General features: G+C 39.4%; 2 protein-coding genes across 16 annotated transcripts in view; both read left to right on the top strand.

The window, feature by feature from the left end:
* Window positions 1–34,571, top strand: part of SCEL (sciellin) — a 254,474-nt gene extending 219,903 nt beyond the window's left edge. For 11 of the 12 annotated variants that reach the window (XM_029210129.1, XM_029210127.1, XM_029210126.1 and 8 more), the window contains 11 exons: window positions 1,732–1,791; window positions 1,938–1,997; window positions 2,147–2,203; window positions 16,707–16,769; window positions 21,630–21,722; window positions 22,441–22,512; window positions 24,334–24,408; window positions 28,327–28,435; window positions 30,692–30,794; window positions 32,202–32,274; window positions 34,252–34,571. In XM_029210129.1, the coding sequence (XP_029065962.1) occupies window positions 1,732–1,791; window positions 1,938–1,997; window positions 2,147–2,203; window positions 16,707–16,769; window positions 21,630–21,722; window positions 22,441–22,512; window positions 24,334–24,408; window positions 28,327–28,435; window positions 30,692–30,794; window positions 32,202–32,218 (709 nt within the window). In that variant the 3' untranslated portion in view covers window positions 32,219–32,274; window positions 34,252–34,571. Of the gene's footprint in view, window positions 1–1,731; window positions 1,792–1,937; window positions 1,998–2,146; window positions 2,204–16,706; window positions 16,770–21,629; window positions 21,723–22,440; window positions 22,513–24,333; window positions 24,409–28,326; window positions 28,436–30,691; window positions 30,910–32,201; window positions 32,275–34,251 lie in introns of those variants that run through there. The other variant, XM_029210119.1, reaches the window with a different exon arrangement.
* Window positions 34,572–58,610: 24,039 nt separating this feature from the next.
* SLAIN1 (SLAIN motif family member 1) lies at window positions 58,611–118,645 on the top strand. Of its 4 annotated transcripts, XM_029209786.1 has the most exons (8): window positions 58,776–59,463; window positions 73,286–73,425; window positions 96,651–96,800; window positions 98,043–98,192; window positions 100,816–101,157; window positions 105,565–105,720; window positions 115,994–116,276; window positions 117,584–118,645. In XM_029209786.1, the coding sequence occupies exons 1-8, from the start codon at window positions 58,850–58,852 to the stop codon at window positions 117,657–117,659; spliced, it is 1,911 nt and encodes a 636-aa protein (XP_029065619.1). In that variant the 5' UTR covers window positions 58,776–58,849; the 3' UTR covers window positions 117,660–118,645. The 4 variants fall into 4 exon arrangements, with proteins under 4 accessions (XP_029065620.1, XP_029065619.1, XP_029065621.1 ...); XM_029209787.1 differs by lacking the exon at window positions 96,651–96,800 and having other exon boundaries at window positions 58,611–59,463; XM_029209789.1 differs by lacking the exons at window positions 58,776–59,463; window positions 73,286–73,425; window positions 100,816–101,157 and adding exons at window positions 94,807–95,086; window positions 95,174–95,180.
* Window positions 118,646–144,179: the final 25,534 nt, after the last annotated feature.

Below are 144,179 nucleotides of genomic sequence, written 5' to 3'. Positions count from 1 at the left end.
CTCAAATTGTGGGTCACATCCCATTAAATGGTCTTGTAATTAATTTAGTGAGCGGCAGTCAGCATTTTTTCCCAGTTAGCTAGAGTGAAGTAGAGCAGAAAACATGAGAGTTCTTACGTAGTGGGTGTCTTATTTTGTGAAATTTATGTTTTATTATGTGTGTCTGTCTGTCTGTCTGACTGAAAACAAAGTATTGGGCTGTGATGTAAATTGTATTTTTTAATGAGCTCTATGATGTAGTAGTTTGAATAGCACAGTTCTAAGATTTGGAATGAACCAAGTTTTCTGTATTGAGCAGAACAGTAAAAAGGGGAGTTCTCATGTTTGTGTTTGCATTTTTTTATGCAGCTTACTCCTAATTATGCTGGTTGGTGAATATTATATGTAGTTACACTAAAATATTGTGATTGATTTTATGTATTAAAAGGTTGTGGCCTTTGACATATTATTTCCTCTACAAAGTTTTATTTTTTGTACTTTTTTTCTTTTAATGTATGAAATTATCCTCATTTTAAAGATCGTCTTTCAGGCACAATTTAACTTTATAACAGGTTTTTGTAATCAATTTATACAAGAAAATTTTATTTTGGATAGTTGTCATGTTTATCATTTCTTTGATAGTGTTTGTAGATACCAGTTGATTATCTTTAATTGATAATATTACTATTGAAGATAATTCAAAACAGTAAACATTCATTTAGGGGCTTTCTGTCTACCGTGGAGATCTGAGAACAAGGATGAAGAGATCAAACTCAGTGAAGCCATGAGCTGGGAAGCAAATTCTATGGAAAGGCTTAGGGGTTGGGGAAGGAAATGCAGACCTTTTTCTCAGACTTTGACGACTAACCTCTAAGTGGCTCTCCTTCAGTTCCTAACCTTGCATCAGTCTTTTTGAAGAGTAAACCATACTTTATTTTTATATAAGGGAAAAGGACTTTTGGGGGGAAGGAGGTACAGGCAGGTAGCTGCCAAAATTTACTGAAAGCAGGTGTTATCAATCCCAAGATTTCTTGCTATTGTGGGCTCTTCTGTGAATAAATATTATAAAGCGGTCTAGAGGAACACGTTGAAAAATCACTACTTTCCAGCCCTTAGAAGCAAAGTATTATACAGAGGCAATGAGTGATAGCAAACCAGGTGGGAGGAAATACTGTTCTCCGACTGAGGAAAGAAACTGATAGGGTTTCAACTAGGAAGTGGACAGTTATCAGAGTATGTCCTTAATTTACCATGATTTCAGCTTTTTAAGTCATGGTAGAGGAAAGAAAAGTCACAATTTTGATGGATTACTGGAACCCTGTTTGCCAAGACTTATGTTAAGTATAATCCTAGTTTGGGAGTTTCTTATTTTTTAAAAAAATGGTATATTTAGCTGGTGAATATGATTTTTAAAATATCAAGGACCTTAGAATCAGTTTGTATCGTCATACTGTTAAAACATTCCAGAGTAAAAGTGGTCAATCATGAGATGTTTGCTGTGAACTCTGAGTTAGCGTGCCCTTGTAGATGGGCTCTGACAATAAGTGTGTGAAGTCAGAGTAATTCTTCTCCTGATCCAACATAATTAGTCCTCCCTAGATTGGTTTGAAAATTTATTTCAAGGGGGTTCTATGCCAAACCAATATGTCTTATACTAAATGATAAACTAGCTAATCCCTTCTTCCAGTTCCAGCCACCTTAAACCTGTATTATCTCTAACACAAGCTGCTTTAATTTTTTTTCCATTTGAAGAAATCAAGATCTTGATAAGCTCATCAAAGTGAATCCTGAAACTCTCTCCAACAACCAAAGGTAATAGAACTGTATTAATTTTTGTGCTTTGGGTAGGAAGAATGTTTTGTTTTACAATTATTTCAAGCACATTTATAACCTTAATGATCTTACCAAAAGAATTTATTTATAATTAACCTGCTCACTTTTTATTTTTCTTTTTAAAGAAACCGGGATCTCAATAACCTCATCAAAGTGAATCCTGAAGTAATCAGAAGCAATCAAAGGTAATCAAATAAAAACAGTCATTTCACATTCTCATGTCTGTTGCCCCTGAGTGGAGTAGATTTATTATATTGCTTTATAGACCTAGCACAAACAAAACAACCTATCACTAATTGGAGTTTATTTTTTTCTCTTTTTCTCTTTTGAACAGCCAAGCTTTGGACAATCTTATTGAAGTGAAACCTTCACCTCTCAGAAATACTAAGCGGTAAATGACTTTGCCTAACTATCTTTCCATGCATTTAAAAAAGAACCCAAGGTTCTAGGTTAGGAATTTCCTTTCTTGCTTGCTTTCTTGCTTTCTTTTTTCTCTTTCTAAAAGAAGGCTTTCGTTTTTCTTGAGTGTTCAAATGAGCACACATTTATAACCCATGTGTTTCCTGTCAGCCGAGAATATGCTACACTCTTCTGGAATCAATTGCACTCTTTTGGACTCAGTTTTGTACTTCTAATTTTCACGAAGACAAGTTAGGGTTTGTTGCCTATAGGAGATAGAGTATCAGGACTGATATGAAAAATGAGTGAAATTAAATAAGAGGAAAACATATTTTGGAGAAGCTGGACCAAATTGGTGGTTTACACAGATGCCTACAGAGCATTGGAGCATTGGAAAGGATATTCAGTATTCAGAATTACAGATCCACAGCTCATGTGGGCTCACAAAATATTCCAGCAGATTTTAACCTTGAACTTCCATTTTGAGTTTTGTAAATATCTTATAATTCACTATCTTTATGTCATATCTTTCACCAAAAGAGCTTATTGATAATGCACCAGAGTGCGTTGTATGAGAAGCCCAGATTGTTCTGCTGACCTGAAATTTTGCCATAATAAATATATAGCTGGGAATTAAAGTCTCAAAATTCTGGGATGAAGAAAGCAAATTAACATATGGAAAAGTGCTTTGAAGCCACAGGGAGAAAGAGGGTAGTGTGACATGCTCATCGGCCTAAATCTCATGTCTTTTTGTTTTCTACATTAGTGGTTCTTTTTTTTTTTTTTTTTGGAGTATAATTGCTTTACAATGTTGTGTTAGTTTCTGCTGTACAATGAAGTGAGTCAGCTATATGTATACCTATATCCCTTCCCTCTTGGACCTCGCTCCCAGCCCTCCCCCCCATCCCACCCATGTAGGTTGTCACAGAGAACCGAGCTGAGCTTCCTGTGCTTTATAGCATGCTCCCACTAGCTATCTGTTTTACACATGGGAGTGTATATATGTCAATCCTAGTGTTTTAATTTGCCTTTTCTGTTTGTGTGTTTTTATCACAAGGTGTTGGGGTGTCTGAGGTAGGAAGGTACCAAGGCAATTGAAGAGCAATTGCTAATTAGAGAGCAGTATTTATTGAACACCTCTGGTGTGCCTGGCAATTTATATACATTTAATCCTCACAACAACCAACCCCATGAGAAATATATTCACACATGCTATTCTATAGAAGAAGAAACTATAGCTCAAAGATATAAAATAAACTTCTCAAGAAAGAAAACACATCCTGGATCTAAACCCAAGTCCTTCTGATGTCACTACTGGAAGAACAAATGATCGGGAGCAAAAAAACCTCAGATTTACCCCTTCTTTCTGTCCTTTATTCTCCCAACAGTCCCTTCCTTTCTAATTCCCCTCCCACCCCTGCAGTTAAAGGACTACAATTAGATACACTTTTTTTCTAGAAAATTATTGTGGAAATGACAGAGAGGAGAGGAAGATTTGTCTTATAGAGATTTTCTAATAACTGAAATAATAGCAAACTTTTGGTGCCGACCCTGCCACTGGTAAGCGTATGGAAATATCTTTGATAAGTAGAAGCATTTCTTCAGAGTGGTACTGGTAGGGGCAGATTTTTATTAGTAACAGTTTTAGGAGGTTCCCAACCCATGTTGGAAGTGGTTAGGTTTAACAAGTACGTATGGAATAACTAACAGTGGCTACTGTAGCCAACTTCTCCCTTAGCGGCTGTTTCCATAAACTGTAGCGCCCTCTGTCTCTCTCTCTCTCTCCCCCGCTCCTGTTCCCTCCTTCCTCCTCTCCCTCCTCCCTTTCCCCTTCTTCTGACTTTTGCCTCCCTCCCTTCCTCCTTTTGCAAATGCACTATGTTGACAGATAATGGTAACTTTCTCATAAGAGTTTTGCCTTTTGTTTATTAGAAGAGGCTAATTTCATAAAAAATAATTTGTATTTCAGCAACTCCTAACACAGTATCTATAAGAAGAGGACATTTTCCTTATACAGATAGGATTACTATAAAAAAGAAATTTAAAAATATTGACCATCATATTGTTTTCAGATGGCAGCCTTTTTTAAGGATTTATTTTTAAACTTTTTATTGAGGTATAGTTGCTGTATAATATGATATAAATTACAGGTATATGATATAGTGATTCACAATTTTAAAGGTTATACTGCACTTATAGTTATTACAAACTATTTGCCATATTCTCCATATCATAGAATATATCCTTGTAGCTTATTTTATACCTAATGGTTTGTACCTCTCAATTACCTACCCCTATGTTGCCCCTCTCCCCCTTGCCTCTCCCCACTGGTAACCACTCGTTTGTTCTGTATATCAGATGGCAGCTTGATCCACAAATCTAACCTAAGTGATGTCTGACTATTCTTTAGTAGTTACACCAGATTTGATGATAATCAGCCAGGATGTTCAAGAATTACTGCAGAACAAACAGGAAAGACTAAGCTGCCTATTTGAAAAAAGTGACTTCATTCAATATGTTCAGTCACCTGTATCTGCAATGTATTTATGTGGCCCACTTGATTTTAATGGGTAAAGAGAGGGGGCATTTTAACATGACTCCCAGTAGGAATAACAGCCACAAGGCACTTTTACATCCAATTCAATGTGACAGGAGCACTGATTATTTAATAGTATAACAGCAGTGAATCAGAGTTCCTTTTATGTGACTTTGCTGACATTTCCAGCAGCTGTATATTTAATTCACAGTTAGGGGTGGAATAAATTTCAGTCATGGATCAAAATGTAAGCAGGTGTCCCTGAGCTCTTTCTAGGAACACAACAACTTGAGCACATGCAGATGTGTACAGAATTTTCATTTATTCAGGGAGAAACTGTGAATTTTAACAATGACAGTTTCACATTTTCATGAACCAACACTAAAGGGGGATATTCAATTATTGGTAGCCTATAAACTGCTGCTCCCACGTAAAGATTGAAAAACATCTAGTGATACAGGTCTTTACAGTTAGAAAAGGCAACCTTCATCTAAAGCAGAAGAAATATTCTGAACTATTTGTAGTATTATACGGCCATCTTTCTAAGGGCTTCCTATTTGCTAAGACATACCTTGTTAATATCCCAATAAGAAGTTTCCTTCCTATCTTCCTATTGAATATTTCTCATACTTCTGCTCAAGACAGAATGCTGGAGGTGGGAGGTAACCTTGACTCTTTCCATTGCTTCATTCCCCATAATCAGTAGGTCACTCTGGATGCTTCTCCTAGTTATCTCAGGAACTGAGACATTTCATCATCCCAACTGCTACTATGGCCCAGCTTACTGTTAAGTCTCCTCACTGGTCCCTCTGCTGTCTCTGGTACCTTCTGCCCTTCAATCTGTCTGCCATGCTGTAGAGTGATCTTCTTAAAACACAAATCTGTTCCTGTCCTTCCTCTGATGAAATCCTCCAGTAGCTTCACATTGCCACTGGACAACAGTGTACCCCTTAACCTGGTTTCCAAAGCTCGCCATGATGTTGCCTCCACAGGCCTCCCCAGCCCCATTCCCTATGCTCCACCCACAAGCAAAGCCCACCCACACACCCCCTGACATGAGCACGCCTCGCTCCTCTGTCATCGCTGCTGTATGGATAACTGCTACTTATCCTTTAGGTGTCAGCTTAGGTGTCTTTTACTCAGGCTCCGGGAAGCCCAACCTGACCCATCACTTCTGCATCAGGTCCTTCTGGATGTTCTCAAGCTCTCTGTTCTTCTGTCCTATGATATTTGTCTCTTGGCATTATTATTTAATAATCTCTCATCCACTATTGGATTTTTTAAGGGCAAAGATTGGATCTGTCTTGCTCATGTCTTTATCTACAATTCATGGCACAATGCTTGGCACGTATTAGGTGCTTAATAAATATTCTCTGAGTCACAAGCTAAATTTCAAAACTAATCAGGACCTGTGATCATCCAACTAGACAAAGCCCATTGCCTTATAACTCTAACACTCTGAGCCCCATGAGTGAAACTAGACTGGAGGGATCTGATATCCTACGACTGGTCTCCTTGCTTAAGCCAAAAACCCTATTTTGAAACATAATCTCAATGAACCATGGTGAATTAGAGCCACTGAAATTCTTGGTCACATCTTATATTTAAAATACCTAAATTGATCATTTTCTCTATGGACCTGTTAATTTCTTTAATATAAAATCTTTAAGACTCCCTCATTGAAACAAATTATGAAAATATGTAAAGCTGGGACCATTTTGCAAATTCAGTAGAGCTGAAGAATTATAGCAGTTATCTCACTGTATTCTACACTCCCTTCAGAGAGATAAATATTCCTTTGAACTAAAGCTTAAAGCCTTAGTTTTAGTTCTTGGCATAAAAGAAGTACCATAGTAAATTTTCTATATGGAGATTTTTAATTTTGCAGATGTGTCTGATACTCTGCAAAAACGATGTAAGTGAGCTGGAGAGAGAGAAACATATTGCAGCATTTGATAAATACCTCCCACACCTTCATAAGAGAGGAAGAGCGTTGGGAGTGAGCTGATAACTTTCTCTCATGTAGAGCATATCCTAGGAAAAGTTGTGTTATAAGAGACATAATAAGCCTTGGTCCCCAGAATCTCTAATTTTTTCTTTAATCTGCTCTGCAAGGGAGTATTATATTCCTTAATGGGGCAGTAGAAAATAATTTACATGATTATAACATAGATAAATGCTCATATTCAAAATGTGTGCTATGACTCTACATAACAGATAACTCGTATCTTCTCCCAAACATTGTGTAGTCTGTGTAAAGAAAAGCATTTTCAGTTGCTATGGTTAACAAAATTTCTTTTTAGCATTTCTCTCTGTATCCACAGAGAACTGGTGGTTTTTCTTGAAGTTAATTCCAACTGCTCATAAAATCACAAAATTATAAGGTCTTCCACTGAACTGCCACAGAAAAGGTTTGGAATCAAGCCTTTGTTTGACCCTGCAGCATTTGGCTGGGCTTCTATAAAAATCTATTTTTCACACTTTGACTCACAGCTCTTCATCTTCTACCACAGTGTAAAAGACACGATAAGATAGATGTAGTCTTAATTAAAGAATAAAAATTTATTTTTACATTCTTCAACTTGGGAAGTTTATGGGCAATCTGAACTTCTTTTATTGGATCTCCAAATCTAGCTGATGACATCAATCAGGGTGAACAACCAGAGTAAATCCACATTTTGTACTTTTCATGATCTGGAACTTTTAATTTTGCTTTAAATATTAGTATAAAATATTCAGAATAAAATCTTATAATCCATTCTACCAGACTTGATATGTGGCACTGTTTAATAAAACAGCAAAAATTCTATGAACCCCCTAATAACATGGTTTACTCAATGATTCACAATTATATCCCTTTGGGAGTGTGCTTCTTTGAAGGCAAGCATACATTCCAATTTTGAGTTATCTACCTACAGTGGTTGGATTTGCAGGATTCTGGTTTCTCCTCCCTGCTTAGATCTAAATCCATTTCCGCTCTCCCTCACAATAGCTAGGGTCCAAAAGACTTGGGTACTGGGCGTGAGGAGGTGGGGTGGTATAGGCAGATCAAAGGTGCAGTATCTGCAGCAGCCAGGAGTGGAAGGTGTCAGAGCAGGTGAGGGCATCCAGCATCAGGCTGAGAAACTAAACAACCATGTCATGAGGGCAGAAGCAGATGTGTATTTGGTTGCTAGGGCTGCCATAACAAGAACCACAGCCTGGGTGGCTTAAAAAAGAAATTAATTTTCTCACCGTCTGGAAGCTAGAAATCCAAGATCAGTATGTCGGTAGGGTTGGCTCCTTCTGAAGGTCCAGAGGGAAGGATCTATTCCAGGACTTTCTCTTTGGCTGGTAGAGGGCTGTCTTTACCCTCTGTCTTCACATTGTTATCCATCTGTGTGTGTATCTGAGCCTAAATTTCCTCTTCTTATAAAGCTACCAATCATATTGGATTAGGGCCCACCCTAATGACCTCATTTGAACTCGATTCTTTCTGGCATTAGGACTTCAACATAGAAATTTGGTGGGAGGGCAAAATTCAACCCCTAAGGAAATGTCCCAAAATAAGGAAACAAAGCCCTGGTTGGGAGCTGTGTGAAAAAAAGGAAAGAAATATGTGCAATTCAGGGGTGAAATAAGGCAGGTTCTAGGTGATTGACGCAAATGGAGGTGAAATGTCCATCACCGTCTCTTCTGAACTTTTTCTAAGAGGTTATTGTGCACACTCTGTACCTAGATGTGGCCGAAGCTGACTGCCATAAAGGTTCAGGGTCTAATATCTTTCCCTTGGGGTCCCTTTCAGATCTTTTGCCAGAGCTGGGTAAGGTAGCGTAGATTTCTACCAGAGAAGGGGAAAAAAGAGAATTTAAATTAATTTAATGCCACAAGTATTTTTGGAGCAGCTACTGTGTGCAAGGCCATGTTAGGCATGGTAATGTGATTTTACTCTCAAGTCATAATGAAAAGCACCAGCTTCCTTAAGAAATGTCACTCAGTTCATCCAAGGTTAGCTTTGGAGGGAGAATCACTTCCTGGGACAGAATTCTAATTCCCCAAAATTCACATTTCCTGGTGATCTCTCACTGTTTGCCATTGCCAACCGTCCCTGTTTGGCATTCCTGGGAAACTGGATTATGGAATATCATGATAATCCACTTAATTTTTATTCCATTATCCCCAAGTATTTGGTAAAGTACTATTGTATTTTAAAATGTTAAGGGGAGGATCATTTAATGCTCAGGCTATTAAGATAGTATGGTAACCCCTGAGGTCAAGAAGGTGACTCTAGTAATAGGGAAGGACCATCACGGGTTAGGTGAACGCAAAGCCTGCTGTCTCTATTTCTAGATTTGAAAGATGCGATCTGGGAGGTCTCCTCACACAGTTCTAGTAGTTCTGTTGAAGAAGTCAGTTTTGAATTTTACATCATTCAGACTGCAGAATCAAATGATTTTGATACTTCTGAGCTACTTCGGAAATCCTGTACTTTTTACATATATTAATGGGCATATTTTCTACTATAACTCACATTAAAAAATAATTTAACTAATTTCTACATTTTAAAAGATGTGCAGCTAGTATTTTATTTTATTTTGTTTTGTTTTTAATAGATCTTTATTGGAGTACAGCTGCTTCACAATACTATGTTAGTTTCTGTTGCACAACAAAGCGAATCAACCATATGCATACACGTGTCCCCATATCCCCTCCCTCTTGAGCCTCCTTCCATCTTCCCTATCCCACCCCTATAGATGGACACAAAGCACCGAGCTGATCTCCCTGTGCTATGCTGCTGCTTCCCACCAGCCAACTATTTTACATTCGGTAGTATATATATGTTGATGTTACTCTCACTTTGCCCCAGCTTCACCGTCCCACCCAATGTCCTCAAGTCCATTCTCTATGTCTACCTCTTTATTCCTGCCCTGCAACTAGGTTCATCGACACCAATTTTTTTTTTTTTTAGATTCCATATATATGGGTTAGCATACAGTATCTGTTTTTCTCTTTCTGACTTACTTCACTCTGTATGACAGACTCTAGGTCCACCAACCTCACTACAAATAACTCAATTTCGTTTCTTTTTATGGCTGAGTAATATTCCAATGTATATATGAGCCACATCTTCTTTACCCGTTCATCTGTTGATGGACACTTAGGTTGCTTCCATGTCTTGGCTATTGAAAATAGTGCTGCAATGAATACTGTGGTACATGACTCTTTTTGAATTGTGGTTTTCTCAAGGTATATGCCTAGTAGTGGGATTGCTGGGTCATATGGTAGTTCTATTTTTAGTTTTTTAAGGAACCTCCATACTGTTTTCCATAGTGGTTGTATCAATTTACATTCCCACCAACAGTGCAGAAGAGTTGCCTTTTCTCCACACCCTCTCCAGCATTTACTGTTTCTAGATTTTTTGATAATGGCCATTCTGACAGGTAGAGGTGATACCTCATTGTACTTTTGATTTGCATTTCTCTAATAATTAGTGATGTTGAGCATCTTTTCATATGCCTCTTGGCCATCTGTATGTCTTCCTGGTGAAATGTGTATTTAGGTCTTCTGCCGTTTTTTAACTGGATTATTTGGGTTTTTGATAATGAGCTCCATGAGCTGTTTGTATATTTTAGAGACTAATTCTTTTTCTGTTGTTTCATTTGCTCATATTTTCTCCCATTCTGTGGGTTGTATTTTTGTCTTGTTTATGGTTTCCTTTGCTGTGCAAAAGCTTTTAAGTTTAATTAAGTTCCATTTGTTTATTTTTGTTTTTATTTCCATTACTCTAGGAGGTGGGTCAAAAAAGATCTTGCTGTGGTTTATGTCAAAGGGTGTTTTTCCTATGTTTTCCTCTAAGATTTTTATAGTGTCTGGTCTTACATTTAAGTCTTTAATCCATTTGGAGTTTATTTTTGTATATGGTGTTAGGTAGTGTTCTAATTTCATTCTTTTACATGTAGCTGTCCTGTTTTCCCAACACCACTATTGAAGATGCTGTCTTTTCTCCATCGTATATTCGTGCCTCCTTTGTCATAAAGTAGGTGACCATATGTGTGTGGGTTTATCTCTGGGCTTTCTATCCTGTTCCATTGATCTATATTTCTGTTTTTGTGCCAGTACCATATTGTCTTGATTACTGTAGGTTTGTGGTATAGTTTGAAGTCGGGGACCCTGATTCCTCCAACTCTGCTTTTCTTTCTCAAGATTGCTTTGGCTATTCAGGGTCTTTTGTGTTTCCATACAAATTGTGAAATGTTTTGTTCTAGTTCTGTGAAGAATGCCATTGGTCATTTCATAGGGATTGCATTGAATCTGTAGATTGCTTTGGGTAGTATAGTCATTTTCTCATTGTTGATTCTTCCAATCTAAGAACATGGTATATCTCTCCATCTGTTTGTATCATCTTTAATTTCTTTCATCAGTGTCTTATAGTTTTCTGCATACAGGTCTTTTGTCTCCTTAGGCAGGTTTATTCCTAGGTATTTTATTCTTTTTCTTGCAATGGTAAATGGGAGTGTTTCCTTAAATTCTCTTTCTGATTTTTCGTTGTTGGTGTATAGGAATGCCTGAGATGTCTGTGCATTAATTTTGTATCCTGCAACCTTACCGAATTCATTGATTAGTTCTAGTAGTTTTTTGGTGGCATCTTTAGGATTTTCTACGTATGGTATCATACCATCAACAAACAGTGACAATTTTACTTCTTCTTTTCCAATTTGTATTCCTTTTATTTCTTTTTCCTCTCTGATTGCTGTGGCTAGGACTTCCAAAACTATGTTGAGTAAAAGTGGCAAGAATGGGCATCCTTGTCTTGTTCCTGATCTTATGGAAATGCTTTCAGTTTTTCACCATTGAGTATGATGCTTGCTGTGGCTTTGTCATATACGGCCTTTATTATGTTTAGGTAAGTTCCCTCTATACCCATTTTCTGGAGAGCTTTTATCATAAATCGGTGTTGAATTTTGTCAAAAGCTTTTTCTGCATCTATTGAGATGATCATTTGGTTTTTATTCCTTAATTTGTAAATGTGGTGTATCACATTGACGGATTTGCGTATACTGAAGAATCCTTGCATCCCTGGGATAAATCCCACTTGATCATGGTGTATGATCCTTTTAATGTGCTATTGGATTCTGTTTGCTAGTATTTTGTTCAGGATTTTTGCATCTATGTTCATCAGTGATATTGGTGTATAATTTTCCTTTTTTGTGATATCTTTTTCTGGTTTTGGTATCAGGGTGATTGTGGCTTTGTAGAATGAATTTGGGAGTGTTTCTCCCTCTGCAGTTTTTTGGAAGAGTTTGAGACGGATGGGTGTTAGCTCTTCTCTAAATGTTTGATAGAATTCACCTGTGAAGCCATCTGGTCCTGAACTTTTGTTTGTTGTAAGATTTTTAATTATGGTTTCAATTTCATTACTTGTGATAGGTCTGTTTATATTTTCTAATTCTTGCTGGTTCAGTCCTGGAAAATTGTACCTTTCCAAGAATTTGTCCATTTCTTCCAGGTTGTCCATTTTATTGGCATATAGTTGTTTGTAGTAATCTCTCATGATCCTTTGTATTTCTGCAGTGTCAGTTGATACTTCTATTTCATTTCTAATTCTGTTGATCTGAGTCTTCTCCCTATTTTTCTTGTTGAGTCTGGCTAAGGGTTTATCAATTTTGTTAATCTTCTCAAAGAACCAGCTTTTAGTTTTTTTGATCTTTGCTATTGTTTTCTTCATTTCTATTTCATTTATTTCTGCTCTGATCTTTATGATTTCTTTCCTTGTACTGACTTTGGGTTTTCTTTGTTCTTCTTTCTCTTTTAAGTGTAGGCTTACATTGTTTATGAGGTTTTTCTTGTTTCTTGAGGTGAGATTGTATTGTTATAAACTTCCCTCTTAGAACTGCTTTTGCTGTGTCCCATAGGTTTTGGGTCATTGTGTTTTTGTTGTCATTTGTTTCTATGTATTATTTTACTTCTTCTTTGATTTCTTCAGTGATCTCTTGGTTATTTAGTAACACACTGTTTAGCCTCCATGTATTTGTGTTATTTACAGTTTTTTTCCTGTAATTGATTTCCAGTCTCAAAGCATTGTGGTCAGAAAAGATGCTTGATACGATTTCAGTTTTCTTAAGTTTTCTAAGGCTTGATTTGTGACCCAAGATGTGATCTATCCTGGAGAATGTTCCATCAGCAACTGAGAGAAAGTGTAATCTGCCACTTTTGGGTGGAATGTTCTATAAATATCAATTAGGTCCATCTGGTCTATTGTGTCATTTAAAGCTTGTGTTTCCTTATTTATTTTCTGTTTGGATGATCTGTCCATTGGCGTAAGTGGAGTGTTAAAGTCCCCTACTATTATTGTGTTACTGTTGATTCCTCCTTTCATGGTTGTTAGAATTTGCCTTGTGTATTGAGGTGCTCCTATTTTGTGTTCATAAACATTTATAATTGTTATATCTTCTTCTTGGATTGATCCGTTGATCATTATGTAGTGTCCCTCCTTATCTCTTGTAACAGCCTTTATCTTAAAGTCTATTTTATCTGATACGAGTATTGCTACTCCAGTTTTCTTTTGATTTCCATTTGCATGGAATATCTTTTTCCATCCCCTCACTTTCAGTCTGTATGTGTCCCTAGGTCTGAAGTGGGTCTATTATAGACAGCATATATATGGGTCTTGTTTTTGTATCCATTCAGCCAGTCTCTCTCCTTTGGTTGGGGCATTTAATCCATTTACATTCAAGGTTATTATCAATATGTATGTTCCTATTACCATTTTCTTAATTGTTTTGAGTTTGTTTTTGTGGGTCTTTTTCTTCTGCTGTGTTTCCCACCTAGAGAAGTTCCTTTAGCATTTGTTGTAAAGCTTGTCTGGTGGTGCTGAATTCTCTTAGCCTTTGCTTGTCTGAAAAGCTTTTGATTTCTCCATCGAATCTGAATGTGATCCTTGCTGGGTAGAGTAATCTTGGTTGTAGGTTTTGCTCTTTCATCACTTTAAGTATATCCTGCCACTCCCTTCTGGCCTGCAGAGTTTCTGCTGAAAAATCAGCTGATAACTTTATGGGGATTCCTTTGTATGTTATTTGTTGCTTTTCCCTTGCTGCTTTTAATATTTTTCTTTGAATTTAATTTTTGTTAGTTTGATTAATATGTGTCTTGGTGTGTTTTTCCTAGGGTTTATCCTGTCTGGGACTCTCTGTGCTTCCTGACTTGGGTGACTATTTCCTTTCCCATGCTAGGGAAGTTTTCAATTCTAATCTCTTCAAATATTTTCTCATACCCTTTCTTTTTCTCTTCTTCTTCTGGGACCCCTATAATTTGAATGTTGGTGCATTTAGTGTTGTCCCAGAGGTCTCTGAGATTGTCTTCAATTCTTTTCATTCTTTTTTCTGTATTCTGCTTCTCAGCAGTTATTTCCACCATTTTGTCTTCCAGCTCACTTATTCATTCTTCTGCCTCAGTTATTCTGTTATTGATTCCTTCTAGTGTATTTTTCATTGCAGTTATTGTGTTGTTCATCTCTGTTTGTTTGTTCTTTAGTTCTCTAGGTCTTTGTTAAACATTTCTCATATTTTCTCAATCCATGCCTCCATTCTATTTCTGAGATTCTGGATCATCTTTAATATCATTACTCTGAATTCTTTTTCAGGTAGATTGCCTATTTCCTCTTCATTTATTTGGTCTTGTAGGTTTATACCTTGTTCTTTCATCTGTGGCATATTTTTTTACTGTCTCTTTTTTCTATTTTTTTTTTTTTTTTTTGAGTAGGATTGTGTTCCTGTCTTACTGGTTATTTAGCCTGAGGCTTCCAACACTGGAGTTTGTAGGCTGTTGGGTAGAGCTGGGTCTTGGTGCTGAGATGCGGAACTCCGTGAGACCTCACTCCAATGAATATTCCCCAGGGTCTTTCTCTGTTAGTCCAGTGGTTTGGACTCAGAGCTCCCACTGCAGGAGCTTTGGCCCCGGGCTTGTGAACCAAGACCCCACAAGCCACCTGGGGCAGCAAAAAATAAAGAAAAAAACAGAGTAAAAAATAACATTAGACTAGGAAACTAACAGATATGTTAGGAGAATATAAAATAAAAAGATAGTTGAATCAACAACCAGAAGGTACATCAGTACCACAATAGTAAAAAAGAGGAGGAGGGAAAAGAAAAAAAAAAAAAAGGCCTTGGCTATGGAGGGCAGGGCCTAAGCAAGGGCAAGGTTTGGATGGTGGGCAGGGCCAATGCTCAGGACCCACAGGGCTGGAAAAGGCCCTGGGGGCTGTGGTGGGTGAGGCTTAGGCTCAAGGAACAGAAGGGGCCCAGGCGTGCCCCCCACCCCTGGTCTCAGATGGCAGGGGGCCTCACCTGGGAGCCCAGGAGGCTTCCTGGGCTTGAGTAGGAGGGGCAAATGCCCTCCTCTCCCCTCCTCCTCCTCCAGCCTCGGAGGGCCCCTCCCTCCTGCCTCTCTTGATCTCCCCAGCCTCCGTCCTATGCCCCCAAAGACCCACGCAGCCTGGAGGGGGCTTTGGAGGGCAGGGGATGGCCTAGAGCTCAGCAGCCTCCCCAGGACTGAGTGGGTGTGGCAATGAACCTCCACTCCTCTCCCGCTCCTCCTGGAGGGCCCCTCCTGCCTGCCTCCTGATCTCCCAGGCCCGCAGCTAGTATTTTAAATGTGAGGTTTAAGTGTAGCTATGGAATGCTGCTTAATTAGCATATTTATCACTTATTGATGGCTTGGATGTTATATAAAAGGACTATTAAATCTCATCCCACATAAATATGAGGACTTTTATGTTATTATTCATCCTTATCAATATTAATTTTGTGAGTCAGAGTCCCTACACTGATTCTATGTAAAAGAACCTTACTTGAAATCTGCTATTCAGGACTGGAAAAGGGAGATTTATGAAAACAGGAGTTAACTCTAAAGATGTGAAAAGTTAGGGCAGAAATAAAAATGAAACTGTAGTCCCTCAGAATTCTGGAATCCATAGTGCTTAGTGCTGTGTCACTACACTTCTGTTAATTATCACTTATTTATTCTTACTCAGTTCAGTCACAACTGTAGTCATTGTGCCTATAAATTTTATTTACATTAACTCATTTATTCTCACTGCAACCTTATGAAATTAGATATTATTATCCTAGTTTACAAAAGGAAGCTTAGAAAGGTTGACTAACTTGCCCAAGAAAGTAGGAGAAGAAATGGCCTTGCTCTGACTCCTAAACCATCCTGCTAACCAATAGCATTGGTGACAAGGCTTTTCCAAACTCATGGAAAAAAATTAAGAACTACCAGCGTAATAGCAAATACATAAATAATTAATATATGTATATAACATACCAGAGAACATTGTATCTCATGAAGGTGTGTCAAATCATTATTGTAGCCCATGATTTAAGAATGTAATTGTCCCATTTATCCTCCACAGTATGAATTGTTTATTCAAATTTGGGGTTGACTTCTCATATTTCTGTCATGCAAAAAGCTGGAATGAAGGCTCTAATTAAATATTTAAGAGTTGATTTCAGATGGGCAGGTGGCTCAAGCCTTGACTCTTTTACAAATTAGTCAACTGACCTTGGAAAATTCACTTAGCCGTTCTGAGCCCCATATGCTGTCCTGCAAGATTTTGTGAGATCTGAATGAGATAACCCACGTGGAAATACACAAGTTAGTACTTTGTGATGCAAAGTAAGTATTCATTCAAAGTTAGCCGAATGTGAATATCAATCAGTTGTTTCTTTTCAGACCAGATTTCTCAAACCTTCCAAAAAATTAGTTATTTCTCTCTCATAACGTAATCCATGCTCATACTTGGGTTGCATAGGACAAATAGTTCGGTCAGATTTTCAATGTCCATATTCTTAAAGACCACAAATGACTATGTTTAAATTTTTGTACTGATCTAAAAATTTTTTATTCTAATGTTTATTTCCTAAAGTTGTATGTAATTACGTCATATATATATATATATATATAAAATTTTTTTTTCCTATAGAGACCAGGACCTAGAAAATTCAATTGAAGTAAATTCCAATATGTCTAAGAGTAAAAATGAAAGGTAAGGCTTATTATAATTTACATTTTTCTTATGAATTCCATATGAGCCTTCATAAATTATATAACCTTGAAAGATTTTCTGAGAAGTTGAACTGTACTGTGATATTTAAATGTAAACACCATATGAATATGAAAAACAATGTACAGGGTGCTTAATAACTGATTTGGAAAAAAGTTAGCAAAATTTGAATTCTGTTGGAATTTCTGACTAAGGGCCTGCTGTTCAATGGCTTACTGTAAAAGGCATCATGGAAATTCAGTGCTCTGCACATGGGCTGTGAAGATTTATTTTTACTTACTGTTGCTTGGTAGGTTTTCAGCGGTGCAGAAAGCACTCTGGGAATCTCTTCCTTGGATACGTAGTGCTAAAAGAACGCACAAATTCATCACAGCCGCAAAACAGGACCTAATTTTGGAATTTCTTTACATCACAGAGAATACCAGCTTTAAAACTGTTGTACTTTGTTTCTTTTACAACGAAGGTTAGGATAGAAGCTATACTTCATTGTTGTTACAGATTGTTTAAATTAGGAAAGAATTTTAAAAGTCTTCCATGTTTAGCAATTCTTCTCCCAACACATGGGAGGACCCTAGAAGCAATAAGTTTCTATTTTTAACCTTCCTAAGATACAGCTGCCTTTTCTGTTTAAAAGAAAAAAAAAAACAAAAATGTTTATGTAAAGAAATGATATTGTTGATATGAAGTGAAGAGAGTAGAAAAGTAGGAAAAGAGCTGGTACACTGTTTGGTCTGTTTTTCATATCTCTTAAAGGCTCTTGCATATAAGAGGTAGGTAGTTTCTTTCTGTTCCCTTAATTCCCCAAATCATCCTCTGCCTTCTCTTTTTGTGATCCCAAGCAAGCCTCTGATAGAACGAGGGAGGATACATTTTCAGTAGGATCCACTATTTTGGGAACAGTATTGGGCTTACAATTAACCAAGCTCATTCAAATATTATTTGGAAATGATCCAGATTAAAAAATGACAAGTAAATGAGGAGGTATAATTAAGGAACTTTTCACTGAATATGACTTGAGAGGTGTTTCAGTTTGAGTTAGGCTTTCTCATGAAACAAGGTTTTATTGGAAAGATTAATGAAGAAATGGAAATTCAAGGACAGGAATGGTAGCATGGCCAGGCTTCACGGAGGCCTGCACTGGAAGGTTGTTCATTCTTGACCAGAGGACAGACATTAACCTTAGTTCTTGGTCATTGTCAGTTCTTTGTTGGCTTCTGCCTATTTTTCTCCTGCTCTTCCCTCTACCTATTGGCTTCCTTATTCTCTGCTCTGTAGCTGTTTGATAACCAAGAACTTTAGCTGCCTCTCCTTCCTCGTAACTTCACCTTCCTCTAGCTTTCCAAGGTCTGGCCTCCTTCAGCAAGGCGGTGTGGTTGTGGCCATCTGTGTAGAAGAGGCTGTGGGATGGAAAACACCGTGGCTGGCTGTAATGTGCACACACTCTCCTTTACTTTCCTGCAATTTCATCTGTGCCTCTTTCCTAACATAACCCAACAATCACACGTACATTCACAAATGCACCCCGTCTCTCCAGCGGGATGGTGACCATCACAGTCAGTTACTATGTCTGGAGGCCTTAACTACCACTACAAAATCATTTGCTCATCCCTGAGTTCTGTGTTCAGATGTTATTCATTCTTCTTCAGTTCTATCCGAATCCTGTACAGGATCTGTCTCCAAACTAAATGGAAAATGTAGATACTGCCCCAGCCCTGAAAGAACAACTGTAATAAAAGTTCTCACGTGAAAAAAAAAGTGGAAAAAAGAAATCTCTGGGCCCAATTTTGCACCCATATAATTTTGGCTACAGAAAAGAAAGTTTACTTGACTCTCAAAATGGGTAAAAATTTAACAGAAAGAAAATTGAGGGTCAGAGAGTAAGAGACTTGATCAGGTGCAGAAAGTTAGTAAATTAGACAGGTATCCTGGCCTCAAGTCCTCTATTTTTCCACAGGAGAATTCTGCTATTTTTAAATTTTATTTATTTTTATTGAAGTATAGTTATTGTACAATGCTGTGTTAGTTTCAAGTGTACAGAAAAGTGACTCAGTTATATGTGTATATATATATATATATATATATATATATATAATATACTCTTTTTCAGATTCTTTTCCATTATAGATATTACAGGATATTGAGTAGACTTCCCTGTTCTATATAGTAGGTCCTTGTTGATTATCTATTTTATATATAGTAGTGTGTATGTGTTAATCCCAAAGTCCTAATTTATCTCCTGCCCCCCCCCACTCCACTATCCCCTTTGGTACCAATAAGACTTCTTTTTATACATTTAAAACCTGTAATTTTTACAAGAGCTCAAAACCTTGATAGTTTTATAGAAGTAAACCCTATCACATACAACAGTTCAAAATGGTAAACTCTTACTAAGCTTTTAGTCTTCATGCAAAAGAGATTTATAAAGTTTGCAGTGACATGGGTATTTATCAGTTGAAATTATTTTATGCTGTTTAAAGTCAAGTTGCCAATGTTAAGTCAAATAGGACAATGGAAATCTAAATAAGAGTCATAGCCCAATCTGTTAAACTGACACTTGATTTACTTTATTTACTTTATGAATGTATTCACTTTGTATAGTAATTGGATGTCCACATAGATATATGCTTTCTGATTAGTATATTCACAGAGTTGTACAACCATCATTACAATCACTTTTACAACATTTTCATCACCTCAAAAAGAAACCCAATGCCCAGTAGCAGTCACACATCATTTTCCCCCAACCCCTTAGCTCTGGACGACTACTAAACTACTTTCTGGCTCTTTAAATTTCCTATTCCGGACATTTCATATAAATGGAATCATAAAATATGTGGTCCTTTGTGACTGGCTTTTTTCACTTAGAATAATGTTTTCAAGGTTCACCCATGTTGTAGCATGTCTCAGTATTCCATTTCTTTTTATTGCCAAATGATATTCTACTGTGTGAATGTACTACATTTTGTTTATCTATTTATCAATTGATGGGCATTTGGATTGTCTCCACTGTTGGCTTGTAATTCACTCTTATGAACAATGGCACTATAAACATTCATATATAAGTTTTTGTGGAGAGTGTGTTTATTTCTCTTGGGTAAATACCTAGGGAGTGAAATTGTTGAATCCTACAGTAACTCCATTTGAGGAACTTCCAGACTGTGTTTTAAATCAGCCGTACCATTTGATGTCCTCACTAGCAGTGTATGAAGGTTCTAGATAGTTAAATTTTCAAGGTGAACTTCCACTGCAGAAAACATTTTCTCAAGTGTAATTCCATTTGGAATTTTGTAAGTTCCAACACAATATTTGGTTTTATAGTTTATGGAGTTATTTAATTAAGAAACAAAATTGTGACCGTTGATTGCAAGTTACAATTCAGCAATTTGTTTCAATGAAGGGTAATGTCTTAACAATAAAGCCATCAAGCAAAAAACATTGTCAGTCTTAGGTTCTTCTTTAGGAATATTATTCAAGGCATCTAAGGAATAGTTTGGTGGAGAGTTCTCTATTGCACTGGTTCCCACATTTTATTTACATCAGACTCACCTGCTAATCCAGGGCCCACACTTTGAGAACCAGTGCTCTTTTGGGTAAGATGTCAGGCTGCCTCTAAGGTAGTGGTTCTCAATCTTGACTTGTATGTGAGACTTACTGGAGAGGTTTAAAAGACTGCAAATGCCCAAGCCATACACCAAACCAATTAAACCAAATTCAGCATAAGAATTTTGGCAGGACACAGTTCAATCCTTATCAGAACTGTTTACAAATTATTTCACTTTCCTATCTGCAGATTTTGCAAATTGGTGATATTTGATTTTATCTTTCTGAGGACAATACAGACACATTTCACACTCATTGACAACCTTTGTCCTTTGAAACTATTTGCTAAAATTGGGTTTTGTATTATATACTATATGATTTGAATATTTCCAAACAATTCACAGCTAGTTTCATTTTTCTGGAATGACATATTCTAATGATTGTATTAGAAAATCTTCTAATAATATTAATTCTACTTTCTCATTACTTAGTGTCATTTTAACTCAGCTGTAAAACATCTGTTTTGTGAAATATCTGTCTTAAAACTAGAAGATGGTTTTCCGTATGCCAGAGTTGATACTATGTGAACAGATGTTTTCTTCTTCTTTAAGAGCTACCTGGAAATGGAAGGAACAGGCCAGTCAAGAATGATAAATTATGATCAAGATCTAAATCCTCCTCTTGGTCTTTATGTCTCTCCTATATCAGAGTTTACTAACACAGGGGAGGAAAAAGAGCTAAAGCTTTCACTACTCCTGCATTAAAATTTTCCTCTGTCTCATAGGAAAAAGCAAATATGCCTGCACTTTGTTAAGCATAGTGACATTTTTAGATTAGCAGAAATCTAGGTCAAAGTTCTTTTGCAATCTTCAAAGTACTGTTTTCCATTAAAAACAAAATGGAAACTGGAATTTCTCAGAGGAACCCCTGGATAATTTTCATTAAACTGATAAACTGTCAGATATGTTGTACATGAAAAACTTTCTAAGATGGCACTGCTGCTGTGAAAATATTACTGGAACCAATTTCAGATGGTTCCTGCCCTTGGTAAAAAAGTATTCTGTCTTAGTGTTAGATAATGTGACACATGCCTGTAGATGATTCCTTAAGGTAAGATAGTGGTCTCTGTGGAGGAGTAAAGTCGTACATGTATTCTATTTGTGTATCTGTGCAGAAAACAGGCAAACAAGAAAGAGGTTCACTGTATATTTTTAAAAGTTCATTGAACAGAATTTTAATAAAACAAAAACCTTCTATGTGGCCTTGATTTTAAGTGCCAAATATTTGCATTTGCTTTCTCAGGCAAGATGGCCAAGTTAGTGGGTCTACTGAGGCTTTAATCAGCCCATCTTCTAGAACCACTGCCTACTCTTATGAAGCACAGAAGATGCTCAGGTACTGTGGTCAATTATAAAACAACTGACAGGACTATTCTCCTTCTGTTTTTTTTTTTTTTCTCCTTCTGTGTTTTAAAGAAAACATACAACCTGATCCTTCCTTGAAATGCAGAAATTTTAAATTTTACCAGTGGCTAAGCAGGCTTATACAAAGGTGTTGAGTAAACAACTTGGTCACTGGTAAGTTGTCAATTATGAATAATGAGTGTAAACTGTGATTTTTCCTTAAAAAGTCTATATTTTTTTAAAAAAGCATGATTGAGACATTGGCATTGACATTCTTTAAGTAGATTTAAAGGTTTCATTAAATCAGATGTTATCATGATCGTTAATTAAGGTCCACTTTTTGCTTGAGATTTGTGGGGAAAGCAATGGTTTGGAAATATGAATGGGACATCAGAGAAATAGACACTAAAACATGTTACAGGAATATTCAAAATAATCATCGTGCTCTACAACAGACTTATTGAGTGACCAATTTTCATAATAGTATTCTGGAAGTAGGCCAAGGTACTTCTAGAAGTTAAGACAAAATGGGAGACATAAATAAATTTTGCAGAAATGGATTGATACCACTTTAACATTCGTATTTTAAAGGTAATAGTTTAGAAGGACTATATGAGCATTATTGTTTTCATTGGATTGGATAATTGCCTGTTAATTTGATTATCCTGTAAACAAACTTTAAACATGAAGTAAAATGGTTTGTATTGCAGCTCCAATGCTGAAACCAGGCATGCAGGACCAAAGGATACTGTTGTGTACACAAGGATGTATGCGGAGAATAGGTACTGGAAATTTATTTGAAGTATTTTGCTATATATATTTTATAATTTTGAAATAATCTGTGTTTAAGAAGGAATGCCATTATTTTAGGGTATGCTTGCTTTTTTCAAATAGCAGAACGTTTAAGAGTATATCAAGTTCTTTATATAAATAAATATATAATTCTTTATAATCTTTCCACTATTAAGTAGTTGTCAAATAATCATACAATTTCATTGAATGGACTAAGGAGTATTTTAATATAACACGTGTATACATAATAGGATAGTTATTTGAAAGTTGTCACATAAACATACACGCCCATAATAAGCTTTATAAAATTACACAAGTATTGCTATGCTAATTTGGAGTCACACTTTAATTAAATGGTTCTATCGACTGTTGTTTACCTCTAATCTGAAATAAGGGGTATAACTTTTAGTAAATAAGCTCTGGCCCACAAAATCTGCTGCTTGATGTGATGGATGTTGAGGAGAATGTCAAACAAGGTCAGGGATTCACAAGTCATTCGATTTTGCAGAGTATAAAAACAAGAATTGGCCTAATTGTGGTGTAGGGTAATGGTGGGGCATTCAGATGTGGATATACGCACGCGTGTGTCAATCATCGCCCATTTCAAAGAGGCCAGAGAGCAGAGTATGGGGGCGGGGCTCCCAGAAATTCGAGGTGCGTTCGATTTGAGCAACCTTCCCCCCAAAAGGGATTCCTCAAACCCCAAAGTAAGTTACCTTGTAAAATGCAACCTCAACTTTGATTTTGCTGCTTAATCCAATTCTCCCTAAAATCTACACCGACAGTGCAGTGTGTATTAGACCAGAGGCCCTAGAAACAGAGTTGGGATTGAATCTTAGTTTGTCATTTACTGACTATGTGGCCTCAGCAAAACTACTTAACTTCAGTTTTCTGTCTCAATTCAAGTCTCAATTTTCTGACCAATAAAATGGGAATAATTTTATATGTATCAGGCATAATTATGTGCAAACTTTTATTTGGCATTGTGGGCTATGTGTTCCGTAAAGTAGATTCTATTTCTAACAGCAGTCTGCCTATGGGCAGTTTGGAGGGAGAGAAGGATTTCTCATTAAAAAATCCCAAGTGAGGGCTATGGAGTTATCCTTCACTGTATGAAATAATAGGAACATATTGCTTCTGGTCCTAATATGCTCCCAGGTAGTGTAGGTACTGGGGAAGCATTTATGGACAGTCAGCTGGTTAGTGCACTGCAAACTTCATTTGTCTCCAGGAGAAAGTGACGTTTACAAACTGGAGCAGAAAGGGAACAAAGAGGACTTTTAAAAGTTACAATATTTTTGCTTTCATTCTAAATGATTCCTGGATGTTTTCAAGCAAATATAAAAACTTCCAAAGCTTTCTCTAAAAGTTCAGGAGTGTTTCTCTACGTGAATGGTGTCTGTCTATATTTGCCTGCACTGGCTCGTGCTTTGTGTATATTCTTTATGTGAGGCTACAGATAGCTTTCTTTTAGTAAAAATAAGGGAGGTGCAAGTATAAACTTCATGAAAAACAATAACTGCTTTTCCTGCTTACACTTGTTCTTGCACTCTCCTTGCCCCATTCTTTATTTATCTTGGTGAATATGTCAACTTATGTCAACTTGGAGGTTTCTTGCATATCAATACTTCTCCAGATTTAAAAAAAAAAAAAGAGTCAGTACATTGTCCTGGCTTGTAACATCCCAAAGAATAATAATAATGAGGCTGTGTGAGTGGGTGTGTGTGTGCTTCCTTGCCTGCATAGAGGTATATACTTCAATATTAGGGGAATAGTCCAATTCTCACATGTCCATATGTGTTTGTTTCTAGTAAATCACCAAAGGATAGATATCAGGAGAGTATCTCTGGAAAATACATACAAACCATTTATTCGACTTCAGATAGGTGAGTATGTCTGTATTTCCATACATAAAAGTATATACACACACATATAAACATATGTATTTTTATATATTATAGATAATATATATGTGTGTACATACTTTATAAATATACATTTTATTATGTATGTGTATATGTATTTATATATAATATATATTTACATATCTTCATTATGTATATAGCACTGAAATATATATGTACACATTCTTGTAGTCCATTGAACTTGGAGATGACATTCCTGACAGCGGTTATATTGGTGATTGTATGAGTGGAACAAAGAACAGCAACCTCTGCATCTAGGAATTTGCTCCTTGACTTCCTGGCTGTTGTTCTTTGATTTTGATGTACTTTATTCCAGTAGAGCTTTCTGTGCCTTACAGCTGCCTCCCAGGCAAGTGTCTCTGCTGTTGGTGATCCCAGGAGTCCCCAGTACTGCCACATTATTAGCATCCAGGCTTCATTGCATCCCTAGACCGTGCCCTCAGCCCTCCCTCCTTGCGGTTTTCCAAAGCCAGCTCACCTTACAAACAGCTGCGTGGATGTGCCGCTGTGACCCACTAGGCCCAGGAAGGAGGTTAGGGTGAGCATCAATTTAGTGCCGGTAAACTGACCTCAGGCTTTTGCTCTTGATTACTCTCTTTTACCATTTTATGCTCAGTCGGGTAAATAGGTGACACTCCTGAGACTGTGGCCTGCAGACTTCCAGCGGAGGAAATAAAAATAATTAGCATTTCAGTCCAACCACTGGAAACCAGCTTAATGCAAATGTCCGGTGTTCTATGGAAGGTATTTCTTTATTGCAGGGGGTGGAAATATGGCTCACTGAGGGTCACGACATATCTTTTTTTTTGCGGTATGCGGGCCTCTCACCGCTGTGGCCTCTCCCGTTGCGGAGCACAGGCTCCGGACGCGCAGGCTCAGCGGCCATGGCTCACGGGCCCAGCCGCTCCGTGGCATGTGGGATCTTCCCGGACCGGAGCACGAACCCGTGTCCCCTGCATTGGCAGGCGGACTCTCAACCACTGTGCCACCAGGGAAGCCCCCATATCTTATTTTTATGCACAGCCTCAGCTTGTAACGCAGTCCTTGGCACCTAACAGATACTCAATAAATTATTCCTGAATAAACAAACCTATGTTCCATTTACTAAGGGAAACATAGGTGGGCCAGGCATCAGAATTACATCCTCTTTTTGTCACTTTTGTTAAGATCTTCTATTACCAAGGCTCTTCTTAGTGTCTTGCCTTTAAGTCACACCTCTTTGATGTGACTATAGGAGCACCACAAGTATTGCTTAGATAACCAAAACACCAGAGCTAGGTTTTTCATAACGCTCTGAAAAGATCTTTGACTAAGTATGATCTTTGTTTTTTTTTTTGGTCACAAGGCACAGCTTTGTTCCCTGACCAGGGATCAAACCCAGGTCCCTGGCAGTAAGAGCATGGAGTCCTAGCCACTGGAACACCAGAGAATTCCTGACTAAGTATGATCTTAATAAGGATAACACCAACACCAGAGCTTTCCCTGGGCTCATATTTTTATTGTTAAGGAAGAAAAGCATTCTACATTAAAGTGTTGCTCTCAAAGTGAAGAATTTCCCTCCTGTTCCTCAAGTGATCCTTGAAATTTTTTTAGTCATCAGAGCAAAAGTCAATTCTCCGTTAAAACTGGTTAGTCCAGCAAACTTTTTCTGTTGATCATTGTGTGAAATTAGCTGCATCCCCACAGTTCTTACCTAAGCACATCAATCCCATAACGTGACCAGTGCCCCTTTACAAGGTAAATACCAAATTCCTCTGTACATGATTTATGGGCCTTCAGAATCTGATCCTGCTGAATATTGACTGATGTTCAATCACTGCAGCCACCCTCATTGTGTGGCACCTTGGTACATCCTGTTCACTCTGCTTGGAACCCCTCCATCACGCCCCTCCCCACCTCACTGGGCTCCCCTTGAGAGCTCCTTCACCCTCAAGCTTTAACTCAGATGGCACTTATGCTGACAAGCCTTTCCTGCTTCACCCCAGGGATAAGCTGCTCCACTGGCTGTGTTCTCCTAACTCTTTTCACACATCCATAAATGTGTGGTGACCATCCAATCACACACCTGGCTACCCTAGTGGAAAGAAGGCTTCTCATTGGAGGAGACTCTCTCACTCTTCTTTATATTCCCAGCTCCTGTCTCAGTGTCTCTGGAATGGAAGAATGCTAGAGAGTGGCAGTTTTTACTCTGGAAGTGCTTACAGTCTAACATGGGAAATTTAAGTGTGTGGGTACCTACGTATGCATATATGTGAAAAATGCATAGGAAACTATTTGCCCGGAATATGTAAGCAAGTACCTAGAGAGATCATTGAAAGAGGGAAATATTTATTTATGTACATAAGGGAAGAAGAGATTACTAGAATGACTGAGAGTATAAAATGAAACAAGGCTTTATCTACTCCAATCCCTTTCCTCTCTTACCCCCTCCTCCCCTCAACTTTCCCTCCTCTCTGCTTCTAGTCCTGCACTCGATGACAGGATCGATTGTGGTTTCTGGGCATGACTAGTTCTTTCTAACCCAGTGAGCCCAGTCAATCTCACAAGCAGGCCCAGAGGTAGCATAGGGCTCTGTGGCCGCTCTGCCTTCATTCAGATCCCGCCTCTGCCACTCACTGGCTGCATGACTTACCCTTCTGTGCCTCAGCTTTCTCTTCTGTAAAATAATGATAAAAATAAGAGTACCTGCTTCTCAGAGATGTTATGAAGAATAAATGAGTTCATATAAGCAAAGTGCGTGGAAAATGCACTGCACATATTAAGTATATTAGCACTATTAAGTATTAGCTATTTTTGTGTGTGTGTGTGTGTGTGTGTGGTACGTGGGCCTCTCACTGTTGTGGCCTCTCCCATTGTGGAGCACAGGCTCCGGACGCACAGGCTTAGCGGCCATGGCTCACAGGCCCAGCCGCTCCACGGCATGTGGGATCTTCCCGGACTGGGGCACGAACCCGTGTCCCCTGCATTGGCAGGCGGACTCTCAACCACTGTGCCACCAGGGAAGCCCAAGTATTAGCTGTTTTTATTTCACCACCCCGGTATGTATCCTACTTTGGAAATTTCAGGCTTGTTTGCTAACACCCTGAGACTAGTAAACTCTGCAAGGTGCTAATTAACACTGTCCTAAGACCTTCCAAATGGAAAAGAATCAAGTAGTTATTGGTCTTTCTTAAGACTCTGGCGTGACCCAAGGTCTTTTGGACTTGCTGATCATTTATTTATTATTGAACATTATTTTTCCAAAGTAAATAGCAAAGCTCTTTTTTCCCCATCAAATTTGTGGTGAGATTATATCATATTGGAGAATTTTTGTCATGAAAGGGCCCCCAATATTCTGAGTCTTACAATGACACCAAGAGAAGTGGCATAAGGGAGCGTTATAGTGACTCTAGACCCTAGAATCTAGGTTATCCATCATTTGTGAATTCACCAACACATTCTTGAATGGATTTCTATTTTTGTCCTATTGAATGTTTTGAGAGTTAAATTTTTATATTAATCTGCAGCATAAATTTTCTATGATATAAGTACATTAATAATTCAAAACCCTCTTCTAGCTTCAAGGGGTACTTATGACCTAGTTCAGTTAGAAAACTGTGAACATCTTTGTCCTGCCCAGATGCACTTTTGATTGCTAATGAATTAATAATCTGAGACTTTCCTTCATGTTAATTCTTTGATATCATTTTGAAATAACTAGAAGAATCAATCATTTATCCTGCTATCCTAGGATAAGTAAATCCTCAGCTTTCCTTGATTTTTACACAATTTACTACAGTATCAACAAAATTAACATATCATTTCCATACGACTTTATGGGGAATACATCTGTCTTTTGCATCATGACAAATTTATTTTTAATTGCTTACATCTCTATAGGTCTGTCATTGAAATGGATATGTGCACTTACTGTCGAAAACCCTTGGGCACAGAAGCTAAGATGATTTTAAATGAATTACAAATTTGCTGCCATTCCACTTGCTTCAAGGTAAGGCTATGTTTATTGCATTTAACGCAATATAAAATTGCATAATGATTGGAATAAAAATAATTATTTAATGAAATATATGCGATGAAGTTAAAGCTTTCAGAAACACTGTCATGCACATTAATAATGCACTATTTAAACATTTCTCAGAGTTCTACAGCCTAAACCTCCAAGGTTTATAATTACTCTCTTGGCTTTAGGCTTAAAAGTTGATTATTGACACATTTATAACTCTGACCCTACAGATTGAAATCTGTAAAAAGATAAACACTTGTTCTCTTTAGAAAAGTTTTTGCAGCATTTTCATAAATCATGCATTACATAAAATATATAATGAAATCTGAAAAGGCAAACAAATTGTTGAGAAGAAAGCTAGCATCTCCTTACGTTATGAAATCAGGACCAATGGGCTTAACAATAGTTGAAACTCAGTCTGCTTTTGAGAGCATGATTAATTCTAATTAAATGTGGCTTAGTAAAATAATAAAGCGTACATAGTAGAATACGTCACAGTTTGTGTTTTTATATGCTATTTCTTTTACTTTTCACAAAAACATTCCGTAGGTGAACAATATAGATTTTGGTGTAACTGGGTGAGCACTTAACTAGGAACCTGAAGACTTGAGCTGGAGTTCTAACTGACACTAATTGAGGCCATGTGACTTTGGACATCATCTAAATTAGCTTAGCCTCAGTTTCCTCATCTGTAAAATGAAGTAGCTGATTAGACCAGTGGTTTCCAACCCTGGATGCATATTATAACTGTCTGGGGAGATTAGGAGAAAAATAGAATGCTTGGGACCAGCCCCAATTACATCAAGAATCTTAGAGATGACTGCTGGGCATTGGTATTTTTACAATCTCCTTAGATAGATCTAACAGGCAGCCAGTTTAAGAACCACAGCCTAAATCTATGGGTCCCTTCTAGTGCTGATATTCTATGACTGATACAAATTATCTAATTCAGTTAAGTAGATGTAATACTTTAACAATTGATTGCTTCTCCTTAAATTAGCTTCAGAAAGTGACACAAAGCAAGAAGAAATATGATGCCTCATTTTGAGCAAACAAAATCCAAAAGGACATCATATATAGAATTCTATATAAAATGTAATCTGAAAATTTCATAATTATTTAATTATGACAGTAAAATTTCCTTTTAATTATTAAGTTTACTCAATGAAACAAAAGTTAGTCTATAGCTCCTCATTTAAAATTATTATGCAGAAAGTTTTTTAAAAGAAGAAAATTCTCCTGATTATTGCTTTTGGTAAATAGGAATAATTTCCATTTATTATATTTTGGATGATTTATTTCCATTTTCAATTTAATTATAAAATACTACTGAGAATAAAAATGTCCCCACACTCCTAGGAAAAGACAGATTATTCTATAGCCATAATAATAGAGAACCATCTGAACTGGCTTAAACATGTCAAACTGATCTATGACAATTTGCGTCAGTGAACTTGAAAGTCAGCCAGTTGGCAGTGAACTTGCTCCAGTGAGCACAGGTCTAAGGCAGATGTCAACCCTTTCCTTCCTCTTTAACCAACACAACTTGAAACAAACTTCCCCCTAAACCCTGCATAGGATCAGAAGTTCGTTTTGCTCAATGACGCTATACCCGGACAGCATAGCTCTCCCTTAGTAAGCAAACAATAAATGCACTTTGTGTTTTTGTTTGCGATATCCAGTGGTGATCTTGTCTTTGGCATAACCAATTTCTGAAAATGTATATCTACTCTGTTGTGAGTTACGTAGAGACTTCAGTGGTATATATGCCCTGAAATGCACATCTCCATAGTAGAGAGGTTTATGAGAGGATTTATTTGAAAAGTTCGGTGTGTGGATCACAGACAAGTAAGTATACTCTTATTTTCCCTCTGGGTTCTCTTGAGGCTTCATCTGAGTGTTGCTATGAAGGATGGTACTGAATAAAGTAAAAGTTTTGTTTGGTTTTTTTGTTTTGTTTTGCGGTACGCGGGCCTCTCACTGTTGTGGCGTCTCCCTTTGCGGAGCACAGGCTCCGGACGTGCAGGCTCAGCGGCCATGACTCACGGGCCCAGCCGCTCTGCGGCATGTGGGATCCTCCCGGACCGGGGCACGAACCCGTGTGCCCTGCATCGGCAGGCAGACTCTCAACCACTGCGCCACCAGTGAAACCCCCAGAAGTTTTTTTTTTTTTTTTTTTAATCCTGTTACGCCAAGAATCTAAACTTCATATATAATGTAAACTTTATACATTCTGTTTAGTGTGAAATATGCAAACAACCTTTGGAAAACCTACAAGCCGGTGACAATGTTTGGATTTATAAACAGAAAATACATTGTGAATCTTGCTACTCTCAAGTTGTAGGTAAGTGTTAAGCTCTGTAAGGAACCATCACTAACATTAATGAACTTTTAATATTGATGGAAGATCTCAAAACTAAAAAGTATTTTCTTAATTATATTAAAAATTCAGCTGCAGATAACATGGTGGCATTTCACTTTATGGTATAAAAATCAGTCAACATTTATATTTCCTTCTTATGTCAGACCAGACATAGATACAACTAAGCAAAAGTCATTTATTTTAGGAAATTTTCCATTTTTTCCAAACAAAATCAGATTTTCTTTGCTCTACTGATCGGTGAAGTTGAAGTGCATTTCTGTGAATGACCTTTGCATTTGCACTGGAATATACTTTTTTTAAACGTAATTTGGTTATTATACTAAATGCCTTTTAATGTTATTTTTAAACGGAAAATTTAGAGTTAATGGTGTACAATTCTATATTGCATATAACATTTGAGTATTTTTTTTTACCTTTAAGACCAACTTTACTATAATTTGGATACCTAATTAGCATAAATGTTGTGAGAAGAAACATTAAGGGTCTGCATTTTTAACTCATATTTTCAATAAGCTTAGCGTGAAAGCTGTAAAAGTTGATTTAAAAGATGCGTACAGTGCACAGTAAGCTAGCAATATAAAATCCTATGAAACTTCATTGTAAAGCTAGTATCAACATTTAATTTTTGCTTCAATAGTAAGTAGGTAGAATAACCATGATGATATTGGGGAGCTGGTCAACGGCACTGTGTGAAAGGCAAGTTGCCTGCTGGTGGTGAATGAAAAAGGAGCATTTGCGATTTTTACACGGGATCCAAAATATGGAATTTAAAGACAAATGTGTGATATTAATGAGGTACTGAGAGGCTACATCTGGAAAATACTCTGAAAAATATTCAGAAAGCCATGTTCCATCAGGCTGCAGAATCAATGACAAGAACAAAGCTAATTATATTCATACTTTGCCTTCTATTTTCTGCTTTCCCCAGCCAGTTCTCATATTTCTTTTTTTTTTCCTAATCGAGCAGCCTTATCAGGATCCATTGTTACATCAAGGGGCCTTGATGTGCATGGTGCAGCTCTAAAACTTTCAGTCCCGGGAGTCCATGATACGGTTTAGGAGATGTGGTTACCAAAACACTCAGAAGTCTTTGTGTTTTCTTCCCGGTGTGCATTTTTATAGTATATTTAAGTTGTCAAGACATGACTCTCAGGCATGTCATAAATATGAGTACAGGGCATTGGTACTTTGTGTTCATGGTATGGCGAGAAGCCATGCCGCAGTGATGAATGCAGTAGGAGGTGAAAGTAAAATGCTTAACCCACCACTACCCCCTTGATGAGTAATTATTTATTTTTAGAACTTAAGTTATAGTCTTATTTTTGTAATGAATTTGTATATCTAACTTATTTTCTTTAAATTTTTCAGCAAAGTGGATTCAGTAATTCTGGCACATGAAAATCAAGATGAAAGCATTCACTAAGGAGTTAAAATTTTTATTGTAAGAACATATAATCTAGAAAAGCTTTTACACCAAAGATTGACTCTGGTATAGAATTAACAACTCTGCTATTGCATAAATAACCTAATTGCCTCCACTAAGGTCACATACATAAAGGGAACCATCTGGTATCTGGTTAGATTTAGAGATCAAAAATTCAAGTGGTTCTAGCACCCAGTGTCAAAGGAAGCATGCTTCTGATGGCAGTGAGCATTGCCAGCCTTCACCAGGTCCATCTCTGCTCAGTATTAGGCTGTGTGTCATGGTTTCCATTATAGACAAATTTACCATCTTCTCACCTTTGTTTCCCTAAGAATTTGGATTTACAGACGTTATTGAAGTCTTGATAAAACTGTCATGGGAGCAAGATATGTTTCATTTATGTACAAAAGTAATGTTGATAGAAATTTTGGCAGAAAGATAAAGTTTGGCAGAAAGATGTTAACGTATAAAGTTGTATGGACCTCAGAAAATCACTTAAACCTTTCAGATTTCTGTGCTATTATCTGTAACATGAGGGCCAATGGACAAAATGATTTCTAAGGTCGCTTTCTGCTCCAAAATTATCAGATTCTAAAGCAAGTTTTTGTTTGCTCTTTAGAAACATACCTGAATCTGTGTTTGTTAGGCCTATTGAACTAGATAGGATATCTGAACAATTTAACCTTGGTATCATCCTTCAGTTTATCACTGATACAAGTTTTATAGAATGTGTTTTAAAAACAGAAAGACCTGCATTTATGGGTAATGGGTAAAATCATATGACATGGTGTTTACGTAATTTGTCAGGTTTTCTTTGCATGCATTTTAAAATCTGGATTCATAAATGATCTATGAGAAATAATGAAAGTTATGGACTACAAGGACATGTTCTTTCGCATGCTATATCTATTCCTATTACATAGCACTTTATATTTACAGATGGCTTATAAAAATAAATGAACTGTCAGTTATACAGAATCTTCTTGTACAGTGTCTATAAATATTACTCACTGACATTGATATGTCAGTTATATGATCATAATTTATTATATTCTGTGCCATGCTGCTTAAAGTAATTTTTTAACTGCTCAATCTATAACTTTGATTTTTAAAGAGCTTTTTCTTAAGGAATTGAAAATTCAGTAATCTTGTGAGGAACTATTATTATTATTAAAATTGAGACATTGCACTTATAAACTACTTTATATGCACATAGCAATTGCTTCTCAAAGGAAAGCATATGGAACATTGAGAGAGGGTGGAATTCTAAGGGAGTTTAAGGCAGTTGTAAAAAACTGACAAACTAGGGAGATTAAAAGATAATCATGTATTTTCTAAATGTTGATAAATGTAGAGTTATTCTTCTGTATAATGATTTCAAGCATCTGTTCCTCTTAGACACTGGTCCACAAAGTGTTAAACACTAATGCTTATTAAAATACAGAAATGTGTAATCATTGTCCTATGGAGAGGGAGCCAGAAAAAACAATTAATAATAATTTGATATTCATTAATTCATGCTTGATGAGAAGCAGTGGTAATTGAGCCATATGTTTTATTGTTCTCTTATTACATGCTATCAGACTGGATCAAAAGAAATAATTTTCTTAGAGTTGGAATTTGTGGCAGGAAAAGACGAATGAAATAGTATCCCTCTCTTTTATATAAAGTGTATTAACATCTCAATGCCTTTGTAGTAATTAAAAATCATTTGAATATCATTTTTAAAGGATTCTACTGTTGAATGCTTAATTTAAAAAAAAACCTAAAAGGAACGTAATTCTCACTTTTCTGTAGTTGTTTAATGGACCCTTTCTTCTACAATAATGTATTAAATTAAACCAAAAGCTGTTGTAAAAATGGAATAAATACAGAGTGGAGAGAGAAGGGCTTCTGATTTACCAAGTCTGCCTCATCATGTCTGGGATTACTTGCACCATAGGAATGACAGATTCCTAAAACAGTTCGTAAGATCTCATTTTTTTTTTTTTGCAGCTAACTAATTGTGCTATGATTGGCATACTTTTCCTGGACACAACTGCCTAAATCTCAGAATACCAGGCCCTGAATTCTATTACAAATGAAGAGATGTCTATAAAAAATAATTAATCGCTCCACTATGAGAGTATCCTTCCAAAAAGCAAAACAAAGATATATCTAGTAATCTTGGAAATAGAATTTGTTAAAAACCTTTTTTCTTTTACTAAGGCCAAGAAATAAAAATTTATTCAAGAAGTAATCTATGCATCCTTAATTGTTTGATTGCAATCACTCCTATAATTAGATAGGAGTGATGAGACAGTCCAGTTCTCACTGCTGGGGCACTCTCTGACTTGTTTACTATGATAGAAAATCATGAGTGTTTGGAACATTTTCCTATTCAGCTTGATTCAGAGCTCTACCAAAACAAGTGACCGTTTGGTCTACGTAGAGGCAAACTTACCATGATGATGTTGATTTTTTTGTTGTTGTAGTTGTTACTACTGAATATACTGGTTATTTGGTACAATGTAAATAAATTGTTTTTAGCATTCCACCTATTCCATAGCACTCAACAGTTCCCAGAGGCACCCATAAATATCTGTATTAACTTGGATAGGCCATTTCCCTCATGGGTCAATTTCCTGCTACTTAAAATGTGGGATTGAGAACATTGGCTTGCTATTGTACCCACCAGTGCAAACACTGCAAGAATCTATGAATCTATTCCTGCTGCTTACCCCATTCTTAGATTATCTCTTTTGTTAGATGCCTAAGAGTTGGTGAATGTTTTGAATGTGCTGCAGAATTGCATGTTAACTTTGTCACAACACAAAGTGAATTCTGGATCGTGTTTACTGGAATGTTTTGAATGTGCTGCAGAATTGCATGTTAACTTTGTCACAACACAAAGTGAATTCTGGATCGTGTTTACTGGATCTTTGTCCTGCCATTTGAGACGTATGGCTTCTGAGATAGTACTGAAATGTTCAGATGTCTCCTGAGTTAGGTAATGGTTTCCGTTTTTTCACTAGAAGAGAGGAAACTGATCATTATCATTGCCTTATAAATGTCATCTGGGAAAGATATTTTAACTTCATTGCCTCTTTGAAACATTCTTCTCATTAATACATTGAAATGCCCAATCATTCTAGACTCTGTAGGAAAAAATGCATTGTTCATAATCTACTGTCACTCATTCATTCACTCATTCATTTGTTCTGTTATCCAATAATTTAAAACTCTTCATTGAGAAACTGTGTTCCAGATCTGAGTGATAACAAAAATAACCAAGGCTCCTGCCCTCATGGAACTTAAATTCTAAAGGAAGGGTGGAGGCACAGTTTGAAAGACAAAAAATAAATAAACACAATAATTTCTGTAAGTAAATAAGACCAGGAAGGAAATACAATGCAGCGACTAGGTCAAGGGGTAGTATTTAAAAATAATGTTGTCAGATGATATTTCAAATAAGAGCTGAATGATGAGAAGGAACCAGGCTGGGGAAAAGCACTCCAGGAGGAGACGTTTTAGGATCAGCCAAAATCAGACCACTTTCTGGGCTAAATGTGTCCGTGCTTCTCTTAAACACGAGATAGAATTTCACAGATGCCAAGAGACAGAGAATAGTCAAAGCATTTTTAAGCTTCCTCTATTCCTCACGCAAAACAATATTCAGATATTACCTAGATAGCTTTCAGCTCTCTGCCAACGGGTGGGTTACAGCAAATGGCTACTTTGTCCTAGTCCTCAGGCTGAAGTTGCTCACTTGGATAAAGGAGTGACTTTATCAAAGGTGCTTCTGAACCAGCGTTCACCTGAAGTAGAAACAATGGGCCAGGCATGACGTTTCCTCGCCTCATTTGAGGCAGCACTCAGGATCAAATTCCTTTCTGTTTTCCAAATAGAAACAGTAAACAATTAGGCAGCATAATTTCAGATCTAGAAGAGACTTCCCACAGGAATTTTATGAATGTTACATGTTCTTGTCCTTTGTTGCAATATGAATAATGTATCTGGTGGAAAGGAACATTTAGATATTGATATAACTTTCTTGACAGGCACAATTTGTTAATTTTATCTCCTTTCCCAAGAGAAAAGGAAAGATCATGAACTTCAAGGACCCTTCAGGCCCATAAAGGCAAACTGGATTGAAAGTCTCCCACAAGAAAGTGTTTAGTCCCTAAGGCAAGTGCAGCTTTGATGTGATTTAAAGAGATCACAGAAAGATTGCCAGGAGGCTGGAATTAGTGAACACAAAGAGATGAGGTTGAAGAAGCAGGCAAGATACAGGCCATGGTTGTTTCATAATGGATTATTAAAAATATAGATTATCAAATGAATGGTGGCATTTCATAAAATTCATTTATGCCTTTTAAATTTGTGTCATTAAAATATTATTGACTACTGTTGGTTTCGTGAACAGATTAAAATTATTTTGAGACAAATACAGTCTACTGATTTTTGACAAAAGCACGAAGACAATTCAATGGAGAAAGAATAGTCTTTTCAACAAATGGTGCTGAGATAATTGGACACCCATATGCAAAAAAGAAAAGAAAAGTACCTAGACCCAGACTTTATATGTTTTACAAAAATTAACTCAAAATGGGTCATAGACTTAAATGTAACATGCAAAACCATAAAACTTCCAGAAGAAAAAGTAGGAGAAAAACAACATGACCTTAAACATGGTGAAGAGTTTTTGGATGTAACATCAAAAGCACAATCTATAAAAGAAATTTCAGTCAGCTTTATTAAAATTAAAAACTTCTGCTCTGTGAAAGGCACTGTTAAGAGAATGAAAAGATAAGCCACAGACTGGGAGAAAATATTTGCAAAGTAGATATCTGATAAAGAATTTGTCCTCCATACCAAAGAACTCTTAAAACTAAACAATAAGGAAACAAAAAACTTATTTTAAAAAATGGGCAAAAGATCTAAACAGACACCTAACCAAAGAAGATGGCAAATAAACATATGAAAGATACTCAACATCACTTTTCATTAAGGAAATGCAAATTCAAACATGGATAAGGTACTACTTTATGCCTATTAGAATGGCTAAAAACTGAGCATGCCAATTGCTGGCAAGGATGCAGAGCATCAGGAACTCTCATTCATTGATGGTGGGAATGCAAAATGGTACAGCCACTTTGGAAGACAGTTTGGCAGTTTCTTACAACGCTTAACATATTCTTTCACATAATTCAGCAATTGCGCTCCTAGGTTTTTACCCAACTAATTTGAAAACTTATGTCCATACAAAAAGCTGCATGTAAATGTTTATAGCAGTTCTATTTATAATCATCAAAAACTGGAAGAAACCAAGAGGCCCTTCAATAAACAAATGTCTTGACAAAACTGTGGTACATCCATACAATGGAGTAATATTCAGCAATGAAAATGAATGAACTATCAAATCTGCAGAAACGGATACTTCTTAAATGCATATTGCTAAATGAAAAAAGCCAGTCTGAAAAGGGCTCCATACTATGTGTTCCACTTATGTGACATTCTGGAAAAGGCAAAACCATGGAGACAGTAAGTAGATTAGTGATTGCTGGGGCTTCAGGAGGAGTGGGCCTGGGGAGATGAAGAGCTGAATAGGTGAAGCATGGGGAATTTTTTTTTTTTTTTTTTTTTGCGGTACACAGGCCTCTCACCGTTGCGGCCTCTCCCGTTGGGGAGCACAGGCTCTGGACGCGCAGGCTCAGCGGCCATGGCTCACGGGCCTAGTCGCTCCGCGGCATGTGGGATCTTCCCAGACCGGGGCACGAACCCGTGTCCCCTGCATCGGCAGGCAGACTCTCAACCACTGCGCCACCAGGGAAGCCCAACATGGGGAATTTTTTTAGTGCACTGGAACTATACTGTATATTGCAATGGTAAATACATGACACTATGCACTTGTCAAAACCCACAGAACTTAGCAGTACAAAGAATGAACCTTAATATATGCAAATTTTAAATCTCATTTAGGTGTTCAGGGGCAAGGGATCCCAGGATGGAATGCAGAGTGTTGCAAAAGGATCCAATGGTATTGCAAATGTATGAAACAGTCTCAGTAAAGGGGGTGAGGGGAAAAGGGGCTGACCTTAGTAGCTCTGAAAATGAGTGAACAGTAACTTTGGAAATGAATGGAGTGTGTATGACTAAAGACACAGCAACTGTACAGATCACTGTATTCTAGTTGACCAAGTTGTTTTTCATGGAGTACAGGTTAACAATTCTGAAACCACTACACATACATATATACTGGAATTGAATAATTCAGTAAATAGACAGTGGCTGGTGGGAGCCACATTTCTCACCGTTGGAGTGGGAGGTTACAGATAAGGAGGGAAGAGACAGGTATGGTCCCTGTGGTAATGAGTGAGTTAGAGACATCAGTATGATTTCATGTTTAGTTTAATATAGATACAGATGGTTACACATAGAAATATCTAAAGGTATGTGCATTTACATGTGTTAGTATACACACATATATTTTCTTGCTCTGTCAGCTGACAGAGCCTAGAAGCAATGAATCCAGATCTTGATTTTTTAAATACCATTCTCCAATAAAAGTGACCAAGACTCCTTGGAGAAATGGCTGGTTCTAGGGCTGGGGCAGGATGTACAGAAGATGAACCCGGAGCATCTTATAGTGCCAGGAAATAAGGAAGTGCTCAAACATATACATGCACACACATATGTACACACAAATGATGTGGATAAGTCAGAGGGACATAAGTGTCAATTGAAAGCGCTCCCAATGGCCAAAGCTGGTATTTGAGCAACTAAATAAATAATTTAGCATTGAATTATAACCCAAAGTATAAAATAAAGATTTGTGAATCTGTGCTGGCATCAATAAACATTTGAAAAAATAAATAATGGAGGAGACACAAATCTCCCATGCAGAATTCCAAATAATTTATATAGCTACTCCATCCTCAAGGAGGTAGAACATAACTCTTCACTTCCTGTGTGTGGGCTACATAGTGCATATCTTCCAGACCACAGTATGGGATGAGGAAAAAAAGAGTAACTTTATGGAGGAGGGTCCTGACAAACACTACCTCAGAAAGGTAATCAAGATTAATGTCAATAATAATTAATGGTATTACTAGCATGTACTTGATAGGATGTGATAAAAATAGCACAATATCTCTGTAACCTTCTTCCCCAAAACCCAGAACTCCAGTCTAATCATGAGAAAAGCACACATCTTCATTGCGGAGACAATACTCCTCAAAACTAACAAAGGCATCAAAAATTTAAAAGTCCGAGACACCATCACAGCAAAAAAAGAGCCTGAGACATGACAACTAAATGGTTCCTGGATGAGATCCTGGAACAAAAAAAGGACCTTAAGTCAAAACTAAAGAATTCTGAATAAAATATAGGCTCTAGTGTTGCTTTTCCTTTCTTTCTTTCCTTTTTGTTTTTTTTTAAAGAAAGGCAGACTGCCACATGCAGACTCATTAGGATGTGTCTGGAGTCCTGGAAGTTTGGCTACCCTACATTCTCCTACAAATGGACCTTGAGATCTTGTGTGCAGGTTCTAGCAGGGGAGCACAGCAATTAGTAGACCCTTGACCCAAGAACGGTCCTCCTCTATCGGGGAAGGCCGACCAAGTGGGCAGTTTTGGGAGGGACACATATGGAGCAATGAGGGAGGGAGGTCACCTTCCTAGCCAGCAAGATCAGCCACGTCAATCCTGGCGATCAATAGGGTGACAGATGTCGCAGCCAGATCACCCTCATATCTAAGGCTTTAGTTTATAATTGATTCATGAATTGTGACAAAGCTACCATGCTAATGTAGGATGTTAATAATAGGTGAAACTCTGTGTGAGATGTATGGGAACTCTGTATTATCTTCACAATTTTACAGTAAGTCTAAAACAACTCTAAAGTACACTATTTTTTAATAAATTAAGTTATTAAAACCCTACTATAGCTCACTAATGCTGGGCATGTAAACATCGTCAAATGAAAGATATGGGGTTAGAATACAGACTAAGCTTCAAAACAATGAAATCCAGAAAGACAAGGGTTCCAAACACATGGAAATTTCTTTCTCTTCCACATGACAGCCCTGTGTTAGGTTGTGGTCCAGAAAAGGTGAGCAGAGCAGCTCTAATCCAGGGTTGCTGACTCCTTCTGCCCTGTTACTCTGCCATGCCCTAAGGGGCTGCTTTTACTCCAGGATCAAAGCAGGCTCACCAGCATTGTTTCCGCCTTCCAGCTCCATGGAAGGGAGAGTGGAGACAACCACCTTCCTTTTTTTTTTAAAGATGTGGCACAAAACTTTCACAAAACACTCCTACTTGCATCCCTTTTGAAATAAATTGGGACTCCTGGCTAGGTGGATTGCACAGGAAAATGAACTGTAATCTCTAGCCATGAGTGCCAATTAAATCTGAAGGGTTTCTATTACTAAAGGAAGAAGCCAGAATAAAACTAGTATCCATTACAAATCTCTCCCGGCTTCCTGCTCAATTATCCAAGCGCACCTTTGTTCCCATATACAGAGCACACCCCTCAAAGGGGTACATCCTGAAATCCCATTTGATCACTCATCCAGCTCAGAGGCCAGGAATTCTGGTTGACTCTGTGTCCTCTGTCAGGTCCTGATACGACCCCCTCCAGTGCAGGGACCCGTAAACAGAAAGGCCATGATCTATCCCCCAACCAGCCAATACACAATTGTGGAGTAGGAACGAGGTAATGAGGTAATCACAGGTAAAACTCTCATTCAGAAAAGGGAAGAATGGGACCAGTGAGTGGTCCATGGCAGTGAACAACGTTTGCTGGGCATCAGTTATGGAAAGTCCCCTCTGGTATTAGGATCCTTGGTTTCATCCGGTCTGTTCTCTGGGAGGCACCCTCTTGTTCACTGTCCACCATGGTCACATCTGAAGTGGACATTGGAGGTATGGATCTGGGGACCCAGGGTTGCTTCAGGGTGGGAAGGGGCATGGCAAACTGGGGAAGGGACATGGAAAACTGTCATAGACTTCTGTAAGCCTGGTTTATGTTTTGTTTTTCAGCAGAACAATTTGCTCAAAAACTTAATATGCTTCAGTCTAATAGCTTCTAGTTAGTTCCATATGAAATTAACATTAGCAAAGGCCTCGGGTGGTCATAGTTCTTTCATCTGCCGCTTCTCCTCTTTTATTTACTGGCCTCTGTGCTTGGCTGTCCCTTTCTCCTTCAACTAAATGATCGTTGCAGTTGAGTTGATTCCCATTGCCTGAGGAAGAGCATTCAATGGCAGGCCTGGTACAGCTTCTGAGAAACATTACTGTCTCCTGCTCTTCATCATAAAGTTGCAGTTGGCTTTTCTAGCTTGATTAAGCCCTCAATCACTGGACTCCCAGGCAACTTAGACTGCAGGTCTCAGTCAGGACAGAAGTGCAATGCCTAAGCATTTATGCTTGCAGACTGGCTAATGGACGCCTTGCTTCATGTCTCTCATCGTATCTTGTTCAATGCAGTAAGGAGCAGCAAACACGTACTAACATCCTGAGTTTTCTCAATCTCTCCTCCTAGAATCATGGGTTCCGGAGCTAAAATAAACAAGAACTTTGCCAAATTTTTGGCCATGGCATAACAAGAGTCATCAGATTTCCTGCCTGCAACATTTCCTCATTCCTTATACTTGTTTTAGGCTTTTATTGGATAGCATCCTATTTCCAGTACCAGTTTCTAGATAAGTTAGGACACAACGAGGTGGCTGTAACAAAGCATCTATAAAATACAGTGGCTCAAATAGGGCAGATTCTTTTTCTCTTTCTCATAGCACAACAGAAGGAGGCTCTGTCCATGAAATTATGTAAAGCGTATTGTACTGCCATCCTCTAGCATCTCATGATCAAAGTTGGCTCTCATAACTGTGCCCCTGCCTGAAGGAAGAGTAAAAGGATGTGATGAAGAATCTGCCTCCACTCCTGTCACTCATATTCAGCTGGCCACACTTAACTGCAGGGAGGTTGTGACATGTATCTCCTAGCCAGACACCTGCTAACCCATGTCGAGGTTTCTGTTACTAGAGGAAGATAGAGAAATGGATTGTGGGAGCAGGTTGTAGTCTTGGCATCTGTAGAGCCCTGTGAACTCAGGTGCCTGACTTGTCCCCTGTGAGAGCTTATCAGTGGATGATGGTACCTCAGGGTCTCCTATATGTCCTTGTATACAAAGACATTGTGATTTAGACCTCCCAACACCCATCCCTTTTAATAACGTCTTTTCTTGATGAACTAAGGATTTTAGATCTATGTGGCCATTTAAGTGTGTTTCTGACCCAATACTCTCAATTAACAGGATCTGGAATTGAGGAGAACTGGGGACCTCAGTTCCTGAACACTTCCATTATAGAGCCGGTCTGTCAGTGCCAAAGCTAGGATTGGAACCCAAAATACTAAAGTCTCTTTCACTAACCATGGGGTTTAAAAATGAATGCAATAATCTAAAAATGACCGCACCAGAATAGAACACAGTGACAGACTAAGCTTCATATGCCATTCTCTTATTTAGATAATTCAGTATTTTATTAACTTTTAGAATTACAATGACACACTACTAACTCCTACTTAACTTGTGGTTTTTATGATTCTGGATCAATTTATGCCATACATTTGCAAAACACATTCTGTCCTAGCTTGCATTTGTATAGCTTTCCTCTTTCATGGGTGTTGTTTGTTTGTGTTTATTTTATTTTATTATTATTATTATTTTTGCAGTACGCGGGCCTCTCACTGCTGTGGCCTCTCCTGTTGCAGAGCACAGGCTCCGGACGTGCAGGCTCAGCGACCATGGCTCACGGGCCCAGCCGCTTCGCGGCATGTGGGATCCTCCCGGACCGGGGCACGAACCTGCGTCCCCTGCATCGGCAAGCGGACTCTCAACCACTGCGCCACCAGGGAAGCCCATGAGTTATTTTTTTGTACTGTGCACATGTCACTTGTCACTTGAATTAGATGAGTTTAACAGCCCTTTTGGATCCCATTTAACATGAGATGCTTTAAAGGGTCAAACCTTGAGACCAAATAACAATTTTACTAAAGTTGATATGTATTATACCCATTATATGTCCCCAATTTACTAGATTTATCACTATTGTAAAAAAAAGTTAGATTAGGATTTACTCCTTTAAAAGCTTTATTTTCCATTGTTTGCTGTTTTGAATATGTATTTTAATATTTCTTCTGGAAGTATAGCTTATTGGTCTACAGTTTTAGACTTGTTCCCTTCTATATAGTTCCCTTTTTCACTTTTAGGATTTTCCATAAATTCTTTCACTTTGCATTTGTGTGTAGAAATATTATTTCGCCATGCACTTCTGCAAAGTTTGTGAGTCCCCAAGACTCCTGATGCCACTCATAAGTTCAAGAGGTCTCTAAGACAACCGTCCAGCTTGATAATTCACTAGAAGGACTCCCAGCGCTGTTCTACTCATGGTTATGGTTTATTATTGTGAAAGGATACAGATTAATACCAGCCAAGGGAGGAAGCACATAGGACAGTGTCCAGGAAACACCAAGCACCAGTCTTCAACTGTCCTCTCCCAATGAATTTGTGTGGACCATGCCTGTTTCTCCCAGCAATTAGGTGTGACAAGACACACTAAACTGTGACAACCAGAGAAGCTCATCTCATCCTTGGTGTCAAGAGTTTTTATGGGGGTTCAGTCAGGTAGACTTGGTTGACTGCTCACATAGTTGACCTTAGTCTATAGCCCCCAACCCCGCCTCTCCCCAGGTAGAGATGATACTGTGTGGCCCAAAGCCTTCACCATAAATCACAGTGTTCAAATAGAATATCTGGAGTGGCCCAAGGCCCCCAGGCAAACAAAAACACACTTAGCAGGCAGGACATTCCAGGGATCTCCCAGGAGTTGAAGGCAAAGGACAAACTTCTCTTTGGGGACTGTTAATCCTTTACTACTCATCTTTTAAGTAAATAATACTGTAAACCTTGTAAATCCAGAGATACTCAGGGTTCAGTCCCATAACAGTGCTACATTTATTCAAGAAGTGTAGTTCAACTCTTGAAATGTAATTAAGAATTCCATCATTTACTAGTGACTCTTAAAGGATATTCAAGAGGATCCAAATACATACTCCACATTCGCTTTTATTAAATTCCTCTTCCCTCATCCCCAACCCTACTTCCCCCCAAAAAAAAACCCTCTTAAACTCCCAGCCTACCTAATATTGCCCTCCTCCTTTTCTCTCTCCTCTTTCTTATCACATTGTTTAGTAGATTAATTTAGGCTTAAATTCAGCACAAAATTATCCATCCTTTTTTAGGATGTGGGAAGAGGTAGAAAACTGAGCTCACCAATGCAGATTTTCTTTGACAGGCAGGGAAATGGGGACAATCAACGCGTATGCTAATATTATTTTTTTCTGACATAATAATTATAACTTCCAGTCACCAGGCATCAACTGTGTTTCAGGCATTTCACATATATGTGTTTCTGGATCAAATATGTTACCTTCTCAGAGATCTCACAACCTAGGAAAACTTTCAACAATCTTAAGTGGAGGCAAAGTCATTCAAGAAATACTATAGGAATTACTGCTGAAGTGCATCATTGCATGATACTTTGTTGTGGTAAAGGAAATATGTACCATAGGGGAAAAAATTGTTTATGTAAGTATCAAAATATTCAGCTTCAAAATTTCCTTTTTCTTTATTATTCTTTACTCTTATGGTTGCCTTCTAGCTCAATATTGGATAATTAATTTAGGGAGGAACAGGGAAAAAATCTTAGGATTCTACCAAATTTTAACAAACACAAAATACTAAAATGCAGGCATATATATATTTTAACTCTTTTATTAGGTAGTGAGACTTCTATTCTGTCAATTGTAATATATATGGAGATGCTTGAATCTGTTATGAAGTGTCAATACACTTTCTTTATACATAGTAGAGAAAAATGAGCTAGAAACTTTTCCCACTATCTATGTACCTTAAGAGTATCATCGATTCATTTGTTAAACTGCTCACACACACGCTTCAGGGTGAATTAAAACCAAGTTTGAAATACAAGTTACAGTTTATTATTTTGGCAAAAGGAGGCAACAGACTTTCCTTTCCCACCTCCATGACCCCTCCAACCCCTCCATCCCCACCCGACTCCCGCTTACCTCCAGTCTCAGGAGACTGGTTCAATACAGCAATTTACTATGTTTACATTTTTAAAACATGACACAATATTATCAAAGTATCTCCCTAGTCAGCTGCAATTCTTGAATCTACTCAAATATCCAAGCAGCGCTCCCATTTCCCAAATTATACTATAAATATTCTCTAAGTTTGTTTGAATCACGATTACAAAAGCTCTGTCCCTTGCATTGGATTAATATGCTCTTGACCCTTAATCTATAGATTTTTTCTCCATCTCTTTTTTCCTCTTGCAGTTTTGTTGTTGTTGAAGAAGGAGGAGGAAGAGAATGGGGAAAAAGAGAAGCTGAGTCACTTGTCGCATAAAGTTTCCTACAGTTCATAGTTTTGTTTTGTCTTGTTTTAGACACGTTTTTGGCCCTTGTATTTCTCTGTTTTCACATGTGGTTAAATTCAGGTTTGGTGGTGGTGGTGGTGATGGTATGTGTATGTGTATGAGTGTATATATGAAGACTACTTAATAAGTGATATTGGGCGCTTCCATCAGAAGCACACACTGTCTTTCATTTGGAGGTATTAACAATTTATTGGGGATTTCAAAACGTGATGTTTTCATTCTACTTTCCCTTTTTCATTTATTAACCTGAATACATGTATAAAAAACACTTTCTCTCATCCATAATTTGGTTACTCTGAATATTTAGAGAAAAGGCAGGATAAAGATTTTATCCCTTATTTACCAGTTTCCAAAATAATAACTCAAAGCCCTAGTATTCTCCAAAGATGATCTATGTATTTAAATATCATTTTGAACTCGTGGATTTAAACATATTTGATGTGTTTCAATCCATGGCAATTATTGTCCTTATTGACACTTAGGTCATCTAACCTTCAGACAGTGGGAGCTTATTCAAGTTGGCTCCTGAGTCTTTTTCACACAATCCTAGCCTTGGATAAGAAGTTTCAAACTTATCTAGTACATTTCCTACCTTAGACCTATGATCAGCCTCCTTTTTCAAGGACCTTTTTCAAGATCTCTTTTTCTGGAAAATGGTATTTAAAGACCCAGTTCTAGGAACTCGGGTAACTCATTGCTATTGGGTCGGTCAATATCTCTAGGTAATTTCAGTGCATAGTGCTAAAGAAAAATATTTTTTTCACTAAAAAATATAAATAAGTCTTCACTGATATTCTAATTGAATTCAGGGTTATAAGGTTAAACTCGTTCATCTTAGTGAATATCTCCTTTCTCCCATATACCATATCATAGCACACACATCACAGTCTCCAGATAGCTATATCAACACCACTATCAACAATATATTTTTAGTAATTTCCTCAACTCAAATAAAATTATCTCTAGGAAAGGGATGGCAACTGAAAACTGACAGTATGAATCATTCTTTCTTAACAAAGACTAATTGCACGCCTTAAGCATATTTACTTGGTGTTATTTAAGATCTTGTAAAAATGTTGATGTACTGGGGTATGTATAGAAGTTTCTCTCAGGAGAATGACAGGATTTTCTTCACAGAATTAGCACCGTAGTTGCTATAACTAATTCTTGTCTTTGCTGTGCATTAACCAGAAGGCTAACATATTTGCAAAGAAACTCTCTTGTAATGTGACAAGACTCACAATAAGTTGGTCTCCCTCCACGAGAAAGGCCCAGTAGGGGTCAAGCCATACCGGATTATACCATGGTTCAGTCTGGTAGCCCCGAACACTTACCATAGCCACTTGCAAGCACTGAAGTAACAGATGGGAAATGTAAAAGAACAGCTTTTTAAAATTTAAAACAAATCTAAATGAAACCTCCCTCATCATCTCCATTCCACTCTTTCCCAAAAAGGGGGTGAAAAACATCACAAGTATGATTCTGAGATGTTTATTTTAAAAGTATCATTTATCCTAGTTTTCAAAATCTATTACAACCCATAGTAAACAGTGGTTTGTTTTTGTTGGTGGTGGTGGGTTTTTCTGTTTGTTTGTTTTGTTTTTGTTTTTTTAGTAAGGCAATGCCTCATTTTATCAGCTTTCCCTGGCTGATGACCAGGATGTGGAAAATAGAGTTAGGAAACTAAAGACTTCTAGGAGGCAGTAGCAGAGAGGTGAGCCGCATCCACTGCCCAGTTGATACAAGAAATCCTATCACTATACCTGAATGAATATGAACATTTTTCACCTTTATTTTTACGAGAAAATGGTTTATGTAATTTACCTTTCAGTCCTTACATAAGAGAGAGAAGTTTAAAATCACTGCAGCTTCTGCTTATGTTTTGCTCAGGGCTGGGCTGCGCTGGTTGAATGGGGTGCCGTGCGCCGTGCCCGCGGCTGATGGGAGCGGGAACGCGCAGAGAGGAAGGCCGCGGCCACACGTCTACCCCGTGCAGCCAGAGTGGGGTTAGGATGCACTGTTGAGTTGGGGGATTTTTTTTAAGCAGATGCTAAAAGAGTGTAGCCCTCTTATCAAAATGACATTCAAAGTTCACACTTTGAGCCACCGACAAACTCCACATCCAAACAAACAACAGTGGGAGAAAAAATATTATAAAAAATGTATAGGGCTTCCCTGGTGGCACACTGGTTAAGAATCCGCCTGCCAATGCAGGGGACACGGGTTTGAGCCCTGGTCCGGGAAGATCCCACATGCTGCGGAGCAACTAAGCCCGTGCGCCACAACTACTGAGCCTGCGCTCTAGAGCCCGTGCGCCACAACTACTGAGCCTGCATGCCGCAACTACTGAAGCCTGCGCACCTAGAGCCCATGCTCCGCAACAAGAGAAGCCACAGCAATGAAGAGTAGCGCCCGCTCACCGCAACTAGAGAAAGCCTGTGCGCAGCAACAGACCCAGCACAGCCAAAAATAAATAAATTAATTAAAATAAAAGAATAAGTCTTGGGATTTCCCTGGTGGTGTAGTGGTTAAGACTCAGTGTTCCCAATGCAGGGGCCCCAGTTCGATCCCTGGTCAGGGAACTAGATCCCACATGCGTGCTGCAACTAAAGAGCCTGCCTGCCGCAACTAAGACCTGGTGCAACCAAATAAATAAATAAATCTAAAAAAAAAAATGCATAAACCAGGAACTGAAGAGAAATGTGAGTCTGAAGTCACAGGACTGCCATTCTCACCAGCAAGCATGCGGAGACAGCAGGGATGCAACTCCCCAGGACCACAGAGAAGTAGGGTGCAGTGTCAAGACACTTTCCTCCCTCTTTCCATCCTGGGAAGAATAAAAAAAAAAGTGCTGCTGTTTTCTGCCCAGAGCTATAGCTTGTAAGAGTCTGAGTGCCAAGGCAGACACCAGGACAGACTCAACCTTGGTGACCAAGTCTAGCCAGCATATCTTCTGACTTTAAACTCTTCCCAATATCATGGTCGAATAAGAACCCTAATCATCAAGAGAAGACCAGGTTTTGAACCACAGGTCCTAGGGGCTGAGATGAGGCAATCACAAAACCTCTTAATAGAAAGGAGGAAGAGAGAGAAAAAGAAAAGTAGCACCAACTCAAGGTGGACCTCAAAACCAAAAAAGAAAATTAACAAAATAAAGACAACAAGTAAAATCAAATATTGGGAAATGAAATCATTCTAGACAAAACAAAAATAAATGTGCCACCTTAAAAAAAACTTTAAGATAAGTATATCTAGAGTCATCAAAGAGATGCAAAAAAGGAATAGCATCACTCCAAAGAAGTGAGAAATTATGCAAAAAGATGCTTTCTAAAACTTAGTAAACTGGATAAACTCTAACCTGGAATGATCAAAGTAATAGGAATGAAATGGGAGGTAATACTAAGGCATTCACCCAGAATATAGCAGAAAGGCAAAGAGAAAAAATTTTCTGAAAGAACAGTTAAGAGATATGGAGATAGATTGATAAGGAGATAATCAAAAATCAATGAACGAGTGAATAAATGAATGAACACACACACACACACACACACACACACACACACACACGGAATCCCAGAAGAGAAGAGGAGAAAAGGCAGAAGTAACAAGCGGAAAGATAAAACCTGAAAATTTTTAGAGTTGATGACGTAAGCTATCAGATTGAAAATATACTCCAGATAATTGAAGGTAAATGCACAACTAGACACATTAAAATAAAAGAGCAAAACACAAAGATATTCTTAAAATCTACTCATAGAGAAAAGACCAGATGGCCTACAATTAGACTTATTACCAGTAGGTACCAGAAGAAATAAAATTTTATCTTCAAAGCTCTTAGAGAAAATCTATCTATCCAGAATTTTATATCAAGTTAAAGCTCATTCAAGGATGAAGGAAGACATTTTCCCACAGACTCTTATTGAAAAATAAAACAAAACAGGCAAAATTCCATATTTAAGAAGAAGGAAACACGGGCTTCCCTGGTGGCGCAGTGGTTGAGAGTCCGCCTGCTGATGCAGGGGACACGGGTTCGTGCCCCGGTCCAGGAGGATCCCACATGCCGCGGAGTGGCTAGGCCTGTGAGCCATGGCCACTGGGCCTGCGCGTCCGGAGCCTGTGCTCCGCAACGGGAGAGGCCACAGCAGTGAGACGCCCGCGTACCACAAAAAAAAAAAAAAAAAAAAAAAATACTACCTACGGGACTTCCCTGGCAGTCCAGTGGTTAAGACTCCACGCTTCCTCAGGGGGCACGGGTTCCATCCCTGGTTGGGGAAATAAGATCCCACAGGCCGTGCAGTGAAAAATGAAAATACTACTCGAAAGAAAGTTGGTATAGCATTATTATTATTAATGTTAAGTGAAATATATCTTAGGGCAAAAAAGCATTACAAAGGATGAAGGAAACGTTACACAATAATAAATTGAATTATCCACAAAGAAGATATAAATCATGAACTGAACATGTGTGCATAAAATATACAACACAACAAATATATATGTTTATGTATACAATATCAAGATAGGACATTTAAACACTTTTCAAACTGTAACTGATAGATAAGCTAGTAAGACTATAGAAGATTTGAATAATGTAAGCAACTTGATTTCAAATAAATATACATAAATTTTATATTTTTATAAATATTAGAAGTTTAGATAAATTATGTAATGTGTATCTTGCACCTAACAAATAGAATTACACATATTATTCAAGTACACATGGAATATTTCCAAATATTGGCAGTGTCCTAGGATACAGAAGAAGTCTCATCAAATTTCAATGAATCAATAACTCAGACAGAAAAAGACAAATACTGTATGATCTCACTTATATGTAGAATCTAAAAACAAAACACACAAAAAAATTTAAAAAATGAATTCACAGATACAGAGAGCAGATTGGTGGTTTCTAGAAGAGGGGGGAGGGTGTGGGGAGGGTGTACGAAACAGGTGCAGGTGGTCAAAAGGCAAAAACTTCCATTTATAAAATAAATAAGTCATGGGGACATAACATTCAGCACGATGACTGTAGTTTAAAATATCATGACATATATTTGAAAGTTGCTAAGAGAGTAGATCTTAAAAGTTGTCATCACAAGAAAATAATTTGTAAATATGTGTGGTGATGGATGTTAGCTAGATTTATTGTGGTGATCATTTCACAATACATACAAACGTTGAATCATTTTGTTGAACACCTGAAACTAATATAATCTTATATGTCAATTATATTTCAATTTAAAAAGTCAATGAATCAGATTTATATAGACCATGATCTCTAATCACAATGTCATTAAATTAGAAATCAATAGTAAAAAATGATGAAAAGTATTGTATATATATATTCAAACTAAAGTTGTATTTTTATTTTTTTATTTTATTTATTCTACTTTTTTGGCGGTACGCGGGCCTCTCACTGTTGTGGCCTCTCCCGTTGCGGAGCACAGGCTCCGGACGCGCAGGCTCAGCAGCCACGGCTCACGGGCCCAGCCGCTCCGCGGCATGTGGGATCCTCGCGGACCGGACTGGAGCACGAACCCGTGTCCCCTGCATCGGCGGGCGGACTCTCAACCCCTGCGCCACCAGGGAAGCCCTAAAGTTGTTGTATTTTTAAATGAGAAATGAACTCAAGACATAATCTCAATCAATTTCTAGCCAAACAACCACAAAAGCAGGAGATTCCAAAATTTAAGGGAATCAGCCAAAATATTTAAGGTAAATCTTAGCCTTCAGTTTATTTAGTAGCAGGAAACATTTACATAAAGTATATTGTAGTAGGCAGTGCTGTACTTCCAGTTCTCCGCTGCATACTCCTATTGCTTTGAAGTTATATGTAACCACGTGACTTGCTTTGGTCAATGAAATGTGAGTAGAAGGAATTTTTGCCACTTTCACGCAGGAACTTTATGAGCTAGTATGCAGTTGTCCAGGTCCTTTGTTCTTACCTTGGCAATGATAGAAGCATGGAGATGGAGCCTACCTTAGCCCAGGTACCTGAGTAAGGATGACAGTCTTCTGACCCCCGCCCTGGCTCTCTTCCTGTGTGTCCACATGTGCAATGCAACAGCATCCTAGGGACAGACTGCCACCATCTCAAGTTAGTTTTCCACAGTTATTCTCTGGATTTCTGTCTTCTACAAGCTGAATTAGTTTAGATTTTTCTTCTTTGAAGCTGCATTTGTAATCTGTTGGTCTCATCACCTACTGAACCTGATCTTTTAAAATTGTGTTTTATTGTTTGTTGTTTTCTCTGTTCCCAGGTTTTTAGTAGCATGTGGGAGCTTTCAGACAAGTGTTTTCCATGGACTAATAAAAAGTGCTTACAATTACTGTCAAATAAAGCCTGGAGTCTGAAAACAGAGGCTTTTAAACTGGTTATAAAGCTGGAAAACTGTCCAGTAGTTAATTTCCCCCATCCTACCCATTTGCTATTCTTTAGTTCTCAGAGTAAATTCACCTCTGAGATTTTTTACATTTTGTTTTGATGAAGGCAACCATGCCTTTAATAAAGTATTTTCTGTTAATCTACACTTCCTTTCTGAAACTGAACAAACAAAAAATATTCCTGAAGATAAGAAGTAAGAACATATCTGTAATCTTGATGACTCAATCCTTCAGTGACATGATTATAATCATTGTCTCTGTGCAGGATCTAGGATGAGCAAAATAGTATAGTTGAAACACAGATAACCCCGTTATGATATAATCATTACTATTTTCTGGAAGCTCATTATGTGCACAGACCATGGTTAGGCACTCACTGGACATTTGTTTTGAGTAAACCTGCTGCAACTTCTTTGAGGCTGGCTTATAATTTCTAGAACGTGATGATTTGCCCGAGAGAATGCTGCACTATTTTCTGTGAGCTGCCTTCCACTGCCTTTTACTTAGATTCCCATCATGTCCTTGCAGCTATGCGAGTAAGTCGGAGAACTAAAATGACCCACTGTGATAGGAGGACTTCTAACCCTGCTGGGTCAGACTTTCAAATGATTTCTGACTTTGGTTTGTAACACTTCAGTGTGATCGCAATTTTTTGCAAGGAAGATTTTTGTAAGAGCTCTGGAAATTATCAAAGATAAAAGAGCTCTTTTGAATGAAAGAAAGAAAACTCTACCACACTGACTTTTATGATGAGAGAAACATTTGAGGAAAACAAGAAAATAGATTGTTCAAACTCCAAAGGCTTTCAAAAGCTCTAGAGTAGACATCCAGTGTGATGGTAATATAAAGTACCAATTTTTGCCAGCAAGACTCAAGTCATACCAGATTCATTTTTCTCTTATAAAGTTAAAAAATTGGGGGAAAATTGTAAAGATGCTTATTTTTCAAGGTTTAAGTATGATGTTATCTTTTTCAACGTTTAAGTAATCTTACATACTTTCTTTCAAAAAGAGCAACTTGTTCAAAAATGTCTATTTGTTTTAGTTTAAAAAGTTTCAGATTTTGAAATAAGTTTCTGAACTTCAAAAAACATTATTTTTATACTTTTGACATTTTAAATACACCAAGATCATCATGGGATCTGTTTAGATCCAACATAGGCTGTGACTTGGTTCCTTCTGAGTATTCTTAAGAGTGGTATTGACATTTGAAGAATCCAAATGGCTAGAAATACAAAACAAAGCAGTGATAGTTTATGCTGTTTTGTCATCTGTGCAGAAATAAGCATTGAATGAATAGCCTTTGTACTGTCAGAAATGTTGTACCAGCACCAGCAACTTTGTTGATCTTGGAAACCTACTGTTTTCTGATCTGTGCTTGGTGACTTTTTAAGTTCCAGTAATATTTGCTTGTTAATGAATCAGACTTTGTTCAAGGCATTCTTGGCTATTGATTTTGCATAAGTCAATAGTTTTTATTGATAAACCGTTAAGACCAGAGCAGGGTATTTTGCTAGGTGCTGCCCAAGATCAGAAAAGAGATACTGCAATGAATGAGCTGGGGCTGCCTAGCTTTCAATTCCTGCCTCTGCCACTTCCTGGCTAGGTAACTTTGGGCAGATTGTGTGACTTCCTATGCCTCAGTTTCCTCACTTATAAAACAGGAGTAATTATAGAAACTACCTCAAAGGGCTGTTTGATGATTAAATGTGTTAATACAAGTAAAGGGCATAGAACAGTTGCTGGCATTTAATAAGCACCAATAGCTATTATTAAGGTAAATTTTTAAAGTTTCATTTTAATGAGCGTGGCACATGTGTGACCGATTCATAAAACAAAACAAATTGACCACAGGAGTAAACAGTATTGACTAGGAATTAGAGCTGGGTGCGGTATCCTAGTTCTATTGTTGCTTTGATACATCCTGTATTCTGTCTGATAAATGAATATCACAATACTCGCCCCAATGCCTCATAGTTTGATAAGGAGAACCAAATGAAATAATGTACTTTTTAAAAAAATTTACTATTTGAACCATTTTTTAAAATTAATTAATTTATTTTTGGTTGCATTGGGTCTTCATTGCTGTACACAGGTTTTCTCTAGTGGCGAGCGGGGGCTACTCTTCGTTGTGCTGTGCAGGCTTCTCATTGCGGTGGCTTCTCTTGTTGCGGAGCACGGGCTCTAGGCACGTGGGCTTCAGTAGTTGTGGCGTGCAGGCTCAGCAGTTGTGGCTCACGGGCTCTAGAGCGCAGGCTCAGTAGTTGTGGTGCACGGGCTTAGTTGCTCTGCGCCATGTGGGATCTTCCCGGACCAGGGCTCGAACCCATGTCCCCTGCATTGGCAGATGGATTCTTAACCACTGCACTACCAGGGAAGCCCCTAATATACACTTTCTATACGAAGTCCTCCGAAAATTTTTTTTTTTGCGGTACGCGGGCCTCTCACTGCTGTGGCCTCTCCCGTTGCGGAGCACAGGCTCCGGACACGCAGGCTCAGCGGCCATGGCTCACGGGCCCAGCCGCTCCACGGTATGTGGGATCCTCCCGTAGCGGGGCACGAACCCGCGTCTCCTGCATCGGCAGGCGGACTCTCAACCACTACGCCACCAGGGAAGCCCCTCCGAAAATTTTTAGCCAGAATTAATTGTTCCTTCTTGGGCACTTCCTAAGCTGTTGACTTGTATTTTCGTCATGACACTTAGCACAATGTCTTGAACGATAATCAACTGTTTATATGCTTTTTTCTCCGACTAGATAAGGTCTTGGTGGTGGAGAAATTGTCTTACTCACTTTTAAAAAGCCATCTAGCATTGTGACGAACATAATAGACATGTAATAAGTGTTTGTTAAAAAGGGTTCTGACAAGTATACCTTGCCAAGTCAGCAGAATTATTATTATTATTATTATAACTACTCCTATATGTGCCTTTACAGGGCATAATTGCATGGGTTGTTGGCAGGAATTCGAGTAGAGCTGGGTGGGGTTTGAACGGAGCAACCCACACAGGGAATTATTTACATAAATTCTGGCTTCATATAATTTTGTTTTCTCTTTGCATTATTCCCTTACACTAAAATCCACACATTAATGCAGCAAGTATTCTTATAGCTTTTAATTGGGTCAGATGTGAATTATTATGGAGTCTGCAAAAAGCCTTCTAATCCTCCCATGTTGTTACCATATGACAAATGAGGCTTATAGAAGTAACTGATTAGGTTCTTGTCTAAATTTCAGCTAGAACTTGGGATTTATTTATCCATGTATTCTTAAAAATAATTTCAATGTGTTTTTGCTATGTGCTAGACACTTGCTAGGCACTGGACAATGGTAGTGGGGATCCACAGTATTCAAGACAAGTATTTTGTATGGATAAACAGGAATCTAAACTAAGAGGCCAAAAGAAAAAACAAAACCCAAAGCAAAACAAAAACAAACAAAAACAAACGCTGTGGTTCCTCTGAATGAATTTGGAAACAGAGCTGGGGATCTTTGATCCTAGTTTAACACACTAGTGATTTTTTTCTTTTTGTGGTAATTGGATCTATCAACTTGAATGAAGGTAGTCGTCATATTAGGGTATGTCTATTGCAGTGATGGAAAATCTGCATTTAAAACATATGGGGCTTACTCTTAAGAGGAATTTCACTCTAAGACAAAGGGATAAAGAGAAGAGTGGTTGGGCCACGAGAAACTGCTAAGAATTATTGTCATTTTCAAGACTGAACTTGGGCAAGTAACCTAACCTTGTTAGCTTAACTGTAAAACTGGGATAATAACAGACTGTCCCTAGATTTCCTTGGAGAATTAGATTTACAAACTCAGGAAGAAACTATGCTGTCTTTCCAATTTTGTGGATGGATCAATTTGACGTCCATAGATACTATTAGAGGTATATGCGAAAAATACAAATCAATTATTTTCTCTCTTGAAATTCACTAGAGTGACCCAGCGACCATAGTTCTGGAGTGTAAGGAATGAGGGGCACCAGAGAAATGTGTATTTCTTTATCTGATTTTGTATGTGTGATATATGGATATTTCTCATCAATTTATGGTGTTTCAAATGTATCCTTAAAGCATAAATTTTTTAATGAGACATACATTTTTATTTTCCATATCTTCTTTGTAAACCTCTGAAATCACCTCATGTATTTCATTTAAAACAAAAATATTTTAAAATTGAGAAGCTATGCATGCAATTTCTTTCAAAACACAAAGCTTACAAATTTGCATCAAAATAAAAAATCAAGACTGCTTAATTGAAACCTTGACACCATCAACCTCTTTAATTATGTGTTAAAGAGACAGGCATCCTGGGGATACCAACTTAAAATCAGGGTATATTTTGAGGGTTTCTGTTGTGTGTACATATGTAATTCACAGAAGGGGAAAAAAGAGGTGCTGACATAGAAAAGAAAGAGATGATATAAAATTTCTCTAGACATGAATCCTTTCACAGGTTAAAAACAGTTAGAAAGAGGGCAAATTTGTCTTTTCAGAAGAAGAACACAGAACAGAAATTTAGGACAAAATGTTTCACCTCTTTGCTAGGTCTAAATTTCAGTGAATGCTCTTTTTTGAAACAACAAAGATTTTTTACAATACTAATTGTTACTTAGAAAACACAGTTCTAAGGCTTGACTACTGGTTGCTTGGATGTATTCTATAGACCATACTGAGTAAATGGAGGAGAAGAAGGATGTTTATTATAAATTTCACAGTAAAATGACTGCTTTTCTTTACATCTTAATTCTTGTTGTCTTCGCTCTTCTGTGCCTATTCCCGATTTCTTTTCCTAATGTGGAACCCAGCAGCTCTTTGTTCTCATTGTGTCTGTTGTCTCCCTTTCTTTGTGTTGCAGGGATACTGCTACCCACATCTGCCACTGAGCATGCGGAAAATCCTTCAATAGATTCTTTACTTAGGACTTTCAGTAGTATTACTCCACTTCTCCAGGTTTTAGTAATAACCAGTATATCTAGAAGATAGACTGAAACTTGGAAAGGTGATGGGTGATACAGGTGGTTAGGTGGTGGTCTAGCAAGCTGGGACACCAGATAGGAAGGCTCAGGGTAGTTATCACACATATTTATCCAATTTACGGAAGATCTCACCAAGCTAGTTAAATGCAGATCACTCACCCTACACACAGAAGTTGGAAATATAGATTGACAACTGACAAGACACAAGTGTTTCTGAGCAGGAAGCCACAGAGCTGTATCTAAAACCAACGGATACAATAACCAGTTCCAGAGGGATGTGGTACATTGACACAAAGATTGGTATGTAAAGTCCCAGAGCAGGGACCTTCACTAGATAGTATGTCATCTGAGGATGAGAACCAGTTGTGTGGAAGTTTCTCATAATAAAATCTCAGACTTTTCTCTGTGTTAAACACCCCAAAATGCTACATCAATATCAATTGAATGAAAAGACTCAATTCTTCTGCTTAAGCCACCCCTCACCCCGCTTTTACAAGCAGATCTACCAATAATTTCCAGAAGGTGTAAGAAAAGGCAAGTTTGCAGGTGAGATTCGGGGTATCGGGGTCGAGCTCTGAGGTTTTCTCTTTTTCTTCCCCAACCTCACGCCAGCAAGTCTGACCTAATAGCTTGTAAATTATTTAACAGATGGAACACCATTCAACTTTACTCATGTTTCTCCCGTAATGACTTTTGCCTGTTTTGTTCACTTGAATGCATGGCCAGCTCTTCGAATGGTATCTGGCACAGAGTTAGGTGCTCAAAGATCTTTTGTTTAATGAACGTATATAGTATAAAAATGTTTTTCTTTTATTGCGGCAAACATTGGTGGTAATACAATAGTTCAAACCGGACAGTTTTAGAAAAAACTGAACACCTGGCTCTTTAGTGGGGGGAAGGCCACTCTCCCCCCTCTTAGTGAGAAGGAGATTTTCTTTCTCCTCGGCCTCTTCTCTCCCACCATTTTGTTTTTGTATTACCAATCAAGGGATTAATAGCATCACCTCAAAGCCTTTCCGTTCCACGTTTTTACTTTTTGGTTCTTACGATACCGTTTCCCGGTCTTTTGGTTTTCTATAGGTTTAACTAGCTAGTGGCTGGTAGACGATACGGTTAAGCCCAAGTGCTCTTGTAAGGTAGCGAACCGGCGGGCAAACGCCGCCCTCCTGCAGGGCAGGCACCTGCTGCTGCTGCTTTTTCTAGAAACCCGCCCCTAGCTCCGAAGTCAGCTCAGTTCGCTCCCTCCCCCGCGGCGGGAGGAAGTGCCGGTGGCGGGAAAGTTCGGGCCAGGTCCAATCAGGCACCTGGGATTGGGTAGCGCGACCGGGGCCAGTGGCCCCCGGACCCCTGCCCGCGCTCCCGGCCCCGCCCCTCGGGAACGCCTCGCCCCCCGGCTGGTTCGATACCCCCGCCCCGCCCACCCGGCGCCCGCGCCCCGCCCCGCCCGGGGGCCGCGGCTAAAACCCGGAGCCGCCGCAGCGCCCAAGGGACTGGAGGGAGGCTCTGAGCATGTGCAGAGCAGCGCGGCGGCGGCTGCCTCGGAGAGAGGCAGCGGCCCGGTGCTGATGCGAACAGCCGCCTCGGCCTCTGCCCCAGCGTAGTCGGCCCCCGGGCCGGGGCGGCAGCGAAGGAACCTTAGCCTCCCCGCGGCCCGAGGAGCCGGCGCGTCGGCGCGTACCCCGCCCCTCCCCACCCCCGGCGGCCGCGGCGCCCTCGGGGACCACGATGATGGCGGAGCAGGTGAAATGCGCCTCGGCGGGGGGCGGCTCCGGAGCGGGCTCCGGGCCGGTGGTGAACGCGGAGCTGGAGGTGAAGAAGCTGCAGGAGCTGGTGCGCAAGCTGGAGAAGCAAAACGAGCAGCTGCGGAGCCGGGCGGCCAGCGCGGCCGCCGCACCGCACCTGCTGCTGCTGCCGCCGCCGCCCCCCGCCGCGCCGCCCCCCGCTGGGGCCTGCAGCCCGTTGGCTCCGCGGAGCCCCCCGGCCGCCGCTGCCGCCGCCTCGGGGGGACTGGGGCTGGGGCTGGCGTTCGGCGCTGGGGGCGGAGGCGGGGGCGGCAGCGGTGGCTCTGGCCCCGCGTTCCCGGGGACCTACTGCCTGCCCGGCCCGGCGCCTTCCCTGCTCTGCAGCCTGGCGCAGCCCCCCGAGGCGCCCTTCGTCTACTTCAAGCCGGCGGCGGGCTTCTTCGGCGCGGGCGGCTGCGGCCCGGAGCCGGGGGGCGCGGGGACACCTCCCGGGGCCGCCGCCGCGCCGCCCTCGCCGACCCCCACGCTGCTGGACGAGGTGGAGCCGCTGGACCTGGAGAGCGTGGCCGCCTGGCGGGACGAGGACGACTGCACCTGGTATTGCCGAGCTCCGCTCCCTCCCTCGGGGCCCTCGCCTGCGACGCCCGGGGAGGGCGAGGGCTGGCAGGAAGAGGGGGACCTCAGCCACTGCCCCCAGACGGGGTGACCTGGCAGGTGCCGAGCCGGGCGATGAGCGGAGGCTGTTCACCAGGGTGGAAACCTATTTTGTTACAGCTCAGGCCGACCCATCTGGGGATGAACTGGTCCTTTTCCTCTCCTGTGTTGTCGTCTTTGCTGATGATTGGGTGCCACGCTCCTCGTTAGCATTAACTGCAAAATCCATGCTATCTTGTCTTTTTGTCACTCAGTCGTGTTCTTTTTCCTCAGTCTTTTTTGGGAGTGACGGGGGATGGGTAGGGGTTGGCCTCCATCTGCGACTGTTACTGTTTTGTCCTCCCAGACCAAGGCCGGACAGGATTTGCGTGCTGTCCCTACCTCCTCGGCACCCCAAGGTGCCTAGTGATGCATGGAGGAGTGATGAATCTCTCCTTAAGAGATTCGTTCTTACTGTTTGAGTTGTTCAGTGGTTTGTCCTCATTCGCTGCATCTTCTTTGATAGCTTCTCACTTCAGAAACAGGCTCGCTTTTTCCAGTGTGCTGACCTCACTGGCTTTCCCATCAGTAACGGTGTAAAAAAAAAATGAAGGCTTTTCGGGGAATGGAGTGAGCAGCTTGAAGGCACTCTGTTACCTAGGACCCAAGGAACTTGCTTTAATTTAAAAAGTTAAACTGGTGATTGAAGAAAAGTGAGATTAGAGAAACTTTTTTTTTTAGTTTTTAGAGACTTGAGGCTGGCAGCATTCAGTTGAAATCTGGTTAGCTCTGTCTGCTTCCCTTCAGTGAGTACCTTGCGGCGGGGAGGGGAGAGGGGTGTTCTGATTCCTTTATTTGTTTCTAATGGTGCTTGCTCATAGGGTAGCAGTCACTTCATGACTTCTTTTGGTTGGTTCGCATGTTTTCCTCAGTCGTTAGAGGTAGTGTGATGTGGTCAGATGAATAGAAGCTTCAGATCAGGTGGGACTTAGGTTCACGCAGGGAGAATGAAAAGCATTCACCTGTACGTAGCAGTAGCATGAAGAGTAATTGTAGTTCTTTTAATCTTAGGTCCTCTTCCTGTTTTCCAAGCTGGGTCTTCCTCACTTTGTGTTTATGTTGGGTGATTGCTCAGGAGGGAATGGGAGATGGAGAACCTTGCTGGTTTCCCATTAGGAACTGTGGTGGTCCTTTTCTCTTGCACTTTTTTATGTTGAGAACTCTAACCGTAAAGTACATTAATTGGTTTGATTCTGAGAATCAAAATACAGGGAGCTATAATAAGGCATAGTCATCCTTCTGCTTAGTACTTTTCGGCAACGGGGCAGGTAACTCAGGTTGTAAAAATCAAAACAACTCGCCACTTCCTGGAACTTTAAGCCATTCTTTAGAAGCTGCACCTTTATTTTTGTAAAGTCCAGGCTGTGTTGTAATCTCAGATTCAGCCTGAATATGGTACCAGAAAATGCTCTCATGATGGTGCTTAGGTTGTTACTAATAACTGTAAGCCCTTATGCCACTTTCAAATTATTTTAGATTGATTTAGTCCCCACTTGGCCTTTTCTGGAGACACGTACTTAAATAATAGAAGGAAACTTGCTGTATTTTGGCTGAGGATCAATCCTGTGCTTTAAAACTATTAGCACTCTAAAATTTATCATGATACACTATTTTATATTTTATATTAGATTTGTGCTAGTACAGTGAATATAATTGTAATATTTTCTTTTATTAAATGGACTTCTACCATATTTAGTTATCCTCCAACTATTGCTAGTATTTTGATATCTTAGGCTTTCCTTTTGTAGTTATTTTTTGTTAAAACATCATTAAAATAACTAAAAAAAATCACCTACTTGGTGAGATTAGCCTAGTAGCACTTCAGATGGTTTGAAGCAAATCTAACCAGGTTTGATTTGCAGCAGGTTCTACTAATTTCACTCATCAGGTATATCTGTGAATGACTAAATCAGTGCCTTGACACCTTACAGATGTTTCTGTAGACAAATGGCACACTGTTTATGCAGTATCTTCCTCAAAACAAACCCAGGGTTAGAATCCCAGGTGGAAAAACAGGGAGGGATCATTAATCTTAGTGGGATGGACTTAAAATTTTTGTAAGGTCACCTGATTTATAGAAAACTTTCTATCAGAGCATTTCTATACATTGAGATATATTTGTATTGCAGTACTTGGCCTCTTTGTTCATCACCAGTCAACAGGGTTTAATTTTCAAAGCTAAACCCACTTGTATAATGCTTGCAGAGCCTTCTGATGTTCCTTCATCACTGCAAACCGCGTGTCCCTGCCTGATGCTGTCATCAATAGAGTGCTTTTCATTTGGTTTCCCTGATAATGTTTGCAGGAAGGCTACTTATTTTTATCTTCCCTGGTTATTAAGAAACAACTAAAGCGGATAATATGTACCTGATTATTTTAAATTATTTATAAATTTATAAATTATTTATAAATTTTTAAAACTTTTATAAAGTGGATAATATGTACCAGATTATTTTAAATTATTTATAAATTTATAAAGTCACAAAAGTCTTCCGTCTTGTCCTCAATTTACTACTGTGACTCAGAGTGAACCCTGTTAACCTTCTGTAGATCCTTCAAGGTAAAAACATAGTTATACAAATCAATGTGCAAATATATCCACATCAGTTTTTTTACACTTACCTTTCATTGGACACATCTTGGAGATCTTTGTTTCCCTATAACAGTTGCATCATCGTTAACAGTAACTTGGTCCTTAATAATGTTACTTTAACTGTATCACCTACAATTTTTCATACATTTTTATCATGATTTCATCCTAATGGGTTAAACAAAATTAATAATTTATTTAGAATAGCACTTCCTGCTAAAATGTCAGATCCTTAGGAAAGGAAGTTCACAAATGTAGGTTAATCATTGAATGTTTTAGAAGTTCTTTCACGTAAGTCTGTTTTTTCTAATACAATCTTAGAATGTACAGCCTGGACAGCACTTGGCTCAAGAGTTATGTGCGAAAGAAAAAAGTGAATGATGGAAGAGTATTTGCTTGATGATAGTTCATTAGTTAGTGAATGATCAGTCAGGTCTCAGGCCTTTTTTCCAAACAATTATTTAACCTGTAAGTTTCTTCTGTTTATTGAAAAAAAAACTTTGATGCAAGAAGAATGATGTATTCTTTTTGTTTTGATGAAAAGCTTTGAAACAAAACAATTGTCTTATTTCTTCAAATACTTATCTTAGTTGAAGTTAAAGTATGTAATTTTGCCTTAATACAATCTGGTTATATTAGCACAGTGCTGCTAAAATTCAGTGTCTCAGAAAATTAAAGTTGACTGTGGTTTCAGAACCTTCATTCTTAAGTCCAATTATTATAATCCCATAGTAAACTTCACATCCTGCTGTATCAGTTCTTCCATTATCTTACTACTAATTTGACAGCCTTAGCTCTCCAGGAGACCATAGGCCAGAAAGTACAGGGGAGAAACCAGGAGCAAATCAAAAAAGTTCAGAAGCGCTAAAGTCCTGATGCATACGTGGCACATGGTGTGACTGGATGATCTGCCAGTCTGTACAGAAGGATGTTTTGAAGGTCTCTGTCCCAGTGTTACCAGGCTGAGAAGCACTAGGCTAAGAAGAACCAGGGTACAAGGAGAGGGAACCAGATTGGTATGAAGTGGCAATGGGAGCAGTAAATCATTAACTGCATACTAGACCTTTCTGTGACCTATTTCAGCTCCCTAATTTCAGTGTTAAGCGCCAAGGAGAAATAACTTAGGTAAACTTCTTCAGTTATTTACTGAAAGAATTGACTAAAATTTAGACTTATTTATATGGATTCAGAAGTGTTTGCAACCATTGATGTTTTTTCCTCCAAGCATGGTTGTGACCCATTAATAGGTTATACAGTCCGTTTAGTGGACTGACTCAGTATTATTTTTTTATGAAGTTCAGTGGAATATAAAATCAGGACCAGAGTACATTGTATCTTATAATACAAATGTGTCTTGATTAAACTTATTTCAGTTTTATGTGTATATGTCCTGGGTTGAAATACTTAATGCATTTGTGCATTATGGCTAAAGTTAGAATAACTCCAGTTTGTACTGTTCAAAGCAAAACGGACTTGGAGAAAACAGGTAGAAGAGCACGGCTCCCTGAATATAGTGTAGTGCCGGGGTAGGTCAGAACCTGCTCACCTCAACCAGAAGACGAGTCTGTATTCAGACAATGCCAAGATTAAAACATGCCAACTGGTATAAAATACAGCTATAAAAGGAGGCATTTATTTTTAAAAGAGATGTGGCAGGGACTTTAACTTGCCCAACTGGAAAGGACAGGAGAAACGTTCTTTTTTTTTTTTTTTTTTAACATCTTTATTGGAGTATAATTGCTTTACAATGGTGTGTTAGTTTCTGCTCTATAACAAAGTGAATCAGCTATACGTATACATATATCCCCATATTGCCTCCCTCCCACCCTCCCTATCCCACCCCTCTAGGTGGTCACAAAGCACCAGCACTGAGCTGATCTCCCTGTGCTATGCGGCTGCTTCCCACTAGCTATCTGTTTTCCGTTTGGTAGTGTATATATTAGTCCATGCCACTCTAGGAGAAAAGTTCTTAATGATACAAGGGGAAAATGGTGATATCTACAAATTAAGGAAAATTTAATGAATGAGATATTCATCTTCCATGTGTAACACCAAGACCCTGGACAGCTGGCTAAAGTCATTGCCAGTTTTTCATCAGAGCTGTTGAACACCTTGTACTATACATATGGCACAGCTAAATTAGACCACCTAGGCTGTTTTTTTGCATAATTGATTTTCAGTGGAAAGACCAGAGGGTGCTTCACTTTCTGACAGTGCTGATAGAAAATGCGCAGTGTTTTCTAGGAGCAAGTGGAGTTGACTGAAGCCTGTGCTGATGTGTCTTTCAAATGAGTAAATTTGAAACACTGCAGTGAGACACTGAAATAGAGTTTAGATATAAATGTGGAGGGAGGGGGAGGAGTCTGCTATGGGACCTTCCGTAACTAAAATTTAGACTTAATGTATCCTTTTAAATAGCTTATCGGGTGTAAGTTTCTTTTGCGGTGGCGAACCAGCTTGACCCTAGCAGATGCTAGTGAAACTAAGCTAAGGTTGATTGATTGTGCTAATCAGTGCTGGTGTTTTACCTTTCCTTCAAATGAAACGTATGGTGATTTAAGACTCTTAAAATGGCTTGTTTGAAAATTGACACATATTACTTTTCAGTGACAGGTCTATGATATACATGTACAGTAAGTACCCTACAAACGAAACTTAAAGTTGTGAACTTTCAAAGATGCGAATGTGTGTTCACATGTCCAATCGCGTAAGTTAGTTCACTTGTCTGGTGTACCTTGTCACGTGCGTGCATCCTCTACAAGTGGTTGTGCTTTTGTGTACTTTACTGGACAGTACTGTACAGAGTCCAATAGTACAGCATCTTTATTTCAATCAATCCCAGGATGTCCAGAAGCAAGCGTAAAAGCGGCAGTGATGTAGCTGGTACTGTATGGTACTTTTCAAATGTTTTCTTTATTTTTTGTTTGTTTTTTATGTATCATTTGTGTGAAAAGTATTATAAAGCTATTACAGTACAGTACTATATAGCCGATTGTGTTAGTTGGGAACCGAGGCTAACTTTGTTGGACTTACGAACAAATTGGACCTATGAACGTGCTCTTGGAATGGAACTCGTTCGTATGTAGGGGACTTACTGTAATTATTTTTGTTGTACCATTTATTTTTGAATTGTCTGCAGAAGGATGACTTTAGAACCAAACGTTGAGAATAACCAAGATATTTTTCTAGACATTTTGAAATACTTCATTTGAAGCATTCAGGGTTATTATGATGGACTTTGTATTATTTCCAGCCTCCCAGTGTTAGTGCGTGTATGCAGTCAGGGGGTCCAGAAAATGAAGTGTATGAAAAAGAAAAGATTCTGTGAGAAGGACAATAGTTTCTAGTCATGTGCTTTTGGAAGTTTTGAAGAGAAGTGAAGGAAAATTAGAGTGTAACGTTTTAAATGATAGCTTTTCTACTATTTGAAGGCTTCTCAAGTTTTAGACTAAGGCTTTTCACATATTCTTGCCATATTCTAATATACTGTCAGCGAAAGGTAGAAGTTGAAAGAGCAGTTAGTAGGAGGTATGTGTATTAACAATGGCAAACTAGGATATTGTAAATGTTGCTGGCATTGTAATGACAGTGAAAGAGGTGATTTTTATGACTTTTTAGAAGATAAGAGCCATTTAGGAGAAATACAGGTTTTACCTTGCTTATCTAATTTTGGAGACGTTATACTCAGGGAGTTTGTAGCTACGTGATCTTCGTAACTCACTGCCCTTTTTCTCTTTAAATCCAGTTCTAGGCCTAGTCAGAGAAATAGTAGGCTCAAAACTATCCTGGGAACATTGTTTGGAGACTGACTTTAAAAATGATCCCTTCTATCTTAATTCCACATATTTGCGTAGTACTTCTAAAGTTCTATCAAGGTAATACAATAAGTAGGATGTAAATGGTTCAAAAACTCTTCTATACCAAGGCTTACTACAGAAAGCAGCAGTTCTCCCAACTCTTTCCTGCCTCTGAGTCCTCCACATAGATATTACTTTATACTCCTTTGGCAGTTTCTTTTGTTCTTTATTTCTAAACAGTCTTTATACTACATGATCTTAAACAGATATAGACTTGTTTTGGAAAATGAGGACTAAGGCCTCTTCCCTTCATCCTCCAGCTACCATATCTTCTTTCCCTTCTCGTAATGGTTTTTATAACTTTTCTCTTAAATCATCGTAATGACCTGTGTCATGGTTATCACTGTTATTAGCTGAGTCCTGTTAATTGTATGTTACATTTGTTTTCTCTAATCTCCTTGTTCCTCTGAGAGTCAATAATGGCCTCTCTCTTCCCCCTTCACTTTCTTTAATCCCTTATTACTATTTATCTCTGTAAATACTGGAGCCATAACATCTCTCAAGAAGGTCAAACGTATTTGATAATCTCTTAAATCTGTTTTTAAAAATTTGTTTTGTACTGCCATCCGTTCTAGAATGTTTAATCCCATTGCTCCAGTCTTTACTGTTGCTCCTTAGGCTGGATGCGCAATGCTGTTACCATGGGAATTCCTTCGGGTTTCTTGCCAGTATTGGATCTCCTATTTCATAAATCCTTTGTCTTGGAATTTCATTTATTCTTGTGGGTGGGATGCAGCCTCAGTTAGCTTTCTGAGAAAGGGGACATGCATGAGAAGTACACTTTGAAATCCTGTGTATTTGAAAATGTCCTTATTCTATCCTCATACAAGATTCATGGTTGGTCTGGGTATAAAAATCTAAGTTAGTGTTCCTCATGTTTGAGGGCATTGTTCCATTTTTTCCCAGTTTTTATTGTTTTACACCTATTGAAGTGCACTGTGATTTGGGTATTGAATCCTTTGTGACTTTTTCTTTAGGTTTCTTTCTTTATCCCTAGGGTTCTTAAATGTCATGTTGTACCTTGTATGGGTCTGTCTGTTCATTTGTTGCACTGAGCATTTGTGGGTGCCTCACTCTAGAACCTGGTGGCCTGCCTTCAACTTTGGAAAATTTTTTGCCTTTAAAACAAATAACTTTCTCTTCACTTTCATGTGTGTTTTAGAACTTATAATAATGAGATGGAGGCCTGCCTGGTACAGTCATTTAATTTTCTTATCCCTCTCCTCTGGTTGTTAATCTTTGTCTGTGTTTTGCTCCTGGGAGACTTCTTCAGCTTGATCTTCCAAACTCACTTATTGGATTTTTTGTTTCTTCTATAACAGTTTAATTGTTTCACTTGCCAAGAAAGAAGAAGCTGTTCCATTTAAATATCCTGTTTTTGTCTTGTGAATGCAACATTTTCTCTCAGATGGTATCAGTTATAATTGTCTTGGATTTTTTATCTGTTCCCTGCATTGTTTTTCCTCCTCAGTTCTTTTTTTCCCTTCTGTCAATACTTTTAGTCTCAGGGTTTTATTTAAAAGGAATATTCCAGATATCTGGTGTCGTGGGTTGTCTGTTCATACCCAAAGGCGATATCGAAGTTGATCTAAGGCTCTGCATGGGTGGAACTCTGGCTGGTAGACTTTACCAGAGATTGGGTGGGTGGCCAGCTCAGGTTTCAGTATCTTTAGGTCTTCTCTTGGGTTCATCTGTGTCTCCAGACATAAACCTTCTGGGAGATAGGAGTTAAGGCAGTCGATTCTCGGAATGTAAAGGGGAAAATGGGGCTAGGGTGCTAACCATTCAGCAAGTAGACTTTTGGTCGGCCTCTCTGGTTCAGTGCAGGTACTTCATCTGTCTTTCAGCTGAGTTCTGTGTGCCTAAAGTCAGAGCTTCTCTGGGTCAGCCTTATGCACGTGTCAGTAGTAAGCCTCTGGTCTTAGATTGTGGCAGAGGAGGGGTGGTGGGATGGGCATTGTGGAGTAGAGGAGGGGATCTGGGGTCCCACCTATTCCTCACTCAGGCTTTCAGCCGAATTCCCTGCTTTCAGTCTCATGATCACCCCCGTATTCTGTGAACTGCAGGGTCGGGGTGAGCCACAGTAGCAGATAGCATGGGTGGACAGCGGAGGAGAAAAGAGAGAAGTCCCTGTACGTGAATATGGCAGAGTGGGTCCCAGAGCCATTACATGTACCTCTGGGAAGCTGCTTTTGAATGTGCTGTGAGGCTGCGTGGTCAAACGAGAGAACCATATTACGTAGGCCCTAATAGATTAAGGACATCTTCCTGAGGGGGCCCCTGCAAACAGAAAGCAAAACGCTCTACCAGAAAAACCCCAAAACTGGTGGGAGTGTGTGAAATCCCCAGGCAAGCTGCTTGGTGGAGGTTGCTAGTGGCAGGAGAAAGCAGCGGTCCCGTGGGATGCTGGAGGTGATGGGCAGAGCAGTGCTTCACATGGGAGCTGAGAGAGGTTTGCAAACAAGCAGACGCTCAGAGAGTGCATGAACCTGTGTGTGTATAAAACAGTGAGGAAAATGTATTAATTTAAAAGAAGCTGAAAGATAAGGAGGTTGCACAGTTGCCTAGTGTTGTGGCTCCTTTCTGTCAGGGCTGTGGCACCTGCTTCTGTGATTCAGCTGCCTGGTGGATGGCAGCTCCAGGCTCACTGAAGGGTGGGAAGTCAGTTGCTTACTGTTCTGTGAGTTTTTCGTAAAGCTTCATTACGGTGTAAGTGCAATATAAATCGCAAATATTTAAAATGTACTGTTTGATAGATTTGGGCCCACGTATAACCCATAAAACCATCATCACAGTCACGATAGTGGAGATGGCCCAATGCTTTAAACTTCCTTGTGGCCCCTTCTATCTCCTCCTGTCCTGATCCTGCCTACGTCCAGCTCAGGCACCCACTGATCTGTTTTCTGTCAATCTAGATTAGTTTGTGTTTTCTATACTTTTGTATCAGTGAAATCATATAGTAGGTACTCTTTTTCATTGGTTTGGTTTGGTCTGGCTTCTTTCAATCAAGATAATTATTTTGAAACCCACCTCTGTTGTTACATGAATCAGTAGTTCATTTCTTTTTATCATGAAGGTTTTAGATTGTAAGGACACAACCATCGTTTGTTTTATCCATTCATCTTTTCATGAACATTTGGGTTGTTTTCAGTTTCGGGCTATTACAGATAAGTCTTTGCATAGACACATGGCATTTGTGTCTTTCAGGTAAATACTTCATGACTTTTGAGTGGCTGTAACAGAAAGTAGGTGTACGTTAATTTTTAAAGAAGCTGCCAAAATCGTTTCCGAAGTGGTTGTGCATTTTACGTTTCTGCTGGCAGTTTAGGAGTTTCAGTTGCACGATGTCATCCCGAAGGCTTGCTATGGCTAATCTAATCTTCAGGCATTCTAGCAGCTGTGTGATAGGATCTCGCTGGCGTTCTAGTTTGCATTTCCCGAATGACTAATGATTAGCCTCTTTTCATACACCTGTTTACCATCCATAGCTCATCTTTGGTGAACTATCTGTTTAAATCTTTTACCAGTTTTTTAAAACGGGGTTGCTTATTAAGTTTGCAGAATTTCTTATATATTCCACTTGTAAGTTTCTTTATCAGATAAATGATTTGCAAATATTTTCTCCCAATCCATGGTTTGTCATTTATTCTCTTAACAGTCTTTCAAAGAGCAAGGCTTTTAGTTTCGATGAAGTCCAGTTGATACATTTTTTTTCTTTTATGGATTATGCTTTGAGTCTAAAAATATGTATCTAAGAAATACTGCCAACCCAAGGACACAAAGTTTTTCATCTGTAGTTTCTTCTAAAAGTTTTACAGTTTAGGTTTCATATTTTTGTGATCTGTTTTGAGTTCACTTTGGATAGTGTGTAAAGTGTGGATCAAGGTTCACTTTTTGTATACGTGTATCCATTTGTTCTAGCACCGTTTGTTCAAAAGACTATCTTTTCTTCATTGAATTGTCTCTGTACTTTGTCAAAAAAATCAGTATTCCACATGTTAGTATTTCTGTATCTGGACCATCTATTGTTTTTCATTGATCTATTTATTTTCATGCCATCCTAAATTGTCTTTATTACTGTAGTTTTGGAATAAGTCTTAATCAGTTAGCGGTAGCTCTCCAACTTCATTGTTTTGGCTATTCTAGGATCTTTGCATTTCCATATGAATTTTAGCTTTTACATTCTACAAAAAGCATGCTGAGATTTTGGTTGGAATTTTGTTAAATAGATCAATTTAGGGAAATTGACATCTTACCAATATTTAGTTTTCTGACCCATGTACATGGTCCGTTTCTCTGTTTCTTTTTAAATTTCTCTCAGAATGTTTTGTAGTTTTCAGTGTACGGGTCTTTGACATCTTTTGTCAGATTTATCCTTAGGCATCTTATGGGTTTTCTTATACTGTTGTAAATGGGAAGTGAAATTTCAAAAATACTGGTTGTTGCTAATATAGAAATACTTTTGTACTTTGATTTGGTATCCTACAGTCTTGCTGCTAAACTCATTCTAGTATCTTTTTTTGTATATTCCTTTATACATAGACGATTTTTTTACATAGACGATCATGTCGTCTGTGAATAAAGACAGAGTTGTTTCTTTCCAATCCAAATGTTTTTATTGCCTGATTGTGCTAGCTAGAACCTGCAGGCCTTGTATTGCTCTTGATAGTAGGGGAAAAGTGTTCAGCCTTTCACTGTTAAGGATCCTTTTTTGTAGATGCCTTTAGTAAGATCGAGGATGTTTCCTCCCTTTTTTAATTTGCCGAGAGTTTTTATCAGGAATGGATGTCGTACGTTTTTTTTCTTTGTATATTGAGATTATCATATGGTGTTTCTATTTCAGTATATGTGATAAGTTACACTGGTATTTGGATGTTAAGGCAACCTCTCATTCCTGGGATAAACCTCACTTGGTAATGACGAAGTACCCCTTTTATATATGGTTGCACCAAATTTGCTAAAACATTTAGACCTTTTGCTTCTGTGTTCATGAGGGGTGTTGGTTTTTAGTTTCTTACCTTGCAACGTCTGTGTCTGGTTTGGGTATCAGGTTTCATAGCTATGTTGGTCTCATAGACCATGTTGGGATGTGCTCCCTCCTCTTCTATTTTTTTGGAAGAATTCGTAAAGAATTGGTATTCTTCTTTAAATATCTGGTAGAATTTGGTAGTGAAACCTTCTAGGCCTGGGGTTTTCTTTGTGGGTAGGTTTTGCTCATTTGTCTTTGCAATGGTCTGTCCTTTTACTTTTAACCCGTGTGTTTATATTTAAAGTACTCATGTTGTAGGCAACATATAATTGGGTCTTTCGTGACCCCTTTAAACATGAGGAGAAACTTGCTCACATGCCCATCAGAATATTTCCCCTCAGTTTTTATTGTCTAGGACTGTGTCCAAGGCTTGTGCCTAAACCAGTCATTGGGCAAATAGGATTAATGGAACTGGCACCATTGGCTCAGCACAGTGCATGCCTCTCAAGGCGTGGTCTCCACGTAGCAGTATCAGCATCACCTGGGAACTTGTTAGACATTCACATTGTTTGGTCTTACCCCAAACCTACTGAATCAGGTAGGTTAGAGCTGCCTGCAATCAGGTGTTAGCAATTTGTGTTTTAACAAATCCTCTGAGAGATTTTAATACGTCAAAGATTGAGAACAACTGGCTTAGACTAACCTTTAGTTGGGGGTCTAGAGTGAGCTACCCAGTCCTGGACAGGGGTCTAGAGAGAGCTACACAGTAACAGTGCAGAGGTCTGACAGCAAGGAAGGGCAGAAGGGAAGGATCTACATAGATTGGTGATAATCTTGACACAGTAGGCCAGGGTGGGACCTAGGAATAAGAATTTTTAACTAACCAACATGCTCTCTTAGAGTGTGGTCCACACTCTAAGGGAAGAATGACATATTAGGATTACTGTCAAGTTGATGAGGAGAGAGATTTTAGAATCTTCATCTCCTGACAGGAGTCAGCAAACTGTGTCTTGTGGGCATATTGGGCCCACTGCCTGGTTTATGTAGCTGATCAGCTTAGATTTTTACATTTTTAAATGATTGAAAAAATCAAAAGAATGCTATTTTGACACGTGAAAATTATGGGAAATTCGACTTTCAGTATCTATAAATAAAGTTTATAGGAACACAGCCGTACTTATTATTTATCGTCGGGGATAACTTTGGGGCTGCAGAGGCAGAGTTGAGTAGTTATGACAGAGACTATGTGGCCACAAAGCCTATAATATTTACTAGCTGGCCTTTACAGAAAAAGCTTGCCAACCCCGAACTATGAGAATAATTTGCTAAATACTACATTCCCCAGCCCTCTGGGATAGATTACTCGAATAGGTGGTGGACTGGACGATAACAGTAAAAGTGAATAATGAAGTATGTTAGTTCAAGAATACCTGCCCATTAGAAGTATGGTAACTTTGCTTGAAGTAGTGTTACTTTAATGAGATTTGTAATTAGAATAAAGCTTTATATAGCAAGGTCAGTTACTAGAGCCTGTGATTATAATTTTCTTTCTTTTTTCTGTCAACTGTTGGTTAATTCTCAAGGTAAACCTTTTTGTATAACCCTATCACTGAAAATATTCTAAAACCTACCTTAAAACAGTACATCAATGAGAGAAAACCTTTGTTATGACTTGTAGCGCCCCAGGGTGGTTATTTTGAATCCTGCCAACTATTGTGCAATGGTGAAGATGCTGAAAGTGAACTCTTCCTAAAACATATCTTTGAAAGCTGTTTGGCTTTAATGAGAAAGAAGCACATATCAAATTTAGTATAGATTTAAGACAGGGGAAATATCTGATTATTTAAGGGTTGAGAGAATCAAACAGCTGACTTTTGTTTTTAGACTTACTTTTGTTAAATGCAAATAAGACTTGCCTTGTTTGCCACATCATGTTTATGTATATTAGCCCAAGTTCACATGAGATTCTGTTGTCAAAGAGAGATGAAAATGTTCACTTCTAGAAATATAAGTGAGCTGATCAGATCATCACGGTGCCCCAGGTCAGTTCAGTAGCCAAAGCCCCAGATCTCCGACTCTCTGAGACATTGTTCCATAGTTTTTTGAAGTCCTCCTTGCCACCAAGCTACAGAATGTGTCATATTCTACCAGGGGATATTTATCTGTTAAAAATGATTTTGGTGTTTGAAGTAATCAAATGTGAGTTCTGTTTTGATAGAAACTGTTAAATACATGTTGTTTTCTCAAGTACAAGAGAGGTAATCTCTGTGTAGCTATATAATCCCTATAATGTAGATTTCTTTTTTTAAGGTTATACGTTGGCTCTTCAAAGACATTCCCGTCATCAGAGAAATCCCTGAGCCCTTTGCAGTGGTGTAGACATGTCCTAGATAATCCGACTCCGGAGATGGAAGCAGCAAGGCGTTCCCTGTGCTTTAGACTGGAGCAAGGTAACCGCGAACCCGTACACCTGCATCCTCAAACTCCTGCCACTGTCCACTCTGTTTTGTTGCTGGTTTTGGAATTGACACTTAGTTGAAAAACTTTACCCTAAGGTGCAGCTGTTGCATGTGATTCACTTCATATGTTTATACATCAGGGTTTCTCGGTATAGAATATATTTAGTTTTGTGCTTGTTTTTAGCCAGATTTTCAGCTTCTTTTAGTGTTGTAGGAATACATATTATTTTTCTATTTTTTTCTTTCTGTTTATGAATGTACCAGTACATAAAATGGGCCAGCCTTACATTCTCTGGGAATTGTTACAAGGTTGTGTCGCTGAATTCCAAGATAGTAAACTGGGATTCCACTGGGACCTGGGCACTGACCTTTTGCCTTCCCTAAATGTTTATTTGGATGTATAACTGAAAGTCCTAACCTTTACAAACTAGGAGATAATCTTCATATTGTATGTAACATTTAATTATGGAGCTCAACATAAGCTTAAGTAAAAAAAATAATTAGGATAGTTGTAGCAGGGGAAAAAAAAAGCAAAAGGAATGAGTAGTACTCAGCTCCTTGCTATTTTGATAGACTAGTACTTAAGGCTGTAATTATTTAGGCTTTTGCTTGTCTCTTAACCTCTTGGTATCTGTTTCATTATCTAGGTACACTTTACTACCTAGATAATGGATCACTCGCATCCAAATCACACTTGAGCTCGAAAATGGGGTTAAGGGTTAACCTTAACCCTCCAGATTAAAGAATCAGGGTAGCTGAGAGTAGGGGTAAGGGAATCTGCATTGGCAAGGTCACCAGTGTGATTCTTACGCACACTGAGGTTTGAGAACACTGCCTATGAAACTCTTCAAGGATAATGAATGCTTATCAAATACTTGGACATGATAAGACAAAGTATAATAGGTACCATTTCTCGAGCTCTTAATTCTGACAGTCAGAACATTAAGTTCTTGACATTTTTCATTGTGTTCTAACTGCTCATCTGAGGTAGGTACTACACTTACTTTTAGAGGTGAGAAAAGTGAAGTTTAGAGAAGTTGAGAGGATTATGAGGGCAGAGTGGTCCTTGGGAGCAGAGCCAGGGCCTGGGTCTCCCTGACACCAGAGACTGTCCTTAACCAGTATTCCATCCTGCTTTATTGACACAGTCAACAGTAAATATGAACAGAAATCTGTTTTAAATATGTGGGGAAGGCCAAACTAAAAATTAGCATGTTTTATTAGCATTTTAACTAAAATGAAATAAGTGATGTAGTAATAGCAAGTTGAAGAGTGGAGTAGGAACAGAGGCATACTAGGGTTAAAACTTTGGTGACAGATGCATGTCTAAGAGGACAGCCATCTCAGAGCCAAGACTCTGGTCCTGATTCTGGGCCCATTTCCCTGAGTGGTCCTAAGCAGACCGTTATTTTCTCTTTCAAAGGTTGTGTAGGCCATCCCTAAGTTTTCTTATTCAAATACCTCTGATTCAAGGACTTTTTATATGTATATTTTTATATATGAATTTTGCTCAGTTTCATTTGAAATAAAATAAAAATAAAATTCAAATGGAATTAGAATCCTTTAGTTCAAGGGTCAACAATATGAAAGGGATCAGATAGTAAATATTTTAGGCTTTGTGGGCCATCCAGTCTCTGCCATCACTAGAAAGCAGCCATAGATGCAAACATTAATGAACAAGGCCGTGTTCCAGTAAATCTTTATCTGTGGACAGAGATTTGAATTTCATGTGACTTTTTTTTTCATGTGTCAAGAAATATATTCCTATTTTTAATTTTGGTTTTTACCTTTTTTTGAAAATGGTTAAAATATTCATAGTTGGTGGGTATTATAAAAACAGGGGCAGGTTGGATTTGGGCCACTCAGGTCATAGGTTTGCTGACCCCTGCTTTATAGTTCATTTGCACACAAGGTGGATCTACATACAAGGTTGGTTTAAAAAATAGAGGAGAGGCTATGTTAATTTAACGCAATGTAACATAATGTAATTTAAAAATAATCATAGTTGGTGGTTGCTTTTGAGATTCTAGACTAAGTGCCTAATTTTCCTTTCATTGGCAAGGGGCTAAAGCAAAATTATGAGGACATGAATTGCAGTTTTATTCATAGTGTAATTTATTTAAATTTAATATAAAAGAGTTTGAGCAGAGAACTAGCTTTTCAAATTCAAAATTAGTCTTTTACTAAATTTGTATATAAATCTAAATCCTCTTTTGCTGTGAGACTACATGCTTTTGTTCCAAAGATCCATAATCCCATTATGAGATAAGAAGTAATGGATTAGAATAGGTTGTTCAATGGGTGAAAAAAATTTTTTTGAAACTTAACATGTTTTATAAAGCAGTACATCTATAGTTTAGCAAGCATTAGTCTTACAGACATTATAAGGAAAAGGGCAAATTCCTACCCCATTCTCCCATGCCCATTTTATTACCCAGATGCAATTACTTAACAAAAACTATTTGTTCTGGTTTTGTTTGTCTACCCTCCCTTTTTAAATTCCAGGCTTGTATGACTATTGCCTGAGTTATCAATTTTAATCATTACCGGTTGGCTTTCTACTTTGGGTGGTGGAGGTTTCATTTTTAACTTCCTCCCCCCACTATACTTTTTCTCCGCATATTCCGTCATGTAGCTTTTTACCAATTTTAGGATACATCAGTATGGATTATGATAGCAAGACTCACATCGAAGCCATGCAGTATTTTACCATTATGTTTCTTTTTTCATTTAACTCTGCTTTTCCTTGAGTTAATTGTAAAAAGACATTTTTCTTGATCCTTGTCATTAATTTACCCTTAGACTCTCCAAATGAAACATCCTCAGTATGGTTAGACATAGACACCCACCAAGGGTTTTTATTTATTTAGTTTAACCATTCCTCCTGGTAGTGCCTTCTATTCTTACTGCAGTCTTACCTTGTTCTCTGTAGGCCTGTGCGCAGCTGTCATGGTGGGACTTCCTTTTTGCTCTCATCCTAGGAATTCCGCATCCTGTCTTCTGCATTTTATCGCTTGTGTCCTAAATGCAGAGACTTCCTTTTCCTTAGTTTAGCAGAATACATTCTCCTGTTGCTTTTTGTGGGGAGTAGGGAAAGAGGATATGTGGGAGGTCAGTGGTGAGAACGTCATATGTCTGAAAATGTCTTTATCGTACCTTTGCTCTTACACTTGATTGTTCTTCGGGCTACATGTAGAATTCTAGTTTAGAAACCATTTCCAGCAGAGTTTAGAAGGCAGTGTTGCATTATATTTTAGCTTGAGGATTGCTGTTGAAATCCTGTACCATTCTCATTTTTGATCTTTCTGCGTAAAATACACTGGATATTTTAGAATCTTTTCTTCCTGGTATTTTGAAATTGCGTTTGTGTGTGTGTGTGTGTGTGTGTGTGTGTGTTAGACAGTGGGCACTTCCAGCTTGGAAACTTTAGCTCTGCAAAATTTCACGCATTATTTCTTTGTAATCACCCCTCCCCTCCAGTTCTCTCTATTCTTTCTTTCTAGTTACTCCTTTTAGTCAGGTGCTGAATTTCCTGGATTGATGTTCACATTTTATATTTTTCTCTTTTGTTTATTCTTGATTTTTTTTTGAACATTCTGCTTTCTTGGAGATTAAAAAACTCGTCTGCTAAACTCTTTTGCTGCATATTTATTAAGTACCTGCTATGTGTCAGGAACCATGGTAGGTAACGGGGATCCAGCAGTAACCAAAACAGATGTTAAGTCCCTGCCCTCATTGAGTTTACCATGTAGTTTGCAAACTTTCGCGTAATCCTTCTGTTTTTTGTAAGATACCCTTGTATGTGTGAGATATCTTAAATCTAGCAGCTTTCTGCTTCAGTTTAAGTGATGAAACCTGTCTTTGATAAAGCAGGAGAGGAGCAGCTGCTTGGGCTGGGGAGGGAGCCCAAGGGTTTTGGTACTCTTCCCATAGACTTTGCAGCAGTCATCTTGTGTTCGTTTCACCACAGAACTCCCTACCCTCTGTGGTGCCTGTACCATCAGTTTCAGAGCTTTTCCAGGTCTTTGTTCACCTGTTCCCACTGTGGACCCTCAGAGCAGAGAATATCAAAACCCAACTGGGTCCATCACCTAATGTTTATCTGTTTTTTCATTTCTAAATAAAGTGACTCTTCTTAGTCTGATAGTATCTCCTCTCCTATTTGATATTCCATGTAGGTTTAGAAGACCTGAGTTAGCTGTCATTCTAGTGTGGTTTTGTAGAAATGAGAGAAGAAATCATAGTTAGTCCTCCATAGCAAAGAATTCTTACTGGGTTCCAGTTAAGGGATTCTTTGTCAGTGACAGCTAATTAACTGGTATCAGTTAATTACAGTTTTTTTTTTTTTTTTTTTTGCGGTACGCGGGCCTCCCACTGCCGCGGCCTCTCCCGCCGCGGAGCACAGGCTCCGGACGCGCAGGCCCAGTGGACACGGGCCCAGCCGCCCCGCGGCACGCAGGATCCCCCCGGACCGGGGCATGAACCCACGCCCCCTGCATCGGCAGGAGGACCCCCAACCACTGCGCCACCAGGGAAGCCTCTAATTACAGTTTTAACTTAAACTTTATTCATTATATAGCATAAATGTTTAATTGGAATAATGTGTGTCACGTATTTTAGAAGTTTCAAGTAACTCCCTAATAAAGCATTTTCTTTTTGTTTAGACTTCATTTCTCTGGAACAATCAGCATCTTCAAGTAACAGACATCATTGAGCATTTTCTTTGAGACCAGGGTTGTATCTTCATTTGAATATAAATTGCCCAAGGACAGGGACTTTTTTTTGTTGATCACACCAGCTACAGAAGGGAACCTGACATGTATTAGACACTGTTGCTAAAATAAATGAATTTTTGTTTAATTCTTTATGAACCCAATGTCACAATTACTACTGTTATAATTTCAGTTTTGCTTTTGAATATTTCAAGATGGGGTGAAGTCTTTGCACCACTTTCCTTACCAGCCATCTCTTTCTTTCAGAAGAAAGACTGGCGTCACTTGAAGTATCAACTTGCAGCATTGCTTTTCCATTCACGAGCATGTTTACTTTAAAATAATTGGTTTTTACTTACCTTACTGCATTTTGCTGCAAAATGATTAGTGGTTGTACATGCTTCTCCCAGCCATTCCCCCACCCCAGAACTGTTCAGTTAGACCATCCACTGCCATGAAAAGGAGCAGTTAGATGAGCTTTGAAGAAAGGTAAAGTTATCCTCTCTGTCTTTCTCTCTTTCTCTCTCTCTCTCTCTTTTACCAAGGGATAGGTAAATGTTCTTTAACGTTAGCCTGCAACTTCAGATAAGATGCTGCTTATTAGAGAACAAGTATTTTAGATATTTGGTTTTTATTTCCTGACCCTGATGTTTTGGGGAAGAAAATTGCTCAACAATTAAAGATGAATTCCCTGAGAACATGTGAAGAGGGGCATAGTTATGAGGAGCCAGAGTCTATCTAGTGGGTGGACCTTATGTCCCCTTGGGTCCCTTGGTCTTACATCTCTTCTTTCTCATTCCCTCTTGTACCCTAGGAACTTAGCCTGTGCTATTTTCTCAGTTGCAAATTAGCTGTCTTCTCTGCTTAAGGTCCACACATCCCTGAGCACATCTGAGTAAGGGTTTGTCAACCTCTGTTTCTGTGGGTACACGGAGTAGCATTTCTCTTAGAATTGTCTCTAATTGTGTAGTTGCTAACGAGCTCGTTTGGATTATAACTTCTTGAAGGGCCTAACTCTCTTCTTGTTGCCTACCTTCTCGATTTGGGAGGGTCCTCTAATAACCTTCATTCATATCTGACAACTTTGTAACCCTGGTTCTAGATTACAAAACTTGGTAAATTTTGGGAGAATATATGGGAGGTGTTCAAGTCTTGCCTTGAGGTTGTGAGAACAGGCTTATTAAAATCCTGCCCTTTGAAGAAGGTTTGTTTTTCTGAAGAAAATAATGGAAAAGAAATGTTTTATATGATTTAATTTTATAGGGAGTGAGCACCCACATTATGACTGCTTGTAAGGTATTGCTAAAAGAAAACCTTTGTTGTCACAGCTATAATTTTGCTAATTGGTTAAGTGCACTCAAAATACAATAGGATAATTATTTTTGGTGTAGGATATATATATTACAGATGATCAATATGTATCCAATACTCTTAAATTCTCATAGGGAATATAAATTGACTTTAATTAAAATATTAACTAATATTTTAACTGAATATTAATTAAATTAATTGCAACTTTATTGTGGCTCCTGAAACTTATTTTTCCCTTTTCCAAACTGGTCTTACTATTCAAATTGTATAATTTGTAAAGTCTTATGTATCAAGTAGTCAGCAAGGCAAGTTACTTAAGCTTTCTCAGCCTCTTCTACATTTACATTTATTTTATAGAGTTGCTATAAGGGGTTAAATAAAGATGTTTGTGAAGGAGACATAATAAAGGCTTAAATATTCAGTCTCTTTCCTAATATATTGGAATAACATAAATGACTTTTTTGGATAATGTACAGAAAGTAATGTTAGAAGTAAAATAACTAATTGCTGAAAGTTAAATCTTTCAGTACTTCTAAATCTACAATCTATTCGTATAAAATTAAGAAAGCCTAAACTAATATTTCCTCTTTTTCTTGGTTGGTTTTTCCTTTTTGAAAATGTTCCTAACAATTTTTGTTATGTTCCATTTGGAAGCACCCTGTTGTGTGAACGTCTTTTAATTGAATTTTTAACATGTGTATCCCTTTTTTTTCACATAGATTAAGCATCTGAGGCTAGGGGGACCTGTACCTCAGTTTCCTTTTGAATTACCAGTGCTTACTAAGTTTTCAAACATGTTTTAAGCTCTGAATGATTGGTTTCTGTGAGGTATTAATTTGAGTACATTTAAATTCCTTAGAGCAAAGAAACTAATTGAACATTTGGTGTTGTAAATGGCATCCGGTTAGCCAAAGCCACACACAAAATAATTATGTAGTCATATTCATTACAGTGTTAGCTCTGAGGGTAGAGCTTTGAGTCTGTTTCGTTCCCTGCTGTCACCCTCCCAGTGCCTGGAATGTCACCTGGTAGGTGTTAAATGCTGATAGTTGAATGAATGAATTTGGGGGAAGGGTTTTTTTTTTAGTTAATTAATTAATTTATTCTTTTTGGCTGTGTTGGGTCTTCGTTTCTGTGCGAGGGCTTTCTCTAGTTGTGGCAAGCGGGGGGCCACTCTTCACTGCGGTGCGCGGGCCTCTCACTGTCGCGGCCTCTCTTGTTGCGGAGCACAGGCTCCAGACGCGCAGGCTCAGTAGTTGTGGCTCACGGGCCCAGTTGCTCCGCGGCATGTAGGATCTTCCCAGACCAGGGCTCGAACCCGTGTCCCCTGCATTGGCAGGCAGATTCTCAACCACTGCGCCACCAGGGAAGCCCCATGGGGGAAGGGTTTTTGATCTAGTAGTTAGATCTAGTGCCTCAGCCCTACTTGACTCTGTGGTTAAGAGCACATCACTTGTTTCCAATGTCTTGCTTATAAGTGGGGACGTTTAACAGATTTCACAGGGCTGTTACAAAGATTTCAGGAAATGTTGAATGTGAAATTAGTTTGAAAAATGTAAAGTGCCATGTAAATATATGGACACATTCCTAATACGCAGTTCTTTATTCAGAGACTGAACCCCCAAAAATACAGGGAATCCTCTTAGTTTGGCTATTTATAGAAAGCGAAGAGTATTTTTTTCTTTGGGGGAGTGGGTCTGTTTTCTCTCCCTATAAATAAAGATACTTGGTAGAGTTAGGGATCTCAAATTGAAGTTTTGTGAGTGTAGTTTATTCAAGAATAGTAGAAAATTCAAGAGGACCTCTGTGGTCTATTCTTTTTCTCCTGCTTCTTCTCGGATCTATATGTATTAATATTTCATTTCTGACAAGCTTTTCTTTCTTCTTCCCCACTTCCTCCACCCCTTTAGAATGTAGATAACAAATACCCATAGACCTTTCATGGGTAGCATTAACTCACATGATATTCTAAATTGGAATAAGGCTAATCTAGACTCTTTTGTTAAGTCCATGTCATGAGGCTGGGATGTTAGATAACCAAATAATGATCCAAAAGCTTATCTAAGTAATTTGAAACACCCAATATGTGGCTCAGTTAATTTGGGGCCAGTTAATAAAAGCTTATCTTGCCTTAAGATTCTTGAATGTCCATAACTATTGAATCAGGACAGGTCACATTTGAGGAGTGTGGGTATAGTTTGCACCAATAGTGTAGCTCTGCACACTTAGCTATCTTGGGTCATGTTTCCCTGGGACCATCTCTCATTTCCTCTGGGATTATATACTAAGCAAATGTGAATAGCTATTACCTCTTAGCTGAGTTTTTCTCTTATCTTCATATGACACCAGTTCCCATTCTTGTCTCAGTTGTTATGATGGAGTGTTTCTCTCTAAATTTAGCCAATGAAGAAGAAAGTTGTCGACTAACCCAGGGCTCTGAAGGTGGCCTTTTTCATTTGCAAAAGCCACACAGATTGAACTGAGACATTAAGAAGCTTATCGAGTGTCTTGTCTCCTGGAGCCTGCCCAGTCTCTCCTTGCGGGGCCCAAGATGCTATCTCCGCCAGCTCGTGTTTCCAGTCTTGAGGTGCTCTGTCACATTTGGAACACAAAATTAAAACTTAGTCTGTGCGGTTCATTTTAGGTAAGCTCTGTAAAGGATTCCCTTTCTCATTGGAAAAGTAATCTGGAATCACACTGAAATTTTTGTGCAGAAACAGGGTTTCTTGACATTTGCTATTATCTCTGTGCGCTGGAAGTTGAAGATGCATTACGTCTGTGTGCTTCCATCACATCCTTGCTTTGCTCTTAGGCTCCGAATAGCATCATTGTATTTGCTTCATTATTAGGAATGATGTTGAGTACAGTAAAGTAACAAATAATTAGGGATTGTGTTCCCATGAAATTCACAGTTTCTATACCCTTATAGCCAACAAACATAGGTATGTATTTGCCAGATATTCCTAAACAATTGTCCTTTCCTTTCTTTTGCCAATTATGCATGTGTTTCTATTTGTTTTTTTCTTTTGCATTTCCACCATGATTAGAAAGGTGTTTATCAAAATAAGCAATAACTTATGACAGTGCATAATGTTTGTTATAATGAACACATAATTGACATGCTATTTTGTTACCCACCCCAATGAGAATAAATGATAGAGATTCTCCCAAAGCAGTTGTTTCCTGCTTTCACACTACTCTGATGATTGATTACACTTGCCTTTTTGGCAGTAAAATTTTATTTTGGTAGGTGCTCATACCTGTTTCTTGGGACCTCTACCAAAAAGTCAATTTCTGCAAGAATTTGTAGACAACCTTTCCTGAGACGCTGGGCCTTGACCAGAGAGATGATTCAGATGCTAAACCATGAAGTAAATGTGTATTGAGCACTTGCTAGCGCTCAGTGCTAAGGCCTAAGGGTACAGTGGCAAGATGAACTCAGCGTCTGGCCTTTGGAGCAAGCAGTCTAGTACAGGGAACAGATGACACAGATGGCAGCTCTTGTTCTTTTTTCTTCCTTTCCCTTAAAACAAGCATGATGATGTTCATGGACCTGAGTCTGAGGGGTATGGCCAGGAAATGCTTTCCTGAGGATGTGACATATTGAAGAGTCAGCAAAAGTTCAGCAGGTAACTCTGTGGCAGAGGAGGGCAGGGGAGCAGCTCAGACCATAGGAGCAGCATGTGGAAAGGCCCTGAGATGGGAGGAGACTCGTGAAGTGAGAGGAACTGGCAGACCACTGGCAGGGAGAAAACCTGAGCTGAGTGATTCTAAAGGAAACTAGAGTTAAGGACTCTGGACTTTTTATTGAGATGGTTGGGAAACCTTTGAATAGTTTTAAGCAAAGGAGTGACATGACTTTGGACAGGAAAGCTACAGGATATTATCTGAATTGTCTTACAAGACTGACCCTTTTTTGAAATCTGGCAAAATTTGGAGAGTTGAAATAGTGATTTTAGAAATTCTTTGGGATGTTGCAGTTGGGCTTTAGCATTTTTTAGGATGATTCTTTAACTTAGTTAGACTTGGAAATGTTTTCTCTTGCTTCTCTCATTAATATCCTGAATTTCTTGCGTGACCTCCTGTGGGAAGCAGTAGTTTAAAATGTGGCCAAACTTCATGGTGCTTAATTTACTTTGAAAATATAAGGCTTTGATAGTCTCATTTATTTATAATACATGGAGCTTTATACTTTTATATAATGACAAGTTTCATGTGTTTGAATTTTGGAGCTCTTGTCATTGTGTACCTGTGAGTTTAATATTTTTCCACTTGTAAGATATATTTCAGTGGACGGGGTGTGTGTGTAAAAGTATCAATTTTTGAAATTCAGGTTTTAGTGTGTGCCTGTGTATTCATATACGTGTGTATATATGCACATGCAATGTAATCGTGTGTGATTTTCCATTTTCATAGCATTTTTAAATAAGGAAAGTGGGGTCAGGAAAAGGATACTCTAGCAGTAGGAGTCGCTGGCATGTGCTAAAGATGATGACTGCAAGTGGTGGGGATGTCTAATCTTCAGGGTCAAACCAGATACCTATTTTTATTTTTTTTTTAATTTTTTATTTTTTTGTGGTACGCGGGCCTCTCACTGTTGTGGCCTCTCCCATTGCGCAGAGCACAGGCTCTGGACGCGCAGGCTCAGCGGCCATGGCTCACGGGCCCAGCCGCTCCACGGCATATGGGATCTTCCCGGACCGGGGCACGAACTCGTGTCCCCTGCATCGGCAGGCGGACTCTCAACCACTGCGCCACCAGGGAAGCCCCCAGATACCTATTTTTAAAGAAGGCAGAGAGAGAGATCTGATTGAGGAGCAGAGCTCGAGGTGACTTCAGGTGTCCACATTAGACTGAGCAGAGGGTGGGAGGAGTATTAGATGAACTTCGGAAGCCTGCTACCTTCCACCCCTAAGATAGAGACCTCCTTCCTTTGTGCTGTTGGGATCTCAGCCGCTCTACTGCTGCATGTCCAGGCACGTATGGAGAACTTGCTTATGAAATAATCCACCTGTTTACATACTGTCTGTTGTTAGTTTCCTTAGAGGCCTGTTGGGGTAATACTATGCTGGTGCAAAAGAAACTCACGCCAGTTACCTGTATTCAGATGAACTTAGCCTTTATTCATAAATACAAACCAGCAACCAAGTCTCACTTGGTTTTTGAGAAAACTAATAGCATAAACAAAATAAAAAGGTCAGCTGACTTTGTAGGAAAGAAGTAACTAGGGGAATAGAGAGCTCAGTGTGCTGAGATTCAAGAGAGTAGTAATACAATTTTAAAACAAGAACAGATTGCTAGGAAGAGCAGTAGTCAAATTATTACTACTTTTAGTCATTTTTAATTTCTTGGAAGTACTGAAATAAAAATGGACAGGGCTAAGAACCAAGCTGCTTATCTGAATTAGACAAAGGAATTGCCCCAAAAGAGAGAAAATTGAGAGAAGTTAGGGCACTTGAAGGACAGATCTGCAACCTCTAATCTTTAAGTTTTAGAAGCTGGAACAGATAGTTTAGAGGAAGAAAGAATCAGTTAATTACGGAAGAAGATCTCTTTGAGCTGAAAAAAGACACGCCCTCAGCATGAACTGGGATAGATGAAAAGAGACCTACACCTAGACATTCTGGTTTAATTCAGATTTTCCAGGGCTTAGGATAATATCCTAAAAATGTTCAAAGGAAGAAATAGGTTATCTACAACAGTAACAGACCTCAGATATTTCATAAGTAATATTGGATGCTAGATGGGCAATATTGTCTTTAAAGTTTTGAGGGGAAGTTACTTTCAAACTGTTATTTTGTACCCAGGCAAATAGTAAATTGTGGAGACAAGTGGGAGAGGGTTTTGGATCTGCAAAGATATAGAAAATTTTACTTTATGCACCCAATTTTAATGGCGGGAAAAGTACCAGGAGAGAGATCCATGAGATCTACAAACCCTAGGTCACCAAGATGACCTAGGAGAAACCAAGAAAGATAAAATAAGAAAGTGATTTGACTCTGAGGGCTTACGATGTCCTTCCCCTAGTTGTTGGGGTCTAGTGCCAGTTACTTTTCTTCGCTGCCGTCCTTTCACAATGCTCAGTTCTCCAGTTAATTGTACTTACTACACCAAAACACTGAAATGCCATGTTTATGTGGCTTGACATCCAGTGATCACCTTAAACCTTGTCCGAAGCACAGCTATTGCACAGAACGAAAATACAATAAACGCTGACAGTGTCCAGATAGAACCGTCAAACCGAGGTGGAAGGTAAGAGAGGGTGAGCATGCACAAAATGTCCAACCCTTTCACCACGGGGAGTCAGGCACCAACAAGCTGGTGCTGGTTTGTCTACTTAAAGTTGCGCTTTTATACGAATTATATAATTGTCCCCAAATTCCAAAGCAAAACTCCTGCCAAATGGATCTGGTTGTTATAACCTTTATGTATATTTGAGTGTTCTTCTACGTGCAGGTATTTTAATAAAATCATGGAAGTGGTTAGTTTTAGGGCCAAAAAAAGTTTTTGCTTTGTCAAAGCTCCATTATTTATATTGATATGTTTACTTTCTACTACTACTCAAGACTAGTAGGTCAGAGGCCTTTTCTGCCACTGGAATGTAGGCCACACACATTGTGTCCCTTACTGGCGGAAGAGTACCCTAGCCCAGGAGATGCTAAATAGGAAGGATGGTTCAAATTCCATTTCCATCACTCTTCTATTCAGGAGCTTCTGGTGCTTTCTATTAGCCTACTGGGCTTGGATTCTTACCACACTGTACATGTTCAAGGGTAGGGAGACTCTTATTGGCGATCTAGTCTATCCTTAGTGTTCGCTGGGGGGAACCCACTATATTCAAACGTTAAGATCGTCTAGCCTATTTCTTCATAGAATTAGATTCTGTAGCATCTTCCTTATCTCATAATTGCCGTGTAGAACGTGGAAGTTGTTCCAGCCGGCTGTCACGGCTTGCGTTGTGGCTGTAGTCTAACTTGAGAGCAGCCGTCTGCAATCCGCATGACAACATCGCATGGTTGACAGATTCTTAGGTCACTCTTTTCCCTTGTTCTTTGCAGGTTACATTATTACTTTCACATGGGCCCTCTTCTCACATTCTGTGGCCATTTTCACTGTCCTTAAATTTGATGTAAGCCATAGCAGTCAGGCCCAAGGGAGAAATGACTTCTGTACAAGGGAATTTTTAAACATGCCTTTGAAGTCTAATTACTACTGAAGTTAGATTTATTTTTAACCTCCCCTGTTAATTGCAGATGGGAAGTCTGATGACGATGGTGACTTGTGAAGTCATAGAGGTCACTCCAGTCCCGGATAACCCTGGATTTGGTCCATGTGTGCCTAAAGCTGACAGCTTATCTTCAGTTTTGACCAGTGATTAAGTGGAAACAAGTGGACAGTCCACAGAATTTCCCTTCCCAAGTCTCATTTTCCAGCTTTACTTTTAGACCATTGTCCTGGTTAGAGAAGACCTGAGGATCCAGTAGTAGCTGGGAGAGAAGAGCATTCGGCGTGTGGCCTCGGGACTGGTTAGGGTCTGAGAAGTAGAAAAGGTCTAGTGCCTTACTCATGATGATGAGATACTTTAACCAGCTAGATTACTTTAACGATGAAATTCAGATCAAGAATAATTATAAAACTCTGATCCCTATGGAGTAAATGTTATCAAGTAACACTCCTTCGTGGTGAAATTTTGTAACTCTCATTCAACAAATATTAAACATTTATATGCCAATCATTGAGGGTATACACCATCTTTTAGTTACTTTCAAACCTAATATATTAAACTTAATCCTAATGTTGAAAGTGACTTTCTTGATTAGCTCTAGGTATTATTTATATGTGTAAATGAACTGTTTTATTAGATGTTTTTTGAAGGTGGTATGTAAGTCATGTTTTTATAAATTATTACATTTTGAATATAACTGGAAGTTTAAATACTGAGTATCTACAATGTTCCGGGATCATAGGTGTGTATGTATCATATATATATATAAAACATATAATTTTAAATCATTACATTTGTCATTGTAGGTTGAATGGACTGAACCTGTGGGAAAAGATTCAAATTAACTTAGTAGGTTTTTCTAGCTGTAATTTGAAGATTGAGAGACTTGGGGGTGATGACTAACTTACTCTGATTAAATAGCCCCTAAGAGGGCTTCCCTGGTGGCGCAGTGGTTGAGACTCCGCCTGCCAATGCAGGGGACACAGGTTCGTGTCCCGGTCCGGGAAGATCCCACCTGCCGTGGAGCGGCTGGGCCCATGAGCCATGGCCACTGAGCCTGCACGTCCAGAGCCTGTGCTCCGCGACGGGAGAGGCTGCAGCAGTGAGAGGCCCGTGTACTGCAAAAAAAAAAAAAAAAAAAAGCCCCTAAGAATACCAGTTACACCAATTAAGGCCCTCATCTGCTAGTTCTTTAGTCTTTCTCCTTATATCAGTCCACTGGCATGTGCATAATAGTTGAATCCTCTTTACTTTTTGTATGTCTGGAAAGAGCAGTATGACCACCTGTTTCAGAGCAGTAGAAGGACCTCCTAGATCCCATATGCTTATTTATCAGGCCGGGGAGAGCTGTGGAGAAATTAATGCTGCTCAGGTTCACCCAGTAAAAATAGTGGATCAGATAAGCTGCAAACCATATGTTACTACTTCAGGGGGCTGGCGCGGGTTGGAGCCAAGTCAGCAGTGCTTATTACTTCCTGTGAACTTACTCCAGAAAACCTTTCCCTCAGTCTGTGCAGTCAGAGTTTGTAAGAGTGAACCAATAAAATACTGTCTTTCCTAGGGTTCTTAATTCCCTTGTTTAAGCTTAGTCCAAGCATTTCTGTAGGCTGTAGGTATGTAAAGCTGTAATATAATCACCTAGGAAGTTTGTTCCGGAAAGGATGGTTTGTGAAAATGGAGGTCTTCCTGCCCCGGTGGTTTGTGGGCTTAGAGCAAAATGCTGTGGTCTGGATACAGCTTCCTGCCAATATAAGGAGAACAGAAAGTATTAAAAGAGCTGATGTCGCCTGTCCTTCGCTGATCCTAAACCACTCTGTACCTGGTGTTAGTAAAGAGCCATGTAGTTGAATTCCTCTAATTGTTTGGCTTGGAACTGAGGCCTGCCTACCTGTTGTATAAAAGAAAGAATAAAAGCGGAAGGATTGAATGATTGTTAATCTCTCCTTGCTTCCTTTTCTTTTACTTTCCGGGACTCTGTGGTAAAGAACATCATTGTTTAAGACTCAGAGATACGACTTAGAAGCTTGTGGTTTTGAAGAAACCATATTTCTTAAAAATGTGTCATTTGGGACGTTTGTTTCCTCTGAGATAGCCTTTGGATAAATAAGTGAGAACTGTTGACCCATCCTGGTCAAACTGTTGAAAGTTCAAGGTTCAGTACTTTGCTTCTGAGTTGCTAACAGCTGAGGAAAGATTAAGCCTGTGAAATTGTCTAGATGAGCTAGAACGTAAAAAACATGCCCATCATTTTGAGAAGGCAGGTTAAACGGCCTGAGTATTAGGAAGAGTGGAAGAGCGGATCATTTCTGCACTCTCCTTTCTCCCACCTAGCTTCCAGAACATTTTCCCTCAGAATTTAGAAGACATTTTTGCCCCAACTTGCTGTAACTTTTCACTAGTTTTCCTTAAAAAATGCTTTGTAGTTTGTGAATACATGGTGTAAACTTTTGTCTTATACTCGCCACAGCTCTGCTTATTACCCTCTGACAAACATACCTTCTCTTCCGATGAGAACGCTGCAACACAAGGATGTTACGTTGATCTGCTCCAGATCTGAGAACTAGCATGTGGCAGGATGGAGACTGGAACTCTGGTGTCCAATGTCTTTTTAGTCTTTTGTTGGTCTTTATTACAGTATGTTATGAAAAGTGACAGTAGAGAAGAATGCTATTGGCTATCGTTGTTATGTCTTAACCCTTGGCATACCCTTGCAATAGAATTCTAATCCTGTGCATTTATCAGAGGGAATATTACAAAACCTGTATGTATAATAGTCCAAGGGTTGGCAAGTTATGGCCATACCTGGCCTTCTGCCTGTTCTTATATGGCCTCTTTCACATTTTTAAACGGTTTAAAAAATTTAAAAGAACAGTAGTATTTCATGACCCATAATTTCTATGATATTCAGCTCTTGGTATATATATAAATAAAGTTCTGTTGGGGCACAGCCATATTCGTTCATGCATGTATTGTCTGTGGTTGCTTTAATGCTGTGATGGCAGAGTTGGCGGAGTTGAGTGGTGGCAGCAGGGACCATATGACAGCAAAGCCTAAAATGTTTACTGCCTGGCCCTTTACAGAAAATGTTTGCCAACTCTTGTGTTGGCCTGTTGCTGTGACTTTCATCTCTGACTTTCATAGGCATTGAATACAGCCACCTAGCCCTTCCAGACCCACATCTAACTCTTCTTACCAAGATCTTACCCTAGATCTCTAAAATTCCCCAGTGGCAAATAACCTTCAATCACTAGGGCTTTTTTTCCCTTATTTATGACACAGGTGGTGTCACTTTGACATTTCCATGAGTAATATGGCCACCACACTTCAGCTGTCTAAACCTAAACCAGTAGGACATAAATGCCCTTTAGAGAATCATAAAAAGGACACTTGCTAACATCTTCAGGTGTTTTGTTTAGGCTTGCCTGTTGAGATTAGTATCATCATGGAGATATGCTCTCCAGACTCACCTAGGTAATAATCTGTGCTTGTCTCAGTGGTGGGCTGGTCATTACTGTTAATACTTGCCAGGTTCTGTATTCCAGCCTCTGCCTTCTCAGCATGTTTATTGCCTTCTGATCTACAGGTAAGAGGCCACAAAACCCACCTTCATCTCCCGCCACCTCCACTGATCCTCCCCATACCCAATCTTAAACGTTCCTTCCTTAGGCCTCTTCTCTTTTCCTTCTTTATATTCTGCTTGGGTGATTTCACTCATGCCTGCGGTTTCATCTAACACTTACTTGTTGATGTACCCTGATCTCTTTGTCTCTTGCCCTCTTTCCTGAATTCTGACTCCTTACTGGACACGAGCACAAAGGCATGTCCTACAAGTATCTCGAATTTAATTCATTTTTTTCTTAAGCATGCTTATCTCATGTTTCCCGTCTTAGCGGATGGCATCTGTGTCTTAGAATCCATGGTGTTAGCTTTGCCTTACTCCTTTTCTCCACTCCCTGTGTTCATTGGCTCACCAGATATTTCCACTTCAGCTCAGAGGTGGCTAAACATGTTCTCACCAAATGTTCTGCCAGTACTTTAGTTTGGTACCTTGTGGTGTCTCACCAGCTGCACTGTGAAGCCTCCTAACTGGTCCCCCAATCATCAATCTCTACCCAATTAGTCCATCATTCTGTATGTCGTCAGAAAATACATATCTGATCATGACTTTCTCCTTCTCAAAGTCAAGACAGTACTTGAATATTAAAGCCTCTCCTATACATGACAGTGCAGAAACGGATCCTCCCAAGCTCTCCAGCCCTAACTCTTCTCCACATATACCCTATGCTTCAGTCCTAACGTCGGCCATTCCCTGAATATGCACTGCTTGTTCATGCCTCCATGACTTCACATGTGTTATCCAGAATGAATATGTAGAATGGCATTGTACCCTGGGAGATAAGCTCCTCACCCTTCAAGGGCCATGTTAAACATCATGTCTTCTGGTGAAGTCTTTGGATTCCCTCAAAGGTGTGACCATTTTCCTCACTTTGCGTGCACTTCATGGTGCCGTCATGGCGCTTGTACTCTTGTTACTTGCCTGTCTTTTGCACTGCTGGTCTTTAGAAATTGAAGTGGGAAGGACGGGAGAACAGTAACCATATTTTACACAGTTCAGTATCTGTAGCATCTGGCACTGGAGAGCCACCATGGTGGGTGCCTACTCAAATGAATAGAAAAATGAATTTTAGGAAAGCAGGTGGGAGCATAGGGGCCAGGCAGATTTCCCAGAATGACTGTGGGAATTGAGCAGGAAAAGAACTCTGTGCTGTGTGTACCTATGGAAGAGATCGCTCCAGGAGACTGACCTTTATTTTTTGGTATCTGTTGGTAAATGCTGAACAAAGGAAGGACTCTGGGCGCGGGCTGTAGCTGTCGGGTGTCTGAATTATTCTGGAGCACTAGACTCTTTTTTTTTTTGGCTCAGGAGTACACAGATAGTTGGCCTCAAAGCAGCTCCCGGTTTAGGGAATGATGGAGAATATAAATTTGGGTAGCTGAGAAGAGCCGCGAGCAAGGAGGTGCAAAAATATGACTTAATGTAGAAGGCAGTTCTGTGAATTTTAGTAAAACAGAACTCAGATTTGCTGTTAATGAGTTTTCATCAGGCTTATTAACAACTGCAGAAAGAAAACATTTCTGGGGCTGCTGTAGACTGATTTCCTCACACTGCTGGGATCATTCCAACCTTCTGGAGTGATGCTCCAGATCACCTGCTTTGTGAGAGAGACAAGTAACAGGATGTGGGAAATTAGTGAGCCATGGTCTCTGCAAACTGCAGTTTTGACTTTTAGAGTCTTATTCTTGGATGAGAAAGAAAGAAAAAAAAAAAGATGGGAGAAGTAGAGTAGGTCCGGTTTTTAGGATAACTTCCCATGCCTTAGTCTGTTCAGGCTGCTATATAACAGAACACCACAGACTGGGGGGCTTACACATGGCAGAACTTCATTGCTCACAGCTCTGGTGGCCGGGCGTCCGAGATCAGGTGCCAGCATGGTCTGGTGAAGGCCCTCTCCAGGTTGCAGATTTCTCCCTGTATCTTCACATGGCAGATCTCTCTGGAGCCTCTTTATAAGGCACTACTCCCATTCAGGGCTCCACCCTCAGGACTTAAGCACCTCCCAAAGGCCGCACCTACTAATACCGTCATCTTTGGGGTTTAGCATTTCAACGTATGAATGTTAGGGGGACACAAAAAATCAGACCACAGCACCTGGTTAGAAGTGTGTCTGTACTGTTAGAAGCCACGAGGCAGAGTAAGAGTCCAGCCCTCCAGGACTCACCCAACTCAAACCAACTCAGATGCTACACTGATAGTGGGGTGTACAGGAATTCCACTGAACACACTTTCAGCTGTTTTGTATATGGTTTCTTTGATTTTAAGAAACGTTGGCATCTCAAGAATTTGAGGAAGCTTTGTAGCCTTCTTGCATGGTTTACTGCCAACTAGTGTTCCTGGCACAATCCTTCACTTTAACTGTGCATTGTAGGAACTAGCTCATCTAGGCTGAAGCCTCTTTACTCCGGATGCGTCAGTTACTCCGCACAGGACCTGGCCGTTAGTGATATAAAATCATTTAGCTCGAAACCAGAAGATTCACACACATAAAATTCAACAATTTAGCGGTTACTGGGCAGTATTAACGAAGCGCTGCTACAGGTATATTTCTTCACTGGGCCTCAAGCTAGGCTGAAATGTCTAGACTCACCTTTGTCTTCAAAGATATACTAAATTATAGTTATATTAAGTTTAAGAAATTTGGCAAAATCATTTAGATGTCAAGGTAGGAATGGTAGAATGGTTTGAAACAGGGGAGTATTAGTGAACCTGCCAAGATTTTGACCACTTTCAACATTTATCGATTATATACTATGTGCCAGACATTGTATTGGGTACTCAACTGGCTCTGTCTATAACAAGGGGAAAGTGTGAAAATGATTATTTCCAGAATAGAGTGTTGCTTTATTTTGAACTCTTTTAGGTAGATGCAGTACTGTCCTTTTGAGGATTATCACTAAGATTTACATATTAGATCAGTTACTCTTTTTCATTTTATGTGAATTAAGCCATACTGCATTCTTAAATTATATTTGGATTATATGCATGGATATATATATTCAACAAAAATTTGAATATTTACTATATATACTATGAGTGTAGGCAAAGATGATCAAGGCATGGTAGGAGGGTCATGTTTCTGGGAACTTTTTTGTTAGGAATAATTTTTAGTGTGGAAAATTTAAAAAATTTAGATTCTTTCTTAAACCTATCCCATTACCTATCCTTTATGATTTTTCTTGATATTATCATCACTGGAGCATTTATCAAATTGATTTTTGCAGGGGGCTTATACTTTGCCTAATGTACAAAAAATAGCTTCACAGATATAGTATAATTTATTTTTTAAGTTAGACAACTTTGAAGGTGTACAAAAAAAATAACCTAGTAGACCATTGGACACTCAAACTATTTTCTTGCCGAAAGATGAGGTATCTGTCCACAACTTAGTACTTTGTCACATTTATTTCAATAGAAAATGCTTGTTAGACAGAAGGTGGCAAAGTCGAAAGTTTAACCAATACCAATTGTATTCTTAACAAGGAAGCTTTAGAAACACTCTAGATGTGGGAAGTGAGGTATAGGGCATTGGATAAGGGTCCTAGTGAGGTGATCTAGAGTACCTGAGATCTAGTATTGGATGAAAAGCCACTGTGCTACTTTAGAAAGGAAGAGAGCAACACAGTTAAAATAATCAATGACCAACACAAGCTTGGTAGCGATGCTCAGAGCAAGCTTTCTGAGGGCAGTGTTGGTGGCCGTAACTTGGCTGAGGAATAGATTGCGATAAGCTAGTGAGAGATGGCGAGGTCTTGATGAAGGAAGTGGCAGTAGGACCACAGAGAGTGTGCAGACGGAAGTGTTCTGGGAGAGAGTTTAACTTAGGTATTTGGGAATGAAAGTCTTGCCAAGTATGATACGTTTGATCCAAGTTGGAGAAGCCCTGTACTTACCAATAGAACTTTAGAGTAGGAGGATAGGAAAACTTAGCTGTTCAGAAGTTCATCACCCATTTTCTCCTTTATCAGAAGTTGTCTTGCTCCTTTCTTAGGGTCATTTTGATCATCATCAAGCCTCTCAAAAAATTTGACATCCTCGTGTATACAGAACATCCATTAAATTAATTAAATGGAAAAAACAGAATTGCCCTATGAAAAGCTCTTTATGTTTGTTTTTATCCTCTACGGAAATGCTTCCTGTTGCAGTTCTTACAATTCTTTAGCTACACACTGAAGAATAACTAGGATGCGGTGGCTTCCGCTCCCCTCCACTCTCCTTCTCCACCACAACCTCGGGCACTAATATAACATCGTTATTTTGTTAGCTTGCCTCTGCAATAATTCTCCTCCCTCTTCTTAAAAGCCTCCATGCCAAAGGACAATGCAAAGCATTCTTTCTTGCAATAGATGCTAATTGTGTTCTTTGCTGGGATCTTGCTGTCATAGCCACAGTCGCTGTGCCATCGTGTTGGGAGGCCCGGGTCACAGTAGTTATTGTGCAGAGTAATGAATGCTGGTTAGTGGTGATGCGTCGTCGCCTGCATCTGTGGGTGAGAACACGCAGTCACTGTAATTTGCCTGGCGAGTGATCATATTGGTGTAACATAACATCAACTGTTAAGCAAGTCAGCTGTCACAAAGAACTATTGGTTTTTTTTTTAATATAGAATTTTTAATGAGAAACTTTGAGTTACAGAGATTGAAGATGTGAGAAGAGCTACCTGGTGTGTGTTGCATATTAACCCCTACTTCTCAGTGTGTTTTGGGATCAGGTTTACATATCTGGTGGTTTAGGGAAGGGAGTGCCAGCTCTGCACGTCTCTGCTCTGGCACAGATTGGGAATTGCATGTTGGATCAGTGACGTGACTGGTGTCAACTAGGAATGAGGCTTCCTGGCAGTGACCCCTTCGTGAAACTTGTGGATTCTGAAAGCAGAATCACTGTGAATGTAGTTTCCTCAACTAGTTATTCCATCTGCATAAGGAAAAGGTTATTTCTTCAGTAGTTGTTTGAATGGGATGGTGCTGTTTCTCAAGAATTCTTGCTGAAGTAACAGGGAGCATTTGCTCTTATAAATAACCGTGGTGCTAATATGCAAGGACCTTACCAGTCTCAGGATTGGAGCTTGTTACTTTTTTGCCTGCCCACAGCCCACAGTTTCTTCCTCTCCAACCCCAGTGCCCATCTTTGAACACTTTTTAGCTATTTGCTCATTACCATCTCTCATTAAAAGTGTCCTGGGAGTGCATTTCAAAGCAGTTCTTTTTATACTTGTTTCTTCAAGTTTTGTCGAATTTCCAGCAAATGTAACGAAGTTATTGCTCAAAGTGAAACTTAACCTAATTTATACTTTTCATCTATTCCCTCCTGTCCTGCTTTAGCACATTGCTTTTTAGAAAAGTGGATTTTGACTAGCACAGTAATTTATGTCATGAAGAGAGAGGAAGTGATTTTAGGTGTGACTTGAAGTTTTTTTTGTTTTGTTTTGTTTTTTACAATTTAGGGTCTTTTTATGATCCCAAGATCCAAGGGGCTGGTAGTTTTGGAGGAGGGAAATATGTTAATTAGGACAGGAGAGATAATGTGCAATTAGATCATCTGCCAATGCAGGTAAAATTCCTTTTTGTTCCTTATTTTATAGTATTAAATTAATAATAGGTATAATCCTACCATTAAAAGTTACCTAAATAATACATGTTCAATGCAGAAAATTTGGAAAACATTTTTTATAAAGAAAAAATCCAGCAGATTATCAGTTACCTCTATGCCTGCCACCTGAAATAACTATCACTAAGTTTTGGTGTATATATACCCTTCTGTGATTTTTGTAGATCATTTTTTCCATAAAGCTTGTTTTGGACTCAAGCAGAGATGCAGTAAGATACAGTAGTCATTTTAAGTTTCTTCCATAATCCAAGAACAAGTTTCCATAATAATTCTTTGGTCAACATTTATTAATATTAAATGGGTTGAAAATAAAACTTAGGGAAAAAAATAGGACTATGAACAGTTAATATTAAGAACTATTTCCCATAATTCTAAAGATAAGTTTCCTTGAGTTTTTCTTTTGACATTAACATTTTATATTATTAAAACAGTTAAATTTTTGTGCAGAAATAGAAAACATTCGTAATGAGGAAATTAAAAACAACTTTTCACTGTTATATAGATATACTGACTGTAATCAAGGTGGCACTGATTGAATGGTTCTTAATGAAGGTAGAAATAGGGCCCTGCTTCACAAATAGCCCACTTTTACATATGTTTTCCCTTAGATAAGTGAGAGCCAGTTAAGAATGAAAAGTTGCTTTGTCTCTTCATTTTGTTAACCTCTTCCCTTTCTCCCTCTGACAAGTCAACGTCTGCTTCTGTATAGCTAACCGCTGCTGTTTATTTTCTGCTTCTGTGACAGCTAGCCGATGGCGGAGTCTCTTCCCTTCAAATGTCTCACTGGCTTTTCCTTATAGCCCTGTGGCAAGACTCAGCCCTTATAGCAATGGCATTAATACTCCCAGCTTCTCTAAAACCTCAAATAAAGCAATACTAACACCTGAAAGAACAGGTAATATTTCAACTTCTCGTCTAGCTGCTTGCTTTGTAAATCAGTCACTAAACACAGCTTAAATATCCACCTTTCATTGAAAAGCTTGAGGGTAATCTTACTTATCACAATGGGGAGTCTGCTGCACACTTACTTTGGGTAATGACAAAGGCTAGGGTTAATTTGTACTTTAACGTCATTAATCTGCTCTCAATTGTGTACAGTAGGCAGCCTTCATTCTTTATCAAATGCATATATATATAATTATGTGTTTCCAAATGTATAATGTGCTTTTAAAATTAAATGTTGAACAAAATAAAGGTCTTTATGATTTTCATTATGATTGAAGATTATCAGACTTTTATTATATCTTGCTGTTTAAAAAATTGTTGGTGCTTTTTATTAAGTCAGGGCTGTGTAGAAAGAATAGTCATAGTAGCTTTTTATGAGATGACGGTCTCATAGTTGTCTCAGCATTGGTGATTCCATCCCTATAATTTTCTCCCTTCAGCCCTTTCTTCCTTGGTTCTCCTATCTTAAGCCATTACTTTCTCACTTTCATGAGTGACTACAAGTCTCCTGTGACGATTCTAAATTATGAAGGTTTTGTATGTGCTTCCCTGTATGGATGTGTGCCTTTTATGTGTGATATTCTTATCCATTTATAGCACTGCTGTTTGTACCTGTTTAAAAAATGGACCAGATTAAAATTTAGTTTAAAATATATAATCCATTACTACCAGAGACAAGCATGTCTGATTATTCATTGAAAGTGTACAAGATATGTATTCTTATACCATGCCTTTAGATATATACTTAAGCTAATGGGATGCAGATTTAGCATTATTGATTTTTCTTGTCTTACGGTGGTAAAAAAAAAAAACATATAACATGAAATCTACTGAAATCTACCTTTTCAACAATTTTTTTAGTGTACAGCATAGAGTGGATTTTTGAATTATGAAAACTGAATTTGAGAAAACAAAACAAGTGGTTTTGTATATATGAATTATGAACACGTGAAGAGGTGCATACTGTCTTGCCATTCTCCTGTCATAGTGGTGTGTTGGTTGTTTTTTGGTGACTTAATGAAAACAGGAAAAATATAGATGGGTCTTGTTTTTTATTTTAATCCATTCAGCCACTCTGTGCCTTTTGATTGGAGAATGCCTTGAAGTGCTGACTGTTGATATGTGAACTGTAAAGCACATGCAGATAGCAGTTCTTTAGACTAAGTAACAAACACGTTTCCCTTGTGTTTAGGTTACACATCCAGGGGCTCCCCTCTCAGTCCCCAGTCATCCATAGACAGTGAGCTGAGTACTTCAGAGCTGGAGGATGATTCTATCTCCATGGGATATAAGTTACAGGACCTCACTGATGTTCAGATCATGGCTCGTCTGCAAGAAGAAAGTAGGTTCCTCTTTTTTTTTTTTAATTAATTAATTTATTTATTTATTTTTGGCTGTGTTGGGTCTTTGTTTCAGTGCGAGGGCTTTCTCTAGTTGCGGTGAGCGGGGGCCCCTCTTCATTGCGGTGCGCAGGCCTCTCACTGTCGCAGCCTCTCTTGTTGCGGAGCACAGGCTCCAGATGCACAGGCTCAGTAGTTGTGGCTCACGGGCCCAGCTGCTCCGCGGCATGTGGGATCTTTCCAGACCAGGGCTCGAACCCGTGTCCCCTGCATTGGCAGGCAGATTCTCAACCACTGCGCCACCAGGGAAGCCCCGGTTCCTCTTTTTAAACTAGAAAACGTTTTAAACTAGAGGCTTCTACTTGAAATCTAAGGGGGTGGGGAGGTTTCAGGGATTTCTCCCCAGGTAATGGGCAAACAATTCTATTTGTTCTCTCATCCCATCCTACTTTGTAGGTGGCGCAATTAAATGCTTCTCACAGTCTCATGACCATTGTAAAATATTAGGACATACTCTGGGCAAAATACATTGATGTAGAACATCACCAGTGTAGCCACTGTGGAAACAGTTTGCCAGTTTCTTAGAGAACTAAACATGCGGTTTCCATAAGGCCCAGCACATTGTATTCTTGGGCATTAATCCCAGGGAAATGGAAACTTGTGTTCAGAAACACAGAAACCTGTATATGAATGTTCATAGCACTTTATTTATAATAATAGCCAAAAACCAGAATGAGCTCAGATGTCCTTCAGTAGGTGAGTGGTTGATCAAGCTGGCGGTACCTCCATACTGTGGAGTACTGCTCAGCGAGAAAAAAGAATAGATTTTGATAGACATTTACCATCTTGGATGAATCTCCAGGGAATTATGCTGAGTGAAAAAGATGATCTCAGGAGATTTCATACTGTATAATTCCATTTATATAACATTTTGGAATGACAGCATTTTAGAAATGGATGACAGATTAGTGGTTGCCGGGGCTTAGGGATAGGGCCTGGGCTCTCAGGAGGGAGGTAGATGTGGTTATAAAAGCGCAACACGAGGGATTTAGGGAGCTGCCCTGTTTTTGACTGTGGTGGTAGGTATATGATCCTACAGATGATAAAATTGTTTAGAACTTAATACTAACACATGTACACATATAAAAGTAATACTGGAGAATCTAAATCAGATGGGTTTATATAAGTGCCGATATCATAGTTGTCCTATTCTATGATTTTGCAAAATGATACCATCAAGGGAAACTGGACAGAGTGCACAGAAGATCTCTATTATTCCCAGAACTGCATGTGAGTGTGTAGTTACCTTAATAAAAATTCAGTTAAACATGCATTAATGCATTCTCAGATGCAAATTATTACATATAGAAGGGTTAAACAGCAAGGTCCTACTGTATAGCACAGGGAACTATATTTAGTATCCTGAGACAAACCATAATGGAAAAGAATATAAAAAATTATGTGTATATATATATGTATAACTGAATAACTGCTGTACAGCAGAAATTAACAAAACATTGTGAGTCAACTATACTTCCATAAAAATTGTACTTCTCAAGATACATAATTATTGAAGGAGAGATAATTGGAAATGTTATTTCCAATAACATTGAGTTATTGGTTCTGCAATAAGGTTACAACAGTTAATCTGAGAGTGAACTACTTCAAGGGTATTAATGGTATCAAAAGGCAAAAGAAGATGTAGATCACAGACCTGGGCTAAGCTTATTTTGGAATTATCTTCTGAGGCCAACATAAGTAGAAACAGCCAAGTATCATTTAAGCATAACAGTTTCCTGCTTTCAGAATTGGGCAAGGCTACTGTGAGAAAGATTGTAATGCTTATGCAAGATTTAATAAGATACATTTTGAGAGGAAAAACGGTTATTTTATGTTGTTATTTAGTAACGGTACGCTAACAGTAACTCTTTCTAAAAAAATATATGGCTGAAAGATTGGATGTCAGTCTCGGAAGTTAAGTAGTCAGTCAGGCATAGACTACTTTAAAAAAAGTTGTGGGTTGGGCTTCCCTGGTGGCGCAGTGGTTGAGAGTCCGCCTGCCGATGCAGGGGACACGGGTTCGTGCCCCGGTCTGGGAAGATCCCACACGCCGCGGAGCGGCTGGGCCCGTGAGCCATGGCCGCTGAGCCTGCGCGTCCGGAGCCTGTGCTCCGCAACGGGAGAGGCCACAAGAGTGAGAGGCCCGCGTACCGCAAAAAAAAAAAAAAAAAGGTGTGGGTTGGCAACGAGATAACTAGAAACTTCCAGATGATGATGAATACTGTCTCCTAAGTAGCCTTCCTAAGTGTCTCTCCAGATTCCAGAAGGGATGGCTCAGGGAAATCGACAGATACTGATCGATGAACTGTAGCGGTATATTTAATCTTCACTGGAATTGGGGCAATCTTTTTCCAGAACAGAATAGTCCAGTATTAGCTGTCTGTTTCGTAGGTAAACGTGTCTGTTTTCTTGGGATTTAATAAACTAAGAACAAGATAGTGGGTCTCCACTTGAATCACTTGCTTGACACAAATTTTCCTCAAATATTTGATGAATTGGAACTTAATAATTAAGCCAGATTGAAATGCCTCATAAGATAAAATACCAGTCCCTGTTGTTCCGTAGGTCTCAGGCAAGATTATGCTTCTACTTCAGCATCTGTGTCGAGACCTAGTTCCAGTGTGTCACTGAATTCAGGAAAAAAAGGGACATGCAGTGATCAAGAATACGATCGATTCAGCCTGGAGGACGAGGAGGAATTTGATCACCTGCCACCACCTCAGCCTCGTCTTCCAAGATGCTCACCTTTCCAAAGAGGAATCCCCCATTCACAGACTTTCTCCAGCATTCGGGAGTGTAGGAGGAGCCCCGGGTCCCAGTATTTTCCTTCGAATAATTACCAGCAGCAACAGTATTATTCACCTCAAGCCCAAACTCCAGATCAGCAACCAAATAGGACCAACGGAGGTAAGTTGAAGTTGTATGCGCCTTTGGTATTCGATGTGCTTTGATCTTTCATACGTGGTCAAGAAATGGTTTTAAGGTCAATATAAATAACTGGTAAATGTTTCCAAGACTTATTAAGTACATCCTTAAGACCTTATCAGTTTGGTTGGTGTACATTTAAATCTATAATTGACCAGCTTCTGATTACGTGTCCCAGATTTATAGCTTCAGGAAAACCGTTGTGAGGTACCAGACTGAGTCAGAAATGGGGGAGCATCTTCGTGTTGTGGCTGGTAAAGCTGTAGGACAGCAGGGCTGTGGAAGTTGAGGAGTTCCTAGTTCCATGGAGTCGGAGGCACGGAGCCGCATCTTCTCTCATCTTTCTTAAAACCCCCCATCTCTGACGGCCTGCTTCTAGCCCAGAGTGATGGATGGGAAGTGTGGACCCTGGTGCTTGGAGAGGATGCTGCTGTGCACGTCGAGCTTTAGGGGAAGTTTGGGATGTGTCTTTCCCTCTGGTGTCCTGACATCTAGAATTAAGGTCTGTGCAGCAGTGGGGCTATGGAAGCTGATGTTTGGCGTGGTGTAACGGCAAGTTGATTTGTCCTGATGGCAGCACGGTGGGTTGGAATATGTGTCGTTCTTTTTTTGTAATTTTTTCTATTTCCCTCTTCATCATTTATCTTCCTTCTCTACTCCCAGGAGTTACAGATCTTGACTTACAAGAACTATAGGGAGAATAAGCATGTGATATTCTAAGCCTGGTATGTTTTTGCACTGACGATCAGCCTGACCCTCACACACAAATCCTGTAGAGTATGGAGAAACCAACGATATTTATAGAGTTATAGCTTTTAATTATTATACAGCAGCATTTCTCAAACCTGGGGCCGGAAATGATCCAACAAATTATTTTAAAATATTGCAAGGCTACATACAAATCATACTAGTCATCACCTGCTATCATGTGCTTAGTGTTTACTTTTTCTTCCTCTGCACTTGTATTATTCATGCTAATTGAGAGACCATTTGAAAATATTTAAGGTTTTATAGTCAGAACTTCTCTCTTTTTTAATACCTTCCGATTTCAAATTTAAAAGAAAACAGTGGCAGGTAAAGTGACTGCCACTAGTGAGTAATTTATTAAAGCCCATAATATCGAAGACAGTATTTTATGTGCTTAACAAAAATTACAGCATCATTAAAACTGCGGGAGAGGGCACAGAGTTGTTTCTGCAGAGGCTTTTTTTGTCAAGTGTCTTAGAGCATCACATCCTGCCTGTCAAGCAGATGCTCCCTCTGCATCTTGATTAGTTGTCAGTGGGATCATTGTCCTACCATAGAAAAGTGGTGTTAACTTACATTCAACACCATTATGAAAAGGGTTAGGTGTCCCTAAATCTGTGTTATGATGGTTCCTGTTAGGAAAGTGGAAATATTTCTCAGCCTGGTGTCTGACTGTGGTAGTTTTATTTTTCTAAAAGGTCCGGTCTCCACACGTAAAGGAAAATGGAATACAACAGCAGTTCTCTGGATTGGACTTCTGACTAATTAACTTAATGGCTGAGTACACAGGCTCTGAAGGCCAGTACGTGCTGGGTTCCCCTCCTGGCCTACCACTTATACCTTTCCCAGGCTTCTCATGCCTGTGAGCTCTCACTTATTTGGCTACAAAATGTAGACAAATTAACATCCCTTTCTTAGAAAACTTAGGTATAATTGGACATCAAATCATCTGGTACACGTTCTCCTTTATGTAACATGTAATCCTTTAACCTAAGTTTGTCATAAGGAATAAATGAAATAATGACCATTCCATTGCCTGGAGTAAAAACGCTGGACAAGTTCAAAGTGCTGAAAAAGTAAAGGTGGTCTCCCCAGCCCCACTGTTTTCTTAAACTTTTATTAACGTGGCTCAGATATCTGAGCCTTCATTTGTTACCAGAGGATTATTTGGAAAAAATTGTGGAATGAGAGTCGTAACTTTGAAACCAATCTCTCAAATATTTTTCTAAATTATTAAAATAATATGGATAGAAGAAAATAATTATAAATAAAATAGAAGTGCGTGTTAATATTTCCTACTTCCGTAGCTCCTACATTGCCTGGTTTCCAAAGGGATGGCTCTTGAAAGTTCCTGCTATATTTCTGGGGATCACAGGATTAAAAGGAGCATACAGCAGTCCACTCTTTTTTTTTTTTTTTGCGGTACACGGGCCTCCCACTGTTGCGGCCTCTCCCGCTGCGGAGCACAGGCTCCGGACGCGCAGGCTCAGCGGCCATGGCTCACCGGCCCAGCCGCTCCGCGGCATGTGGGATCTTCCCGGACCGGGGCACGAACCCGTGTCCCCTGCATCGACAGGCGGACTCTCAACCACTGCGCCACCAGGGAAGCCCCCAGCGGTCCACTCTTACCCATGGCCAACTGCAGTCTGAAAATGTTAAATGGAAAATTACAGAAATAAACAATTCCTAAGTTTTAAACTGTGCATTGTCGTGAGTAGTATGAGGAAATCTTGTGCCTTCCTGCTCTGTCCCACCTGGGACGTGAATCATCACTTTGTCCTGTGTATCCACGCTGTGTGTGCTTCCTGCCTGTCAGTGCCTGTATAGGAAGAACATCGTATATATAAGGTTCTGTACTATGGGCGGCTACAGGCACCCGCTGAGGGTCTTGGAACGTATCCCCTGCCCATAAGGTGGGGCAGGGTAGGGCTACTGTATTTGAATAGTTTGCCAGGTATGATAAGTGATTAAAGCTTGCAGAACATTTGCTAACTGTGATTTTTAGGGTATGGCAGGGGTTATCAGTGGCATGGCGTAATCAGTGTTAGCCTGAGGACCTCCCCTGAACCCTGTATTTACTGCAGGTCTAGATTTAGATGTTTGGTGGGTAGCTGGCTGCTGCCTTTATTCCTTAAAGGATTCCTAAAGATTGATAGCAGAAGAAAACATTGAGAAACAATGGTCTAGACTATAACCCCACTGAGAGTCGGGAACTCCCTTGTCTAACACACTGTATAGTATATATACACAGGAAGTACTCGTTCATTCATTCATTCTACAAAGTGGGGAAGGGTGTCCAAGTGAAAGGACCAGCACGCTCACGGGTACAAGAGAGTGTGAAGTATTTGGAAATTCCATTCTCCACTGTGGTTGGCAAGTAGGCTGTGTGGCGAGGGCAGCAGGAGATGAGGCTAGAGATGGCTGCAGAGCCTGTATCTTAGAAGGATCTTGTCTCAGTCCAGGAGCTTGGGCTTTCAGAGGAAGGGGAGGGACAGTGATTGGAGGGTTTTTAGCAAGTGGCTGGCTAGAAGTCACTGGCTGTATGGAAGATGGGGAGGAACAAGACAGGGTGTACAGAGACCAATTAAGAGGAAAATTTTGTGAAAATGTGGATGACAAATAATGAGGTCTAAACTAGGTGGTAGTGGGAGATTTGTTAAACATTTATGAGGCAGAATTGAGAGGACTTGGGAGTCGAGGGTGAAGAAGGGAGGTGAAACTTGGAAGATTCTGCCGCTTTTTGGATTAGGTGACTTGATGAGTAGGGCTATAATCAAGGGATCTAAGTGATGCAGAAGGAGCTGCGTGTGAAGGGGAGAAAAATGAATCTGGTTTTGTACTTGAATGGGTTTTTACTGAGTATTCAGATGTATCCTGTGTCTTCTGAGCTTGAGTGACCTGATATGTGTACTTTAGTTTTGGGGGTGTGTGTATTAAAGAGAAAACTGTCTACATTGTAGAGTTGCCCTCTTGTGGCTGAATTCAAATCTCAGCAGCACTGAGGTCTGTGCGTGACTCTCTGCTGCCCCTTAGTGGCGGAAGATGTACTCAGCAAGGAAAAAGAAAGGGAAGCATTTTTTCCAAGTCTCCAAAGGTTTGGTGGTGTACTAATGCCCCTTAAAACTTTCCAGAAGTTAATGTGGTCATGTTGATGTGATGAGTGGATATGTCAAAACATCCCGTTAGAATTTTAAGAATTTCTTCCTTTTTTGATATGCTAGCAAAAGATTCAGTCATTGCTGGTTTGACACTTCTAGGTTTTTTTTATTATTATTATTATTAACATGTAACAATTCCTAGCTTTTTTTTTTTTTAAACTGTAAGATTATTTTCTATCCTCACTTTGATTCAGTTTTATCCACTTATTGTATAGGAACAAGCAGCTAATTGATTACCTAATTCCTCCCTCTTTTTATAGAACAAGTGCTTTACTTTAGCAGTCTGTTTGGTGGAACCTTTCTGGAGACATGGAGTGTGTTTGTCTCTACCGGGGGTAATTAGCTTGCTAGAGTTCATAACACACGTGATAATTTCTGTTTGTCATTGAACAAAACATGATTTCTATTTGTATTTAATTTTGAAAGCTAGTGTTTTAATTGGCATAAAAGTTGTGATTTTTAACTTAGTAAAATTCTTTTCTAGATAAGCTCCGAAGAAGTATGCCTAATCTAGCTCGGATGCCAAGTACAACCGCTGTTAGTAGCAATGGTAGTTCTCCAGTCACCGTGCGGAATAGTCAGAGTTTTGACTCAAGCTTGCATGGAGCTGCAAATGGAATTTCAAGAATACAGTCTTGTAGTAAGTATGACAATATTTTTGTATGTAATTTTAATTAGTTGTAACACCATTAGGAAAATCTTACTGTTTCATTTCTTTCTTTCTCTTAAGAACACTACAGGAAACTTTTCTCCTTGTGACACTTTTTTGTCTTTCACCATGATAATTGAGTGGTATTTTCACTGGTGCCTATGTCACCAATTAATAATTAGTAAATTATATGCAATCCTTTATACCCAGGGATAGCAGAAGCACTAAATGGTGATTGATTTGTTTACTCATCATACAAAAATGTTTTCTTTGCAGATATGCCTCTTTTTAGCTGTGTACTTGATACGTTTGAGGAAAGCACACTTATTCTGTCTAGCTGTTACTTTGGTCTTGTTTTTCACCAGTCCAGAGCTTTCCCCTGGCAAATGAAGTTCTATTTTAGTGTGTCTAAAGTAGGATTCATCTACTTCATTTCAGTTTGCCCCACAGTGTGTCATTCATCCTCTGTACGGTTTACCCAGTGATGAGCAGCATGGTGAAAGTAAAATCTAGTGTGTGTGTGTGTGTGTGTGTGTGTGTGTTCACTTTGTGTGGGGATGTGCTGGCTCCAGGAAACCCCCCACCTCCTACTCATGCTGTCTGTAGGGGTAGTTGGGGTTAAGTCTGAGGCTGACCCCTGGGTGGCAGATCCAAGGTCACAGTCCCAGTATTGATATGCCCAAACCCGGGAGGCCTGAAGTGTGTTCAGTGTGTGGCCAAGCGCCATCAACCAGATGTCTTAAGTCTGCACCCAGAAGACTCCCTGGTGGCCCTAACAGACTACCCTGTGTACCTCCAACATATGTCTAGAATGGGTTAGATTTTTGGTGCCTACCTCTGTCATTAAGTAAAGTGTTACACTTTACTGTCATTATGTCATCTTCCATACTAGCCTACTGGCTCCCTCTGGGCTTGGACCATAGTGCATCTGATTTTCTGTCCCCAGCACCTGGCATGCTGCCGGGTACATTGAGCTCTCAGTAAATGTTTGAACGAATGTATAAATGAATGCCATAGGGCTGTATCTTAGGGCTTGATCTGTTAATATTTGAATTAATGGCTTGTTTAAAGACAGAGAAGACAACCTCTGAACTAATGGTGGGAAACTGAGAGGACTACTAATCTTATGTCAGGAGGTTAGGACAGTTGGCCAAATATATCATGATGAAATTTAACTGAGATAAAAATTCTATACTTGAGTACGAAAGTCAATAGTATAAGCATAGAAGGGAAAATACAGTTGTGATGGTAGCAAATAGGGTAATGATTAGGAGTTTTTGTGAACTCTAATTCAGTGTGGGTTAATAGCATGATTCGAGTGCCAGAAAAATGCACGTAACCCAAAATAGAATAGAACATACACTACAAACCATGGCAGGTTTTGACGGAAGTGCTCAAGAAATGATGGGAACATGTCAAAAGGATAGGAAACAACTTGAAGAAACTCCCAGAGACCAAATCTGGGACAGTTTGAGCCGCAGAATAAATATTTATATTAAAGGATTATAACCCATAGGTTATTTAACTGTGGGTCCATACTTAATTGAATAAAATAAATGGAGAAGAGGGGAAATTCTTCTTTATAGAAGAATTGCAATTGATACACAAGAGAAATGAAGAAAATAGAAAAACCATTGTAAGTCAAGCATAATAATGAGAGAAAACAAAAAAACCTGAGAACAATGTTCATGTGTAAGAGGAGGTCAGTCATGAACTTAGTTTCAGATCTCAGGACTCTGCTGTCATTGACTTTTATGCCTAAGCATTGTAAGAGAATATTCTTTATACATTCTAAGTGTGTATCATGAAGATTCCTAGTTCTGGGCTGTTCTACTTTCTGGAGTGAACAAAGGTAGGATACAGAAAGTTGGAGAGGCAGCCTGATATAGAAGGAAGACACTGGGTTAGCAGTCAAATACTTGAGTTAGGATGTTTTGGTTTTTTTAAAACTTATTTTATTTTATTTATTTTTGGCCGCTTTGGGTCTTTGTTGCTGCGCACGGGCTTTCTCTAGCTGCGGTGAGTGGGAGCTACTCTTCCTTCTGGTGTGCGGGCTTCTTACTGCGGTGGCTTCTCTCGTTGCAGAGCACGGGCTCTAGGCACGCGGGCTTCAGTAGTTGTGGCATGCGAGCTCAGTAGTTGTGCCTTGCGGGCTCTAGAGTGCAGGCTCAGTAGTTGTGGCGCACGGGCTTAGCTGCTCTGCGGCATGTGGGATCTTCCTGGACCAGGGCTCGAACTCGTGTGCCCTGCATTGGCAGGAGGATTCTTAACCACTGTGCCACCAGGGAAGTCCCTGGGTCTTTTCTTAATCATAAGTTCATGGGAAAGCTCCATATCCTTTCTGATTCTTGTTTTCTCATTTGTAAAATTAGGATACTGTCTATTGATCTTAACTAGTTTCTCTTTGTTATTTTTTTAAACTCAAGGGTGGTTATCTATCTTGTGTGTAGGAGAATTAATGGGAGTATCTTCATGAATAGCTGTTCCGTAATTTCATTTCAAATGATTTTAAAATTTTATTGAATCTGTAGATAAATTTTAGAATTGGTATCTTAACAATATTAGTTTTCTAATGCATTAACATGGAACATTCTTTCATTTATTTAGATCATCTTGTCTCTCAAAGTTCTATAGCTTTCTATATAGAGGTTAATACACCTATAATTTATTCCTAAGTATTTTAAAAATATTTTTTAACATCTTTATTGGGGTATAATTGCTTTACAATGGTGTGTTAGTTTCTGCTTTATAACAAAGTGAATCAGTTATACATATGTTCCCATATCTCTTCCCTCTTGCGTCTCCCTCCCTCCCACCCTCCCTATCCCACCCCTCCAGGCGGTCACAAAGCACCGAGCTGATCTCCCTGTGCTATGTGGCTGCTTCCCACTAGCCATCTACCTTACGTTTGGTAGTGTATATATGTCCATGCCTCTCTCTCGCTTTGTCACAGCTCACCCTTCCCCCTCCCCATATCCTCAAGTCCATTCTCTAATAGGTCTGTGTCTTTATTCCTGTCTTACCCCTAGGTTCTTCATGACATTTTTTTTTTCTTAAATTCCATATATATGTGTTAGCATACGGTATTTGTCTTTCTCTTTCTGACTTCACTCTGTATGACAGACCCTAGGTCTGTCCACCTCATTACAAATAGCTCAATTTTGTTTCTTTTTATGGCTGAGTAATATTCCATTGTATATATGTGCCACATCTTCTTTATCCATTCATCTGATGATGGGCACTTAGGTTGTTTCTATCTCTGGGCTATTGTAAATAGAGCTGCAATGAACATTTTGGCACATGACTCTTTTTGAATTATGGTTTCTCAGGGTATATGCCCAGAAGTGGGATTGCTGGGTCATGTGGAAGTTCTATTTGTAGTTTTTTAAGGAACCTCCATACTGTTCTCCATAGTGGCTGTAACAATTCACATTCCCACCAGCAATGCAAGAGTGTTCCCTTTTCTCCACACCCTCTCCAGCATTTATTGTTTCTAGATTTTTTGATGATGGCCATTCTGACCGGTGTGAGATGATATCTCATTGTAGTTTTGATTTGCATTTCTCTAATGATTAATGAAGTTGAGCATTCTTTCATATGTTTGTTGGCAGTCTGTATATCTTCTTTGGAGAAATGTCTATTTAGGTCTTCTGCCCATTTTTGGATTGAGTTGTTTGGTTTTTTGTTATTGAGCTGCATGAGCTGCTTGTAAATTTTGGAAATTAATCCTTTGTCAGTTGCTTCATTTGCAGATATTTTCTCCCATTCTGAGGGTTGTCTTTTGGTCTTGTTTGTGGTTTCCTTTGCTGTGCAAAAGCTTTTAAGTTTCATTAGGTCCCATTTGTTTATTTTTGTTTCTATTTCCATTTCTGTAGGAGGTGGGTCAAAAAGGAACTTGCTGTGAATTATGTCACAGAGTGTTCTGCCTATGTTTTCCTCTAAGAGTTTGATAGTTTCTTGCCTTACATTTAGGTCTTGAATCCATTTTGAGTTTATTTTTGTGTATGGTGTTAGGGAGTGATCTAATCTCATACTTTTACATGTACCTATCCAGTTTTCCCAGCACCACTTATTGAAGAGGCTGTCCTTTCTCCACTGTACATTCTGGCCTCCTTTATCAAAAATTAGGTGACCATAGGTGCGTGGGTTTATCTCTGGGCTTTCTATCCTGTTCCATTGATCTATATTTCTGTGTTTGTGCCACTACCATACTGTCTTGATTACTGTAGCTTTGTAGTATAGTCTGAAGTCAGGGAGCCTAATTCCTCCAGCTCCTTTTTTTGTTCTCAAGATTGCTTTGGCTATTCGGGGTCTTTTGTTTTTCCATAAAAATTGTGAAATTTTTTGTTCTAGTTCTGTGAAAAATGCCAGTGGTAGCTTGATAGGGATTGCATTGAATCTGTAGATTGCTTTGGGTAGTAGAGTCATTTTCACAATGTTGATTCTTCCAATCCAAGAATATGGTATATCTCTCCATCTATTTGTATCATCTTTAATTTCTTTCATCAGTGTCTTATAATTTTCTGCATACAGGTCTTTTGTCTCCTTAGGTAGGTTTATTCCTAGATATTTTATTCTTTTTGTTGCAATGGTAAATGGGAGTGTTTTCTTGATTTCACTTTGATTTTTCATCATTAGTGTATAGGAATGCCAGAGATTTCTGTGCATTAATTTTGTGTCCTGCTACTTTTCCAAATTCATTGATTAGCTCTAGTAGTTTTCTGGTAGCATCTTTAGGATTCTGTATGTATAGTATCATGTCATCTGCAAACAGTGACAGCTTTACTTCTTCTTTCGCAATTTGGATTCCTTTTATTTCCTTTTCTTCTCTGATTGCTGTGGCTAAAACTTCCAAAACTATGTTGAATAAGAGTGGTGAGAGTGGGCAACCTTGTATTGTTCCTGATCTTAGTGGAAATGGTTTCAGTTTTTCACCATTGAGGATGATGTTGGCTGTGGGTTTGTCATATATGGTCTTTATTATGTTGAGGAAGTTCCCTCTATGCCTATTTTCTGCAGGGTTTTTATCATAAATGAGTGTTGAATTTTGTCAAAAGCTTTCTCTGCATCTATTGAGAGGTTAATATGGTTTTTCTCCTTCAGTTTGTTAATATGGTTTATCACATTGATTGATTTGCATATATTGAAGAATCCTTGCATTCCTGGAATAAACCCTACTTGATCATGGTGTATGATCCTTTTAATGTGCTGTTGGATTCTGTTTGCTAGTATTTTGTTGAGGATTTTTGCATCTATGTTCATCAGTGATATTGGCCTGTAGTTTTCTTTCTTTGTGACATCCTTGTCTGGTTTTGGTATCAAGGTGATGGTGGCCTCGTAGAATGAATTTGGGAGTGTTCCTCCCTCTGCTATATTTTGGAAGAGTTTGAGAAGAATAGGTGTTAGCTATTATCTAAATGTTTGATAGAATTCGCCTGTGAAGCCATCTGGTCCTGGGCTTTGGTTTGTTGGAAGATTTTTAATCACAGTTTCAATTTCAGTGCTTGTGATTGGTCTGTTCATATTTTTTCTTTCTTCCTGATTCAGTCTTGGCAGGTTGTGCATTTCTAAGAATTTGTCCATTTCTTCCAGGTTGTCCATTTTATTGACATAGAGTTGCTTGTAGTAATCTCTCATGATCTTTTGTATTTCTGCAGTGTCAGTTGCTACTTCTCCTTTTTCATTTCTATTTCTATTGATTTGAGTCTTCTCCCTTTTTTTCTTGATGAATCTGGCTAATGGTTTATCTATTTTGTTTATCTTCTCAAAGAACCAGCTTTTAGTTTTACTGATCTTTGCTATCATTTCCTTCATTTCTTTCTCATTTATTTCTGATCTGATTTTTATGATTTCTTTCCTTCTGCTAACTTTGGGTTATTTTGTTCTTCTTTCTCTAATGGCTTTAGGTGCAGGCTTAGGTTGTTTACTCGAGATGTTTCCTGTTTCTTAAGGTGGGCTTGTATTGCTATAAACTTCCCTCTTAGAACTGCTTTTGCTGCATCCCATAGGTTTTGGGTCGTCGTGTCTCCATTGTCATTTGTTTCTAGGTATTTATTTCCTCTTTGATTTCTTCAGTGATCACTTCGTTATTAAGTAGTGTTGTTTAGCCTCCATGTGTTTGTATTTTTTACAGATCTTTTCCTGTAATTGATATCTAGTCTCATAGCGTTGTGGTGGGAAAAGATACTTGATACAATTTCAATTTTCTTAAATTTACCAAGGCTTGATTTGTGACCCAAGATATGATCTATCCTGGAGAATGTTCCATGAGCACTTGAGAAAAATGTGTATTCTGTTGTTTTTGGATGGAAAATCCTATAAATATCAATTAAGTCCATCTTGTTTAATGTATCATTTAAAGCTTGTGTTTCCTTATTTATTTTCATTTTGGATGATCTGTCCATTGGTGTAAGTGGGGTGTTAAAGTCCCCTACTATGATTGTGTTACTGTCGATTTCCCCTTTTATGGCTGTTAGTATTTGCCTTATGTATTGAGGTGCTCCTATGTTGGGTGCATAAATATTTACAATTGTTATATCTTCTTCTTGGATCGATCCCTTGATCATTAATGTAGTGTCTTTCTTTGTCTCTTCTAATAGTCTTTATTTTAAAGTCTATTTTTTCTGATATGAGAATTGCTACTCCAGCTTTCTTTTGGTTTCCATTTGCATGGAATATCTTTGTCCATCCCCTTACTTTCAGTCTGTATGTGTCTCTAGGTCTGAAGTGGGTCTCTTGTAGACAGCATATATATGGGTCTTGTTTTTGTATCCATTCAGCCAATCTGTGTCTTTTGGTGGGAGCATTTAGTCCATTTACATTTAAGGTAATTATTCATATGTATGTTCCTATTCCCATTTTCTAAATTGTTTTGGGTTCGTTATTGTAGGTCTTTTCCTTCTCTTGTGTTTCTTGCCTAGAGAAGTTCCTTTAGCATTTGTTGTAAAGCTGGTTTGGTGGTGCTGAAGTCTCTCAGCTTTTGCTTGTCTGTAAAGGTTTTAATTTCTCCATCAAATCTGAATGGGATCCTTGCTGGGTAGAGTAATCTTTGTTGTACGTTTTTCCCTTTCATCATTTTAAATATGTCCTGCCACTTCCTTCTGGCTTGCAGAGTTTCTGCTGAAAGATCAGCTGTTAACCTTATGGGAGTTCCCTTGTGTGTTATTTGTTGTTTTTCCCTTGCTGCTTTTAATATGCTTTCTTTGTATTTAATTTTTGACAGTTTGATTAATGTGTGTCTTGGCATATTTCTCCTTGGATTTATCCTGTATGGGACTCCCTGTGCCTCCTGGACTTGATTAACTATTTCCTTTCCCATATCAGGGAAGTTTTCAACTATAATCTCTTCAAATATTTTCTCAGTCCCTTTCTTTTTCTCTTCTTCTGGAACCCCTATAATTCGAATATTGGTGCGTTTAATGTTGTCCCAGAGGTCTCTGAGACTGTCCTCAGTTCTTTTCATTCTTTTTTCTTTATTCTGCTCTGCAGTAGCTATTTCTGTCCCCAGTGGCTAAGGTTGGTTTAGTGGGTTGTGTAGGCTTCCTGGTGGAGGGGGCTAGTGCCTGTGTTCTGGTGGATGAGGCTGGATCTTGTCTCTGGTGGGCAGGTCCATGTCTGGTGGTGTGTTTGGGGTGTCTGTGGACTTATTATGATCTTAGGCAGCCTCTCTGCTAATGGGTGGGGTTGTGTACCTGTTTTGCTAGTTGTTTGGCATAAGGTGTCCAGCACTGTAGCTTGCTGGTCGTTGAGTGAAGCTAGGTGCTGACATTGAGATGGAGATCTCTGGGAGATCTTCGCCATTTGATATTATGTGGAGCTGGGAGGTCTCTTGTGGACTAGTGTCCTGAAGTTGGCTCTCCCATCTCAGAGGCAGGGCACTGACTCCTGGCTGCAGCACCAAGAGCCTTTCATCCACACAGCAAGTTCAGATTTTGTTGCTGCTTGATCTTTCACTCAGTCTTGAATTGTATCTGCTAGTTTAGGAGGGTCTCCTGTGGAGGCAGGGGTGGCTGTGGCTTGGTGCAGGGGCAAGGACACAGGCCTTTAAAATGTTTTTTATAAATAGTATCTTTTTCAAATTTTAGTTTCTACTAGTTGGCTGGTATTTAGAAATAAAATTGATTTTTGTATTTTGATGTAGTATTCAGCAGCTTTGCTAATAACTTCATTTATCCTAATAGTTATACATTTGGAATATACATAATGCATCTGAACACAATGCATGTTCAAGAATGTTCATAAAACCCCAAACTTAGAAATAACCAAGCTTTTCATCATCAGGAGAATGGATTTTGACATTCATTCAATGGAATACCCATAGCAATGCAAATATGGATGAATCTCAAAAACATAATATTGAGCCAAAGAAGAGAACATACTATATAATTCCATTTCCATGAAGTTCAACATAGGAATAACTAGTCTGTGGTGATAAAAGTGCAAATAACAGTGACTTTGGGGGAGTGCTGACTGGGAGAGGGTATGTGAGAGCCTGCTGTGGTGCTGGCAGTGTTTCACGTCTTGTTGTGGATATGGTTACACGTGTGTGTTCACTTCAGAATTTCATTCTGCTCTAGGCTTAACGTTTAGGTACTTTATGTATATTGTGTTTCAGAAGAAATTGGGCCGAATTCACCTGTTGAGTTTTTTTTTTTAAATTAAGACTTTGTTTTTGAGCAGTTTGAGGTTTACAAAAAAATTGAGCGAGAATTAGAGTTCCCATATATCCCCGCATGTCCCCCTTCCCCTCCTCCAGTTTCCTCTGTTATTAACATCTTGCATTAGTGGGGTATGTTTGTTACAGTTGATACAAGCCAATATGTTGGAACATTCACAGTTAGAAGCTACTAAATTAAGGAATTGTAGAATCGGTTGGAAAGGATCTTAGAGATGATTTGCCAGCCAACACAAGTTTACTGTGTCCCTAAAGCTTGATGGAAACAGAACTATAGCAGAATCTTAGAGACCTCACTTTTCATCGAATTGTTTGGCTACTGTACACATACATCAGCATTCCTACATATAGATTTCACCTAATGTATACTTGAACAAAGCTAATTTAAGGAAATACTTTCGAGATATTAAATAAAACCATAGATGTTTTTTGTCTTCTCACTTTTTATCAAAGATATCTATTGTATATTCTGTGCTTAAGTTCAAAATCAGTTTCGCTGTTTTAGAAAACAGGGTCGTTTGTGTTAACCTCATCACAGGTGTAGTAGGCAGCAAAGGCTCGAGTGGTTAGTAAACAACACGTAATGTTGTATGTATACGTTTATGTTAAATTTGTGATTCCGTTTTTTCCTTGGAGAAAAGGATTTATAAAATTTAAAAATTTCTGCCAAACAGTTCACTGTTTTTTAATGTGAAATAGTACACAATGATGGGCCAGTATATTGATGAAGTTCTTAAGGGTTCTTACCCAGAGAGCTCCCTTCATTTCACAGATTCTGCTGCTGTTATCAAGGTAGTACTTGCTGAGTGGTTACTCAGCCATTGTAAGGCTTTATGTGGATTAACTCGTTTAGTCTTCCCACCAACCCTATGAGATAAATGTCGTGATGAAAATTATTTAAGAAATATGTCTGTAATAAGCTGTTCGTGGCCTACCGATGCCACCTGTCTTCCCTTCTATAATCACTATAATTACTGCTATTAAATTGTCCCCCTTTTTTTTTTTTGTGGTACCCGGGCCTCTCACCGCTGTGGCCTCTCCCATTGCGGAGCACAGGCTCCGGACGTGCAGGCTCAGCGGCCATGGCTCACGGGCCCAGCCGCTCCGCGGCATGTGGGATCTTCCCAGACCAGGGCACAAACCCATGTCCCCTGCATCGGCAGGCGGACTCTCAACCACTGCGCCACCAGGGAAGCCCTGTCCCCTTGTTTTATCCTCATGAAACCATCCCCAGTGCAACCATCAAGAAATCCTAATGTCTTCCGAGCAAGCAAGGAAGAAATCCTGTGAGAACTCAGAGATGCTCAAATTTGTTAAAGGAAAGAAGGTTGTTGTTCCAGCTGGCTTCTAAATATAGTCAGGCACTCAAAAATGTTGCTGCTGATTGACAGAGAAGGAGATGCTTGTCAAGAAGTAGAATTTTCCAATACTAAATGCAGTCTGGAACTCGTATTTCATTTATCTACATGCATATATGTAGATAAATTTCTATACATGTAAAACCTTTCAACAGTATCAGCTGCTTTGAACATAACACACTTGTACATAGTGGTAGGCGTTCTCTCATGTGAGCGTCCTTTGTTCTTCTAGTTCCGTCACCGGGGCAGCTTCAGCACAGAATCCACAGCGTGGGACATTTCCCAGTGTCTGTCCGGCAGCCTCTTAAAGCCACAGCCTACGTGAGTCCAACCGTTCAAGGCAGCAGTAACATGCCTTTATCCAACGGCTTACAGTTATACTCCAACACGGGGATCCCTGCCCCCAACAAAGCTGCAGCTTCTGGGATAGTGGGCCGCAGCGCACTCCCAAGACCTTCATTGGCAATAAACGGGAGTAACCTGCCTCGAAGCAAAATTGCACAGCCTGTCAGAAGGTAAGAACCTTTGCTCGTTCGTTTGCAGTCTGCACTTAGAAACTGCTCCGGGAACCATCCTGACTTTGCCTTTGTCTAACCCTGGTAGGTCACTCTGCCCCTTCTGGCCTGACTCGTGACCTCCTGCCTCTGCGTTCAATACCTTTTTAATCAATTTGTAATCAAAACGGGCAAAAATGTCGTTAGGCACATGCACATACACACCCTCCCCCAACAGTCATGATTTTAAAAGCATCTTAGTGATATTTAACTGGGGCTTTATTAGCTTATGTTGGTGTAAGTTTGGTATGTTCCAGGTAGAATTTTTTTTTTTTCTTTCAACATTCCCGCCTGCTTGCAGGGCACCTGTTCGATGATCTTATGGTTGTGACGTGCCCTTCTTGAACTGGATCTCCTGGAGTGTCTTATGGTTAAAAACAATTCCATAAAAGTGAGTTGAGGACAGAGTAGAAGATGAGAAAATGGAGGCAGTAACTCAGCTCTTACAGGAAATTAGGACTTGGAGGAGGAGAGGGAGGGAACCATGGTAAAAGTGTGAAAAGGATGTGAGAACAAGTAATTTTTCTTTATGCATCGGGTAGCTATAAATAGTTTTTACTTTCCGATAAATAGGTGCTCAGATCAAAAACAAATTCAGAAACTATTGTAAAACAAACACAGAAAAGTAAATAATCCTACTATCCAGATAGAAATCATTTTGGTGCATGTTTGTTCAATGCCAGGCTGTGTTGCAGTTGTGACTGAATAGAATCACATAATTTGATGTATGTAGGTCATTGTGGACAGTCCATTTATCCTCGGATATATGTCTTCAAACTAACCTCTTGGAAGGGCTGTCACTGCCAGACAATGAGAGGGTCTGTTTCCACAAACTTAGGCAAACATTGGGTATTATCATTCTTTTTAAATCCTCAGCCAATATAATAGGCAAATCTTTGATTATTTGTAAGACAGAATAACATGAAAAAATTTTCAATATGTATTCAATGAAGTAACCACTTATGTTTTTGGGCCATTTTTCTCCTGAGTTTATCTGTTTCTGATTTTAAAATATTCTTTATACACTAAGGGTATTGATCATTTTCCACTCAGGTTGCAAATCTGCTTGTGCACATACAACATGCGTGGCAACGTGCCGAGAACTGGGCTTTCCATCAGATGAGCATGTTGAAGGCCCAGAAATACAAGGCACACTTGGGAAGGTGCCAGCACGTTGTCACTGCTGGAGTGGCGGAGAGTAGATCAAAGTAAATGATGGGACTCGTGGGATTACTTACAAGCTGTGTCCTTTTTTCATTCCTTTATAGTTTCCTTCAGCCTCCAAAGCCTCTGTCTTCACTCAGCACTCTGAGGGATGGAAACTGGAGAGATGGTTGCTACTGATGCAGTTCTATGTACGTTTGAACAGCTGGAAAGAAGTGGAAATGAGGGTCGTGTTACCTAGCTGGCTGGGTAACAGCGGGTGTCGGGATATTCTTTCCCTTCTGCGTTTTAACATATTTACTGCATTGTTTTTCAATGGACCAATCACCAGAGACTAATTATTGCACTTAAATATTTGCCTGAGATACTGCAGCGTTCACAAATCCATGGTTGCAGTATTGTGACACTTAGAGCTAGGAAGTTTTTGTAGAACTGATATGTACCTGAATCCTTTTTGAGAGAATTGAGATGTATCCATAATGCTTTCTTTGCCATCTGAGTTTCTTAAAGTAACTTGTTCAATTTACTTACATGTTCTAAACATCTTCCCATTACATGTTCTGTATTTTACAGCCAGGTTCTATAACGTATGCTTTGAAATTCACTTTTTTATAGTTTACAGGAATTTTATTTTTTGTGCCTATTTCTTTTTACACCTACGTGAACCACTATGGAACAACTTAAATTTTGTGCCATAAAAATATTTTTGTGGTAAGGTACTATTTTTTTAGCTCTAGGGATATATCAGCAAAACTCCATCATAACAATTTGAGAGACATAAAATTATGTTGAATGAGCACAATGTAATCTGAAGCACTGAACACAGACAGCCAGACAACAGAGCGAAATGGTCTTGTTGTTTTCATTGTTAATTTATTGTCATACGTGGGTTTCATATTTATAATGGCATCACAAGCTCATTGCACTTAATACCTGCAATGTTTGCTACTGTACTACAATTGATTTTCAATACTTTTATGAAACTGTAACATTTTATTAATAATGCTTCTGGAAATGAACGCATTTTAAAGCAAATAAATCTTTTTGATAGACCTTTTACAAAATCCATTTGCACTAATGAATGCTTTCTTAGGGTATATGACTTAATATTTGTTACTGTGTACACTGCTGTTTTGGAATGTTCAGAAATAAAGACTATTTCAGCAGTATCAGGTCACCCATGGATGTACAGCATAAACAGTACAAATACCACGCCTACGTTTCACCACGACTGTGAAAGTATTGTCATTGTTATGCTCTTGTACAGAGCATTTATACCTGAGGCAGGTAGGCAGAATATTTGCATTTGTAAACAATTCTCTCTCTCTAAAATGCTTAGGAGAAGAGATGTGAGGTTTTAGTTCTGCAGTGGGGTTTCGGTACCACTTAGGATGGTCACTAGAACCCAAGGAGCCTCTTGCCCAGAAACCCATTTGTGGAAGAATACTGTCAGTGGCGATTCCAGTATTTTATGGGGGTTGAACTTGAAATGTTTCTTTTCCCAGTGTCAGTAAAATAGCAAAGTATTATCATTAGTCTACACTATATTTGATGTACATTGGAAAACTTCTCACCTCAAGTTGCTATGGAAAGGTTAGGTAAAAGGTGTCAATGTTAAGTTTTAAAACAGTTCTCCTGAAGGTCATTAGGGATTTTTATTTTTAAGAAATGTGCCTTTCTACATAGTTCCATGGGGAACTAAAAGACTGGCTTTTAATTAGCCTGTCCTTTAAATGAAATATGGGCTAGAGGAGGTGAGGTATCAAAGGAGAAGTGATACTTATTGAGCACTTTGTTAGTGACAAGCACTTTCTTAGTCACTTTGCTAGTGACTGTGCTAGAAATTTTTTATATATTTGTCTGATTATTAACAATCACCTCCTATTACCACCATTTAAAATGTAGAGACCCTGAGCCCAAGGGATGTGACATTAACCTAGGGTAAACATCTAGCTAGTAAATAGTGAAGCTGACTTTTGAATCCAGGTGTATCTGATCTCAAAAGTCTGTTTTTGCCACTACTGTGCTCTTCCTATGAACATATGTAGTTCAGTTAGTACATTTTTTAAAAATGAGTTTATATTCTGAGAAGGTGAAAGGATTCAACTCATTTGCAAATCAAGTATTTCATTTATATTCAAAAAAGTCTGTTCAGCCCTTGGAATAAAAACCAAAGATCCCTGTATCTTGGAATTTACATTCAAGTTAGTAGAGAGACAGTAAACCACATACAAGTGAGTAAATCACAGTACAGGTCTTAAGTGCTATGGCAAAAAAAGAAAAGGAGATGAAAGTAAGGGGGAAGGTGAGAAAATGGAGCTGGGGAGAGATCACAGTATTAAGTAGGATCATCTGGGTAGATCTCACTAAGAAGGTGACACCTGAACAAAGACAAAGTGGTGTTGGCGATTATTTTCACAGTTCTCCCCAGGATGGTAGTAACATTTATTCTAGATGCATAGGAGAGAATTTAATATATTGCATCAATAGATGCCCTAGGGTATGGTCCGCACATCAGCAGCATCAGCATCTCTTGGAAACTTATTAGAAAATGCAGATCCTCAGGCTCACCCCACACCTATTGAATCAGCCATCTAGGTGATTTACAGAGCCCCCTTTGAGAAAAGCTGCTGGAAAGGAGGGAGCAGCCGAGGCAACGGCTTAGGGCAGAGCGTGCCTGGGGTGTTTGTTTGAGGAAGAGCAAGGAGGCCATTGTGGCTGCAAGCAGAGGGAACAAGGAGGGAAGCAGTAGAGATGAGGTCCGAAGGGAGACAGGGAAAGATCACGTAGGGCATGTGGGCCACAATAAGGCTTTGATTTTACTCTGGAAATGGGAGCTGTTCATGGTTTTGAGCAGCAGAGTTTATGATTTGACTTTTTAAAAGCATCACTCGCATTTGGTGAGAATAGACTCTTAAGAAATGAAGATGCCGTGAAGGTGACAGGATAGCAATGGAGGAGATAGAAATGGTCAGATTCAGGCTGTCTTCTAAAACTACAGCTATCAGGATATCTTTATGGATTGGATATAGTGTGTTAGAGACCAAAAGAAAAACTCCAGGTGTTTTGGGCTGGCAACTAAAAGGATGGAGTTCCTCCAACAGAGACGGGGAAGCTGTGGGTGGAGTAGGCTGGAAAACCATGATTCTGGCTGAGCTCAGTTATGCTCTCTAGGGAGTTCCCTGGCAGTCCAGTGGCTAGGACTCGGCGCTTTCACTGCCGGGGCCTGGGTTCGATCCCTGGTCAGGGAACTAGGATCCCATAAGCCATGTGACACATTCTAAAAAAAAAAAAGTTACGCCCTCTATCTCATGTGCATTCCTCACACTGTAACAAACCAGGACTCATACAGGAAAAGCGATCCTGAGATGCTTAGTTCTGCAACATGAAAGGGAGCGGTGGTGCTGAGTTAACACAGACAGTCTAGCCTGGCTGACATTTGTATTAGTTAGCTATTGCTGCATAACAAGTTACTACAAAACTAAGTGGCTTAAAACATTATTATCTCAGTTTCTGTGGGTCTGGAACCTGGCCACAGCCTAGCTGGGTCCTCTGGCTCAGGGTTTCTCACAAGGCTGCAGTCATGCTGAGACTCACTAGGGAAGAATCTGCTTTCAAGATCACTCACGTGATTGTTGGGACGATTCATTTCCTTGTGTGCTATTGAGTAGAAGGTACCATTGCTTTTTGCCACACGGACCTCTCCTTGGGTAGCTTACAACATAGTGGCTTACTTCATCAGAATGAGCACGAGAGAGAGAGAGGTTGGGAAAGAGAGTGTGAGCCAGAAAGCTGGAAATTTTTCTGTTGTAACTTAATTTTTAGAAGTGACAGCCCATCGTTTGTGCCATGTTTTATTCATTGGAAGCAAGTCACTATGTCCAGCCCTCATTTAAGGGGAGGGGATTGCACAAAAATGTTAATACCAGGAGACAAAGGTCATTGAGGCCATCCTAGAAGCTGCCTGCAAAACACTGCCAACCACTTTACTAGATAATGCCAACCTAATTTCCCATTAATTGTATTACTACTGTACATGTTTGCCAGGAGGCTATGAGAATTCCTGTTAATACACACATTTGGTATTGTTAAAACATCTTTAACTTTTAAGTCTGTGGGTATCTAGTTGTGTCTCATGGTCTTAATTTTCATTTCCTTGGTTGTAGTGAGATAGAATACCTTTGCATTTGTTTATTGAACATTTGCATATCATCTTTTATGGATTCCTGTTCAGGTCTTTTGTCCATTTTTCTATTGGGGTTTCCTTACTGATTTGTATTAGTTATTATATAGTCTGCTACAAACGTTTTGTCAGTTATATGTGTTAAAACTATATCTTCACACTGTGTAGCTTACCTTTTAATTCTTTTAATGAGGTATTCTGATAGAATTATTAATTTTAACATAGTACATATTTACCATTTTTTTTAAAGATTAGCCGTTTTGTGTCTTGTTTAAAGAGTATTTCCTGACCCTGGAATCGTGAATATAATCTCCTGTATTCTCAACGTTTTATTATTTTGCTTTTCACCTATATTTTATATTGTTCATGTGGATTTATAGTTGTCCTAGTAACACTTACTGAAAACTTTGTCCTTACCTCACTGTTCTTTGTCATAATCAGATGTCTTTGTGTGTGTATGTGTCTATTTCAGAACTGTCTATTCCTGTACCAGAACCATACTGTTTTAATCTCTATAGACTTATAATTACATTTTGCTAAATAGAGTGGTTTTACTATCTTTTCCTTCAAGTGTGTCATGGATATTCTTGTCCCTTTGCATTTCCACATGTATTTTTAAACAAACTAGGCAGAAAAACATCCTGTTGGAATTTTGATTGGATTGCATTGAATTTATAATTCAATATGTTGGAAATTGACTGTTTACATACTGAGTCTTAAAAATCCATGAACATGGTCTACCTCTTCTTTTATTGATTGAGGTATTCTTTAATCTCTCTCAATAAAATTGTGCAAGTTCTTCCCAGAGGACTGAAATGCCTTTTGCAAGATTAATTTCTAGGTATGTGATACTTTTTTATGCTATGTGATACTTAGATATTTTTAAAATTTCATTTCAAATGTTTTATTCAACCACCTTAAATTTATGTTAGTTAATTTATACTTAGAATCTTTATATACACAGTCAAAATGTATGAATGTTAGATTTCTTTCTTTCCTATCCTATATCTTTTTCTTTTTCTTGCCTATGGTCTTCAATGCAGTAGTAAATATAAATGATAATAGATATCTATCTCTTTGCTAATTCAAAAGGAAAGCTTTCTCTTTTCTTACCATTAGGTTTCAAATTTTCTAACAGTATTTTATCATAAAAGAATGAATTTTAAACAAACTTTCTGCATCTATTAAAATAAGACTATCTCATTTAATCTGTTAATATGCTGACTTTATAATGGATTTTTCTAATGTTGACTCAACCTTGAATTATTGAGATAAATCCAATTTGGTCATGTTGCATTACTCCTTTTTAAAATAGATTGATTTCATTTACTAATATTTTATTTAGGAGTTTTGTCCAATTTTTGAATAAAATTGTTTTTTAATTTTTCTTTCTCAAACTGTCCCTATTAGGTTTTGGAATGAAGACAGTATTAGTCTCATAAAATGAATTGGGGAGTACTATGTGTTTTTCTAGCTGGGAGGATTTATGTAATATTGGAGTTATTTCTCCCTTAAATATGTGATAAATCTCACTGGTAAAGCCACTGGGGCCTGGAGTCCAGTCAAGTCATGTTTTTAAAATCTGATGTTGTGTTTATTCTGCTTCCAAAAGCATGATTAAACCTCCTACTTTATTGGTGGCTTATCTGTACACTCCTCTACTCTTCATAGTTCTATCAAATTTTGTGTTGTCTTTTTAGGCCACATGATTTGGTGTATACATATTTAAATATCTTTTATCTTCCTGGCAAAGTGAACCTGTTATCATGGAACTAGTCTTCTTTATCTTTCTTTTTAATGTCTTAAAAAATCTATTTTTCAGATATTAAATAGCTACATATTTCTTTTAGTGTTTATATGATACATATTTTTAAACCTTTGCTTTCAAATTTTATTCTTGTGTTAAACAACATACAGTTCAGGGTTTTTTAAACCTAGTATGAAAATCTTTGCCCTTGAACTTGACCATTTAAGCCATTGTATATAAAATAATTACTGACATATTTAGATACAAATCTACCACCTTCTTATGAGCTTCGTTTGTTACATCTTTTCCTTTTCCCATTTTTGTCTTCCTTTAGATTGTTTTTTTTTAATTCTGCTTTTCTCTCCTATTAGTTTGAAAATTATACCCTAATCCTCCTTTGCTATTCTTTTAGTGGTTACCCAAGAAATGACAATTTGCGTCCTTAACCTGTCAAAGAATAATCTACCTTTATCATCCTCGTAGGTAACAGAAGGACCCCCAAATCTCCCTACATCTAATCCTTAAATTCATGATTCAGTCAGGGATTAGGGAGAAGAGACCATAGATAGATTTTTGGGCTGTCTAAAATTCAGAGAAATCAGAATTAGCCATGTAAACAATGCAACACTATGCTAAAAGATGTTTAGAGAAAGAGTGGTGATGGGACCAAGGGAATGATCAGCTTTGGTGAGGTCAGCAATTTGATCTTAAAGCAGGTCCTGGGTTCACTCATCCAACAAATATTTATTGAGAGCCTACTATTTGTCAGGCTTTGTGCTAAACACAGAGGATATCACAGCCAACAAGTCAGATGTGGTTCTACTTTCATGGAAGTGACATTCTTGATTCTAGTAAGAGAGACAGGTTCACATCTAACAAATACCATGTCCTTCCTATAAAGGAAGAAGCAAGGATCTAAGATACAGAATAACGGGATGGGAGCAGGGGGGCAAGGATGCTCCAGAAAGGCCTGTCTGAGAAGAGGACATTTAAGCTGAGGATGTATGGGAATTCATAAAATGAAGAGAAAGGGAAAGATTATTTCAGGTAGAGAGAGGGAAGAATTTGGAGTGCATAAAGGGCCAAAAGAAGGCTGGTGGGGCTGGATCTTAGTGTGCTGGTGGCTCAGCTGGTTCCATGCTTTGTGGGGTCCAGTACGAAATGAACTTTGAGAACATACTAAGAATTTCAGGATGGCAACAGTCCAGCATTAAACCAAATCACAGGGCCCTTCTGAGCACAGGCCTACGTGCCACTGCACAGGTCCCAGGACCACAGGAGAGGGAGGGGCATGAGCCTGTGGAACCTCAAGTAAGGAAGGGCTTTGAATTTTATTCCAAGTTCAATGGGAAGCTATTTATTAATAGTAACACTAACACTCATACTTCTCTTCCTATGTGCCAGACACTCAACTAAGTTCTTCAGAAGTTTTTACTAATTTAATCCTCACACAATCTTATTGTTCTAAAATTACACCTGTGGGATTTTAATTTGTGGAAGTGACTGAGTGATGACATCAAGAGGTCGATGCCACTGAAAGAAGACTTTTATTACTCATGTTTCCTGAAAGGAAGGGGCAGGTCACAGCACACAGAGGCAGGTTTTGGTCAGGAGGTGGAAGTCTAGGCCAGAGCCTTTGCTGGGGTTTCTGCAGGAAAGGCAATGCAAGGCAGAGTAAACAGTCTAGGATTGGCTGATCTGAATAATTCCAGGGGGCTTCGAGCTATAGGGGTGGTCTCCAGTTGCCTAGTACTTGGTCCTAGGGTGATTTAGGGCAGGGGGAATATTGCTTGGGTGTGTGAGAACTGGATAAGAAGTGGGTGGGGGACTTGGCCTTGGATCAGCCGGTCTGCACATGCAGGCCGGCTCACAGGGAAGAGGTCAACACTTCGGTAGATAGTTTGTGGCCCTGTGATGAACAGCTGCCAAACAGACATAACAAATCTAAGAAAGCACAGCTAAAACACCCACTGAAGGAAATACTGTTATCATTCCCATTTATTTTTTCTACATCCCCAGGATTTATGTTATACCTGGAAACTTGTACCTTTTGACCCCATTTCACCCACTCCCCACCCCCTGCGCCCCTGGTAACCACCAGTTTGTTCTCTGTATCTGTGAGCTCATTTTTGTTGTTGGTTTTTAGATTCCACATATATGTGAGCTCATATGGTATCTGTCTTTCTATTATCCCCATTTTGAAAATGAGGAAACTCAGGAACAGAGAGGTTAAACAACTTGCCCACGGTCACAGAGCTATTAGGGGCCAGAGCTGGGATTAGGACCCTGGCTTTGAACCAAAAGATAACTTGAATAAATGTGAAGTTAAAACTCATGGTCTATGGAGAAAGGACTAAAGAGAGCCAAGGGTGGAAGCAAGCACAAAGCTGGGGTGGGCATTCCTGGTAGAGGGGGCAAGACATGCGAGGAAACGGAGTGTGCAAAGAACAGGTGTTAACTTGCGTGGCCAATCAGGTGAACTGTTTCATTCAGCTGCCTGCAGGGTGCAAGGGAGTGCCGGAGGGAACTAAGCTGAAGGCGTGGGCCGGAGCTAATTTGGGGAGGGCTTTGTAGCCCATGCAAAGTAAGAACAGGGCGGGGATGCCGGCTCTCTCCAAGGGGAGACTGGAAGGCAAGAATGCCATCTCAGACCGTGTTAGCCCCGGTTCAGTGCGGGGCACAAACTACCCTAGCTGTGTTGAAGCAGAAGGGATTTGATGGAAGAAATTAGTGCCTATAAGATAATTGGCAAGACAGGTGGGCCAGCCCAGGATAGGCCTCTGAGAACAGCTCGTCACACAGCATCGCAGACCAGGAGATGGGCTAACGGTGCCAGAGATGGGGCAGAGGGGAATGAGAAGCTGCCCCGGAACCCTTAGCTCCACTAACACGCTGCCCTTGCAGAGACCAGGACGCTGCATCCAGGCTGTGTCACCATGCCCTCCAGGTCTGTACCAACAAAAGGCAGATGGACCACAGGGGTCCCCATGTGTCCCACACATGAAAGTAGTGACCAGATAAGGGACTTCTGCTAACGCTGCCACAGAATAAAGCCAGTGCCTCCACAGCTTGCCCACAAAACGTCAGATGTTCCCGAACTGTCACCCTTCCCTGCAAGAGCACCTGATCAGTGGACCCCGACTGCATCTGGAATTCTCACAGCAAGAAAGCCTGAGGTTTGAGGGTTTTAGCTTTCTGTCCTCTGAAGTATAGGAAGCTTCCCGCAACGGAGCACCATATCCACATCCACCGGGGAGACGACTGTATTTGCCCCGTGGACACTGGACAGACCGGAAGGGAAAGACATGGGAGACGTGGAGAAGCTAAGATAGGCAGGGCTTGGTCATTTACTAAAAAGACTTTAAACAGAGCTAAGCCAATTTAGCACATGCACTTGGCAGATTCATTTTAGGGAACATCGCATCCAATGATTAGAGGCGAGTGAGGGCTGTGGTCCGCTCTCCACAGCCTCCTAGCCAAGAAGCTATCACAGATGTGTTGCCGTAACATGGGCAAGACACGGGTCACCACTTTTCTCACTCCGATGCCATTTCCTCATCTTTCACTGCTTGACTGTTAAGCCAGTGGCACAGAAGCACTACATTCCTGCACTAATAGCTGTGCTACTAAGGACAGATATATTCACTTGACTTTCCCCAGAGGCGGATTCTAGACAAAAGTCAGCAGTTTAACTGGGAGGTACAGGACATGCTGTAGGCGAGTGGAATCAGGGAAGAACCGGGAAAGCAAGCACTAAAGGGGATTTATTTGGCCAGTTGCTGGAACTTAAGCCCATAAGGATATTCTAGGAAATAGTGTGAACACACTCCTTAGGGTCTCCCACACAGAGCTATTTATTCACCAGCTCCCATCAGTCAGTGGGTGTTAAGTCCCCAGACTTCCTGGCCTTCTGTGTTGGGCGACATAGCTGTCCTCCCCAGCTTCAAAGACCCAGCCGATCTGCGGTCGGTACCCACTACAGCCATCTAGAGCAGGTCTGAAAACTACCAAACCTGGCCCACAGCCCATCTTCATACAATCTTCATACAGCTTATGAGCTAATAATGGTTTTTACATTTTTAGAATTGTTTAAAAAAACAAGAGCATGTGTAACAGATTATGTGTGGCAACGCCTAAAATATTAACTTTGTGAACCCTTACAGAAAAAGTTTCTTAGCCCCTGACGTAGATTATCTTGCAGTAGCAAAGAATCCCCACATCTCAGGCTACAAACAGCCATTTCTCCCGTGCACTCTAGGGTCCAATGGAGTCAGAGGAGGGTTTTGCTACAAAGGTAGTCACTCTGCCCCTTCCTATAACACAGCCATGTCAACAGGGGGCGCCAGGGCTCATCACAGCAGGGAGAGAGAACTGAGAATCAGAGACCAAGACTTCAGTGCTCCACACTGAGAGGGTCACGTGCCATCTCCTCAGAATATGACCAGAGCTGCCCGCACGGCCTCTCTAGCTGCACAGGAAGCATGAAACATGCTATTCTGAGTCCAAGAAGTGGAAGAGATTTGGGAACATTGGTGAACACTGCTCACAGCTACCAGCGCTCTTTCGCATCTTCCCTCCATTTTCCCAATATAATTAAACAAGTTTTTAATCTAAACAATATTTATTGACTTCATATATTATATTTTCCTGGAGTTAACAACTGCTTCATTTAAAACAAAAATTTCTTAGAGTTCTTTGAACCTGTGGCTAAGTGTTTTATAGTCCACAGAGCTCTGTAAAATACTTTTCTCCCACATAGTCAAATCTATCAGGCATCTATTAATCCCATTTTTTCTTCATTTTCCCTGAAGACATTTTTCTTCTGGAGCCTCTTCCACACGAAAAGATGCTCAACATCACTAATCATTAGGGAAATGAAAATCAAAGCTATGAGATAGCACTTCACACCCATTAGGACGGCTTTTATAAACTAAATAAAAACAACACAAAATGAAACAAGTGTTGGCAAGGATGTGGGGAAATTGGAACTCTTACGCACTGCTGATGGGAATGTAAAATGGTGCAGCTGCTATGGAAAGCATTATGGAGGTTCCTCCAAAAATTAAAAATAAAATTATCATACGTCCAGCAATGCCACCTCTAGGTATATTCCCAAAAGAAGTGAAAGCAGGGACTCGATCAGGTTATTTGTATACCCATGTTCATAGCACCTTTATTCACAATAGCCAAAAAGTGAAAGCAACCCAAGTGGTCATCTGGAGATAAATAAAATTCCATACAATGGAATTCAGCCTTAAAAAGAAAGGTAATTCTGACACATTCTACAACATGGATAAACTTTGAGGTCATTATACTAAGTGAAATAAGCCAGACATAAAAGGACAAATACTGTATGATTCTACTTATATGAGATGCCTAGATTAGTCACATACATCGAGACAGAAAGGAGGATGGTGGTCAGCAGTGGCTGGGGAGCTTCTCTCTGAGGAAAAAAAGGTTTGAGCTCTACATTGGGCACCCATACTCTTAAGACCTGGACTTCAGAGAAAACCCCCCGAAATAACAGTTTTGAAAACCAATGGGGCTTATGTCCACGAGACCCAAAAGGCTACAGTGCACTGAGAAGTGGCTCTTAAAGGGCTCACGTGCTCAGACTGACCTGCCTCAGGAACCAGTGTGAGAGCAGCTGGCCGAGAGGTGCACAGACCTTATGTGAAAGAGGCTTATTTGCTTATCTTAAATCATCAGCTTGAGGGGCAGGCATCTAACTTAACACACATTTGGGGGCCTGCTGGGGTATTCTCTGGGGAAGGAGGCTGTTGGGTAGCGTCTTCACACTCTTCCCTCTGCTGTGCTCCAGAGTGCCAGTATCTTCCAGAGGGAAGATTTTACATGTGCCTGGTGCCCTGGTTTTTATGTCTGGTGCCGCAGCTTTTATGGATGCCACCTAGGGGATGCCCCTTGATCACCTAGCTCTGCTGGCTGGAGGGCTTGCATTCCTGGATCCCATGGGACTGTAACAATCAGAGACATAGTTCTTGGCCAGTTACCACCCTCAGGGCACTACACAGGCAAGTGAAATACACCCCCAGTCTTTCTGTGAAAGAGGCTTATTTGTTTGTCCTGGAGCTTTGGTATGAGGTGCAGGAACATATCTAGCAGCCTACTGAGGTTCTCTCAGGAAATAAAGGCTGGTGGAAAGCATCTTTGCACTCCTCCTCTGCCTTACTTCAGCTTGCCAGTATCTCCAGTAAGGAGCTTGTACATTCCTCTGGCACCCTGGTTCTTGTGGCTGCCCCCAGGGGACACTTCTAGGTCACCTGGCTCTGGTGGCCAGCAGGACTTACGCTTGTGATCCCAGAGAACTGTATATATTTCCATACTTTAAAAGCTGCTGCCTGAGGGTCTGGCTTTCAATCAGCTTGAATTGAGGTCCTAACTTAGATCCTCTTCTTTGGGACATTGATGACCCATAACTACTGGGAGCTGCTAAAAATAAAATAGGCAGCTTGGACAATCACAAAGGTTTGAGTGACAACCTAGAGCTAGGGCAGTGTTGAACAAAAAGTTTCCTCTCCTATACAAGGCCATTCTTTCAAGACTGGAAGAGATGGCTGTTTTATCTAATGCACAGAAACAAACACAGTCAAGCAAAACGAAAAAACAGAGGAATAGTTTTTAAACACAGAACAAGGTAAAGCCTCGGAAAAATTCCTTAAGGAAATGGAGGTAAGTGATTTACCTGATCAAGAGTTAAAAAAACAATCATAAAGATTCTCACTGAACTTTGAAGAATGGAGGGACCCAGTGAAAACTTCAAAGAGACAGAAAACACAGGTACCAAATAGTCATAGAACTGAAGAATACAATAACTGCACTGAAAAATACACTAGAGGGGCTCAAAAGCAGACTAGATGATGACGCAAAGAAAGGATCAGTGAACCTGAAGACAGGGCAGTAGAACTCAGCAATTAGAGAAGCTAAAAAAGAAAAAACGAAAGAAAGAAAGGTGAAGATAGCTTAAGGGACAACATCAAGCAGACCATCATTCACATTAAAGGGGTCCCACAGGGAGAAGGAAGAGACAAAGGGGCAGAAAACATACTCGAAAAAATAATGACTGAGGGAAATAGACACTCAGATCCAGGACAGCCATAGAGTTCAAATCAGATGACCCCAAAAGGCCCACGTCAAGACATATTATGATTAAAATGTCTAAAGTTAAAGACAAGGAAAGAATCTTAAAACCAGCCAGAGAAAAATAACTTGTTATATACAAGGGAACCTCCGTAAGACTATCAGCAGCATTTTAGAAGAAACGGAATATATCATGACACTCCCTTAACCTTCCAACCGAGAATACTCTACCCAACAAAGCTGACATTCAGAATTGAAGGACACAGGAGGGGGATAAAGATGGAGTAGGAGGACACAGAGCTAACCTCTTCCCATGAACACATCAAAAATAATTCTACATATAGAGCAATTCTCACTGAAAACAAACTGAAGACTGGCAGAAAGACTCTTATACAAAGAAGGCTGGGGCTTCCCTGGTGGCGCAGTGGTTGCAAGTCCACCTACCGATGCAGGGGACGTGGGTTTTTGCCCCGATCTGAGAGGATCCCACATGCCGCGGAGCGGCTGTGCCCGTGAGACATGGCCGTTGAGCCTGCGCATCCGGAGCCTGTTGCTCCACAACGGGAGAGGCCACAACAGTGAGAGGCCCGCGTACCGAAAAAAAAAAAAAAAAATAGAAGGCTGTAAGAAAAATCCACATGGAATTGGGTAGGAAGGGAAAAGACGTGATCAGGTTGGGATCTGCACCCCTGGGATGGAACACAGAGTAGAGGAGAATTCCATGGGTGTGGAGATACTTCTTGGGGAGTGAGTAGTGTGAACCACCTATTGGGCACCCCAGCCCTTGGATCTGACACTGGGAAAACAAGTCCCCTTAGTTGGTTTAAAAAAGAGTGGGACTGATGGTGAGACCATAGAAACCTAGACTCCACTTGTGAAGAGTACAAACACACTTGCTTACTCCCAAAACAAGGTGGAGGAAGCAGATTGAAACTGCCCAGGCCTCTGACCAGTTTCCTGCAACCCCGGCAGGTGCCCCAACCCGAGCCGAGTTCACCCCCGACCCCTCTCATTCCATGGTGCAGCTCTGCACTAGGATAAGGGCTGCTGTGGCTGAGAGGAGTGAATGGTTATGAGGAACAGAGCCAGCTTTGACCCAGAACATCTGAATGGGGCAAGGGTGGCCATTGCTGGCACCTAAGGAGACAACAGATCAAGAGGGGTCAGGGACACTGACTGGTGCTGGGATTAACACAGCCTGTGCCCCGACCCACTCCAAGCACCTGCTCTCACCCCTCTTGCTCCATGGCCCAGCTCCACACTAGGGTGAGGGCTGATGCAACTGAGAGGAATGTGAGGTTGTGAGGGACAGAGCTGGCTTGGACCGAGAACGGCATTTGAACAGAGCAATGGCAGCCATTGCTAGCACCCAAGAAGGCAAGGGTGCAAGAGAAGTCTGGGACTCTGGTGCCAGGACCACCACAGCCCATGCCTCAACCCATACTAAGCACCTACTGCTGCCCCTCTGCTCCAGCACTGCTCTCCTCTGAGGGAAATGTGCCAATGCTAGGAGGGGACAGACCACACACATAAAGGGCACAGAGCCAGAATGGCCCCAACACTCAGGGCTTCTGTTCCAGCAAGTTCAAACCAAACACTGCCCCCAGTATGGCATTGTTGGTCACTGAGCAGAGGAGAAGGTCCAGCTCACACCGAAGCCACTGGGCACATGCAGACTAAATAGGAATGGTCCCACACAAGGACACCCCTTCATGAGTCAGAGAAAGGAGACAGAAAAAGTTAAGCAAAATGAGAAGACAGAGGGATTTATTTCAAATGAAAGAACAAGGGAAACACCTGAAAAAAAACAACTAATAAACAGAAATAGATAATGTACCAGAAAAAGAGTTCAAAGCATTACTACCAAGAATGCTAATTGGATTACAGAAAAGAATACATGAACACAGTGAGAATTTTAACAAGGATCTAGAAAATATAAATAACCAGAATGAAGAATACAATAACTGAAATTAAAAAAATACACTAGAAGGAATTAACAGCAGACTAGGTGATACAGAAGAAGGCCAAAGTGATCTGGAAGACAGAATAATGGAAATCACCCAATCAGAACAGCAAAGGGAAAAAAGAAATTTTAAAAATGAGAACAGTTTATGGACCTCTAATGCAACATCAAAGTGTACCAACATTCTCATTATAGGGGTCTCAGAAGGAGAAGAGAGAAAGAAAAGAATCAAAAATATATTTGATGAAATTATGGCTGAAAACTTCCTAAATCTGAAGAAGGAAACATATCCAGTTCCAGGCAGCACAGAGAGTCCCAAACAAGAAGAAGCAAAACAGACCCACACCAAAACATATCATAATTAAAATGGCAAAAGTTAAAGATTAAGAAATAGGCATTAAGAAAAAAACAAAGAATCACATACAAGGGAATCTCCATAAAGCTATCAGCTGATTTCTCTGAAGAAACTTTGTAGGCCAGAAGAGAGTGGCACAATATATCTAAACTGCTGAAAGGGAAAAGCCTGCAACCTAGGATACTCTACCCAGAAAGAATATCATTTAGAATTCAAGGAGAGATAAAGAACTTCTCAGGCAGCCCCAAACTAAAAGAGTTCATCAATACTAAACCTACCCTAAAATAAATGTTAAAGGAACTTCTTTAAATAGAAAAGAAAAGGCCACAACAAAAGTAAGTATAGGGAAGGAAAAAGACCACTAGTAAAGGCAGATGTATAGTAAAGGCTGTAGATAAACCACTTAAATAAACTAGTATGAAGACTGAAAGAAAAAAATTGTAAAATCAATTATAACTACAATAAACAGTGAAGGGATAAACATGAAGATGTAAAATATGACATCGAAAACACAACACATGAGGGAGGGGCATAAAAAATGGAGAAAGTGTTTGAACTTAAGTGACTGTCAGTTTAAAACAAATAGACATAGGTCAACATATATGAACCCCTGGTAACCACAAATCAAAAACCTATAATAGATACACAAAAACTAGAGAGAAAGGAACACAAGCATACCACTAAAGAAAATCATCAAACCATAAGGGAAGAAGCTAAATAAAGAAGAAAAAAACCTAGAAGAACTACAAAAACTATCAGAAAAGTAACACAATGGCAATAAGTACATACCTACCAAAAACTAGTTGAAAAGTCAATAGACTAAATTCTCTAATCAAAAGATGTGGGGTCAACTGATTCACTTTGCTGGGTACCTGAAACTAACACAACATTGTAAATCAACTAGATCAACTATATTCAAAAAAAAGCAAAACAAAAGATATACGGTGGCTGACTGGATTTAAAAAAAGATCCATCTATGTGTTGGTTACAAGAAACTCCCTTTAGAGCTAAAGATACACAGACTGACAGTGAGAAGATGGAAAAAGATATTTCATGCAAATGGAAATGACAAGAAAACTGAGGTAGGAATACTTACACCAGACAAAACAGACAAAATCTACAACAAAAGACAAAGGAGGGTATTATACAATGATAAATGTTTCAATACAAGAAGAGGACATAACACTCATTGACATATATGCACCTAATACAAGAGCACCTAAATATCCAAAGCAAATACTATCCGACATAAAGAGAGAAATTTACAATAATACAACATTACTAAGGGACTTTAACACCCCACTTAATCAATGGACAGATCATCCAGAGAGAGAATCAATAAGGAAACAGTAGTCTTAAATAACACATTAGACAATTTGGACTTAATATCTACAGGACATTCCATCCAAAGACAGAAGAATACACATTATTTTCAAGTCCACATGGAATGTACTCCAGGGTAGAGCAAATGCTAGACACAAAACAAGTCCCAACAAATTTAAGAGGACAGAAATTATATCATGCATTTTTCCCCAACCACAATGATATGAAACTAGAATTACAGGAAGAAAAATTGCAAAGACACAAACAAGTGGAGAATAAACAACATGCTACTAAAAAACCAATGCATCAATGAAGAAATCAAAATGAAAATCAGAAGATACCTCAAGAAAAATAAGAAAAAAAAAAAAAAAACCTTTCCAAAATTTATGGGATGCAGCAAAACCAGTTCTAAGAGGGAGGTAAACAGTGAGACAGGCTTATCTCAAGAAACAAGAAAAATCTCAAACAACCTAACTTACCATCTAGTAATTAGAAAAAGAAGAATCAGAAGGAAGGAAATAATAATGATCAGAGAGGAAATAAATAAAATAGAGAAAAAAAACACAATAGAAAAAAATCAATGAAATCAAGAGCTGTTTTTTGAAAAGATAAACAAAATTGACGGGCGTTTGAAAAGATAAACAAAAGTGATGTGCGTTTAGCCAGGCTTATGAAGGAAAAAAGAGGACCCAAATAAATAAGAAATGAAAGAGAAGAAATAACAACCAATATCACAGAGATACCCCCTCCCAAAAATAAATCAGAAGAGGATACTATGGAGAGTTATATGCCAACAAATTGGACAACATAGGAGAAAATGAACAAATTTCTAGAAACAATCTTCTGAGACTGAACCAGGAAGAAATTCACAATCTGAAAAGACCAATCACTAGCAGTGAAATTGAATTAGTAATAAACTCTCAGCAAACAAAGTCTAGGACCTAATGGCTTCACAGGGGACTTCTACCAAAGAATAGCTAATACTTATCCTTCTCAAACTATTATAAAAACTGAAGAGGAGGGAATACTCCCAAGTTTATTCTACAAGTCCACCATTACCCTGATACCAAAATCAGACAAAGACACTACAAAATAAATAAATAAATAAAGTTAGTTACAGGCTAATATATCTGATGAATATAGACGCAAAACTCCTCAACAAAATATTAACAAACAGAATTCAATGAATATATAAAAAGGATAATACACCATGATCAAGTGAGATTTACTTAGGGATGCAAGGATAGTTCAATATTCATAAATCAATCAATATGATACACCACATTAACAAACTGAATAAAAATCATATGATCATCTCAATAGATACAGAAGAAGTTTGTGATGGAATTCAATATCCATTTATGATAAAAACTTTCCACAAAGTGGGTATAGAGGAAACATACCTCAATATAATAAATACCATATATGATAAGCCCACAGCTAACATTATTCTCAGTGGTAAAAAACTAAAAGCATTTTCTCTAAGATCAGGAAAAAGACAAGAATGCCTACTCTTGCTGCTTTTATGCAACATAGTATTGGAAGTCCTAGCCACAGCAATCAGACAAGAAAAGGAAATAAAAGGAATCTATATTGGAAGGGAAGAAGTAAAACTGCCTGCATATGACATAATGCTATACATAGAAAATCTTAAAGACACCACCAAAGAGCTACTAGAGCTCCTCAGTGAGTTAGGTAAGACTGCAGGATACAAAATTAATATACAGAAATCTATTACATTTCTATACACTAATAATGAACTATCAGAAAGATAAATTAAGGAAACAATCTCATTTACAATCACATCATAAAGAATAAAATACCTAGGAATGAATCTAAGGACGTGAAAGACTGTACTTGGAAAACTATAAGACACTGATGAAAGAAATTGATGATGACACAAACAGATGGAAAGATATACAATGTTCATGGATTAGAAGAATTAACATAGTTAAAATGACCATAATACCCAAGGCAATCTACAGATTCAGTGCAATCTCTCTCAAAATAGCAATGGTATTTTTCAAAGAACTAGAACAAATAATGTTAAAATTTGTATGGAGACACAAAAGACCCCAAATTGCCAAAACAATCTTAAGAACAGAACTGGAAGTATCATGCTCCCTGATTTCATACTATACTACAAAGCTACAGCAATCAAAAGAGTACGGTAATGGCACAAAAACAGACACAGAAATCAATGGAATGGAATAGAGAGCCCAGAAATAAACTCACACACTTACGGTCAATTACTCTATGACAAAGGAGGCAAGGATATACAATGGGGAAAAGCCAGTCTTGTCAATAAATGGTTCTGGGAAAACTAGACAGCTACATGTAAAAGAATGAAGTTAGAACATTTTCTCACACCAAATACAAAACACATTCTAAATGGATTAAAGACCTAAATGTAAGAGCTGAAACCACAAAACTCCTAGAAGGAAACCTAGGCAGAACACTCCTTGACATAAATTGTAGCAATATTTTTCTGGATCTGTCTCCTAAGGCAAAAGAAACAAAAGTAAAAGTAAACAAATTTGACCTAATTAAAGTTAAAAGCTTTTTCACAACAAAGGAAACCTTCAACAAACCAGAAGATAACCTATGGAATGGGAGAAAATATTTGCAAGTGATATGACCAATAAGGGGTTAATATCCAAAATATATAAACAGCTCAAATAAGTCAATATAAAAAAAAAGATTAAAAAAATGGGCAGAAGACCTGAATAGATATTTTCCCAAGAAAAACATACAGATGGCCAACAGGCACATGAAAAGATGCTCAACATTAATCAGAGAAATGTAAATCAAAACCAAAATGAGATATTGCCTCACACCTGTCAGAATGGCTGTCGTTAAAAATACCACAAATAACAAATGTTTGCAAGGATGTGGAGAAAAGGGAACCCTTGTACATTGTTGGTGGGAATGTAAATTAGTGCAGCCATTATGGAAAACAGTGTGGAGGTTCCTCAAAAAGTATAAATAAAACTATTTTATGATTCTGCAATTCCATTCCTGTGCGTATCTCTGAAGAAAATGAAATAACTAATTCAAAAATATACATGGGGGCGTCCCTGGTGGTGCAGTGGTTGAGAGTCCGCCTGCCAATGCAGGGGATGCGGGTTCGTGTCCTGGTCCGGGAAGATCCCACATGCCGCGGGGCGGCTGGGCCCGTGAGCCATGGCCACTGAACCTGCGCGTCCGGAGCCTGTGCTCCGCAACGGGAGAGGCCACAACAGTGGGAGGCCCGCGTACCGCAAAAAAAAAAAAAAAAAAACATACATGGACTCCAATGTTTATAGTAGCATTATTTACAATAGCTAAGATATGGAAGCAACCTAAGCGTCCATCAACAGATGAGTAGATAAAGTCATATATATATTGGGCTGTCCACAAAGTTCATTTGGGTTTTTCTCTATGCTCTTACAGAAAAACCCAAATGAACTTTTTGGACAACCCAATATATGTACACAATGGAATATGACTCAGCCATCAGAAAGCAAGAAATTTTGCTATTTCCATCAACATTGATGGACCTGGAGGGTATTATGCTTAGTGGAATAACTCAGTCACTGGTATGTGGAATCTAAAAAATTAAACAAACAAATGAATATAACAAAACAAAACAGACTCAAATATAAACAAACTAGGGATAGGGAAGGGGTGTATAGCGGTAAGGGTATACCAGGTACAAACTACTGTGTATAAAATAAATAAGCTACAAGGACCTATTGTAGAGCACAGGGAATATAGCCAGTATTTTATAATAACTTTGTAGTATAATCTATACAAATTTTGAATCACTATGTTGTACACCTGAAACTAATTTAATATTGTAAATCAACTATACCTCAATAAAAAATAAAAAGATAAGAAGGTACATTGAGATGGACACTTTAGAAACTGAACAGAAATAAAAGAATACTTTGAAGGGGCTTCTCTGGTTGTCCAGTGGTTAAGGCTCTGAGCTTCCACTGCAGGGGAATGGGTTTGATCCCTGGTTGGGGAACTAAGATCCTGCATGCCACACAGTGTGGCCCCAGAAAAAAAAAAAAAAAAGCTATAAAAAGAATACTTTGAAACAAATGAAAATAAAAATATGAAATATCAAGATGTATGCAATGCAACTAAAGCATTTCTAACAGGGAAGTTCATAGTAATGAGTGATTACCTCAAGAAACAAGAAAGTCTCAAATAAACATCCTAACTTTACACCTTAAGGAACTAAAAGAATAAATGAAACCCAAAGTTATTAAAAGGAAGGAAGTAACAAAGATTAGAGCAGAAATAAGTGAAATAAAGACTAAGAAGACAGGACTTTCCTGGTGGCACAGTGGTTAAGAATCAGCTGGCCAATGCAGGGGACACAAGTTTGAGCCCTGGTCTGGGAAGATCCCACATGCCGCAGAGCAACTAAGCCCGTGTGCCACAACTACTGAGTCTGCGCTCTAGAGCCTGCGAGCCACAACTACTGAGCCCACGTGCCACAACTACTGAAGCCCATGAGCCTAGAGTCTGTGCTCTGCAAAAAGAGACGCCACCGCAATGAGAAGCCCGCGCATAGCCACCAAGAGTAGCCCCTGCTCACCGCAACTAGAGAAAGCCTGCATGCAGTAACGAAGACCCAGTGCAGGCATAAATAAATAAATAAATAAACAAATAATAAAGACTAACAAGGCAATAGTAAAGATCAATGAAACTAAGAGCTGGCTCTTTGAAAAAATAAACAAAATTGATGAACCTTTAGCTAGATTCACCATGAAAAAAAAGGAAAGATTCAAACAAATAAGGAATGAAAGAGTAGTATTACAACTTACACCACAGAAATACAAAGGATCATAAGAGACTACTATGAACGATTATATGCCAACAAATTTGACAACCTAGAAGAAACAGAAAATTTTCTAGAAATACACAACATACCAAGACTGAAATAGAAGAAACAGAAAATCTGAACAGACAAATTATGGATAGGGAGGTCAAATCAGAATCAAAAACCCCTCAAACAAAAGTCCAGGACCAGATGGCTTCTTGGTGAATTCTACCTAACATTCAAAGAAGAATTAAGGTTAATCCTTCTTAACTCTTCCAAAAAATAGAAGAGGAGGGAACTCTTCCAAATTCACGAGGCCAGCATTACCCTAATACCAAAACCAGACAAGGATGCCACAGGAAAATAAAATTACAGGTCAACATCCCTGGTGAATATAGATGCCAAAATCCTCAATGAAATATTCACAAACCTCACCAAGATGGTGAAATAAGTCATTCCTGACAATGGGCCCCATCAGCACTGGGGTCTATTTGTGGGAGCTACTACTCTCATCTCACTCCAAAGGGATTGCAGGGGAATCTGTAGGACCACTGGGAAACTGACTTTAGTAGAGAGGGGGGAGGGACTTTCAACAACCAGCATATGAATCTTGGCAGACCAAGTTCATACCGGCAGTGCCGAAGTCATAATCACAACCAGTGGCTTTGCTTACCAGTAGAACCAAGTCAGGGACACACTCTGATCACAGAACTTGGTGGGGTGCAGATCTGCCTGATTTGTATACTCAAATGAAGACTTTTGCTGGCCCTAGAGTCAGGTTTGCCCATTCCTGGGCAAGGAATGGATTCACAGCCCCACCTGCTGTAGAGACTGTCTTCTGGCCCCAGAAGGGCTGACAACAACTTCTGGAAGCTGTGTGGCACAATGGTGCTCCAACCAAGAGGTGGGTGAGCAGAGCTGACTGCCCCCAGAGCAAAGCCAGTATGGAGTGTGGAGGGTTTCCATGCTACACACGGGCAGGGGGATTAATTTACAGCCAAGGCTGAGGGCAGCTCCTGACTTTTCCCAATAGGAGAGTATGTTTGGGAAACTGAGAGTAGCCTGGAGCTGCCCCTCCCCTTCCTGTCCCAGCAAGACAGCTGAGACAAAGCTCCACTCACTATGGAGAGTATCTTCCAGCCCCATCTGACCAGAAGGGCTGGTGACAACTTCTGGAAGCTGTGGGACCCAGTGGTACTGGAGCCTATAGAAGGACAGGCAGAGCCAATAGTCTGCAAAGTAAAGCCCGTGGCCCTGTTTGGCCAGGGAACTTTGGGTGCAGGTTGGCTTGAATTAAGACAACAAACAAAGATCTTTACCAGCTTTAGAATTGCTTCTCCCCATGCACCCAGGCAGGGAAATCGATTTTGTAGCCACACTCATATCACTGAATACAGCCTTCAGCCTGTCTAACTAGGGAACCTAACCAAGGCACATGTGAAGCTGTTTAGCCCATTTAATAGCCCTTTGTTTAGTGGTACTTGAATAGAGAGCATAGCCTATGATTTCTCCCATCTGCAGAGCAAATCTGGTGATCAGGGAATTCTGTGTACACTCTGGCCTGACTCAAGTCCCCAGAAAATGAGCTGTATGGGTGCTGGGTTGGCGGTGCTGCCTTTCCAGGGCAAGGGAGTTAATTTATAGACAGTCCCATCTATGACTGAATATGGTATCCATTCCCAAGCACTTAGTAAGCCTACCCAGAGAATCTGGGCAACTGCAGAGACCATCCTACAGCCTCCCTTGTGTAGGAAACCAAGGTCGAAGTCCTATCTCACTGTAGTCAGCCAGAGGCACACCCCCAAGCTCCATCCTCAGAGCTTGAACATATGCCTTGTTCAAAAATAGACCATAATATCAGGTGCAACTTGCCCAAGGACATTACCAACAGACATATCCAGAAACCCAAACTGAGCTGACTGGTGAAAATCTGTCTCTACCAAAGCAAACCTGTAAAGTATAGAAGAGGAGACCAATTACTCAAGTACAGATACCAGTGTAAGAAATCAAGGATCACAAAAAAATCAGGTAAATATGACAGCACTAAAAGAAACTAATAAAGCTCTCATAACTCACCCTAACAAAATGGAGATCTATAAAGTTTTATACAAAGAATTCAGAATAATCCTCCTAAGTTTAGCGAACAATAAAAAAAACACAATGCATGAACAAAATGAAAAGTTTGACAAGAAAACAGCAAGCATAAAAAAAAAAGCAAACAGAAATCTTAGAGTTGAATACAATAACTGAAGACTCAATAGAGAGCTTCAAAAGTAGATTCAACATGCAGAAGAAATAATTAGCAGTATGGAGGATAGGGCATTAGAAATTACCCAGTCAGAGAAGCAAGAAGAAAAAAAAGAATCAGGACAGAGTGAAACCAGTGCTGATGGCTGCCCCCTTGCCATACTTTCCAGCCCAAAACATGTGCTGGGTGGGGCTGCTAGTATGTGTAGCAGCTAGGTGCTAACTCAGGCAGAGGGACCCTGGGAGAGAACTCAGTCAAGGTGTGCAGAGACAGCCTGGAGAGCCTGGAGTGTGGTCCAGGCTGCCATTGTTAGCTCGCATGGTATGGGGCACAGATTCACCATTGGAGCCCTATTACCAGCATAGCACAGGGCAGGGCACAGGTCCACTGATGGAGCCCCATTGTCGGCATGCACACAGCAGGGCACAGGGCTGATATCTGAGCCCACTATTAGCCCTCCCACAGTGGGAGAGGGTCTGACAGCGGCGTACTTTGTTAGCACACACTCTTGGTGGCAGGTGCCACCACAGAATCACACGTCCCTTGTGGACAGCCCCTGGGGAGGAGTACACAGTGGTTCCTTTCCAAGTGGGAGCGCTCCAGTACTGCTCACATTACACCACAGCTTGGAGCTGGATATGGGGCAGACAGGTCCCAGGAGAGGCTTACCATAGAGGCAGCCCAGGTCCCAGGTGGCAGCAGCACAACCACCTCGATTCCTGCATCTACAACACCAGGACCCCAACCACCAGCCTAGAACTAGGTCTGGGACAAACACAAGGGGAAGGAACACAACCTTGGGCTGCTTCTGGGCAAAACTGCAGACACCTGCACAGGTGGCACATATGTTCACCATGACCACATGGGCCTCACTTGCTTCAGTGCTCACCTCCTTGGGGACGGAGCACACACCTAAGGGAAATTGAGTCTTATTAAGCCTGAACCTCAGGGTTTCTACTCCAACAACTGGGGAGCAGACCCAACCCCCGACAAGGCTGTGACAGCCATGGAAAGAGGAGGCCCCACCTAACAACCAGTGCAGTTTCTGGACACTACAGCACCAACCACACAACCATCAGGGGAAAATGCCAGCACACTCTGAGGGAAGACATGGCAGGCATCCATACCAAAAACAGCCCTCACACCAAAAATATTGGACTTACACAGTATACAAGGAAGCCTCCCACATAAAAACAGCCCTTCAAGACCACAGTAGACAACCATTTTTCCTAAATTCATAGAGACAGAGAAATCTAAGTAAAATGAAAAAGCAGAGGAACCACTACCAATTAAAAGAATAAGAGAAATCCCCTGAAAGAAGAAAGAATGAAACAGATCTCTCTAGTGTACTAGACCATGAGTTCAAAAGGAGGTTAATAAAAATGCTTAAGGAATTAAGAAAGATTATTAATAGAAATGCATATCACTATAACAAGGAACTATAAGCTATAAAAAGGAACTAATCAAAATTAGACAACTCAATTGCCAAGATAAAAACCAATCTAAAAGCAATGAATAGCAGACTATGTAGAAAAGTGAATAAGTGATCTGGAAGATAGAATATGGAAATCACCCCATGAGAACAGCAGACAGAAAGACAAATTTTAAAAAATGAACACAACATACAAGATCTGTGGGCTAAAATAAAGTGTGCTGACCTGTGCATAATAGGGGTTCCATAAGAAGAAAGAGAGAAGGGGATTGAAAATATATTTGAAGAAATTATGGCTGAATACTTCCCAAACCAAAAGAAGAAAACAGATATCAGGTACAGGAAGCACAGAGGGTCCCAAACAAGATGAACTGAAACAGACCCTCACCAAGATGTATCATAATTAAAATGGCAAAAATTAAAGGTAAACAGAGGATTCCAAAGGCAGCAAAAGAAAAATAACGAGTCAGTTACAAGGGAACACCCATAAGGCAAGTCAGCTGATTTTCTCTACAGGAACTCTGTAGGCTGGAGTGGAGTGGCATAATATATTCAAAGTCCTGAAAGGGAAAAACCTGCAACCTCAGATATTCTACCCAGCAATGCTGTCATTTAGCATAGAAAGAAAGTTAAAGAATTTCTCAGACAAGCAAAAACTAAAAGAATACAGCAATACTAAACCTCACCTAGAGAAGACCTTTCAATATTTCTTTAAGTAGAAAAGAAATAAAAATCTATAGTAAAGGGAAAAATCACAGTAGAAAAGGCAAATATATAAAAGGACTGAAGATCACTTAAATAAGCCAATACATAGAATAAAAAATCAAAATATTTTGTAAAAGTGATTATGACTACAATTAGTAGAAAAAGATAAACATGAAAATGTAAAATAGGACATCAAAATCACAGAATATGGGAGAGGGAAGTAAAAAATAATGTAGATATTTTAGAATGTGTTTGAACTTGTTTGACGAACTGTCTAAAGCAAGTAGATATAGTCATGGGTTAACATACATGAAAACCAGTGTAACCACAAAACAAAACAAAAAATAGATCTGCAAAAACTACAAAAAAGGAACTCAAGAAAAATATAAAAGAAAACTATCAAACTACAAAAGGAAAACCAAAAAGAAGAAATGAACAAGGAAGAACTACAAAATCAACTGGAGAACAAAGTTTAAGATGGCAATAAATGCATACTTATCTATAATAACTTTAAATGTCAATGGACTTTATGTTTTGTTTGGGGCATTTAGAGTGGCAGATTGGATAATAAAACAAGAACCTACAATATGCTGCCTACAAAAGACTCACTTTAGGCTGAAAAACACATAGATTGAAAGTGAGGGATGGAAAAAGATATTTCATGCAAATGGAAACTATAAGAAAACAGGGGTAGCAATACTCGTATCAGACAAAATAGACTTTAAAACAAAGTCCATAAAGAAAGACAAAGAAGGACACTATATAATGATAAAGTGATCATTATAAGAATACTACACTCATTAACATATATGAACCCAATATAGGGGCAT

Source organism: Monodon monoceros, unplaced genomic scaffold (assembly GCF_005190385.1).
Source record: "Monodon monoceros isolate NGI ecotype Baffin Bay Population unplaced genomic scaffold, NGI_Narwhal_1 Super_Scaffold_8, whole genome shotgun sequence".
Taxonomy (NCBI): Eukaryota; Metazoa; Chordata; class Mammalia; order Artiodactyla; family Monodontidae; genus Monodon; species Monodon monoceros.
This window is presented reverse-complemented; position numbering and strand designations above follow the sequence as displayed.

Excerpts from the sequence above, each read along its gene's own strand:
- SLAIN1 (XM_029209786.1), top strand. The coding sequence starts at position 58,850 with ATGATGGCGGAGCAGGTGAAATGCGCCTCGGCGGGGGGCGGCTCCGGA. Across the intron at positions 59,464-73,285 it reads GACGAGGACGACTGCACCTG|GTTATACGTTGGCTCTTCAA; the intron begins GTATTGCCGAGC and ends TCTTTTTTTAAG. Across the intron at positions 105,721-115,993 it reads TTCAAGAATACAGTCTTGTA|TTCCGTCACCGGGGCAGCTT; the intron begins GTAAGTATGACA and ends TTGTTCTTCTAG.